The sequence below is a fragment of the Macaca fascicularis genome, chromosome 5, assembly GCF_037993035.2.
Source record: "Macaca fascicularis isolate 582-1 chromosome 5, T2T-MFA8v1.1".
In the NCBI taxonomy this organism is placed as follows: Eukaryota; Metazoa; Chordata; class Mammalia; order Primates; family Cercopithecidae; genus Macaca; species Macaca fascicularis.
This window is the reverse complement of record NC_088379.1, coordinates 44,686,897-44,831,075: the sequence shown is the minus strand read 5'-3', so window position 1 is coordinate 44,831,075 and position 144,179 is coordinate 44,686,897. Positions and strand designations below refer to the sequence as shown.

The window sequence follows — 144,179 nt, the reverse complement described above, 5'->3', positions numbered from 1 at the left end:
TGTTCTTTATTGTTTTGCATAGATTTTTAGGTGTATATTTTATACCTAAATCTCTAATTCATCTGAAATCTATCTTTGTAGGGGTCCAGTTTCTTTTTTTTTCATATATTGTGTACATTTTTAATACTGTCTGTTTATCATTTTACCATTGCATTGTGAAGACTCATTTATCAATATCTATTTCACCACATACACACATTTAAAAAATATATTACATTCCATTTGTCTATGATATGTTTTCAAAGCATACTGTAGAAAATGTTATTTAGAAAAAAAGTTGCTACTATCACACAGTATATATTTAGTAAGGAAATAAATTGATGCCCTTTTATATTGTATTCATCCTATAGCAGCACTGTCCAATAGAACTTTCTGCAACATCCATATGTTGTTAATAATATAATGGACAGCACAATTGAAGATTTGTACCAGTGAGAAGTAGAAACATTTTAAAGTTCTATATTTGACTGTATGATCATCATTTTGAACTAGTAAACTTATTTGGACTAGAAACTTTCCTGTTTTACTGCACTGTCCCATTTCCCACATCCTTCTTTCTGCTGGAAGACATATAAAATCTCATGTAGAAGAATGGAACCAAATACTAAGGAAAGTTGAGAAATTTGAGAGTGCTCTTGAATATGGATTTCAAGCATTCTGGTTTTACTATCTCTGGTATAATATCAGATCTGGATCTTTAATTTTCAAAATCAATATCTTTCAGATATGATACAACCTATGTTTTCCTTTCCATTAGATATGTGTAGGAATATTTATAAACTTATAGCACATTACAAAGCAAAAGGAAATGGGATATTATTTTAAATGTGTTCTAATACATTCTTTTAAATTTTAACCTGAATATTGTAAACGTATGTATCAGACCCTATTAAATTTTTAAATGAAAATCTTTTGTATCAGTGTTCTCTCCAACTCACACCCAATATTTAGTTTTATATGTATGATAATGAAGTACTTTGATTTTTAAAGTCACTGATAATTTATGTTTGAGCTCTTAAATAAGAGTTAATAAATTCTGTTATTAGTTTCAGTTGGTTTTATCTGCTGGGTTAACTACCATAACTTTCCTTATCCAGAGTTTTTTTTAGTAGATACTCAATGACATGGAAAGAGTAGAAATATTCGATCAGCTTTAGCTGTGTTTGAATCTTTTTACATCTAATGACTTTTATTTTTCAGCCCATGGCAAGGACTTAAAAGTGCTCATTCGGAGATGTTGGAAGGAGGAATACGCTTGCCATCCTTCTGATGCTTTATTCATCTCTACTTCTTCACCATGTTTGCAACATACAAAACTAAATGCCTTTTTCTTTTTCTGCATTTTCTCCTTTGGATGTGTGTGCTTGTTGGATATTGCACATCTTCTTAACTATTGGATTCAAATTGGACACTAACATTCTTATTTTCTGTTCCATATTGATTTTTACAAGCTAATTCCTTTTTATCACAGCAAGCACCCAAGAAGCAGCTTCACAAAAATATTGAGGTATCAGAAACATGCAATGTGCATGATCTGATGTCAAAACTGCCAATTGCTTCCAGCTTGTTAGTTCAAGCAATGTCTGACAGATGGAAGTCACTGTGTTTCCTTTCTAGTTTTCTTGAATGTTCCAAGGTCTTTCCTAATTCAGTACTTTCATGTGTTCTTCTTTCTGGATGGAAGTCTTCCCATCTTTCTTCACATGCTGGCTTGTTCTTTTTGTCCATGTGCTCAACCTACATTTATAATGCATTTAATATACTACGGGATTCAGTTAACCAAACATTTTTAAAGATATTTGGATATTTGTTCATAAGTGAAAAGAACCTATAAGTCTTAGAAAGAGATGATAAAGCCCTTAAGTATTAGGTGAAATTCACCAAGAAGAAAATTAGCACATAGGTCTAGGAATTTTAGAGTAATTAGATTATGAGGCTTTAATTAATTTCTACTTATTAAAAAGGAACTTATTCAAGACTTCTGTTGATTTTCCTGTCATTTTTTATATTTATAGTTTTACATAAATTTATTCTTTTCAAATACATTTGCAAATTTATAAATATACAATTTATTTTAATATTATTACATTGTATTTTATAAATCTTCAATGTGTTAGAAGCTATTTTACATTTTTATTCTGAATTTTAAAAATAGATTTAGGAGGTACGAGTGTAGTTTCATTACATTGATATATTGTATAGTGGTGAAATTTGAATTTTTAGTGTAACTAATGCCCATATAGTATACACTATACACATTGCATAATTTCTCATTCCTCACCCCCTGCCATTGCACATTCATATTTTCTTTCTTTTTCCTTTATTAATGTTTCCAAAGATGTATGAATCGTGTCAAGCATTTCAAAGAACCAGACTTAGCTTTTATATTTTGCTACCTTCTATTTTATTTTATAGTTCATTTATTTACTCATACAAGAATCCTCAAGAATTTTCTAAACTTGTTATCTCTCTTTCACGCTTACTATTTCAAAAGAATTAATGACATTTAGCCATTCATCACTAATATATAACTAAAAAAAATCTTCTCAAGTTAACAAATGCCCATTATCTATATTTTTGTCTCCATTGTGTCTTCCACTTTGTGTTGAACCCACTCCAGTAAGAAGTTGGCTCCACTTAGTTTAGTGAAATATAATTTGTCAATGTCAACAATGACATCCATATTACTGTATTCAAGATTAAGTTTCAGTCTTCATCTTATATATCTACATAGATAGATATATAAGTAGACAGATTGTGTGTGTGTGTGTGTATGTGTGTGTGCGTGTGTGTATGTGTGTGTAAATGATGCAGTTGCAGATTTTTGAAGCACATCTTTAACTTGGTTTCTTGAATGTCATTCTCAGTCTTCTGACAATACTGTCATTCTATCTTAGACAGTTTACTTGTTTCTTCCCATCTTCTCTACATATATTAATACTTGAATGAATGTTATCAGGTCTCATGCTAGCCATAGAATTTGTGTGGCAATAACTGCCAGTATCATTTGCTTTAAATTCAGAATCATACTCACTTGCCTATTAAATATCTCCACTTGATTAAGTAATAAACTTCTTATGTTCACCACTACCTAAGTCAAGCTCCTTTGCCAATCCTTCTGTGCAGCTTTTTCTACCTATAGACTTTATCGTCTCAAGAAATTTCTCCAGGCTTCATCCAGGTGCTAAGGACATGAAAAAAGAATATAATTTGGTCATCCAAACTGTTATAGATCTTTAATGACAAAATAATTATGACCTAAGGATTTGAATATATAAAAATATAGTTTAACAAGTTAGGTTTACTATATTTCAAAAAGCTTCACAAAAGTATTAATCTTTTAAAATGAAGATTTCTTGATTTTTTTTTTAAGCCACTCTTTTCTCTTTTACAATACGAAGCAGAAAATTTTACCTAAACAAAATCATATAATGGAAATATTCAGGTATTTATGCTTTTGAAAATTCTTGTGCCCACATATAGTCTTCTTTAAAGAATAATAATTTGGGCCAAGATGATACTAGGGGTTTTGCTTTTGGTAATGCCATGATAATTATATTTGCTCCAAATACGGCAATATTCAGCCTACTGTCAGATATCTATAAATGGAATTTTTGTCTTTCATGTGTAAATGAGATATTAGATATCCTAAAACCAAGAAAATCGATCTGAAAACTTTATACGATATGAACTCAGGAAAACCACTGTAACTTAACAAGTTAGTAGAATCTAATTATTATAGCATAATTTTTACTTTAAAGTCATAAGCACAGTCAATAAATTAACAATGTTGACAAGACCAAACAGACGGGAATCTATAAAGTAGCTATAAATGTAATTGCTGCAGTATTCACAACTTGTGTTTCTGCCTCTGTTTCTGTTAGGTAACAGGCAGTTATGGGAAATCATCAGAGCACAATGACTATGATTCTAACTGAGATGAAAAGCATTAAGATGACAACATTTCATATACTTGAATTTGTGTCAAAGTATAAAACTGGCTAGAGTCCTAACTCTAAAATCTTTAACGTCAATCAAATAATTTCATTAAAATTTTACCATATTTTAATATAAAAACGTTCATGAAGAAAACTAAATACCCAGTACCCAACATTTTTCTGCAATTCTGTGGCAGAAAAATTATAAATTTGTCCAGAATAATTTGTAACTTCTTGGTTTGCATGCTCTTGTATATTTCTGAGTGACTCTATTACAGGTTCATTTCATTCACTTCTAATGAATATAGAAAGCGATGGGATGTTACATCTGCGATTAGGTTACAAAGAACTCTGGTAGTCTTGCTCTTTTACTTTCACTTTCTCACTTGCATGGAAGCCAGTTGACTTGGGAACTTCTTTGTGGAGAGGCAAATGTGGCAAGGAATTGATATTCTCTGCTGGTACCCAGTGAAGACCTTAGTTCTGCTAACAATTCTGCTTGGAAGTGAAATTCAAGACAAAATCTCAGCCCCAGCCCCAATTTTTGAGAGACTTAGAGACAGAGCTAAGCTGTGCTCAGAGTCCTTCCCCCAGGAAAATTATAACAAATATTTGTTGTTTCAGGCCTGTACGTTTTTGTGTTGTTTGCTACACAGCAATAGATAACTAGTATAAACCCCAACAGAAATAGTATTTCCATATCTGCAGTTACTACATCAATTCAAGACAAATGACTGTGATGTTTCATAGCATTATCTTACCCTAATTCATTTGCATTCTTACTATGGCACATAGTTCATGATCAATAGCACTGATACTCACTAAAAATATTATTGTTACTAAAATAAGATTACTTAAACTTGAAATAAAGGAGGACAAAGTTGTTTCTTCTATTAGGTGGTGATTTTCTTCTGAAACATAATGTTTATGCATGACATTTAAAGGGCCAAGTCAGCACATTTAACAACTGATACTAAACTTAATTCGAGAGTTCAAATGGCTGTCATCTATGTTCAAATATTTAATGGTGGTCTTGTTCCCTAATTTGATGTGTTTAAATAATTAATTAAGATAGCATATATTATTATTTTTTTTTTTTTTTAATTTATTTATTATTATTATACTTTAAGTTGTAGGGTACATGTGCATAACGTGCAGGTTTGTTACATATGTATACTTGTGCCTTGTTGCTGTGCTGCACCCATCAACTCGTCATTTACATCAGGTATAACTCCCAATGTAATCTCTCCCCCCTCCCCCCTCCCCCTTCCCCCCTCCCACCTCCCCATGATAGGCCCCGGTGTGTGATGTTCCCTTTCCTGAGTCCGAGTGATCTCATTGTTCAGTTCCCACCTATGAGTGAGAACATGCGGTGTTTGGTTTTCTGTTCTTGTGATAGTTTGCTAAGAATGATGGTTTCCAGCTGCATCCATGTCCCTACAAAGGACGCAAACTCATCCTTTTTGATGGCTGCATAGTATTCCATGGTGTATATGTGCCACATTTTCTTAATCCAATCTGTCACTGATGGACATTTGGGTTGATTCCAAGTCTTTGCTATTGTGAATAGTGCCGCAATAAACATACGTGTGCATGTGTCTTTATAGCAGCATAATTTATAATCCTTTGGGTATATACCCAGTAATGGGATGGCTGGGTCATATGGTACATCTAGTTCTAGATCCTTGAGGAATCGCCATACTGTTTTCCATAATGGTTGAACTAGTTTACAATCCCACCAACAGTGTAAAAGTGTTCCTATTTCTCCACATCCTCTCCAGCACCTGTTGTTTCCTGACTTTTTAATGATCGCCATTCTAACTGGTGTGAGATGGTATCTCATTGTGGTTTTGATTTGCATTTCTCTGATGGCCAGTGATGATGAGCATTTTTTCATGTGTCTGTTGGCTGTATGAATGTCTTCTTTTGAGAAATGTCTGTTCATATCCTTTGCCCACTTTTTGATGGGGTTGTTTGTTTTTTTCTTGTAAATTTGTTTGAGTTCTTTGTAGGTTCTGGATATTAGCCCTTTGTCAGATGAGTAGATTGCAAAAATTTTCTCCCATTCTGTAGGTTGCCTGTTCACTCTGATGGTAGTTTCTTTTGCTGTGCAGAAGCTCTTTAGTTTAATGAGATCCCATTTGTCAATTTTGGCTTTTGCTGCCGTTGCTTTTGGTGTTTTAGACATGAAGTCTTTGCCCATGCCTATGTCCTGAATGGTACTACCTAGGTTTTCCTCTAGGATTTTTATGGTATTAGGTCTAACATTTAAGTCTCTAATCCATCTTGAATTAATTTTCGTATAAGGAGTAAGGAAAGGATCCAGTTTCAGCTTTCTACTTACGGCTAGCCAATTTTCCCAGCACCATTTATTAAATAGGGAATCCTTTCCCCATTTCTTGTTTCTCTCAGGTTTGTCAAAGATCAGATGGCTGTAGATGTGTGGTATTATTTCTGAGGACTCTGTTCTGTTCCATTGGTCTATATCTCTGTTTTGGTACCAGTACCATGCTGTTTTGGTTACTGTAGCTTTGTAGTATAGTTTGAAGTCAGGTAGCGTGATGCCTCCAGCTTTGTTCTTTTGACTTAGGATTGTCTTGGAGATGCGGGCTCTTTTTTGGTTCCATATGAACTTTAAAGAAGTTTTTTCCAATTCCGTGAAGAAACTCGTTGGTAGCTTGATGGGGATGGCATTGAATCTATAAATAACCTTGGGCAGTATGGCCATTTTCACGATATTGATTCTTCCTATCCATGAGCATGGTATGTTCTTCCATTTGTTTGTGTCCTCTTTGATTTCACTGAGCAGTGGTTTGTAGTTCTCCTTGAAGAGGTCCTTTACATCCCTTGTAAGTTGGATTCCTAGGTATTTGATTCTCTTTGAAGCAATTGTGAATGGAAGTTCATTCCTGATTTGGCTCTCTGTTTGTCTGTTACTGGTGTATAAGAATGCTTGTGATTTTTGCACATTAATTTTGTATCCTGAGACTTTGCTGAAATTGCTTATCAGCTTAAGGAGATTTTGGGCTGAGACAATGGGGTTTTCTAAATATACAATCATGTCATCTGCAAAGAGGGACAATTTGACTTCTTCTTTTCCTAACTGAATACCCTTGATTTCTTTCTCTTGCCTGATTGCCCTAGCCAGAACTTCCAACACTATGTTGAATAGGAGTGGTGAGAGAGGGCATCCCTGTCTTGTGCCAGTTTTCAAAGGGAATTTTTCCAGTTTTTGCCCATTCAGTATGATATTGGCTGTGGGTTTGTCATAGATAGCTGTTATTATTTTGAGGTACGTTCCATCAATACCGAATTTATTGAGCGTTTTTAGCATGAAGGGCTGTTGAATTTTGTCAAAAGCCTTTTCTGCATCTATTGAGATAATCATGTGGTTCTTGTCTTTGGTTCTGTTTATATGCTGGATTATGTTTATTGATTTGCGAATGTTGAACCAGCCTTGCATCCCAGGGATGAAGCCCACTTGATCATGGTGGATAAGCTTTTTGATGTGTTGCTGAACCCGGTTTGCCAGTATTTTATTGAGGATTTTTGCATCGATGTTCATCAGGGATATTGGTCTAAAATTCTCTTTTTTTGTTGGGTCTCTGCCAGGCTTTGGTATCAGAATGATGTTGGCCTCATAAAATGAGTTAGGGAGGATTCCCTCTTTTTCTATTGATTGGAATAGTTTCAGAAGGAATGGTACCAACTCCTCCTTGTACCTCTGGTAGAATTCAGCTGTGAATCCATCTGGTCCTGGACTTTTTTTGGTTGGTAGGCTATTAATTATTGCCTCAATTTCAGAGCCTACTATTGGTCTATTCAGGGATTCAACTTCTTCCTGGTTTAGTCTTGGAAGAGTGTAAGTGTCCAGGAAATTATCCATTTCTTCTAGATTTTCCAGTTTATTTGCGTAGAGGTGTTTATAGTATTCTCTGATGGTAGTTTGTATTTCTGTGGGGTCGGTGGTGATATCCCCTTTATCATTTTTAATTGCGTAGATTTGATTCTTCTCTCTTTTCTTCTTTATTAGTCTGGCTAGTGGTCTGTCAATTTTGTTGATCTTTTCAAAAAACCAACTCCTAGATTCATTGATTTTTTGGAGAGTTTTTTGTGTCTCTATCTCCTTCAGTTCTGCTCTGATCTTAGTTATTTCTTGCCTTCTGCTAGCTTTCGAATGTGTTTGCTCTTGCTTCTCTAGCTCTTTTAATTGTGATGTTAGAGTGTCAATTTTAGATCTTTCCTGCTTTCTCTTGTGGGCATTTAGTGCTATAAATTTCCCTCTACACACTGCTTTAAATGTGTCCCAGAGATTCTGGTATGTTGTATCTTTGTTCTCATTGGTTTCAAAGAACATCTTTATTTCTGCCTTCATTTCGTTATGTACCCAGTAGTCATTCAGGAGCAGGTTGTTCAGTTTCCATGTAGTTGAGCGGTTTTGATTGAGTTTCTTAGTCCTGAGTTCTAGTTTGATTGCACTGTGGTCTGAGAGACAGTTTGTTATAATTTCTGTTCTTGTACATTTGCTGAGGAGTGCTTTACTTCCAATTACGTGGTCAATTTTGGAGTAAGTACGATGTGGTGCTGAGAAGAATGTATATTCTGTTGATTTGGGGTGGAGAGTTCTGTAGATGTCTATTAGGTCTGCTTGCTGCAGAGATGAGTTCAATTCCTGGATATCCTTGTTAACTTTCTGTCTCATTGATCTGTCTAATGTTGACAGTGGAGTGTTGAAGTCTCCCATTATTATTGTATGGGAGTCTAAGTCTCTTTGTAAGTCTCTAAGGACTTGCTTTATGAATCTGGGTGCTCCTGTATTGGGTGCGTATATATTTAGGATAGTTAGCTCTTCCTGTTGAATTGATCCCTTTACCATTATGTAATGGCCTTCTTTGTCTCTTTTGATCTTTGATGGTTTAAAGTCTGTTTTATCAGAGACTAGTATAGCAACCCCCGCTTTTTTTTGTTCTCCATTTGCTTGGTAAATCTTCCTCCATCCCTTTATTTTGAGCCTATGTATGTCTCTGCGTGTGAGATGGGTCTCCTGAATACAGCAGACTGATGGGTCTTGACTCTTTATCCAGTTTGCCAGTCTGTGTCTTTTAATTGGAGCATTTAGTCCATTTACATTTAAGGTTAAGATTGTTATGTGTGAACTTGATCCTGCCATTATGATATTAACTGGTTATTTTGGTCGTTACTTGATGCAGTTTCTTCCTAGCCTCGATGGTCTTTACATTTTGGCATGTTTTTGCAATGGCTGGTACCGGTTGTTCCTTTCCATGTTGAGTGCTTCCTTCAGGATCTCTTGTAAGGCAGGCCTAGTGGTGACAAAATCTCTAAGCATTTGCTTATCTGTAAAGGATTTTATTTCTCCTTCACTTATGAAACTTAGTTTGGCTGGATATGAAATTCTGGGTTTAAAATTCTTTTCTTTAAGAATGTTGAATATTGGCCCCCACTCTCTTCTGGCTTGGAGAGTTTCTGCCGAGAGATCTGCTGTTAGTCTGATGGGCTTCCCTTTGTGGGTAACCCGACCTTTCTCTCTGGCTGCTCTTAAGATTTTTTCCTTCATTTCAACTTTGGTGAATCTGGCAATTATGTGTCTTGGAGTTGCTCTTCTCGAGGAGTATCTTTGTGGCGTTCTCTGTATTTCCTGGATTTGAATGTTGGCCTGCCCTACTAGGTTGGGGAAGTTCTCTTGGATGATATCCTGAAGAGTGTTTTCCAACTTGGTTCCATTTTCCCCCTCACTTTCAGGCACCCCAATCAGACGTAGATTTGGTCTTTTTACATAATCCCATACTTCTTGCAGGCTTTGTTCATTTCTTTTTCTTCTTTTTTCTTTTGGTTTCTCTTCTCGCTTCATTTCATTCATTTGATCCTCAATCGCTGATACTCTTTCTTCCAGTTGATCGAGTCGGTTACTGAAGCTTGTGCATTTGTCACGTATTTCTCGTGTCATGGTTTTCATCTCTTTCATTTCGTTTATGACCTTCTCTGCATTAATTACTCTAGCCATCAATTCTTCCACTTTTTTTTCAAGATTTTTAGTTTCTTTGCGCTGGGTACGTAATTCCTCCTTTAGCTCTGAGAAATTTGATGGACTGAAGCCTTCTTCTCTCATCTCGTCAAAGTCATTCTCCGTCCAGCTTTGATCCGTTGCTGGCGATGAGCTGCGCTCCTTTGCCGGGGGAGATGCGCTCTTATTTTTTGAATTTCCATCTTTTCTGCCCTGCTTTTTCCCCATCTTTGTGGTTTTATCTGCCTCTGGTCTTTGATGATGGTGATGTACTGATGGGGTTTTGGTGTAGGTGTCCTTCCTGTTTGATAGTTTTCCTTCTAACAGTCAGGACCCTCAGCTGTAGGTCTGTTGGAGATTGCTTGAGGTCCACTCCAGACCCTGTTTGCCTGGGTATCAGCAGCAGAGGCTGCAGAAGATAGAATATTTCTGAACAGCGAGTGTACCTGTCTGATTCTTGCTTTGGAAGCTTCCTCTCAGGGGTGTACTCCACCCTGTGAGGTGTGGGGTATCAGACTGCCCCTAGTGGGGGATGTCTCCCAGTTAGGCTGCTCAGGGGTCAGGGACCCACTTGAGCAGGGAGTCTGTCCCTTCTCAGATCTCAACCTCCGTGTTGGGAGATCCACTGCTCTCTTCAAAGCTGTCAGACAGAGTCGTTTGCGTCTGCAGAGTTTTCTGCTGCTTTTGTTGTTGTATAGTTGTGCCCTGTCCCCAGAGGTGGAGTCTACAGAGACAGGCAGGTTTCCTTGAGCTGCTGTGAGCTCCACCCAGTTCGAGCTTCCCAGCGGCTATGTTTACCTACTTAAGCCTCGGCAATGGCGGGCGCCCCTCCCCCAGCCTCGCTGCTGCCTTGCCGGTAGATCACAGACTGCTGTGCTAGCAATGAGGGAGGCTCCGTGGGTGTGGGACCCTCCCGGCCAGGCGTGGGATATGATCTCCTGGTGTGCCTGTTTGCTTAAAGCGCAGTATTGGGGTGGGAGTTACCCGATTTTCCAGGTGTTGTGTGTCTCAGTTCCCCTGGCTAGGAAAAGGGATTCCCTTCCCCCTTGCGCTTCCCAGGTGAGGCAATGCCTCGCCCTGCTTCAGCTCTCGCTGGTCGGGCTGCAGCAGCTGACCAGCACCGATCGTCCGGCACTCCCCAGTGAGATGAACCCAGTACCTCAGTTGAAAATGCAGAAATCACCGGTCTTCTGTGTCGCTCGCGCTGGGAGTTGGAGACTGGAGCTGTTCCTATTCGGCCATCTTGCTCCGCCCTGAAGATAGCATATATTATTATGTGAAAATAACAGTAGTAAATTGTAAAAATTTCAACGGAATACCAATATAAGATAATAATTATCATTTATACAGCTCTCTTACATTTGTAATGTCTTTATATTTTAGAAGAGACACTTTTTCTTATAATTTAACCAGTAATAGTAAAATTCACATTTTTAGATTTAGAAGGGATGTATCATCTACTTATTAGCACATCCCTCTTCAGTTTTACAAATAAGGATTTTAAGTCTAAAGGGTCATGGCTTATATGCTTCCAATTCTGTGCATGGCTTTTAACTAACCTTTTACTATCTGTCTCAGCAAGTCTCAGTCGTTGAGAACCCTATCATATTTTTGGTAGAAGAGCGAAAGGGACTGAGAAAACAATATTTGTCAAGCATTACTTAACATACATACATAAAAAGATATATACTCATGTAGCTTGGAATTAACTTTTAAAAAAGTATTCGACAAATATTTATTGGAAAACTTATTGGAAAAAAAAATGGCACACTTACTATATGCCAGACACTGTTGTAAGTACTTTACAAAATTAACTCATTTGCTTCTCGCAATATCCCTGTGACATATATACAAACATGATGCACAGTTGGTAGATGAAGACAGATACAGAGAATTTAAATAATTTGTGAAAGTTTGTCCAGACACAGACTTTGAGCCGGGCGGTCCGGCTCAATAATCATGACCTTGACGACTGTACTATATTCCTCATTCTTAAGGCTACTAATTTCAATGCAACTCATTTGATATTTTGAATAAACTTAAGGATCAAATACACTAAAGATTTCTTTATTATTATTCTTATTTTTAAATTTCACTTTAAGTTTCAGGATACATGTGCAGAACATGCAGGTTTGTTACACAGGCATAAGTGTGCCATGGTGATTTGCTGCACCTATTGACCCATCTTCTAAGTTCCTTCCCTTTGCCCTCAACCCTGCAACAGGCTCTGGTGTGTGTTGTTCCCCTCCCTGTGTTCACATGTCCTCATTGTTCAACTCCCACTTTTAAGTGAGAACATACCATGTTTGGTTTTCTGTTGTTGTGTTAGTTTGCTGAGAATCATGGCTTCCAGCTTCATTCATGTCCCTGCAAAGGACATGTTCTTATTCATTTTTATGGCTGCATATTATTCCATGTTACATATGTATCACATTTCATTTATCCATTCCATCATTGACGGGCATTTGGGTTGGTTCCATGACTTTGCTATTGTAAATAATGCTGCAATAAACATACATGTGCACGTATCTTTATAGTAGAATGATTTATACTCTTTTGGGTATATGTCCTGTAATGGGATTGCTGGATAAAATGGTATTTCTGATTCAAGATCCTTGAGGAATCTAGATCCTTGAGGAATCCTGTCTTCCACAATGGTCGAACTAATTTACATTTCCACCAAGAGTATAAATGTGTTTCTGTTTCTCCACAGCCTCACCAGCATCTATTATTTCTTGACTTTTTAATAATCACCGTTCCAACTGGCATGAGATGGTATCTCACTGTGGTTTTGATTTGCATTTCTCCAGTGATCAGTGATGTTGAACTTTTTCTCATGTTTGTTGGCAGCATAAATGTCTTCTTTTGAGAAGCAGTTTGTTCATATCCTTTGCCCACTTTTTGATAGGGTTGTTTAGTTTTGCTTGTAAATTTGTTTAAGTTCTTTGTAAATTTTGGATACTAGACCTTTGTTAAATGGGTAGATTGCAAAATTTTTCTCCCATTCTGTAAGTTGCCTCTTCACTCTGATGATAGTTTCTTTTGCTGTGCAGAAGCCCTTTAGTTTAATTAGATCCCATTTGTTAATTTTGGCCTTTTTTGCAATTGCAACTGCTTTTTGGCGTTTTCATGTGAAGTCTTTGTCCATGACTATGTCCTGAATGGTATTTTTATTTTTTTACTATATTTTATTATGTGCTCTGGTTATAATCTGGCAACTCAGAATTTCAATTTTCTGAATATAGGCTTAAAATACCTTACATTTTATGTTTATATGCCTTTTGTTAAAATTCATAAAACCTTAAAATATCAACAATAAAAAATAAAAATGCACTTTACAAACACAATTTAGAAAATTGAGATAAATTATCTTGTGTTTTAAACTTTATGGGCCTCTGATTAAACGATATGATTTGAGGTTTTTTTCCTCCAAGTATTAGGGAACAATTAACCCCAATGTAAAGCAGTCATTGTGAATGGTACTTGGGAAAAAATGATTCAATATTTATCCTAGATAAATACAATGCTCTACTTGGTATGTATAACATATTTTTAATGTTATTTGATGCTCACATTTGTTATGGTAGTGATCATAGATTTAAGTAATTTTCTTTTAACTGTGTAAAACTGAGACCTTTGTCCTTTAAGATGTTAGTGCTAAATTAAAATATATATATATATATATATATTTGAATGGCTAAGGAAAGAATGTTTTCAGTGAAATCTGGGTTCTTCTCAGACTGACATATTTCACAGAGAATAGAGCAGCTAGTGAAAGTCTAATGTGAACACATGGCATTTAATTTCTTTCAAAGTTTTAATAGTCTGAGTAAAATGTGGCTATCCGTAAAATAATAAAATACAAGTGGAATTGCATGACAATAGTGCCCTACTGGGACTCACACAGCAGCAGTGGAAGGGGATGTTCCAAGAGCATCTGTCTCTTTGGCAGAATTCAAAGGCAGCTGCTCTGGTTACTTTCGTAATGCTCATGAGATTTCCATTTGATTATAGAAGCAAAGCCTGCTCTCTGTTGCAGGTCTGGAGTCATCTGCATTTGCCTTACCTGTGATGCTGAGTTATTTGTTTAATTGCTTTTGATGAGAAAAAATAAATGCTTCTTGAGAAAAAGCTTTGAAAAGGTTTAGCAAGCTATTATAATTTAAATCCAGCTTTGCCTGCATATATCCTTTTTCAAATCTCATTCTTATTTGTATTCCCAGTGTGATGGATGACAATAGTTGTAAGCCTATAATATCACTGTTCTTATCATGCCATGGTCTCCTGTAAATGCTGTTCTGTTTTTTGCTGTTGTTGTTGTTGTTGTTATTGTTGTTGTTGTTGTTGTTTTGAGGTGACTTATTATCTCTCTCTTTGCTGCCCAATTATTTTCTTGTAAGGGACCGATAAGGTAAATATGTACCTGCTATTTTTCTTTCCATGATTATTTGTTCCTTTTTACAAATACTTAGAAACTTGGAACTTTCTTATCCTACCAATATGAAATAATTGCCATTATGCTTACCTCTAAATGTGAGATTGTAAGAATCTGTTTACATGCACCTTAAATATTTGTACAAGTCAACTGTACACAAATTATGGAGCCTGTAAATCTGTCTGGGATTGCTATTTTGTCATTTTTTAGCTGATGTGTTGGGCAATATACTTATCATTTCAAAGTCTCACTTTCTTCCTCTGTAAAATATTGAGATAAGATAACACATATTTTGAGAAGGTGTAATGCACAGATACACATTAAGTTTCTACAGAAAGAAAATATGTGTATCGATTGGCTGACATTAGCTATATCCTTGGGGACATTAAAGAAATACAACTAACTATGACGTGATGAAAGCCTCATTTAAATGGTTTATTTTTTAAAGCACATTTCCTATCAATATATCTCAATCCAGTTATCTAAAATAAGTGAATTTTGGAAATATAATCTCTTGAAATATGTATTTTGTCTTGGATTCACAGTTGTTATGTGACAAAAGGGAAAAATACAGGACAGAATATAATTTATAAATAAAAGTCAATACAACTAGTCAGGATTATAAACAGAACATTATTAAAGAGAGAGATCAGAAAGTTAGTTATGGAAATTGAAAGAGCAGGAAGACACATGGGTACAGAGGTTAAGTGGAAATTATGCAGCCAAAATTTAAAAGAAGCACACAAGAGATGTTTGAAAATGAAAGGTTGTTATGGCAATTCAAAGTGCCAAGAAGAGTACAATCAGTGAACTCATTATATTATGTAAATTAAAGCATAAAGCATTTAAAAAGCTTCTAAAACTAGTTTACTTTCAAAGAATGTAAGAGGTGGTTACTGGAGGATTATATGAAATGACATGATAAATGCATAAAATATTCAGAGTTATCACATTCTTGAAATTAGCAGCTGTGTTGAGTATTTTTTATTTGTTCTCCCAGATCCATTTCTTACCCTCGTTTTCCCTACTCTGTGTCCTAGGAAGGCAAACCTCCCTCGATTGAATAATTAAAGTTCCCTTGCCCACTTCCCATTGGGTCTAGAGTATATTAGATCATGGGGAGACAGTGAGGAGAGAACATGCTCTTTCTCCAGCTCCTCTCACGCCATGCTAGGAGTGGTAGGGGTTTTTTGTTTGTTTGTTTTTTGTTTTCCTTGACTTCACTCCTCATCTTCTGTGGAGCCACAATATTTTGAGCACTTACATACAAAATCAGAGAAAGTATTCATCCTCGACTTGTCTCTCCTCCTTAACTTTCTCAACACTAGTAAACTACTGCAATTTCCCAACCCTCTGAATCCTACCACCCACCCCTAAGCTGTCTATTCTCCTTTCTTTCTCCCGCTTCACCCAGGCTTGCTACAGTCATGATTTTTATCACATTCCTTTCTTCCCTAGATTAATAATTCAGACTTTTGATTCCTCTCCATACTCTAAGTTTGTGTCTGACCCACATGTTCTCCATATAGTGACCTGCTTTTGTTTTTTCTTTTGCATTTGTTTTGAAGGTAAAAGGAACTTTTATTGTATTTTAATATCTCCATTTTTAAAAAACAACTCTGACATTTGCAGAAAAATGGTCAAAACTTGTTCTTAAACTTGTTTCTGGTGATTTGATTCTCATCTCACGAGAAATACCGCAGAATACATTCAGAGGCTATTTCTAGTGGGATGGCGTGGTGGGAAAAGTATTTGAGCATTTGAGGCAGTCGGTCTTACATTTCTGATTCAACTAGGACAGTTTCATTTTTATCTTCTTTATACATGATTGGTATTGAAGAAAATATGTGAAAATGTTGGGAAACCATCATTGTGTTATTTTTCCTAACAAAGATTCTCTTTATTGCAAATTTAATATAATCATGCTTACTACATAATATCCCAATAGACAACTGCGTAAAACATGTGCCTTGCCACCACAATCTAACATTACTCTCGAAATTATTTTGGTTTACTCTTTTGCTAGTGCTAGGCTTGTTGTCTTTTCTCTCATGAGCAGGTTGAAAAGACCCAAATACTAGTCAACTTCTCCATCAAATTGCACAATTAAAAGTAATATAAGTGTTATTGATTTACTAAATGTATTCTTAATAGACGATATGAACATATAATTTTCAAATTACAGAAGGTAATTTGAAGCTACAGAAGGAATTGGTTTTGTGACTAAAACTCTACAGGTAGTCCAAGAGAGCTAACTTTTAATGCCTCCTTTTTGATTATAGAATCAGAAATGTATATGTTTGTTGGTTTGTATATTGAAATTTGGGGTAAGAAAAGCTCCAGGCTAGAAACGCTAGTTATAGATAATACTAATTGGTTGGAATTTTAGATTTTTGCATACTCTAGCCTTTTGATTCCTGTGTGCTCTCCCTGCTCATGTTAGAAAGCAGACAGCACTAATACTTGCAATTTTGTCCCCCAAACTAGTAGCTTTTTACTTTTTTAACTACTGTATTCCTTCATGTTGAGTCCAAGGAAGCCAGCTGCACTACCACTTCAGACAGTCACAATCAAATCAATTAAAGACAGCACTCAATTTGAAATCTGTTTGCCATCTTATTTCAACTTTAACATTTTTGAGTAAATATTTGTCCTGTCACTTGAACTACATATATTCTGAGTCACCTTCTGCTAATAATAGCTAAGGTCAAGAAGAATTTTCTCAGTTGTAATATCTGCATGCCCACCTGGCCTTCAATCTTGCCATCTTTTATGAGGACAGAAAAGCTAGAGAAAAAGAAACATTCCAAAAGATATCCATCCTCTGTGGCCTGTGTTATTTCCAAGATATGTGCCTCTCAATCAGCACCAGAGTGAATGTACCTTGTTTCTATGGCAACCAACTGCTTTTGGTTAAGTTATTTCTACTATTTCTAATTTACATTAGAAACTCCATGTTAGTAATTCCTAAATTAAACCTCTGTATTTAGTATCTTCCTAGTCTGAGTCCTCTTATTTCTAAGTTTTTGCTTTCTGCTTTTAAGCAATTTTAAATACAATTTTATTTAATAACTCGAGAAAATTTTAAACAAACAGAAAATTTTTCTGGATCTCTTTTTGTCTTCAGAAAAATAAAATAATTAAATAATTAAAAACAAAATTCTAGTAAAAGGCCAAATAAACTGTACAATAGTACAAATATAGTTGATAAATGGATTGAAAAATTAATATAAAGTCAACGTTTTACTGGAAATAAAGTTGTTCAAAATGTGCTTTTTATTTGCTTTCCTTAAGCAATTCCATTAGTTCCTACCCTATTTTAGTGTAAAATACCAACTGCCTATTAAGTGATGTAACTAGATTTCTTGGTTACTTACTTGTTGGTTAGTGACTGAAGTTTTCAGATATCAGTTTGAAAGTTTCTTATTCTTTTTGGGAAACACAAGTGTTAGCCCAGTAAAAATTTGTGGTGAATATTAAATTGTGTCTAATGTAAATATATAATAATAATAATAATCTATATATTTTAAAATATAGGCAAATCATGCATATGAACTGCTTTTTATTCAAATCAATGATGAAAAGAAAGGAAAATATAGCAATCAATGAGATTATTAAATTTAGTCATTACAGGTTCTTAATTTATCTTGGGTATATCCTCAGAAGAGGAATTGCTGGATCATATGGTAATTATATTTTAAATTTCTATAGGAACCTCCATACTGTTTTGAACAATGGCCTTGCCTACTTATAGTTCTTCCAAGAGTGTACAAAAGTTCCCTTTTCTGCACACCCTGCATAAATGAAATTACCTATGAAAGATATTTGAACGCTCATCCTCACTGAGACACTATTCACAATAGCCAAGATACGGAAACAACTGAAGTGTCCATTGACAAATAGATAAAGAAATTGTGATATATTATATATGTATATATGTAATCTAATATATAATGAAATATTATTCAGCCTTTAAAAAAGAGATCTTGCCATTTGCCACAACATGAATGAACCTAACATCATTATACCAAGTGAAATAACCAAAGAAATAAAAATACTGCATGATGTCATTATATTCATTATATATGGAATCTAAAAAAAAAAAAAAAAAAGAAAGAAAGAAAAGAGAAAATCAACAGCTCAAAAGAAAATTAAACAATGGTTACCAGGAGTGGAGGGTGAAAGGAGGAGAAAAACGGGAGGATGTCAGTCAAAAGATACAAAGTAGCAGATATATAGAATAAAAAAGTCTAGAGATTTAATCTGCAGTTAATAATATTGAATTGTATTCAAGATATTTGCTAAAAGGGTGTATTTCACATGCTTTGCCACACACACACACACACACACACACACACGCAAGTGTAACTGTATGAGATGATAGTATATTATTTTGCTTGACTATTGTAACCACTTTGCTACCTATATCAAAACAAGTTGCATTCCCTTAATATATGCAATAAAATGTAAAACATTAATTCCTTCCTGGAGTCTTTGTTTTACCAATCTCAGAAATAACAGATTTGAAATTATCAGCAATCTCCCTCTATCTCCATTTTATTTTTGTTACCATAAATAATCATGATTTTTAATATCATGACTTTTTAACTCAATGTTTAGGAATCAAAATGTCCAATTGCAGACCCGGCATCGTGGCTCACACTTGTAATAACAGTGCTTTGGGGGACCAAGGTGGGAGGAGGGCTGAGGCCAGCAGTGTTCCAGACCAGCCTGGACAATATAGCAAGACCCCATCTGTACTTTTTTTTTTTTTTTTTTTAACTTGCCAGGTATGGTGGCACAAACCTGTAGTTCTACTACTAGGTAGGCTGAAGCAGAATGATCCCTTGAGCCCCTTAGTTTGCAGCTGCAGTATCACACCACTGCACTCTGGTCTGTACAACAGTGCAAGACTCTGTTTTTAAAAATAATAAATAAAAACACAAATAAATAAAAATGCCCAATTTCATTTGAATGTTTACTTAAAAAATTCAGCAAATGTGTATTTTAACTAACAAGACAAGAGTTCGAGTGCAACTGATTTATGCAAGTGCAGGATCAGATCCTTCATTTAAAATTTGATATTTTTATCATCATGGAATTATTTTGCATTAAAATTGATTTTTAGTACTATTGAGTTAAAATAATTATCCTGAATATTGAGCTTTTATACACCCTGAATTCTTTCCCTCTTCAGTGCTAACTCATCTTACTCTATCACAGTGCTATTTATTAACAAGATTCCTTGACAAATTTGATGTAGTCACTTTATATTATTTTAGAGTTTGCAGCTAAAATTGAAGAGGATTTATGATTCCATGAAAATACATTTTAAAGACAATTTTTCATTCTGATCAGCATCAAATTTTTCATAACAACCTATTATGGCTTTTCTTCTGATGACCTCCAGAGTAAACAAATAAGAAAATAAATTGTTCTTCATGAGTATTCTAAATATGTAAATGGAAATTATTTCTATCTGATGCATTTTTCTTAAAGAGAAACCTCATTTAGTTGCATAAAAGTTGCATTTTGGTCTAGGATGTACTTTTCAAAATTAACAAAAATCTAAATATCAAGTCAATTTTATATTATAATGCCGCAGATGTTTATAAGAGAAATATTGCTTTAAAATTATTGCCTGTAATTAAACCTAATGTTTTCTAGTGTGTTCTTTGTTTTAAAAGGATACTTCCCTATTTTGCTGCATATTTGACCAGCCTTCCCATAAGTGAGGCAACAAAAATAAAGCAATGAGAGTTTAATACATAATAAATTATGTAATGGGTTGGTCTGTCCTGCTGGGGTGATGGCGAGAGAAAAGAAAAGCAAAAAAGTTTACTATAAATAAATATTTATCTCTTGGATTTGAAGGTTTATATTAGTGGTTAGAAATACATAATTACTAAAAGACCATGCAAAATATGCCTATTAGTTTTTACAAGTCTGAATATTAGGTGATTTAATTTTAATGTTATTTCATACCATATATTGCTCAGGTTTGCTGAGTAATTCCTATGTACATTGGTATATTTGTAGCATTTTAAATCCTTGAATATATGTATTCAAATATTTTACATTTATAGCTGGAAGGATTCCATGGGCAAAGCCAATGAGAGGAAAACAATTATATCAAATAAAGGATGATTGAATTATGTTTCTTTGAGGTAATGTTTGGTGTACTTGATTCAATCATAGGAAATCATTTAATACTTAAGTGAGCCATACTAGTGAAAGTATTTTTCTTTAGCATCTGGCATTAATAGCTCTTATACGAAATTATGTGTTCATGTGCTTTACTTCAACGTTAATATAAATGAAGGGAATTCACTTGGCGTGAATATTCTTCACAGCATGCTATGCTACAGGAAATAATGCCAAATACACAAGTAGAATTAGTAACTAAAATTAGGCATATAATAATTATCACAGCATGAATAAGTATCTCTACCTTCTTATTGACAACTATCATTGAAGATGGTACTGAGAATATGTAAGAAAAGGGTATTTTGTGATTCAAGACGAATGTAGTTTTGCTGAGAACCTCAATAACAAACTTTTGGTTTCTGTGTGTATGTGTCTGTATGTTTATGTTGGTTTTCACAGGAGACAGAAGTGAAAGCAGTGACCTGACTATACTAATATCTGATGCCACTAAGGACCAACCCCTTATGCACAATAAATATTGCATTTCAAAAATGTCGTTACTACATACTAACCTACTAAGTAGCAACTGCTACTCCAACTACTGGCATTTATAAGCCAAATTAATGCCTCAGCAGAACGATCAATTACTAAAGAATTAGAAATTTTGGTATTCCTAATAACAGTCAAATCCAGTATGTTTAATAGCCTGACTCCACAATTGTCTTCCATCATCATCTCTTTGACACTGCCTTGAAAAAAGCCACAGCAGATAGGTATCATGTGATATATGATTTTATATATATACACACAGACACACATATGTAATATAATATAAATATAAAATATAATATATAATGAACAAGTCTAGAGATACAATCTACAGTTAGTAATACTGTATTATATTCAAGACATATAAGTATATATAACATATATACATCCCACATATATTATATATTATATAAAATTCTATAGTTTAAAAAAAGAAGTCTAGAAGCAAGACTAAGTATTTGTAGAAATATGATAAGTTAGGCATTTTTATAATATATAACACTTACATTGTTAACAAGTATCAAAAGTATAGCCCTGCATCATTTTAGGTAGTACAAAACTATGCCTGATTGACTGAAAATATGGATTTAAAAAATAAACTACACAACTACTAATAGAATAAACATGTAGTTGAAATATATGCAGTCTTAGAGAAGAGAATTATTCAAGAAGTAGAAAACAAATAAGAAACTGATATATTTTAAAGAAAAAAATTTAAATACTACTACAAGTTAATAAATACATTTAAATAATTAAAATTTGAATGGCAATGATTTGAAAAATTCAAAATATAACCTAAATAATTAATACTTAGGATGCATAATTAGTTTAATACCAATATAAAAGCAAGAACTTCACAAAATGAAAAGCACAAAATGTTCAATAAAGATAAATCTCAATATGAATCAAATGTACAGTTGAAACAATAACAGAGCATTTACCTTATTAGCAAAGATTTAATGGGAACAAACGCAAGCAGGTAGGTAAAAATAGTGAAATTGAATTCCTTGCAATTATTGGTGAAAATTTAAATTCAGTAATAATTGTCAACAGATTTTACATATATACATATTCAATTTCATCTAAAGATTGCTGTTCTAGAAATGGATCTTGTTAGAAATACTGTTTAAATATATAGCTAAAATAAGCTTAACTAAATTTTATTTTACTATTAACAGGCCGGGCGCGGGGGCTCACGCCTGTAATCTCAGCAGTTTGGGAGGCCTAGGCGGGTGGATTACGAGGTCAGGAAATCGAGACGATCTTGGCCAACACGGTGAAACCCAGTCTCTACTAAAAATTACAAAAAATTAACCCAGAGCGGTGGCGGGCACCTGTAGTCCCAGCTACTCGGAAGGCTGAGACAGGAGAATGGCGCGAACCCGGGAGGCGGAGCTTGCAGTGAGCCGAGATCACGCCACTGCACTCCAGCCTGGGGGGCAGAGACTACTTATCAAAAAAAAAAAAAAAAAAAAATTAAGAGATGGACATACATGTAAAGGATTAATGGTTAAAGCATTTGGATGAATACCTAATAGTATGTAGTTCTTAAAAGGTGGACTGCTATTATAAGACATAGAAGGGTGTATAGTGAGCAGCCATGAATAATGAACATGTTTTCTATTATGAAGAGAATAGTAATGTAAATTAAAACTAGTATAGTGATTTTTACTTTGAAAAATAATGTCCACTTTCATCTACATCACATGTATTATGAATGGTCTTCATGACATGATGCCATAGCACACATACAATAGTGTCCATTTATATATCTACCATGAAAAAATCAGTTATCATGAACAATATTCATCTTTATGGTAACACAGAATAAAAATCAAATGAGGTAATCTATAAAGATTAAAACATGAATGGCTACATATTTCATAAAAAGCTAAATTGTACTTTGCTGAAAATGCCTCTTAGGTAATAATAGACTTCTGGTTGATGCATTTATTAGTATTTTTATGGTTTCATAATAAATCATGGTGCAAGAATTTCAAATTCTTACAAAGTAATGTGATGGAACAAATTACTGGAAAATAAAACTAATAGAAGCATGATAACAAAACAAAGAAATATCTTGCTTTTTTTGAATTTTGATGCAAAATATAGCTTGAGTTGCTTTCTGAACTCTTAACCCATAAGGTGTGTGATTACTATAATCAGTAGTGCTTACAGAGATTCATGAGCTCAGCAAGGAGAGAAATAGATTTTGAACAATGGGTGCACAAAATGAAAGCTTCACGAAGAATCCATGCCTTGTAAAACATTGGCTGCTTCCTGCCCTATCTCCAACCTTGAAAAAGTCAAAGCAGGTGCTGTTAATCTTCTGCCAAATCCTACTCTCCTTCCTCTGGCTCTTGCTGGTTGAAATGAGAGAACATGGAGGGTAGAGACAGTCTCCATGGATCAAGGGCTATGCGATGTTAAGAAATAGAATGAAAACAAAGGCATACCAGTGCCCAATACTCTGCTTTGCTAGTAACATGTAGTGAATGTAATGGTCCATTAGCTGCCACATAAAATTATTCCCAAATGGAGCTATGTGTCATTTATATGGGAAATTATGTAATAAAATAAGTACTCAAGCAATAAGAGTAATAAGTTGGAGAATTACACGTTCAAACCCTATCAAATGAGAGATAAAATAGGAACATAAAACAAGTGAGAAAAATTCAGTACAAAATATTTATTTGTTACTAATGGTTTAGGATATTCTGATCACTTTTAGCTACATATTATGCTTGTACCTTTACAGAGATAGAACTAATCATAACAAATATTATGACTTTTTTACATTGTGGATTTACTATACAATCATCTTTAGAATATTATGAACCATTACATTCAAATAAATGATTCATGAACATTCAAAGTAAATATCAGAATTAGCACTCTGAAGAGTGGCTATATTCCCAGATGTGACAATATATCTTCTGTGATGTAGTCAAATAAGGAGAAATAATTTTGCTCACATATCTCCATGCCTGATTTTCTGGCATGCAGAACCTTGAGAAATTCAAAATCTAAGTCATACAGACTTGACTGGATTCCTTGTTAAAACCTCTTGGAGTTTTCTTTTACTTAGAAATTATTAGCTTATGATCATTTCGGGTGCAGGACACGACTTCTCTTAACCATATTCTATTGGTCTACCATAAAAATATTATGACAAATATTTCAAGACAATTAGTGGAGAAAACTATGAAAGTGCAATCAGTCTCTGTATGCTTTTATTAATAAAGTGAAACCCAACTTTGGTAGAAAATCAAAATGTGCTTTGCTTCTTGGGATATTTTTACAGATTTAGTGAAAGTACATAGTAACATTTTGTTTTGTAAGTGAAAAGTTTTCATCTGGAATACATTAAAGAATAGTCCAGAAACTGAATCATTACCATTTACTTTTAGTAATTTACTTTGTAAATATAGAGATTCAAGGATTTCCACTAAAGAAAGAGAAAAAAAAAATAGTGGAAATAATACGATCAAATTTATTTAGAAAGTAAAAGAACAGATATATGGAAAAAAAGAACTGCTATATAAATGTGAGTGAGGATATTGAAACAATACTATTATACTAAATGTGTGGTGTACCAAACCCTCTTATAAACAATGCAAAACTCAAAGAGGAATAAAATCTGATTCATTTTGTCAAAGATCAAAACTAGAGTTAAATCCATATATTTTCCACAAAACTCTATCTAACTGGGAAATATGTACATACATATGTAAGTTCTAAGATGAAAACCATACCATCTCTATTTTTGAATAGAAGAACCTAGAAACATCACTTTTATGTCTATTTTCAAAGAAGCTCAATAATGTACAGAAGAAGTATCCTTCAGCATTGCCTTTCTTCTTTTTGCAGTCTTCTGGCATCTACTGAAATCAACAAAAGCTTCAATGGCAGAAGAACATCAGCAGATAAGCAGGTGACCTGAGAGGGACTGACATGAATAGAATAAATATTGCACAATGGGAATGGGAATTGCTGTCCTGGTGACAGGCTAGACAAATTGGAGGAGGTTTTGATGCATATTAGTACAAGATAGCTTTAAGTTGTATGTTGATTTTATGTTCTCAGTAAGAGAGTGAGGGGACTAGATAGACATGTAATAGATTTGATTTGGGTAGACCTTAGTTCTAAATGCAATGCCGCATCACTGTATATTTATTATCATTTTATTTCCATTCTGAATTTCTAAACATGTTGAATTTTTTATTTTCCAGAACAGTGAATGGTAGGATTCACATAGAAGCAGCAAATTGAAGAAATGCAAACTTTCTTATATTTAGCTTTAGTGTGTATGATTTTGTTTCAGCCCTAGCGAAACATTTCTTAATTGTATATAGTTCAGGAAACATTCAGATTATTTGATATTCACTGAAAATACATAAATCACCATTAGTAGACAAGAAGTCTCTTGAGAGGCCGGTGAAGTCAGTTGTTAATATGTTTATGGTATTTTCTATATTGATTTTTAGGGCAGAATACAGAGCATTCCCTTTTACCACTAATATCACCGCATACCCCGTTTGTATATCAGGTGCAAAAATATTAATCACATCAACAATATTTTTTAAATTATACATTTTAAAAAGTCAAATCCTATACTGGCTTCTGTACCTGTCCAACCTAAACTCCCAGCAGAAAGTACATTGAACATGCTTAATGTGAAAGTCCAGTCTGAATTGCTCTGAAATCTGACATTTTTTGAGCATAGGCATGATACCTCAGATGGAAAGTTTCACACTTGACCTCTTGTGATGGGCTGTAGTCAAAGTCCAGTCAAAACTTGGTTTCGTGCATAAAATTATTAAAAGATTGTATAAAATTTCCTTCAGATTGTATTTTTGCATTTAGACATATGTGGCATCCCCAAGAAATATAATTTTATATATATTAAAATATTCCAAAATATGAAAGCAATCCAAAATCCCAATCAATCTTGTACTAAACTTTTCAGATTATAGATATTCAACTTGTAACTTAATAAATTAAGTTACATCAATAACACAGGCTAGTATGAAGTTATCAAAAATTGTAAGTATGAGATAAATTATATGTGTGGAATAATGAGAAATACCTATTACCCTTAAGCATAAACTGAATAATAAAACGTTAATATTCAAATATAGCTGCAACTATATAAAGATCTCTGTGGTATATATGAACAGGAATGAAAAGGAACTTAATAAACAAAATAAAGCTAAACCAATTAGTCAGTGTAGTGACGGGAGCCTGTAATCCCAGCTACTCGGGATGCTGAGGCACGAGAAATGCTTGAACCCAGGAGGTGGAGGTTGCAGTGAGCAGAGATTGCACCATTGCACTCCATCCTGGGTGACAGAGTGAGACTCTGTCTCAAAATAATAATAATAATAATAAAAGCTAAACCCCAGAGTTATAGTTAACATATCAGCTTTTCATTAAATGTTTAACCCCCTTTGTGATTTTTTTAATATTCATAATAATGTCTTACACATTAAATTTCAACAATAGTAAACATTTACCCAGATATGAATGAACTAATATGTGTCTTTATATCCACAAACTTTTATGTTACATAACTTCAAAATATATTTAATTACACTTAAATTATATAAGTACAGAAAACAGTATAATTGAGTAAAATCATAATTCAATTTTGATCAAACGAAACATAAAGGTAATATGACTGATGCAAATCTTATTCATTGACTATTCCTGTGTTTGATACAATATTCTAAAAGGGAGCTTTGTTGGTGAAGTACAATCTCTTGGGTCTTTCTGAAATGAGTCAGAAGGTGGAGAGATATTTTTCTTTTGTGGCTATAATGCATAACTAAAGATTAATTTATTCATTCTTTCATTCCTTTTATTTCTCTGTCCATTAATCCATTTATTATTCAATCTTTCATTCAGTCAACAGATATGTGTGCATGAGAATTACATACAAGGGTAGGCAGATTATCATATAAACAAACATTACTGGCATTTATTTAATCTATAAAACCAGTGAGGTTCAAAAAAAAAAAAAAAAAAACCCCAAAAACTACCACATAACTACATTGCATTCTAAATAACATTATATTTGAAAATATCAGGGGAACTCTTTATTTAAATGTGTCCTGAGGAAAAGCATATTTAGAAATGTAAATAAAAATTTCTTAATTTATCAACATAACATTCATATGTCATTTTAAAAAAAAATAAAAGGCATACTTGTTTTTTATTGTAAAAAGTGCCAGGAAAGGGGACAACATACTGTAGAAATGTTTTTCCTGTAGGGGGTATATTATCACTAGCTTAGAGGTTTAATACCAACTTGCTTCTTACAGTTCTGTAGGTCAGAAGTCTCACAGGGTTCTCACTGGGCTAAAGTCAGAGTCAGAGGTTGGCATTCCTTTCTGAAGTTATCAAGTGAGACTCCATTTCCTTGATTTTTAGATTCTAGATGGGGCTACATTCACTGGCCAGTGTCCCTTTACTCTATCTTGAAAGCTAGCAATGTTGCCGCCCTCTGACCTTTTTCCCATCTCATACTTCCCTCTGACTACAGTTTGGAAAGGTTCTCTGCTTTTAATAATCCGTGTGATTAAAGGTGGCCCACATAGATAATCCAGGCTGTGATCCTTTTCTCAAGGTCAGTAAACTTAATCAGATCTTCAAGTCCTTTTTCCCACCTAAGGTAATATATTTACAGCTTCCAAGGATTAGGGTGTAGACCTCTTTGAGGGAAGGAATATTCTGCCTTCCACAGGAGACAATACTGAAGAATTGGAATGATGGCTCGTTGTTTGCAAAAATAGTAATGTTCATCTTGATTTGAAAATGTTCCTGACCACCAGAGAAGAGGCTCAAAGAGGAATAGAAGACTTCTTCTCACTCATGAAACTGGCTAATAGAGTCTACTGTATTTTAACAAACATCTGTTTTTCCATAAGCTCTCAGGTATAGTAGCCATCAATTCCTACTTGTTTATTTTCAAAATGATCCTCTATCTCATGAGTGTGGTTATGAATATAAATGAACTTTATCTGTAAAAGTTAACATTTTATTAAATTAATGTCTGTCTGAGGAAAAATCTTTCCTTCAAAATCTGGTAAAATAGAAGTTACTTCTTTATATTGAAAGATTTAATTTTAAAAAGTAATAAATATTCCTTAATTTTAAAAGGTACTGAATTCTCTGTAGGGATTGGAAAAGGCACTGACAATTATTACCCTCTACAGATCCTTTCAGAAGTGCTGTGTGTGATATATTCCCGCAGCCCCTCTTATCTGTTTCATAAGGAGTGTATGCCACAACTTTGGTCTGCCACGTTTGGATGTGCAAATTACATATTACCTCCCTTCCCAGGGATTCCATTTATACAGACTTTATAAATTCACTTATTTATTTGCCATAATATTGGACAAATTAGCAAAAAAGTATTTGGAGCGATAACACACTACAACATTTTTTTTTTTTTCCCAGAGAGAAAAGGAAGACTCTTCTAGATTTTGTCCAAATTCAAAAGTAGAAGACGATATGACTTCATGGTCTAGGATTGGTATCAGTAAACAAATATGCTGGTATCTAAAGAGGCACAGTAAAAATAAATGGTTTAGACAACTCTTCTGAAACCAATGATGTTTCAACTGATTGTTTACCATAGATCGGTTTGTTTTTCTTTCAGGCTTCTCTCTTTTCCATTTACGGAAATTGTCATCCCGGACTCTTTGGCACTTCTTCTTTCTCCACTCCACCAATGAGGAAAAAATACTGCTGTGTTTTTGGACGGGGTTAATCGATTAAAAATCCTGAATCCTCTTCACTGTGACTAGGAACACATGAGAAAGAAAGGAAAGCAGAGACAGAGGAAGGGAGAGAGGGAATACAACCTTTCTATTTGGTTGGATTTTACATTGTCTGATTTGAGGGTATTGGAAGGAATGAGGAGAGAGAAAGTAAGCCCATTTTAGTTCTTGGAGAACCTGTGACTTTCAACCTAGTATTATGGTTAATATTAAGCGTCAACTTGACTGGGTTGAAGGATGCAAAGTATTGTTTCTGGGTGTGTATGTGAGGGTGTTGCCAAAGGAGATTTACATTTTAGTCAGGGGACTGTGAGAGGCAAACACAGCCTTAATCTGGGTGGGCACCATCGCCTCAGCTGCAGCACGGCAAAAGCAGGCAGAAGAGGGTGGAATGAGATGACTCGCTGAGTCTTGCGGCCTCCATCTTTCTCTGTGCTGAATGCTTCCTGCCCTCCAACATCAGACCCCAGATCTTTGGCCTTTGGACTTGTGGACTTACACCAGTGGCTTGCCTAGGGCTATTGGTCCTTCAGCTACAGACTGAAGGCTGCACTGTCAATTTCTCTACTTTTGAGATTTTGGGGCAGGGACTGATCCTCTACTGGCTTCCTTGCTCCTCAACTTGAAGACGGCCTATTGTGGGACTTTACCTTGTGACCACGTGAGTCAGTTATTTTTAATAAACTCCCTTTCATATATACACATATCCTATGAGTTCTGTTCCGCTAGAGAACCCAGACTAAATCACCTAGCTTTTATATGTAATCACAGAATCACCGTAATTTCTCCTAATTTAGCTCTTGCTTTTGGCTACTGGCTGAGAATACCCTTAGATTTTCCATTAACTACTTCTCTCTCTAAATGTTCAACCAGGCTGGGCGCGGTGGCTCACGCCTGTAATTCCAGCACTTTGGGAGAGGGATGCGGGTGGATCACTTGAGGTCAGGAGGTCAAGACCAGCCTGGCCAACATGGCGAAACCCCGTCTCTAGTAAAAATGCAAAAGTTAGTTGGATGTGGTGGTGCATGCCTGTAATCCCAGCTACTCAGGAGGCTGAGGCAGAAGAATCAATTGAACCGCAGAGGTGGAGGCTGCAGTGAGCTGAGATCGCGCCACTGCATTCCAGCCTGGGCGAAAGAGCAAGCCTCCATCTCAAAATAAATAAATAAATAAATAAATAAATAAATAAATAAAAAAGTGTTCACCCAGTTTCTCTGCTCTTCCTCCACTTACTTTAGGTGACATATGCATGCTGTTATATATCCTTCCATTTATGCAGGAAATTCTATATTGTCTCGGTATCATTACTACAGCAACTCTCTGATTTATTCTATATGATAAGCTTTCATACTTGACTGTATCAGTTCCATCATTTGCTGGTATTTACACCCTCTTGAAATAAACATGCTCCTAATTAATAAACGTTCTTGTCACTCCATTCTTCACTTTTGCCAACCAACTACTCCTCCATTTCTGCATTCACCTCTGCAGCAAAATTCTTCAAATGAATAGTCTATATTCATATTTCCAATGCTTCTCTTTTGTTTCTCATGAGTGTACTCCAATTAGGCTTTCTACTAAAGCCTACTCTACTAAAATTGGTCTTATCAATGGCTCTGATGATCTCACATTGCAAAATCAAAAGGATAGCTCTTAGTCCTCATGCTAAGAAATCTACCAGCCATGTTTAAAACTATTGATCAATCTCTCCTCTTTTTTATATTTATGTTTCCTTGACAAAAATTACAATAAAAATTATATACATTTATGTTGTCAACATCATGTTTTGATATATGTATATGTTACAGGATGACTAAATCAGGCTAACACATTTATTAACTCACATACCATATCATTGGAAGCAGAGAGTAGAAAGGTGGTTACGAGGCGATAAGGAAGGTTGTGTTGATTGGGAAGATGTTGATTAAAGAATGCAAAGTTTCAGTTAGGCAGGACAAATTGGTCCAAGAGATCTATTGTACAAATACAATATGGTGACTATAATTAGTAAGGTGTTATATACTTGAAAATTGCTGAGAGAGTAGATTTTAAGTGTTCCCACCTCTCCCTTCTCTTTAATATACTTTCTTAACTTGGCTTTCAGAATACCATGGTTTTCTTCCTACACTATCCATGGGTCTTTCCTAGTCCCTTTGATTTTTATTCTTTCTTTTCAACCTTTTTATGTTGTATAACCTTGATCCTTTTGCTTTGAATATACTCTCTTGAAGATATCGTTCAGTTCTATGCTTTTAAATACAAATACCTGGTGATAATTCCAAATTTAATATCTTAGCTAGATATCTTTTCTGAATCTAGTCTCTTGCTTATCCGACTCAAATATGCCTCTTGATAGTTAATAAAAATTTGAAAGCCAACATGAATAAAGGGGAGTTCACGATGTCTTCTTAAAACTTGGAATCCCTATCCACTTTAACCATCTTAGAAATGCCACTCCAATCTTCTGGTTTCTCAGGAAAAAGAATCTAGGATTACCCTTCATTCTTCATTACCAAAACAAATAATAAACTGTGCTGGGTTTGTTAACAAACATGCATGTATCACAATTTTCTGTAAGCTGATGTTAGGTAGGTCAAATTCAAAAGCTTCTTTTAAATTGCTGCAAGAGGGCAGAAAACATGACTATTTGGTCCACCATTGTGCAAATAGTACCTGAAATGAATGCTGTGGATACAGAACCCAAAAGCAATGAAAAAAAATGGGAAATACTCTAGGGTGAGGGAGTAAAGAAAAAAAGATTAAAGTCAAACTTAAGACTTAATGATCAGTAACAGAGATCTTTTACCCAAATGTATCTGTCATATTCACAAATTATCATTAAATATTTTAAAACAATTTTTATGAGTAACCATAAGTTCCTAGATATTGTGCTTGTTTTTATTAAGTCAGATTTTAAAAATATGTAATTCAATCTAACCTGTAGTAGGCCTTAACCTAGCATCTTGCACAATGCTTAGGTAGCAGAGCATGAAGAGTTATATGCACTTTTTTCTTCTTTTAGGACATTTTTAGAGTACCCCTAATGCAGTGTTAAAACTTTTTCTTAAGCTTTTTATCATGTTATTGGAAGGAAACCACCCTGGGTATTACTTTGACCACTGTTGAAGAATAATTAATCTGACACATGTTACAATTATCAGGGAGACTTTATTCAGGATTACTGCAATAAGTGTCAAGACTGTTGAAATAGGGGAGAAAGGTCAGTTCAACATGAATAAATAAAGCAAAGATAGCTAAGGATTTATAGCAAATGAGCAGAAGTGGGGAGTCAGTGAATGGGAAATTACTAAGAGAAGATATCAAGGTAGGGGAATTCTTGCTAAACAGACTTAACAGGATGCTTGATATTAACAGCCTTCTTCAATGTTCCTACAGCAACTCATAGATTGAAAATCTGTGCCCAGTTCACATTTTCTCTCCCATCCCATGTTGATTCAATCTTTAAGTGTGGTTTCTCTATCAAACCCCTGACTGAATGCAGATCAAAGATGATCAAATACCAAGAGTGGGGGATGAGGAATTTAATGAGATATTGAGTATAATCAGATATAAAGGATGGGGAATTCTTTCCAAACTGGCTTACCAGAGATTCTTGCTAAAATTGGGCTAGTGGGCCCACAGACAATGTATAATGACAAAGCCTAGTTGAAAACAGGGATCAGACTAGCCTGTCTAAATTTGGTCAAGGAGAAAGTCTTTGTCAGCACCACCATTTATCAAAGATTTTAAGGCTCTTGATGTCCTACTGCTTTGATTGTTTCATAGCATTACAATTGACCAAACTTATCCAAAGAGTGTGGTGTCAATAAAAGTTCTATACCCAAACCACTATACGATGCACTACTTCTATCTCCCAACCTGAACAAATCTCTCCAGGTAAAACATCCATCAGAGTTTCCAAACTCATTCCTTCATCTATTTATTTTGCTATCTCTAGTTGTATCCCTGAAATTCACTTTGCAGTGTTTACTCTTCGTTATCTCTTTGATGACTCTATACTTTAGTTTCTACCTTGGACTTTTCTAAGGTGCTAGATTTTGTACCCAAATGTCATATGGAAATGTATTTATGTCATGTGTTCTCAGTAGGAAGATACCTCATAAAGTCTGCCTTATTTTAGTCCCAAGGCCTCTCATGTGTCTCAGAAGAGTATCTCGACCAAACTGTTAGAGTCATATGATATTTTATTTCACTTAAATTAAAAGTGTTATTAATTATGGTAATATTTTTAAATCTTTGAATATCAATTGATTATTTTTTGTTTTATTTACTTTGTATAAATCTTCTGTTTAATTGTTCAATATAATATGTTTATAAATTTTTTAAGTTAATTATAAAAATAGTGGGTTTTTTCGTCCCTGATAGTATGACATCATAAATTTCTCTCTTACCCTCCCAACTTATAATTCTGAAGTATTTTACCAGCAATCTCAATGCCACTCTGGTTTTTTAAAAAACTTTACTGGAAGAAGAAGCACATTTTGAATATAATAAGTCAAACCTCTTGGGCAATCTGGATTTTTTTTCTTTTTAATGGTTCATTCTTCAGTGTTCCTACAGCAACTTGTGGACAGAAAATCTGTGCCCAGCTCCCATTTTCTCTCCCCTCCCATGTTGATTCAATCTTTAAGTGTGCTTTCTCTATCAAACCCCTCATTGAATACTCAGTTCTTACAAAGTCCAAAAGTATTTTCTGAACCATAAATCATATGTTACTTCAGTTTCTTCTGGATTCTTCCTCCTACAGAATAAAATCTTCTTAATATTCTAAAATTAATTTTTTCTCGTTCTTGCAATATTATGGAATACATAATGGATCATAGTGTTACTGCTCACCAGGCTATGCCTCCCTTAGCCTATAACACACTGTTATGTAAGGACCTATATCATCTATTCCCCATAAAAAAATGTAATTTTCTTGAAGGCAGGGTACTCTTGTATAACAAAATTCAGCTGAGAAGAAATAGAAAACCTAAATATTCCCACAAATATTTTTTAAATGGAATCCATATTTGAAAACCTTCAAAAGAGAAAACTTAAGACCCAGATATTTTCACTGGCAAATTCTACTGAACATTAAAAGAAGAAATAACATCAATTATATACATCTCTTCCAGAAAATAGAAAAGGAGTGTCATGGTTAATTTTATGTGTCCACTTGACTGGGCTAAGGAATGCCCAAGATAGCAGCTAGAACATTATTTCTGGTGTGTCTGTGAGGGTACATCCAGCAGAGATTAGCATTTAAATCAGTAGCTCTGTAAAGAAAATCATTCTCACCAATGTGGGTGGACATTATCCAACCCATTGTGGGCCCAAGTAGAACCAAAAGGAAAAGAATGAGCAAATTTGCTCTCTCTTCTTAAGCTGAGACATCCATCTTCTTCTTCTGCCCTTAGACATCAATGCTCCTGGTTCTCTGGCCTTCAGACTCAGATAAGGAATTGCACCCTCACCTCCCAACACCCACCCCACAGGCTTTAGGACTTGGACTGAATTATGCCACCATCTTTCACAGTTCTCTGGCTTGCAGATGGCAGATCGTGGGACTTCTCAGTCTCCATCTCATGTGATCCAATTTCTATAAAATATACACACATACATGTATCACATATATCCTCTCAGTTCTGTTTCTTTAGAGAATCCAGACTAGAGAAAGAAGGGAATATTTACTTGATACTAAAATGTGAGACAACCAGTAAAAGAAAAGACCAATATTTATTTGAACATAGATGCAAAAATCTACAATGAATTATTTTCAAATTAAATATATCAACATATTAAAAGAATACTATGTCAAACATAAACTGGTGGTATTTACTCCAGAAATACAAAGTTGGGTCAACATTCAACATTCAACCTATAGCTCATCATATTAACAAAATAAAGAAGATATACAGCTGGGCGTGGTGGCTCATTCCCATAATCCCAGCACTTTGGGAGGCTGACACAGGAGGGTGACTTGAGGCCAGGAGTTAGAGACCAGCCTGCCCAGCGTGGTGAAACCTTGTCTACTAAAAATACAAAAATTATCCAGGGGTGGTGGACCCAGATATAGTCCTAGCTACTCGAGAGGCTGAGGTGGGAGAATCACTTGAACCCGGGATGTGGAGGCTGCAGTGAGCCAAGATTGTGGCACTACACAACAACCTGGGCAAGAGAGCAGGACTTCATCAAAAAAAAAAAAAATATATATATATATATATGTATGTATGTATCTGTAAAATACACACACACACACACACACACACACACACACATATATATATATGTTTAAAAATACAACAACACATTCTGCCTTCCTGGGCCCCTATGTCTAGCATGCCGCCCTGCGAAGGCAAGGAAGAGAAGGCTGAGCACAACAGAGGGTAAGTGAGGTCTGCACTGCCACCAATTGTACTGCAGAAGACCATATAGTCTGACCTGGCTTTTTTCAGTTTCCCACGAGATCCAGCCAGATGCCAGAAGCAGATGAACTATAAGAGAGTGGATAGAAGAGAAAATATCTGATCAACTGAAAAAACATTGTCAAGTATGTGCCAACTACTTGACTACAGATCTTATGATCTGTAGAACTAGTGCTTATAGGATAGTTATTTAAGATAATGTAATACCAATAATAGTTGATCTTAGCAGCCATTTAAACAATCTACATGATAGGGAAAATGAATAGAAGAATTGAGTGACGATGAAATCAGAACACACAAAGCAGAAAATATTTACAACACTGAAGAGGAAAATGCACACACACAAATACACACATACACACATGCACACACACATCCACACATCCACACATGCACACACACACACACAGAGAAACCAATAACAGCAATGCTCAGAACCCCAGTGCAGAGAAGGGGATGAAGAACAGGATTAGAACATTTTACTGCTAATCTTTGACAAGAAGGAAAACAAAAAAATACACAAAGTCTCTATTTGAAGTTTTGATTCTCATGAGAAAGCTAAACATAAAGTCTTTATTTGAAATTTTACTACTGATAACTGTCAAGCACTGCTGGAGTGCCGGATAAATTCTGGTGAAGAGGTCCTAAGAAAGCACTCTGAGACAACAGTGGCTAACACAACACACTGTTCTGTTTGGAAACACAGTAGAATCATATGCTAGATATCTGTGAGAGCTGTATTAGGGAAGAAACTCTAAGGGAAGTGAGAATCTCACACTTCCTTGTCATTATCACTCTTTGTCAGTTTGTGTTGCTATAAAGGAATACCTGAGGCTGGGTAACTTATAAAGAAAACAGGGTTATTTGGCCTATGGTTCTGCAGGCTGTACAAGAAGCATGGCATCACCATCTGCATCTGGTGAGGGATTCCGCCTGCTTCCACTCAGGGTGGTAGGTAAAGGGGAGCTGGTGCATGCATAGATAACATGACTGGAAAAAGAGAGGGGAGGGAGATGCCAGGTTCCTTTCAACAAGCAGCTGTTGTAGAAACTAAGACAGCAAGAACTCACACATTACTACAAGGATGGCACTACGTGCTTCATGAGGATTTACCCCATGACCCAAACATCCCCTGTTCATCCCCACCTTTAACATCAAATTTTAACATGACATTTGGAGGGTCAAATATCTAAACCACAGCCATCACTGACAATGTAGTGGACATATCAGGGGAAGAGCACCCACTTGTGTTGGTGAGGTTTGTTTACGAATCTCATAACCTGAGAGAGGAATCTGTGGGCTTCCTGCCTTATGAAGCTGAAGCAGAAATTTTGGCTGTGAAATTTCACACTACCATAACTGAGAAATGGGGACTAAATACGGAGTATTATTGTCGTGGCCAAGTTTACATTGTGTGCAATGGATTCTCTTCCAAAATGAAAGTTGTTTCTCCTAGACTTTTAAAAAAATATCCCCAAGGTATCTACCCACCCTGCCTTTCCTGTGCCTTAGTCTGTGATTGGCAAAATCAGTGCCTATTATGAGTGTATCTGTTGCATTAGGAACAACTGCAGAAGTTTCTTTATTTTTTCCATCAATCACAACTGCTTTTAGGAGTGACAGTGTCATTTCTGCTGTTTTTCAAAACAGTGGAGAAAAGAGTAAATGACTAAAGGATATTTGATTTTTTCATTGAACAGGCAGGCATGATTCTTTTGAAATTTTAGTGGACCTCATCCTAGCACTTCTTTGGGTTTAAATGATATAAAAGATGATGCAATATTAGATGGGACAACTGAGTACCCAGCCAAGAATTTGTCCTCTGTAGTGCAGCAACAGATTTTGATTTTGTTGTTACCATTGTTGTTATTAAAAATGTCCTTTAAAAGAACCCCTTGAAGAAATCTCCAGGGTCACACCTCTGATATTATCTTTGTAGGCAGTAGTTTGACTACAGTACTACATTCATTCAATGAAGTGATGGAAGATATTGAAGTCTATCATTATTTTTAGCTTGAGGAAGCCACAGATTTGGCAACCAAAATTGATAGTCAAATAAAACTCCCTGGGAAATTCCATAGAGCTTACCAAGGTAACATGACATCTCAACTGACCTCTGAGAGTTTTTGTAAAGAAACCCTAAGTGTTCCAACAGTGGAGCACATTTTTCAGAAACTGAAAGATATATTCTCAGAACAGTTCCTCAAAGATATGTTCTCAGAGAAGTATCTCAAATCTATGATATGCTTATTTCTGGTGCCTTCAGTCATAAGACAGCTTAAATTCAATACATCTGAGAAACACCATGCTGACAAGTACAGAAATCACTTACCCAGTACAGACATGCTCTCAGCTGAGCTTCCTTATTGAAGAGTCAAATGGAAACATAGAGTTAAAGATATAGGACTTCTGTCTCCCATGTATGAAGCATTCCACCTGCCTGACATCATTTTTTCCTAATGTGTATGCATTGTTAAAGAACTTGTGTATTCTTCCTGTGATGAAGATTGAGAATAAGTGCTATGAAAATCTATGAAAGTGTCTCAAAGCATACTTAAACACTTTGGTGGAAGAAAGGTTAAGTAACTCAACTTTTCTTAACAAAACTTTTGATGTAAAACAACAGATTTAATGGGGAGTACATATATCAAACTCTATACAACAAAGAGCTTCCTGTGAATAATTCCGAAACCAGTGAAATTGTCTAAAAGACTTTTAAAATATATCTTCTTTTATATTTGATATTTGGAAGAAAAGCTGTAAGGCATATCTTTGCCTATAGGCCTTCCATTAAATTCGTTACCCATTAATGATCTAAGTATTTAAAAGGCTCATATTTTAACTCTCATGTTTCAAGGCCCATTTGTTCTTCCGGAATATAGTATGGAAAGTGCTGCATTTCACTTCTGTGTGATGCCTGCTAGTGTCATTCTGGAATTGTTTAAGTTAATCCATTTTAGACAAAACATTTATTTCCACTATGGATCTAGTCAGTGAGTATTGAATTATCAATTCTTTGAAGAAACAAATTTTGAGGAGTTGTGGCAAGACAAAATACATCTCATAAAATATTATAGTGAAACCCACAATTGACTTTTGACTAGTAGAAGTTTTAAATATATTGTTCATAATCTATAATAAACAGTTAAAGAAATTACCAGAGAAAGACACTTACAAAGCTCACCAAACCAGGATTTCAGTGTGGTTTTTGTCTTTATCAAATGAACTTAAGGGAACAAGTTTACAATTAAGGTTTGAATGGAAGACTCCACCATTGCTAAATTTTCAACATGTACGGGCTAAAACAGCTTATGGAGATGCAGACTCAACAAGGAATGTAAACAGCAACAAGAAGATGTGGGACAACAATGGCAGGCGCTTCCATTCAAACTTCAGTTATAAACTTGTTGCTATTTACATCTTTTGTCAAGCCCATATCATAAACTTTTTAGTCAGTATATATTGAAAATATAGGTTTCAAGGTCAAGGCAAAATCAGAGGCGATGGATACAGACATCTGACATGTCCATTTTCTTTCATTTTTTTGTCATAACTATATCTACTGCCTCATCTTGATTTATAAGCCAAACCTGGAAAACCTACAAAACTAGGTGTTTTATGTTTTATCTGGAAATAAACACAGAAAACACTTTTTATTTTTGGTAAATAAATAAATAAATTTTGTACAATTTATTTTAATCTAAATAAAATGTAAATTTTGTCAAAAAATGTTTAACAAAACTGATAAAAGGTCTCTATAAAAATGAACAAACCCTAAAGCAAACATTGTATTTGATGGTGAAAGATTGAATGCTTTCTACCTAAGACTGGGAACAAGGCAAGGATGTCTACTGTCAGTGATCCCATTAACAAAAGTAAATAAAAGTATAGCCAACTGTAAAAGAAGGAATAAAATGTCCTTATTCACAATATCTTTAAAACCGTAAAATGTTAGGCCGGGCGCGGTGGCTCACGCCTGTAATCCCAGCACTTTGGGAGGCCGAGGCGGGCGGATCACAAGGTCAGGAGATCGAGACCACGGTGAAACCCCGTCTCTACTAAAAATACAAAAAATTAGCCGGGCGCGGTTGTGGGCGCCTGTAGTCCCAGCTACTCGGGAGGTTGAGGCAGGAGAATGGCGTGAACCCGGGAGGCGGAGCTTGCAGTGAGCCGAGATCTGGCCACTGCACTCCAGCCTGGGCGACAGAGCGAGACTCCGTCTCAAAAAAAAAAAAAAAAAAAAAAAAACCGTAAAATGTTAATGAAAAATACCAAGGAAAAACAAAATAAGTGGAGATATATCATGTTTGCATATTGCAAAAGCATAGCTACAATCAATTTTCCTAATTTATAAAACTTATATCTTCACTGCAATTCTAACCAAGTTTCAGAAAGCCTTATTGGAGGTATCAACAAGCTGATCCTAAAATTTATATTTAAAGTCAAATAAACTAGAGTAACAAAAACAATTCTGAAAAAAAAGACAAAAGTTGGAGGATATACATTAACCAACTTTAGGAATAACTATAAAGGTACAGTAATCAAAATAATTTTCTCCTAAAAAATCTCAAATACATAAATCTCTGACTTTATATTATAGACAGGGAGTCTTGGAATGTTTCCCAGACTAGCTTCAAACTCCTGGGCTCAACAAGTCTCCTGCCTCAGTCTCCTGAGGAGCTGGGACTATAGGCATGTATCATCGCACCTAGATTTAGTCAACTGAGGTTTGTAAGTGGTGCAAAGGCAATTCAATAGAGAATGCATTTTTTTTTTGTCAAATAGTATCAGAACAAATGTACATCCAAATTAAAAAAAAATCTAATTCCCTCAAAAAACCACCTAAATGAACCAAACTCATCAAGTTGCATACTTTAAATACATAGTTTTAATTATGTCAATCATTCCTCAATTACATAATTTAAAAAATCAAGACTAAGAAAAAATGAGAAATAAAATTTGCATAAATAAGTCACAGATATAAAAGTGAAGCTATAAAATTTTAGAAGAAAACCTAGGAGAAAATCTTTACAATCTTAGATTAGGCAAAAAAAAGTCTTAGATACGGCAACAAAAAATAAATATATAAAAGGAAAATATTGATAACTGGACTTTATCACAATTAAAATTTTTGCTCAGTGAAAGACACTAGCAAGAGAATAAATAGACAAGCTACAGACTGGGAGAAAATATTTGCAATTGCATATCTTATGTCCAGAATATACAAAACATTCCCGAAACTCAATATGAAGAACATAAACAATTCAGTTAAAAGAATGGACAAGATTTTAGCAGAGACTTGACCAAAAAGATGTAAATGATAAGCACAGGAAAGATGCAGATGGAAAATAAGTACATGAAAATATGTTTAACATCATCCATTTGAAAAATGCAAATTAACACTATAAGACAATCTTATTACACAATTGTTAAAATAAATTTATGAAAGCTTACAATATCAAGTGCTGTAGAGGATGCAGAGCAACCACAACTCTCATACATTGCTGATGGGATTGCAAAATTGCATAGCTGCGCTGGAAGTTTGAGGATTTCTTGCAAAATTACGCATACATTTACCATATGGCCTAGCAATTCTACTTCTAAATATAGAAGTTGTGTTGGTTAATATTAAGTGTCAACTTGATTGCATTGAAGGATGCAAAGTATTGTTCATGGGTGTGTCCGTGAGGGTGTTGTCAAAAGAGATTAACATTTGAGTCAGTGGACTGGGAGAGGCAGACCCACCCTCAGCGTGGGTGGGCACCATAAAATCAACTGCCAGCACCACTAGAATAAAGCAAGCAGAAGAAGAGGGGAGAAGCTGACTTGCTGAGTCTTCTGGCCTTTGTCTTTCTCCTGTGCTGGATGCTTTCTGCCCTCGAACATCTCACTCCAAGTTCTTTGGCTTTTGGACTCTTGGACTCACATCAGTGGCTCTTAGGCTTTCTGCCACAGACTGAAGGCTGTACTGTAGGCTTCCCTGCTTTTGAGGTTTTGGGACTCAGACTGAGTCACTACTTGCTTCCTTGCTCTTCAACTTGTAGATGGCCTATTGTGTGAATTTCCCTTGGATCCTATGGGTCAAATCTCCTTAATAAACTCCCTTTCATACATACATATATCCTATTAGTTCTGTTCCTCCAGAGAATCCGTATACATGTTCCAAAAACAGCCTGTAAACAAGGTTTCTACCACCTTTATTCGTACTCATTGTAAAACTGGAAACCATCAAAATGCCCTTTAAAGGTGAAAGGATACATAAACTGGTTCATTCATATACTGGAAGACTACTCAAAAATGAAAAGCAATGGATGCTCAAAAACGAAAAGTTTTGGATAACACATAACACATGAATGAATCTGAAAGGCATTATGCTGAGTGACTAAAGCCAATATTAAAATGTTATGTTCTGTGTAGTTCCATTTCAAATAACATTCTGAAGAAGATGAAACTAAATAAATAAAAAAAAGAAGGAAAGAAACTATAAGAACTGAGAAAATATTGATAGTTGCCAATGGGGAGGGGGGAGGGGGGAGGGATTGCATTGGGAGTTATACCTGATGTAAATGACGAGTTGATGGGTGCTGACGAGTTGATGGGTGCTGACGAGTTGATGGGTGCAGCACACCAACATGGCACAAGTATACATATATAACAAACCTGCACGTTATGCACATGTACCCTAGAACTTAAAGTATAATAATAATAATAAATAAATAAATAAATAAGAAACTATAAGAACAGAGAAAATATTGATAGTTGCCAAAGATTAACTCAGAAGAGAGTCATTGACTACAAAATTACAGCAAGAAAGAATTTTTGGAGATGAGGGAACTATTCCTTATACTGATCATGTTGGTATTATTAAACCCAATCAATAAATCTAAACAAATCCACAAAAACACACACTGAAAATCAGATAATTTTACTGTATGCTAATAAAAAATGTATGTTTCACATACATGAGGACATTAAGATGCTTTGCTTGTCATATTCCTCAGTCAGTACTTTTAGAAAGAGTAGTCACCATCTCTAAACATTTCCAGTTCCCATGTGAAGGAAGAGATTCAAAAAAACAGGCAGAAAAAAAAAAAATGAACCATTATTTAAATAGTTTATAAAATCCTTAGTGGAAGGACTAAAGGCAGATATTCTATTGCACTCGATTATTCCCCAAAATGTATTTCCTTTACTTTTACTCTATTTGGAAATGGTAATGCAGATATATCTGGCCATTTGCCAGAATGCAAATACACATTAATACTATTTGTAAGCAGAACTGGTACTTCAGGATGAAAAGGAAATGTTTGGTCATGGCCCACAATGACATTAAAATAATCATTGGTCTGGGATAGGAACAATCTCAACCCAGCCATAAAATCTCCTCTTTTATTAACTAAAAATGAGTATTCCTACACTATCAGCTATAACACAGAACTACTGATATAATAAAAGTGAAAATAATTAGAAAAAATTAAATATTCAGTTATGGAGGTTAATCTATATTTTATATTATCACATAATTATGATGATTAAATTGTAAAAGTTATAAGTAGTTTTATCTATATAAATTCATAATAATAAACATATTTTTCTTTATAGGTAGAAAACATTAGATTATTTAAAAGCAATATTTTTGAAGATTTCAACTCCTAAGCCTGTCTAAAGCTTCCATGATAGCCTTAAAGAAATATCTTTTCAATTGGACATAATAAAATTCTCTTTGTGATAATGCATATTCATTTTCCATTGATATTTACCAATTAGCTATCTTTGGCTTCAGAATAATAGTATTTAATATCTGTAATCTAAAAAAGGAGTCAACTCCCTTTCCTCTTTCCTATTCTAATGCCTTGTGGTTTTATAAATAATTTTGTAGTAAATGCAATTGAGAGATTACAAAGAAATGTGGGAGAAACACGCATATCATAGAATTTCTTGTCCTTTAGAAGTAACAATTGAAAAAGATCACAAAAATTTATAAAACCTTTTTTTACAGAATTTAATTTTCTTGTTAAATCTAACACACAAATAAAACATTTAAAAAGTGATTTCCCTGTAGGCTTTGAACAAACTAGCTTTACAGAAAATTTACAAAAGTCTTTCTTTGTACATACCAACACCATGTAATTGCACTGGACAACAAGGGATGATGAGTTTTTTCAAGTACTATATAAAACTACTGACCTGAAACACAATAGCAAAACATAGCTTTGCATCAAATGCTTCTTTTGTGTCTTTATTCTCTGCAAGATTTATTTCTCAGAGTATGGCAGTATTTGCTTTATAAAATGTTGCTCTCCTGTCCCCAAAATAAAACTTTAAATAAGATCTTATGGAAAATCAATTTCTTAAGAGTCCCAGACAATGTTTTGCTTTACTGTTGTTTATCTGCTGGCACCATGGCGTATTTCTACTAAAATAAGAATCATCCATCAACATGAAATAACCAACTAATATTTATAATACCTGTCATATTAGTCAATTATGCTTTCTTTATTAAAGATCAAAATCACCCAGTTTAGAGATTATAGAAAGCATACAATTCACAAGGAACAAATCCCAAACAAATCACTTAAAGTCATTTGTTCTGTAACGTCACTTGAAAATATTAGAAGCAAAACACTCCTAAGACCCTTAGGAAAAAGATCAGAAGAATGATTATGTGTGTTGGTTAATGAACAATTTTAATCCCTGTTCTTTGCTTTATGTTGAGCTACTTGGTTCTGCTAGTATCATCATGTTCCCCAGCAATAACACCAATTCTAGCAGCTGATTTCAAATCCCTACTCCTCTCTCACATTCTGACCCCTACCACCATTGGCAGAACTTTATAGCTTACTCAGGCTAAGCTTTATGGCTATCAGCTCACATGACTCATAAACACTACTGATGAAATTCCAACAGTGAGCCAAGCACAGCAGAGCTCAGAGCCTCAAAAGTCAAAAATAGTACCAGCCAAAACTTGCAGGAAATTGCTGCAATCAAGATTAGAAATAATACTCTTTACCTATGAACTAAACTGATTGCACAGCATGTGCTTCATCTTAAAAATACAGATGAATTTTAAACATATCTCATAAACAGACATTTTGGTATTTTCATTCAAAGTACTCCACCACTTTCTATGTAGGCCACCTCTATATTTTCCTATGAACTCTTGACAAAATATTTCATTAGATCTCAGTCTTTACATCTATGAAATGTGGACAAATGATAATCCGTTAAATTCCTTCTAGTATTAATATTCTTTAAGTCTATGGCTTTTTATTGCTAAAGTTGTGGAGTGAGAATTCAGTCCAACTTCCAGTTATTCAAAGTATAGTAAGATAAAAGTATAACTAGATGGTCCTTTATCATGAACCATGCATTATATAAAATTGTATAGAAATTAGAAAAAAGATAAAAACTATAGATATTATGTAGATGGTACAGTTTACTTACTTTTATTGCAATAAACTAAAGAAATTTTGATGAACAGCTGGCACAGATCTATAACCATGGCCAGACAGAATGGCTTAGACTAGTAATTCTTTCCACCAGTACCACCAAAAATATTATCATTTTGGGTAGATTTCATTCAGTTTTTACCTAATTTAACAACAAAACAAATCTACTAATTAATGAATCTAGGAATATATTTTATAACTGGAAGTTTTGACAAGATACCACGTAGTTCAAATTTTGTGGACATTCCCCCTTTACACTCTTACTCTCCAGCCCCATCACCCTTCCACCCTTCCACCCTCCCATCTTTCCTCTCTCTCTCCATCTCTCTTTATTTCTTTATTTCACTATTAGAGATTAGAAATGACCAAATTATCCATGAAGGTATTGAACATGTTTTACATAACAGTTTGCATTCAACTCTTGGCACACAAAGTAGGTAATGAACACATATTTGCTGAGTGAGTGAAGAACCTACCACCTACTTCTCTGTCGGTAGTTTTAAAAACAAACAAACAAAAGCTTTAGACTGCTTATCAATATGGTTTCAGCTCACTTTTATGTGGGAAAAATACATTTTTATTTAGGGGTATGTAATTATTGGATCTTTCAAATTTCAGAAGGTTTTATATATATATATATATATATATATAAAGCCTACGTCTAACTCAGCTTATTTTTAAAGAACATTTTTTTTTCATTTAAATAAAACATTGAACATTTGTACCCTACATCTTGCCAAAAGGTAGGATTTCACTAATGCCCAACAATTACAAAAATTCAGGTATAAACCTCAATGTTTCTAAAATGCCATCTAAATATAGGTTGTGATCTTGCCTTTTAACACAGGACAAAAGCTCAGAATGTGGGTTGAGTTTCACCAACACATATTTTGTTTGTTTTAAATTACACATTGTTTTGAATTTTTTAAGCTAACATTCAAAAATTGGGAAAGTTTACATAAATGCCTTTTTGTGTGTGTGTCATTTTTTAATTTGACATTGGACCCTCATGTTCATATTAGGAACTATTATCCAACTTAGGTGATTATAATTCCTTCCTTAGGTAGGTAAAAATAAGACAGGGAGAGAGAAAGAGAGAGGGATGGAAGGAGGAAGAAAAAACAAGAGTCCTTTCAATAAGCTATACTTTTCTAAACTGTGGATTTCTTCTATATTAATAGCTATATTAGCCTTATTTCTTAATTATCTGTATTTGTATTTTTTCCTTACAAATAAAGTCACCTAAAACAACTAGTGATTTGTAAATCTGTTTCATTTAAAAAATAAACCAAATCTTCAAAGTCAACTATTTCTGTTCTCTTTTATTAATGTTTCAAATTTTATCTCTATTTTATCTCTATTACAGCTAGAATGCCTGGATGTAAACCCCAGTTCCAACATACTAGATATTTTACTTTGTCAAGTTATTCTGTATGCCCTTTCTTCTAAATAAAAAGAGAATAATTATAATAGTGCTGACTTTAAAGGGCTACTAAGCATATTCAATCAGTGATACTGGTAAAGAACTTAGTTCAGTCATGGCATGAGTGCTTGTTATGGATTGAATGTTTGAGTTCTCCCAAATTTCAGATGTTAAAATTCTGACCTCCATTGTGGTGCTATTTGTAGGTAGAACTTTTGGAGGTCATTAGATTTAGATGAGGTCATGAGATTGGAGCCCCGATGATGAGACTCATTTCCTTGTAAGACAAAGAAGACACTCGACTTCTGTCTCCACCAGGTTAAAATACAGTAAGAACGTAGCCATCTGCAAACCAAGAAGAGGGCCTTCACCAGATACTGAATCTACAAATACCTTAATCTTGAACTCCCCGTCCTCCAGAAATACTAGAAGTAATTGTCATTTAAGCCACTTAGTCCACGGTGATTTGTATTATAGCTCGAGCTAAGACAGTGCTCAATAAATGTTAATGATTAATATTTTTGTCTTATATTCTACTTGAATGGCTCATTGCTTTCCAGTGTTATCGCGTATCATTTGAAACTGCAGAACCTGTTTTACTTTTTAAAATTCAGTACTTTTAAATATTATACCTTTAACTGATTTTTCCCTTCAGTATATCAATTAGCCATATTATATATATTTTCTCTTTAGCCTTTGTGTCTATTATCTCTCTTCTTAATGCTTTTAATAATTTCTTTTTTTCTCTTTGTTCAAAAGACACCCTTTCCAGCATATATTCTCTCATCTAATTTTTTTAATTTATTAAACAGAATTGTTGTGCTGTTTTCTTCTTCTGTTATTGTTTTAAAATGTGCCAGTGTATTTCCTTCTTACATTCAGATTCTCTCTTATCATATCATAGCTCATTTTTTATTTCACATAACTTATGTTTCTGTTAGTGTTCAACAGATGTTCTTTAAAACTTGCTTGTGTTGCCTGGGGTAGTTTTATTTCAAGAGCATGTTCAACCTCTGACAGCAGTTAATTCCCAGTGTCCAAAGAAGCTTCAAAGTGTTATTTCCATATATGCTCACTCTGTCCATCATACTTCCAGATAATGAATTCCTCTGTATTTCAGAAAAAAAAAATAACTTGCATCAGAATAATTCCCTTACAAAGCACATAGTCACAAATACTGGTTTTGATATTCTTATGTTTTTGTTTTCCACAATGACAAAAAGGTTTCAAAACAAGCTATTACCTGTGTTTTTCCCTTTGCTGGCCTCTGAGCAGTTGCTTTTCTGCTTAAATTAATGTTAGCAGGACGTCCCTATGCTTTTCTTCTTCCTGTACCACAGAGTTTATTCATTAGGATGGCAGCTCCAATTCCACTTAATGAAGTTCTATTTGCCCACCTTTGTAATGAATTTAGTAATATTTTTTTCAATCGTTTTAGCATACATTTTTCACTATTTCTAGGCTCAATGGTGATAACTTCATTTTCCTGTTTTAGTTTATTATCTTTGACAATTTATTCAGTTTTGGAAAGGCTAGATGAGAGAGCAGAGCAGTTTGCTTTTATGTCATTATCTTTTCCTAAAGACTCTTGATAATGGTCTCAAACTCAATAAGTCTCAAAATATATGATCAGAGTGTTACCAGAAATCTTTTTATAAATATATGTGTTTTGGCAGAGCCCACACTACAAATGAGAATCTTCATACTTGAGTTCAGAGGACATATAACTAGGTGTAGAAAAATGTCTTCACCAGAATTTCTGTCAGGGGCTACACTTTTTAATAAAGAAGAAACACTTTCATTAGCTACTAAAGCTACACTAACTACTAACGACGGTGGAAAAGACCTCAAGCGCATGCTCAGGCTTCAAAATGCAATGGCCATTCTACTATCCCACGCCCGACACAGGAAGAGAAATTTGTCTTAAGGAAAAGAAACATTTTAGTGAGTGGGTAGTAGGGTAGAGGATAAATAGAAGAGGGAACGTTATAAGACATGAAAGTTTCCCTTAATCTCATATCCAATAAACCGATCAGGTCATAAAACATTTAATGAGGCCGTGTGCAGTGGCTCACGCCTGTAATCCCAGCACTTTAGGAGGCTGAGGCGGGTGGATCACCTGAGGTCAGGAGTTCAAGATCAGCCTGACCAGCATGGAGAAACCCCATCTCTACTAAAAATACAAAATTAGCCAGGGTGGTGGCGCATGCCTGTAATACTCGGGACGCTGAGGCAGGAGAATCACTTGAACCCGGGAGACGGAGGTTGCGGTGAGCCGAGATCGGGCCATTGCACTCCAGCCTGGCCAAAAAGAGCGAAACTCCGTCTCAAAAACAAACAAACAAACAAACAACCACCACCAAAACATTTAAGAGAGAGAAGGTTAATATGTAATGGCTCAAGATGCAGAGAAAAGGGAAGAGTATAACATTGAAATCTTCAAATGTTTGAGGAAATTATGGGGAAGGTTTTGAACATTAGGACATCATGGAACTGGGAGATTTAATCAAATTTACACATAAAGGTCGTGTCCCCGTTTAAATGTCGATTCTGGAGCCAGATTACTTACGTCCAAATTTTGACTTTGTCATTTATTAGCTTTGTCAAATAACTTAAAATTAAAATTTAAATAAGGAAGTCACATACATATGTTGGGGGAAAGCATTCCAGGTAGAGAAAATAGTAAATGCAAAAGCCCCAAAATGGAAAAGTGATGCCACAGCAGAATGAATGAGTGCGATTAGTCGGAAAGAAGGACAGATAAGTAAAAGGAGTGTAGATGAATGAGGGCCTTGCAGAAAATTTTTTAAAGTTTGACTTTGACTGAGACGACGTTCACTCAAAATATCTTAAACAGAGGGATGTTGGGACCTGACTTAACATTTTTCAAAGATCACTCTGTCTACTTAGTTGATAATAGTCAGGAGACACAATCAGGAAAATAAGAGTACAGTTTAGAAGGCAATTAGAATACACAAAGAGAGAGAAAATGGCTGCCTGGTTAATGGTGCAGTGCTAGCATTGGATGTGTTGAAAGTATTTAGATGTCTAAATATTTTGAAATTAGGTCAACACTGTTGATGATGGATTAGATGTAGAAATGTTAGAAATGAGAAGAGTTGAAGATAAGTCCTTCAAATATTACCCATAAATATCAGGAGAAAAACCACCATTTTCCCAGAAATTTGTCTCACTTTAGCCAATATTGGCCATTGATGAATTTATTTTGGAAACTCAGAGTTAGGTAGCTGAAGTACATGTTTATTTCATGTAAAGTAACCCTTTGCCAAATGGGCATGTCAGATATAAGTGGAAGATAGGTCATTAGCTAGTAATATCCAAACTTGAATTTCAGAGGATATATTGGGGAGTAAAATAGTACCTCATTCAACTTACCAACATCATTGAAGTTCTAAGCTAACTCCTCACCAAAATTTTCTTTCTGTAGCTAAACCAAACTTACAAAGCTCTTTATTGAGGCATACATTCAGAAATACAATACCTTATGCTTAGAATACATCTTCTACCATTTCTACTTTGTTTCTATATTCACTTTTGGAATCTTGATATCTAGTCATGGCCTCTTTCTTACAACATTAACTGGACCCAATAACTCTCCAATGTGCTATGAAGTCATCTTGTATCTAAATCTTATTTAACATGCATATTGGATTCCAGAAATTGTTTTTGATTCTTACTAAGAGGAAATTTCACGATGAGTGAGATTAAGGCTTTACATTGTCTTAACCTAGCATAGTTCCTGTACAAAAAGAGCCAGTAATTAAATCTAAGTTATTATAATGAATATTCAGGAAATTCAGGAAAAAAGTGCATAGAAAGTGGTCAAGATAATTTTAGCAAATACTGTTGGTATTTTCTCTGCAGTAACCCTTGTGATGCATGTACTGTACCTACAACTGAGCTCAAGGCTTTCTCTGTTTCTTCTTTTCTGTGTGTGATAATTTTATGGGCATTTTTTGAATATTTTATTATGCATATTTAAGGTATAATACATATTATGTGTGTGTGTATATATATATATATATATATATATATAGTCACTATAATGGAACAAATAACAAGTTCATCATTTCTCATAGTTATCCATCTCCAACTGCCCCTTGGTAAGAACAACTATAAATTATTCATTTGACAAAAATCCTTAATACAATACACTACTATTAACCATGGTCTTAGTGTTGTACATTAGAGCTCTAGGCTTGTGCAGCCCTCATATCTGCTGCTTTTTATCCTTTGATCTATATTTTCTCATTTCCTTCCCCCAACCCAGACCTTGTTTTATTCTGTTTCCATATATTTGAGCCTCCCCCTAACCACTTACTTTATAAGTTCCACATAAAAGTGAGTCTATTCATTACTTTTTTCTTTCTGTGTCTGGCTTATTTCACTTAGTAAAATGTCCTCTCTCGGTCCATCTGTGGACATGGCAAATTTGCCTCCTTTTTAAGGCTAAATAGTAGTCCTACATATATAAAACCTTTTCTTTATCCATTCATTCATCAATGAACACGTAGGTTGTTTCTATGTATCGGCTATTGTGACTAATGCTGCAATGAACTTAAGAGTGCAGATATTTTTATGAGGTAGTGATTTCATTTCCTTTGGGTATATACCAAGAAGAGAGAATGCTGGGTCATATGGTAGTTCTACTTTTAATTTCTTTAGGAACCTCCATACTGTTATCCACAATGGTCGCATCAACCTACATTCCCACCAATGGCACACAAGGTTCTGTTTTCTCCATAGTCTTGTATAGAGAGTTATCATTAACATTAGTTGTCTCTTGTATTTTTAATATTAAGTACCTTGACAGGTGTGAGGTAGTATCTGATAGTAGTTTTGATTTGCATTTTTCTGACTATTAGTGATGTTGAACACATTTTCACATACCTGTTGCCCATTTTTATGTTATATTCAGAAATATGCCTATTTAAGTTCTTTGTCCATTTTTGTTTTGTTTTTGAGATGGGGTCTCACTCTTTGAAAGACTGGAGTACACTGGAATGATCACAGCTCACTGTAGCAATGAGCTCTTAAGCTCAAGCAATCCTCCCGCCTCAGCCTCCAGAGTATCTGGGAGTACAGACGCACATCGTCATACCTGGCTAACTTTTTTGAGTTTTTGTAGAGACAGGGTTTCACTGTGTTGCTCAAGCAGGTCTCAAACTTATGGCCTCTGGCAATTCTCCCACTTCAGCCCCGATGTTCTAGGGTTACAGGCATGAGCCACTGTGATACTGTGGCTGTGTAAGACTTTTCTTAGGTCTAGAAGTACTTGTTTTATTATTCTCAGTGCACCACAGTTGGGTGCATATATATTTAGGATAGTTAAGATATCTTGTTGAATTGTACCCTTTATTGTTATTTAATGCCATTTTTCATCCTCTTTTACTGTTATTGGCTTAAGATCTGTTCCTATGCTGAGGGATAAAAGAGTTTTTTCCAATATTATCTTCTAGAACTGTTATGGTATCAGGTCTTCAATTTTAGTATTTGACTCATCTTGGGTTAATTTTTTTTATAAGGTGAGAGATGAGGATCCAGTTTCATTCTTCTACATGTGACTGGCCAATTATCCCAGGACCATTGGTTGAATAGTGTGTCCTTTCCCCATTAAAATGTTTTTGTTTGCTTTGTCAAAGATCAGTTGGCTGTATCTGGCTTTATTTCTGGATTCTCTAATCTATTACATTGGTCTACATGCCTGTTTTTTTTTTTTTTTTTTTTAAACCAATACCATACTGTTCTGGTAATGATAGCCTTGTAGCATAGTTTGAAGTTAGGTAATAGGATGCCTCCAGAATTGTTCTTCTTGCTTAGTCTTGCTTTAACAATGCAGACTCCTTTTTGGTTCCATATTAATTTTAGGTTTTTTTTTCTTCTAGTTCTGTGAAGATTGATGATAGTATTTTGATGGGACTTGCATTGAATTTGTAGATTGCTTTTCTCAGTGTGGTCATTTTCTAACTATATTGGTTCCAACCTTCCATAAGCATGGGATGTGTTTCCATTTGTTTGTGTCAACTATAATTTCTTTAGGCAGTGTTTTGTAGTTTTCCTCGTAGAGATCTTTCACATCCTTGGTTAGGTGTATTCCCAGAATTATTTATTTATTTATTTATTTATTTATTTATTTATTTATTTGGACAGAGTCTTTCTCTGTTACGCAGGCTGGAGTGGAGTGGCATGATCTTGGCTCACAGAAACCTCTACCTCCCAGGTTCAAGCAATTCTCCTGCCTCAGACTCCCAAGTAACTGGGATTACAGGCACACACCATCATATTACTGGCTTGTTTTTGTATTTTTAGTAGAGACGGGGTTTTGTCATGTTGGCCAGGCTGGTCTTGAACTCCTGGCATCAAGTTATCTACCTGCCTCAGTCTCACAAAGTGATAAGATTACAGGCATGAGCCACTGTGCCTGGCCCAGATATTTTACTTTTTCTGCAACTATTTTAAAGAGATTGAATTCTTGATTTGATTCTCAGCTTCATCTGAGTTCCAATATTGGGTACATATATACTAATATTTGTTACGTCTTCTTGATAAATCAAGCTCTTTATCATTAAATAATTATCTATTTTGTCTCTTCTGACAGTTTTCTACTTGGGGCATATTTCCTCTGATATAAGTATAGCCATCTCTGCTTTCTTTGCCTTCTTTTGGTTAACATTTGCTTGAAATACCTTCTTCTATCCCTTCACTTTCAGTCTACATATTCTTAAGGCCAAAGTGTGTCTGTAGACAGAATATAGTTGGATCTTGTTTTATTAATTCATTTTGACACTTCATGCATTTTAACTAGAGAATGTTATCTGTTTAAATTGATCATAGGACACAGTTGCAACTAGGACCTTAGGAGATAAGGTACTGCACAGTGTTGACTCTGGACCCTTGGATAGTGGGATATGGCAGCATACCAGACTGTAAGGTTAGGTGCAGTAGCAGTAAGGAACTGAAAATGGCAGAGAACAGCTGTTGCTTAGGTTCTGACTTGCAAAGAGAAGCAGAAAAATAACTCTTTCCCTTGGGACAGGGAGTATCTCAGCAGCTCAGACTCTAGGGTGCTAGTCCAGTTTCAATGAAGGATGGTACCACAGTTATGCAGCCTATAGAAAGGAGCATTATTGTCTTAATTCAGCGAATGCTCTGTTTCCCTAGGACATGAGTTATCATGTCAGGTCAGCTCTGGGATGCACAACTGCTCAGCTAGGCCTAGTAGGTAATGCACTGCTTCAACTTAGGCCCTGGGGTTGTGGCTGCTCTGATGGCCATGGCAACATTTTCCTGGGAGGCGAAGCTCTGCTTCAACTCAGTCCCTGTGGTACAGAGTACAGCAGTGACTGGAAAGAGTAGATGGAACACCTCAACAACAGCTTGGCCTCACAGGGAGGGTGTAGTAACATCGTAGCTCCAGGGTGGCAGGCCACTGGGTAAGGGTGGTTCAGGTGCAACAAGGTCTCACAGATAGAAGGTTACCATGGCTACTCCAACAGTTGATCCCATTCCAAGATGGTGTCATGTAGCAGCCTTAGGGCTACAGAAGGAGGAGCACAGTGTTGTCTCCTTCTCCCAGGCGAGCAGCAGAGTGGAATTCAGGCAGCTCTCTCAGCTGAGCTTAGTGCCTGTGAGAATTGCAGGAGATACCAGTACTGAGAAAAAAACAGGTTGGTGGAAACTACTGAGGTCCTGTTGCTTACCTTATTTTATTTTATTTCATTTTTTGAGATGGGGTCTCGCTGTGTCGCCCAGGCTGGAGTGCAGTGGCACGATCTCGACTCACTGCAAGCTACGCCTACCAGGTTCATGCCATTCTCCTGTGTCAGACTCCTGAGTAGCAGAGATTACAGGCGCCCGCCACCATGCCCGGTTAATATTTTGTATTTTTAGAGACGGGGTTTCACCACGTTAGACAGGATGGTATCCATCTCCCGACCTCGTGATCCACCCGCCTCGGCCTCCCAAAGTGCCGGGCTTACAGGTGTGAGCCACCACCCCTAACCGCTTACCTTTTTCAGCAAGGAAAGGCCCATTTGGTTCCAAGCTGATCCTAACTAATGGGTGAATTGGCAGAGGCAAGGTATTTTCTTACATGCTCTATGCGGCCGTATTGAGTTTCTGCGCTCTATAGGGTTTCTGTTACTTCTATAACATACTTTAGCACTCTGCTGTAGTTATTTTTTAAAATCAAAATAGAGTAGTTTTTTCATTGTTCTGGCTGCCTTTGTTGGGGGGGATGAGTGCTGAGACTTCTAGTCAGCCACCTTGCTTACCTTTTTATTCTTGATAATATGTTCAGTCCATATGCAAGACAGGTAAGTGGGGCTTCAGACTGTCAATGCCAGGAGAACAACCAAAGACTAACTGGAGTTGGACAAATGCACTATTTTTCTCATCCCTCAAGTGGTATGATTCTGAAGCAAATTCTATACTATTTCCAGTCCTCTACATGATTCAGATTCATTAGCCAACAGGGATAATACGTTATTTAATGCATCTACTTTCATTTCCTATTGTTGCCGTGAGCAGTTACAAAACAACAGTGGCTTAAAACAATACACATTTACTATGCTCTTGTTGTGGAGGTTGGAAGCTCAAAATATTCCTCAATGGCCGAAAGTCAAGGTATCAGCAGAGGTGTGGGCTGCATTCCTTCTCAAGGCTCTAGGACAGAATCCATTTCCTTGCCGTTGCCTGCTTCTAGAGGCCACCTTTATTTCTTGACATGTGTTTTCTTCCTCAATCTTCAAAGCCAGCAGAATAGCATCCTCAAATATCTACCTTACTCTAATATTCCTGCCACTCTCTTATAAGAACTCTTTTGATACATCGAATCTGCTGAGATGGTCCAGGATCATTCCATTTCAATATCCGTAACTTAATCATGTCTGCAAATTCCCTCTTTACTTGTAAGGTAGCATATTCACAGGTTTCAGGGATTAGTGTATGGGCACTTTAGAGGATTATTATTTACCTAACCATGACCTATACTGTTATTTTCCTTTCCTTTTCTGAATCCCCCATTTCCTAAATGTGTTTTTTAGGATTTAACTTAAACTCTAGTCTGAGCATCTGCTTATGAGAGAAACTAACTTGAAACAAATATTATTGAATAATTAAGTTATTAATTATTCGGCCAACAAACATTTAATGAGGAATTGTTCAAACTGCTGGGGGTAGTAGAATGGAGAACAAAACTTAAAAAGTCCCTAAACTTTCAGGGTTTATATTCTCATGGAACCATAAGCAATAAACATATACATAACTTTAGCAAATAGACCAAAACAACAACAACAAAACCAATAGTGAAATGTGCCTTTTGGAGAATTACAATAAACAAATATGACTGCAATGCAAATAAAGAGGGGACAAGTGCTACTTTGGATCGGGTGATCAGAGAAGAACTCTCCGGGGAGATGACATTTAACCTGAGATTAAACTACTAGAGAGTTTTAGCATTGTGAGATTTAAGAGTTAACGAGAAGATTCTATCAGAGAATGAAAAGGCTACTTTAAAGTCTTTTAAGAAGAATCTATATTGTCCTCATCAAGGACAAAATTAGAATCTGAAATTTAAAAACAATATAATTTACTATACCACCAATAAGGGAAATTGTTAGGTAAAATTGTAAAAAATGTTTACACAATGTATATGTAGAAAAGAACAGATCTCTGATGAAGGAATTCAAAAAAGATATGTTCCATGTTTATGTATTGGAAAACTCTATATTGTTATGATGTTACTTCTTCCCAACTTGATTTATGTATTCAGTTTAATCCCAAACAATAACCCAGCAAGGTATTGAAATACTCATTCTAAAGTTTATGCAAAAAGTCAAGGACCTGGAATGGCCAACACAATACTTAAGAAGAAGAAAAAAAAAAGTTGAAGGACTCATATAACTTGATTTCAAAACTTTCTCTAAGGCTATAGTATACAAGTGTGGTATTGGGGAAAAATTAGACACTTAGATTGATGGAATAAAATAGAGAGGCCACTAATAGACCCACACGTACTCAAATGACCTTTAGCAAAGACACGAAAGGACTTATATGAAGAAATAATAGTCTTTTCAACAAATAGTGCTGAAAAGATAGGACATCCATGTGTAAAGAAAAAAAGAATGGGGGGAACCTGAGCACACGTCTTATATCCTTCATAAAATTTAACTTAAAATGAAACATAGATCTAAATATAAAATGTGAAACTGTAAAACTTCTAAAAGAAAACATAAAATACATAAAATTTATATGACCTTGGAATTGATGATGACCTTTTAGATATAACAGTAGCATAGTCTGTGAGACAAAAAAAATGAAGTTGAACTTCATTAGCATTAAAAACCTCACTCTGCAAGAGAAACCTTAAGAAAACAACAACAACAACAACAAAAATTGAATTACACACTGGAAAAATAATTGCAAAATATATATCCAATAATGACTTTTATTCAAAATATTTGAAGATCCGTTAAGATTCAACATTAAGAAAAGAAATAACCTAATTAGAAAACAGGCAAAGGATCTAAACAGACACTTCACCAAAGAAGAAATACAGATGGCACATAATGTATGTGAAAAGATGTTCAACATCATTTATCATTAGGGAATGAATTGCACATTAAAATAACAGCGAGTTACTACTACAAATGTTAGATATGCCAGTATGTATTACATTTTTTATTTGATGATCACTTTCAGAAAGTTTAAGAAAAGATGAAGAAAATTACATTTTTATATTTAAAACATTTTTCATATCTAGTGTTCTTTCCTTAGCTCCAAGTTAAATCTAGTATCATATCTCTTTAGGATTTTCTATGTTTTTGTCTATTGTGAACAAATGTTCTTCACATTTTTTGTTTGGTTTCTAATTCTAAAAGTGTCTTTGTTACAGCTGTATATTTAAAAAATATCTTTACTGGGTATACATTTCTAAGTTGAGAGAGTGGGTTTTTGTTTTTGTTTTTGTTGTTTTGTCTGGTTTTCCATTTGTTTTCTTGTTCCATGATTTCCTAGCCTCTATTTTTTTCTAATAACAAATTGGTAGTCAATATTATCATTGTTCCCCTGAATGCAGTATGTGTCTTTTTTTTTTTTTTTCTGTTTTGTTTCGTTTCATTTACCTTCAGCTTCTTTCAAGACTGCTTTTATTTTTGATGTTCAGTGGTTAGATTATGATGTTTCTGAACATGGTTTTCTGTAATTTCCCTGGTAGGCGTTTTCTGAGCTTCCATTGTCTTCTAGGTTTAGATGAATGTGAAATGCTTATGTGGCTTTTAAACGTCCTGTCATAGGCCATTGCTGCACTGTTCTATTTTTAAGTATTTTTCTCTTCTGCGTACCTTCGAGGAGGTATCTCTGTGTACTTCACAGAAGGGAAAAATACTTAAATAGATAGTGGATCTATCTTCAAGTTCATGGATGCTTTTCATTTTGCGGGGTTGTCAGGGGAACAGTGTGTAATCTGCTATTAATCCCATGCAATTAAAGTTTTATTACCAATATTGTAGTTTCCAAATCTAGCATTTCAGTTTGTTATAATTACTTTTGATAGTTCTGAAATTTTACTTGTTAAATGGTGGCCCCTAAAAGATGTGTTCACATTTTTCTTTTTTTCTTTTATTTCAAAGCCAAATGTGTGTGAGGTTACCATTTAATTTATGCCTGCTTTTGTTGTTCCACGCCTTCATATAGTTATTGTATTTTTATTTTTAGATTAAATGAACCCTAATATGATATTACAAAAAGCTTTGAAATTTTGATATTTGTTTCATCCTGGTGTCTGCTGCTTGGATACAATGAGTCTGACACTTGAAATCTGTAAATTTTATTATATCTATGTTACATTTCAAAAAAAACATTGTTGCAACAATCACTTGACAATTCTGGCATTCCTATTTTGAGCAGTGATTTCAAATATCTATATATCCATGAATACTACAGATGTTTCAAACATGACATATCCAAAAATGTGCTCCTAATGGTTAGTTTCTTTGAACCTGCTCATCTTCCAGTCTTACTCATATCAAAACATGCCAACTTCTATTTTTATTTTGAGCTCAAGACATTTTTGAGAAATTCTTAAATTTTCTCTTCTCCTTACAATATACATCAAACACAAAATTTTACTTTTGAAATTATCAATAACTACTTGTTAAATGTTGAATGTGACACTTATGAATCCAGACATAATACAATAAAGTTAGTTGTACATCTCTTTCCCTCATATATAGTCTCCAAATAAGGCAAATACCAAGATATGTCCTGCCATTTTTCTAAATTATTCTTTATTATCTAACAACTGACTTGATTAGCCTCTTAATTTCTTGCATCTTGATTTCATAATTTAATTGTTATATCAATTAAATAGGAAATTTAACTATTGCTATTGGTTAAGCTTCTTGCTCAAAAAATTATTCAAAGAGAATTGAGTAAAAACATGTATTTAGAGTGGGAGCTTAATTCTGGTATAATTGAATTATCATTTCAATCACCAGCGTTAATAAAATACTCTTACATTTAATTCAAAATGCTTCAAAGTTTAATTTTCACATTTAAATACTTACTTTTGGAATCAAATTTTGTAATTGATATACAGTGATTAATTTTTACTTTTTCCATGTGGGGTATACGTTTTTTTCACCTCTATCTTTTTTTTTTTTTTTTTTTTTTTGAGACGGAGTCTCGCTGTCTCCCAGGCTGGAGTGCAGGGGAGCGATCTCGGCTCACTGCAAGCTCCGCCTCCCAGGTTCACGCCATTCTCCTGCCTCAGCCTCCGGAGTTGCTGGGACTACAGGTGCCCACCACCACGCCCGGCTAATTTTTTTTTGTATTTTTAGTAGAGACGGGGTTTCAGTGTTAGCCAGGATGGTCTCCACTTCCTGACCTCGTGATCCGCCCGCCTCGGCCTCCCAAAGTGCTGGGATTACAGGCGTTAGCCACCGAGCCTGGCCTTCACCTCTATTTTATGGATTGTCCCGCCTTTCTGCATTGATTGACATGCTTCTGGACTAATGTTTTTCCTCCACTGGTCCATGTATTTTAAGTGTTTTTTAATGAGGATATATACTTTTTAGTAAAAATTCCTCTCCTGCCCATATAGGACACACCCCTTATTCTACATCTTCAGAAGTATGTTGACTATTTTTGGCCCTTTGTTCTTTCACATCTATTTTAGAAAAAGCTTGGTAAATTCTATTAAAAAGTTGTTTGGGGTTTTCATTTCATCCATACTAATCTTGAGAACTGTATCTTTGTGAAATTGAGCTTTCCTCCACTGAGGAATATTTTCTGCTTCTGCTGAAAGTCGGTGTTCATCATCCATCATCACTTTAGCTTTCTACGGAGAGTCCTGGGTCAGTGCATTTTTCTCTCTCAGCTATCTTAGCTATCGCGACAAGCCCCAGTATTGCTTTAGACATTCACCCAGAGAGTAAACTTAACCATCCTTCTTATATGCACTCCAGGTTGTCATTGAAAAAAAAAAAAATAGCAATGAATCAAAATATGTCTTTTGCAAAATAGCTCTGGAGCAAAAGGTTATGCAACTGCTCTGTACAATTACCCTATTCATTTTTTAACTCTTCAAAAAAGTGAGAACAACAATCACTTACGTTTCAGGAATTTAAAAAAGATAATTAAAAATTACCAAGAAACACTTAATCCAAATACACTTGATAATTAAAACAAAATTGATAAATTATTGAAACACATCTTGCCCAAACTGACACAAGAAGAAATAAACCTGGAAAAAAATTTTATCATCTTGCTTTTATAAATAAGAAGACATAATCACATACTTTATAAAACTTGCTTCAGGTCACAGAGCCAGTAAATGAAGGATATGCAATAAAATACAGTTTAAATGTGACACTTTATGAGCTCTTATCTAATTATATAGCCCAAAGTGAATGCTTTCTTCAGTATCCTATGTTATTTACTACTAATATTAAATGAAAAATGACTTTTAACTCATGGCCTTCTCTGTCAAATTGATAGTGGATATTTAGGGCATTGTGATGAGTCATAATCCATTTAGGGTAGGATAGAGTCATAAATGATTAATGATATGAGATGTAAAGTGAAGAGTAATACGGCATGCATATATTCTCCTTGGAATAAACTAGACCGTATTGTTATTTCAGTTTAATATGCACATATTTAATTTCTATGAACTTTATGTACTTAAAAGGCAAAGATCATGTTTTAATTTTCAGGTTCTTGTATGCCCAAGATGAATGTTCCTTATTAAATATGGGTGGAACAGATATAAAATATTAATTACTCTAAAATTGTACTAAAACTACAATTCAAATCCTGGATATTAAAAACAAGCATAAAAAATATTTGAAATATAAAGAACAGATATAGGGACCTCAGAAATTGAGGAATGAAAGGAATGTTAATTACCCTGGTATTATTTTTGTCTCATATAGCCAAGATTAGATACTGGAGAAGCTGGTGACAAAAATATAAAGCCAATTGGTGCAAACAGCAAAGGCTCCAAGGAAAACTTACTCTTTCTAACCAAAAGATCAGGGACAGGGCATGTAAACAAAGCAGAAAACACTTAGATAATAACTGCTTTGCTCCAGCCACAATTCACAGAATAAAACTCACCACACTCTATCTCTCCCAGAAAACACTAATTGGAGAGGCTAGACCTCTAGTTTTTCCAGACTATGATAAGGTACCCTCCCTGGGGTGGCATCAGAGAAGGCCCAATGGAGACCAAAGATTTATATACTCAATGGGCAATAAAAAGTTATTCTTCCTCATGGGAGACTGTGGAACCACATGGGAATTCTGGACTTTCACCCTTACCCACATGTAACAAGGCACCTTCCAATCTCCTGACTTGAGTAGTATTAGAAGAGGCTTACTAAAATACAAGTTCAAGGCGGCCCTATACTGTATTATCTAAAATCACCAGAATTGATAAATGGTAACTCATCATCATACAAACAAGAATAAACAACCTAAATTTACCGGTAAATGTAAATAGAGCAAATAATCCAATTTAAAGGATTTATATTCAGCATCAATATTTTTCATTGTGGTTATGATTTGCATTTCTCTGGTGATTAGTGATATTGAGCATTTTTCATATGTTTGTTGGTCACTTGGATGTTTTATTTTGAGAAGTATCTGTTCACATCCTTTGCCCACTTTTTAACAGGGTTATTTACTTTTTACTTGTTCAACTGTTTAAGTTCCTTATTGATTCCGTATATTAGACCTTTATCAGGTGGAGAATTTGTGAATATTTTCTTCCATTCTGTACGTTGTCTGTTTACTGTGTTGATAGTTTTGTTTGCCTGGCAAAAGCTCTTTAGTTTAATTAGGTTGCGCTTGTCAATTTTCATTTTTGCTGCAATTGGTTTTGAGGACTTTGTTATAAATTATTTGCCGATGCTGAGGTACAGAGGGAATTTCCTAGGTTTTCTTCTAAGATTTTTATAGTTTGAAGTCTTACATTTAAATCTGTAACTCATCTTCAGTTAGTGTTTTGCATGTGGCGCTAGGTAAGAGTCCAGTTTCAATCGTCCGTGTATGGTTTGGCAGTTTTCTCAGCACTACGTAATGAACGGGGAGTTCTTTCCCCATTGCTTATTTTTGTCAACTTTGTCAAAGATCTGTTGGCAATAGGTGTGAAGTTTTATTTCTGGGTTCTCTATCCTGTTCCATTGGTCTATGTTTCTATTTTATACCAGTACTCTACTGTTTTCATCACTGTAGCCATGTAGTATAGTCAAAGTCAGGTAATGTGATGCCTCTGGCTTGCTTCTTTTCAAAATGACTGTATGAGAAAATCACCATGATAATAAAGATATTAATAATTTAAAATTCTTAAAAAAGAATATATGTGTATATATTAGAAATACTAATAAGGACAAAGTTGATGAGGCTATATTAATATTAACAAAAATAAAATTTAAGTCATAAAATATTTTTTGAGCTAAAGAGAGATATTTTCTAATTATAATAGAATCCATTTAAAATGAAGTTGATATAGATAGATGATTGATAGATAGATAATTCTAAATTGGAATGTAACCAAGAGCATCAAAATGTACACAGTAAAAGATGACAGACTTTAATAAAATAGATATATCTATAATCAGTACACCGTTTTTAATATAATGTACATCTTCATGTAAAAGACCTCTGCAATAATTTGAGTCAATTTATATTCCACCTAGCCTTTGCTATATTGTTTTCACATATTTTAATTCTACTAATGTCATGCAACTCAGGATATATTATATTACTTTTTATTTGATGAACAACTAACTTTAAAATAATTTAAGAAAGTATAAATAATATGTTTATATTAAACACAAAATTTTCATATTTATTGTTTTTCATTTCTTTCCTTAGATACAAGTTTCAATCTGATGTTATTACACTTTAGTATTTCTTGATTTCATGTATTGTTCATTTGTTTGAACAAATCTCTCCCCATTTATTTCTTTCTCTCTTTTTAATCTGAAAATCTTATTATTATAGTTTCAAATAGAATATTTCTCACGGCAAGAACAAGAAAAATCTCAAAATCTCAGAGAAGAGACAATCAACAGATGCCAGCACTTAGATAATACAGATGACAGCATTACCTAACATTAATTTTAAAGTAGCCATCATAAAAATCCTTCAGTGAGCAATCATGAACACCTTTTAAGTAACATTTTTGAAAATTTAGCAAAGAAATACAAGATCCAAAGAAGAGCCACATAAAACTAAAAATACAACAAATAAAATACTGAATGGATGGCCTCAACAACAGAATTGAAAAGAAAGTGGAAAGTATCATTGAATTTTAAGATAAAACAGAAATTACCCAATATGAAAAATAAAGAAATTTTACACACACACACACGCGCGCGCACACACACACGCACACATTGTAGTAAGCCATTCTCAAATTACTATGAAAAAGATACCTGAGACTAGGTAATTTATAAAGTAAAGAGGTTTAATTGGCTCACAGTTCCACAGGATGTACAGGAAGCATGATGCTGGCATCTGCTTGGCCTCTGTGGAGGTCTCAGAAAGCTTCCGATTATAGTGGAAGATCAAGGGGAAGCACACACATCACATGGCTGGAGTAGGAGCAACAGGGAGGCAGGGGAGGTGCTACACACTTTTAATAATCAGGTATTACGAGAACTCTTTCACAAGAACAGCACCAAGAGGATGGTGCTAAACCAAGCTTGTCCAACCTGCAGCCCGTGGACTGTGTACAGCCCAGGACAGCTTTGAAAAGGGCTCCACACAATCTGTAAACTTTCTTAAAACATGAATTTTTTTTTTTTTTTTTTTTAGCTCATCAGCTATCATTAGTGTTAGTATATTTTATATATGGCCAAAGGCAATTTTTCTTCTTCCAATGTGGCCCAGGGAAACCACGAGGGTGGATCCTTTATGAATGGTTTAGCACAATCCTGTGCTAAATCACTCCTGAAGGATTCATCCCCATGATCCAATCACCTTCTACCAGGCCCCATTTCCAACACTGAAGACTACAATTAAACATAAGATTCAGGCAGGGACAGAGATCCATACCATATCACACACATAAGAATCAACAAGGCTTCATAGACATGTGGGTCTATACCCAATTATTTGGCACTAATGTCACTAAAGTCCTACAGGAATGAAGAAAGAGGGTGGGGCCGAAACATTAATGGAAGAAAATGCAATGGCGGAAACTTTCATGCATTAGGCAAAATACATAAAGCCCTAGCTTCAAGAAAGTGAACAAACCTTTTTGAAAGTCCAAATAAATACATGCAAAGACTCATCATAGTCAATCGTCTGAAAACTGAAAAAAAAAAAAAAAAAAAAAAAATCTTGAAAGTAGTCTTAGAGAAAGCAAACCTTATGTGTAGGTATTAAACAATTTGAACTACAGCATTTTCTCATTGGAAACTATGAAGGTTGAACAAAGTGACAAAACAATTTTCAACAATTCTTGAAAGAATTCAAGTAATTCTTTCAATTCAGATTTCTATATCCAGTGAAAATCACCTTCAGTTATAAAGGTAAAATAAAATTTTTCTCATATAAAGGAAAACCCAGATAATCTTTTTTTAGTAGATCTACCCTAAAACAATGTAAAAAATAAGTTTTCTAAACAGAAAACATTAAGGAAGGGAACTTGGAACATCAGGAAGTAAGAAAAGACAAAGTAAGCAAAACTTATGGGTAAATGTTACATACAGACTTTCCTTTTACTCTTAAGTTTTAAAAAATTGTTTGAATGTAGAAGTGATAATTATTACATTCTGTGATGTGGTTCTAAATGAATTTAAAGGAAATATATAAGGCAATTATATCATAAATAAAGGAGGCTAGAAGAGACGCAAGAGTAAGATTTTTACACCTTACTTGCATGGTTAAAATGACAATTTCAGTAGACTGTGATAAGGTGTATACATAATATAATATTTAGAAACCACGAAAAAAATCATAGAATTACATAAACTAAAAATAATGTTGATAAATCCATACTAATACTCACAAATATTCATGTAACCAAGAGGAAAGCAGTAAAAGAAAAAGAGAGAAATTAAAACAGAAAAATCAAACAGAAAACAAATACTCAAATGCCAGATTTAAACCCTGATATATCAACAATTACATTAAGTGTAAATGAACAAACTATACTAATTTTTAAAACCAGAGATGTGTAGAGTGAATTAAGAGACTAATTCAACTATCTGCTATCTACAAAAACTCATTTCGAATATAATGATATGGGCAGGTTGAAAATCAAAAGACATATTCTAAAATGTTAATCAAAATAAATCAAATTGCTATAGTAATGTCACATAAAATGAATTTCAGAACAAAGAGAATTATCATATGAAAATATATACTTTATATAATAAAGGGTGCAATCTACCCAGAAAACACAACAATCCTAAATATGCATGCACAATAGAACAGAGGTATAATATATGTGAAGTCAAAACTTAAAGAATTGAAATGATAAATAGACAAACCCACAATTATAATTGGGACATCAACATCCCTCATTTAATATTTGGTAGAAGAGCTAGAGAGAGAATTCACACTTATCTGAAAGAACTAAATAATACCATTAACCAACAGGATCTTATAGAACACTCAACAAAAGCAGAGTATACATTCAAGAGAAAACATTTCAAATATCAAAAGTATCACCTCAAGAATCTGGTAATATAAGAGAAAAATAAACACAAAACAAGCAGAAGGATGAGCAGAAAAAAACCTAATCCAGAAAAATAGTATAGGAAATGTATTAACTAACATCTGTAAAATTGACAGACCTCTAACCAGACTGATAAAGAAGGAAGAGAAAACACAAATTTCCTGTATCAGCAAAGAAGCATGGAATATTGCTAAAGATCATGCACACAGTAAAATAATAAAGGGATACTGTATATAAATCTATACAAATAAATTGGTCAACTTAGATGAAATGAACCAACTCTTTGAATAATATAAAATATCACAACTTATCCAATATAAAATAGGTCATTTAAATAAATGTATAATTACTAAACCCATTGAGTTTATAAATTAAAAATTCCTAAAGCAGAAATCTTTCATCCTAGATCATTCCACTGAATGAGCAAAATTTTAAGAAAGAATTATCACCAATTCTATACAATACTTTCCAGAAAACAGAAAAGCTGGTTATATACCATGACCAAGTAAAATTTGCAAAGTTAGTTTAATACAGTCACTCATCTCTTAACAATGGTTACATGTTCTGAGAAATGCATTGTTAGGCAGTTTCATCTTTGTGCAAACCTAGCTGGTACAGCCTCCTGCATACCTAGGCTAAGTGGTATAGCATATTGCTCTTAGACTACAAACCTGTACAGCGTGTTAGTTTATTGAATAGTATAAGGAAATATTAACACAGTGATAATTATGTATGGGATAGGAACTTTTTAGCTCCATTATAATCTTACAGAACCACCATCTTCTACATAGTTCATCCTTGATCAAAACACCATTATAGAGTGCATAACTGTATTTGAAAATCAGTCTGTGTAATATAACATATTAATAGGCAAAAGAAGAAAAACCACATTTGCCAATCAATTCTAGCATTGAAAAAGCATCTGATAAAATTCATCAAAAATTTGTGACAAAAAGTCCTAGAAAATAAGAATGAGAAAACTTCCTCAACTTTATGTTGCTGATTTTCATATAATTAAATTTAATTTATGTGAAGAAATTTGTTGAATATTTTTTTCCCTTTGTAATCGTTCCCATTTTCACATGATGATTGCTGAGAAGTCATAATAAATGGTAAATTAAATCACATCATTATAGTTGAATAATTTCAAAGGCAATATTATTAGAAAGTCTCTCAATACTTACATAAAAATAGTACTATAGTTGTTACAAAATGGAATAGAGACTGTAAGATAAATGATCTAGAGCAATGAATGTATTAATGAACTCTGAGAATTAAAATAGATTTTACTAAATTTGGCTTTGGTCTATTAAAAAACTATTAAAAGTATTACAATATTGCTACTTTTAATTAAACTGATTTTTCCATGAATAGTTGCATTTCTTGTAATTTGATTAAACTGTTAAGCTAGAATAAGAAAGAAATGAAAAAATAAAGTAATATTAAAATATTCAGTATATGTAAATCATTTTGCATTCTTTGTTAATAGTATTTTTCAGGGAAACAAGAAACAATTATAATAGAATGTGGTTTTCAAGCATTAAAATATAAGGCAAAAGGAGATAGTACTTTGTATATATTTTAGGGAGGTGACATGATAGCAAGTTAAGATTTGTGGAATAATATAGATCAGAATTAAGATGACATAAAATGCCAAATATAAAATTTTCAGTCTCATATTAGGATGTCAAATCATTAAAATAAGATGTAAAGCAGTGGTGTTCTAACTATGATGTAAAAGAAGACAAAATAATCATTAATTTCAGAAGATATTATATATCTCACAACCACATACATATAGAAATACCCAACTTATACAATAAAGAAAATCAACTAGAAATGTTGATTCAAATTTTTGTTGGTTTACTTAGGATATGTAAATGAAAAATAAGTATTTCAAAAATATTAAGAGATTTACTGCATGCCATTCATACAGTTTAAAATAAAATTAAAATTTAAGAATATTGGTTCACAGTAGAATAAATATATTATACACATACATTTTTAAAACACTATAAATTTTTACATAGACAAAAATATATGTGTTTACCAAGAAACAAACTAGATAAGAATGAATAGAAAACAACATGTTCTTGAAGAGAATACATTGAAGATAACAAGTACCTCTGAAAGTATGTTTAGATTTAATGAAAATTTAAATAATGTTATTATGTAACTTTTGAAATTTTAGAGTTATTTCATAGTTCATCTAGATTTACAACTGTTGAAAATATCTGAGAAATTGTGTGCAAAAATAATACTGGGCTGCTTTCAATACAAATATAAAAGCAACTTATATCAATTTAAATAATATAGTGCTAGCAAATGAATAGGCAGACAATTCAGAAGATTCAGTCAAGAACAGTAAGATTAGAATGCAGAACCCCCTACTCCCAATAGAGTGCCTTAAGTGAGGTCAGAGAGGTCAGGAGGCAGCCAATAGTGTTTTTTGAAACACTAAAGGCTTTTAGCAGAGAATGTCATGTTGAAACATTTGTTTCTCAAGACCACTTTGGCCCAGTTGACTTCTCTCTCTCTGTACTGAAAGCTTCTTTTCCCTGGTATCCATTAATACCTCATTCTTCTCATTTTCTTCTTACTTGTTTATTTGTATAATCTCTAGCTTGTTTGTCCTTTTCTAATCAATCTTTAAATATTAGTTATATGTACCCTTATATTTTTAACCCTTATATTTTTTTGCCCTTTCTGCTTTCTAGAGGCCACCCACTTTCCTTGGTTCATGCCCCTCTTTAATCTTGAAAGTCTGGGATGGCTAGTTGAGTCTTTCTCACATCCAATCACTCTGACACTGACTCCTCCTTGACCTCCCCAATTTACGTTTAAGGACCCTAGCTGGGTAGCATGCTCCTATAATCCCAGGAGTTCAAAGCTGCAGTGAGCTATGATTGCATTACTGTGCTCCAGCCTGTATGACACCGTGAAACTCTATCTAAAAAAAAAAACAAAAAAAACCAAAAAAGTATGTTTGTGATTTCATTGGGGCCACCCATATGGTACACAATAATTTTCCTATTTTAAGGTCAGCTGATTAGAAACTTTAATTGCATCTGCAATTTCAATTCCCATTTGTAATGTAATATAACATATTCACATATGAATTAGAACATTTTTGTGGTTATTCATAAAGCCTGAAGATACCCAGATTTTATATTAATATTTTTGACTCTAATTGCCTTGCTCTATTTATTTTTTATTTAAAAGCTGTGAAAATGTTTGTGTTGTTCTAAACAATTATCATTTGGATGTCTTGCACTTTGTGTCTTACAGCAACACCATAGTACAAAGTAATGTCTGTATAGCACAAGCAATGTAAGTCAAGATGGCATTATTTGCCTCTTTATTTTACAAAAGGAAAAACAATGAAGGCTTGAAAAAATATTTGATTATTCCACCAGGCATACCTAGGAGCACTGAAACTAAAAAACATAGTTTTCTGTTTTTGAAATCTTTGTATTCTAATCTATGTCCAGATGTTTTACTGTATATTTTTAAACATAAATTTCCATTAATCTGTATGAGGTTACTAAAAGATGGCTAATATATAGCTACTAGGAAAATCCATACATATTTTCACATTTTTGCTCAAAGGATGTCTCATTCAGGTAAACTTTCCAGACCTACCCATACAGAACTAGTCTTTCTCTAAAGCACCATGTTTTAACACATATGAGTATATCTGATTCATGTTGATTTTATTTCCAAGGTTTAACCTTTCTTATAACTTTATAAATCACGCATAGTTCTATATACCCACCATAACCAATTATTTGCAATAATAATAATATTAAAGAATTTGAGTATTTATGTTTTAGTAATAACTTCAAAATTCTTACTTTTCTTTAAGTGGCATAGCCTTGCTCAATTTGACAAATCAGTAGAGTTGAGAATTATTTTTTTTTAGCTTAACAATCAAAGTCAAGACAAACTTACTAATTTTTGTTATTCTCACCTACTTTTTTTCTGAATAAAGAGATTGCCATATTCTGTGCCTTTCACTTAAAAAGACCAGGAATACACACATTTAAAGCTAAAAAAAAAAAAAAAAAAAAAAAAAAAAGAATAATATAAGCAATTATGTTTCCTGTACCATGCTTGTGTCTTTTCTATAACTCATGTCTTTGGTGATTATTTGGACTAGTAATGAAATTTGGCTACTACAATTTAACTTAACATCATGTAAGGCATGGAGTAAAATATTGATAATGTAAAACCTAAATAATTTTCAACAAAACAATAAGAGTTTACTACCCAAAAGAGAATAATTTGTATTTTTGAGATTTTTTAAACTAAGCATATAAATTGTTTTTGAGATTTTTTAAACTAAGCATACTCTAAAGCTCATTTCTAATTGTCACTAATACTGATTTAATCAGAACTTTGCTTTCATACTAAATATTATTTCTTGAATGAAAGATTACACATAAAACTATTCAAGTGGATTATTCTTTAAAATCATGACCAGTAAGTATGATTACAATGTAGCTTCATATTGCTGGATAATTATGAAGCTGCCATCAGTGGATTTTGGTAACCATGGGGGTTCTGGAACAAATTCCCCATGAAAACCAAGGGACAACTGTATTTATACAAATATATGAACACCTCTTCATTGGCAAGCAGACCAAAACAGTCAGAAGGCATAATGATGAAGTGGTTCCTAGCTCAGCTGCAGAGGCAGATCCTCTTGGTTCAAATCCAGGGTAGATACCTTGCTAGCCCTCTAGGCCACATTTCTAAAACTCCATGTGCCTACATTTCCTTATTGGAAAACCTGAATAATGACAGTCTAAGGGAATAAAATAAGTTTTGACATATAATGTGCTTAACAAAATCTGACATAAGTGCTTAATTAAAGAAAGAAGTTCAAGATAAAGTCTTCTGAAATCTGGTATTTGTCATTTTGGTATATAAATTATCAATGAAACAAAAAATTTAATTAAATATCCACATTGATCTCAGTACTTTATTAGACAAAACTAGTCCTTAAGAAGCTCGTAAATTAGCACATGCCGTGCCTCAAGGTTGACAATATTAACTTGCCACTATCAGCTAGAATGGTTTCTTAGAATGAATTCAGTTCAACCATAAGGCAACTCTGCAGGCTATAGCACAAATAATCTAGGCAGGACATGTGTGCAGGTTCAGTGCCAGAAAGATACCCACTTACTTTCTGTGTGCTGAGCTCAAGTAGAATTACTGGAGGCAAGGAAGATTCCAAAGATTCACTGTGGAAGAATTTCAAGAAGGGCTGTATAGACATTGACTGCTGGGAAACTATATCTTCTGGAAGACCAGTGGAGCAAGCAATTATCATTTGGGGCCAAATGTCTAAAAGCTGATGAAAGAGAAAAACAGAGCTTACAACAATAATAGGCCATATCAGGTGTGACCTTTCAGAGGCCAGTGGAAGGATAAGCACGATTAGTATGGGGATCCCTGGAAGACATTGCAGGTACAAGATCACATGGACAAAACTCACTATTAAATATGATATTGTGACTTACTTGCAATTTTGTTACAATCAATCAATCAATTTCCTAATCATTATCCCATTAAACACTTTCAGTAATATTGTAAAGTGATTGGGTAGTATTATTTTCATTTTGTAATTTGGGAAACTGAGAGTCAGAGATTTCAAGTTAGGTGCCCAATCCTAGATACTAAGCAGTCAAACAATGTCTAAAAACCAGATTTTTGAAATTCATTTTAAGATTATTTTAATTATTTTTATTTCATGTAAGAAAAACAATGACGTATCTGTATATAAGAAATAATGCAGATAAATGAAGTAATAAAGATAAATATTAAATAGATTAAATCAAAAAAGTGAGATTATTGGAAGTCCTCTTAACTAAATCTTTAGATATATTTTTCTTAGCCATGGAAGTATTTTTATTCTAACAAATAAAGGAAATTGATCTGCAATAAAAAATTTCTCCCCAGCTATCACACACAGTATTGCTTATCTTTGACAAATTCAATTTTAAGAACAGTCATTAAATGGCAATTAGAATGGTTCAATACAATTTTCTGAATGGTTCAGTAGTGTTTACGTGTGTGATTTCTACATCTGTTGTTTAGCTTAGAAAGAACCCTTTATGTTTTCACATGTGGTATAAGAAATATTTCTTCTTTTGCCAGAGACATAGCTACTCTGTTTACAAAATCTTCAGATTTCATATGGGGCTATGTACATTGCCATAAACCTTCACCAAAATAAAGCAGCAATCCCAGAACTGTTCTGTATTGCCGTTTTGCATTGCTTTCAGAATCAAAGTCTTTATACTTTTCTGCATTTTACCATGTAATCACCACAAAGAAAAAAACAACACAATGTTGGTTTAGCTAAGACTATACTTAAAGAAATAAATTTAATTTGGTGATTAACATATCTTACCAGGAATCAAAGCAGTTTTCTTTGTATTTCTTCTCAGCATGAATAAAACTACAACTCATTTAGCAGATTTCATTTTTTCTTTTCTTCCCTTGTTTCACCTTGTAATAGGACTTTGACTTCTTGCTCTCTCACCTGCCAGAGCTATAGTTTGCCATCCTGGGATATGTGAACAAATCTTCTTTCAATGTACATTTTAGGTTTCTGAATACAGAATTAAAAGGTTTTGAAAAATAGTGTATACGTTAACACAAATACCAAAGTAAGACTTTAATATCAATTTAATTAAATAAATTGACACTGTAGTTCCTCCAGTTTTCATTATAATCTTAAAGTTACAACAGGCTGACAGATTTCTGAACATAATTAAAACGCTAAACTTTCAATGCTTTTGAGTATAAAATGGAGTGTTTCTAGTATCACTACAGAAAGTATAATAACAGCTTCATTTTCAGCAATAAGTCCGTACACACATCGTTCTTTCCATGTTCCTCTTCCTATCACATTCCAAACTTGTATACTTGTGTATGTCTGTATCTAATTGATGCTTCTTTGATTATAAATGGTTTTATTACAGCATTAAAAAACTAATTTTAAATACCTATATAAGAATTTCGAGGGGGGCGGAGCAAGATAGGCGAATAGGAACAGCTCCAGTGTCCAACTCCCAGTGCGAGTGACAAAGAAGACCGGTGATTTCTGCATTTTCAACTGAGGTACTGGGTTCATTTCACTAGGGAGTGCCCAACAATCAGTGCTGGTCAGCTGCTGCAGCCCAACCAGGGAGAGCTGAAGCAGGGCGAGGCATCGTCTCACCTGGGAAGTGCAAGGGGGAAGGGAATCCCTTTTCCTAGCCAGGGGAACTGAGACACACAACACCTGGAAAAACGGTTAACTCCCACCCCAATACTGCGCTTTAAGGAAACGGGCACACCAGGAGATTATATCCCACACCTGGCCGGGAGGGTCCCACGCCCACGGAGCCTCCCTCATTGCTAGCACAGCAGTCTGTGATCTACCGGCAAGGCAGCAGCGAGGCTGGGGGAGGGGCGCCCGCCATTGCTGAGGCTTAAGTAGGTAAACAAAGCCACTGGGAAGCTCGAACTGGGTGGAGCTCACGGCAGCTCAAGCAAACCTGCCTGTCTCTGTAGACTCCACCTCTGGGGACAGGGCACAGTAAACAATAACAAACACAGCAGAAACCTCTGCAGACGCAAATGACTCTGTCTGACAGCTTTGAAGAGAGCAGTGGATCTCCCAACACAGAGGTTGAGACCTGAGAAGGGACAGACTGCCAGCTCAAGTGGGTCCCTGACCCCTGAGTAGCCTAACTGGGAGACATCTCCCACTAGGGGCAGTCTGACACCCCACACCTCACAGGGTGGAGTACCCCCCTGAGAGGAAGTTTCCAAAGCAAGAATCAGACAGGTACACTCACTCTTCAGCAATATTCTATCTTCTGCAGCCTCTGCTGCTGATACCCAGGCAAACAGGGTCTGGAGTGGACCTCAAGCAATCTCCAACACACCTACAGCTGAGGGTCCTGACTGTTAGAAGGAAAACTATCAAACAGGAAGGACACCTACAGCAAAACCCCATCAGTACGTCACCATCATCAAAGACCAGAGGCAGATAAAACCACAAAGATGGGGAAAAAGCAGGGCAGAAAAGCTGGAAATTCCAAAAATAAGAGCACATCTCCCCCGGCAAAGGAGCGCAGCTCATCGCTAGCAACGGATCAAAGCTGGCTGGAGAATGACTTTGATGAGATGAGAGAAGAAGGCTTCAGTCCATCAAACTTCTCAGAGCTAAAGGAGGAATTACGTACCCAGTGCAAAGAAACTAAAAATCTTGAAAAAAAAGTGGAAGAATTGATGGCTAGAGTAATTAATGCAGAGAAGGTCATAAACGAAATGAAAGAGATGAAAACCATGACACGAGAAATACGTGACAAATGCACAAGCTTCAGTAACCGACTGGATCAACTGGAAGAAAGAGTATCAGCGATTGAGGATCAAATGAATGAAATGAAGCGAGAAGAGAAACCAAAAGAAAAAAGAAGAAAAAGAAATGAACAAAGCCTGCAAGAAGTATGGGATTATGTAAAAAGACCAAATCTACGTCTGATTGGGGTGCCTGAAAGTGAGGGGGAAAATGGAACCAAGTTGGAAAACACTCTTCAGGATATCATCCAGGAGAACTTCCCCAACCTAGTAGGGCAGGCCAACATTCAAATCCAGGAAATACTGAGAATGCCACAAAGATACTCCTCGAGAAGGGCAACTCCAAGACACATAATTGCCAGATTCACCAAAGTTGAAATGAAGGAAAAAATCTTAAGGGCAGCCAGAGAGTAATGTTGGGTTACCCACTAACAGCAGATCTCTCGGCAGAAACTCTCCAAGCCAGAAGAGAGTGGGGGCCAATATTCAACATTCTTAAAGAAAAGAATTTTAAACCCAGAATTTCATATCCAGCCAAACTAAGTTTCATAAGTGAAGGAGAAATAAAATCCTTTACAGATAAGCAAATGCTTAGAGATTTTGTCACCACTAGGCCTGCCTTACAAGAGACCCTGAAGGAAGCACTAAACATGGAAAGGAACAACCGGTACCAGCCATTGCAAAAACATGCCAAAATGTAAAGACCATCAAGGCTAGGAAGAAACTGCATCAACTAATGAGCAAAATAACCAGTTAATATCATAATGGCAGGATCAAGTTCACACATAACAATCTTAACCTTAAATGAAAATGGACTAAATGCTCCAGTTAAAAGACACAGACTGGCAAACTGGATAAAGAGTCAAGACCCATCAGTCTGCTGTATTCAGGAGACCCATGTCACATGCAGAGACATACATAGGTTCAAAATAAAGGGATGGAGGAAGTTTTACCAAGCAAATGGAGAACAAAAAAAAGCAGGGGTTGCAATACTAGTCTCTGATAAAACAGACTTTAAACCATCAAAGATCAAAAGAGACAAAGAAGGCCATTACATAATGGTAAAGGGATCAATTCAACAGGAAGAGCTAACTATCCTAAATATATATGCACCCAATACAGGAGCACCCAGATTCATAAAGCAAGTCCTTAGAGACTTACAAAGAGACTTAGACTCCCATACAATAATAATGGGAGACTTCAACACTCCATTGTCAACATTAGACAGATGAACGAGACAGAAAGTTAACAAGGATATCCAGTAATTGAACTCATCTCTGCAGCAAGCAGACCTGATAGACATCTATAGAACTCTCCACCCCAAATCAACAGAATATACAGTCTTCTCAGCACCACATTGCACTTACTCCAAAATTGACCACATAATTGGAAGTAAAGCACTCCTCAGCAAATGTACAAGAACAGAAATTATAACAAACTGTCTCTCAGACCACAGTGCAATCAAACTAGAACTCAGGACTAAGAAACTCAATCAAAACCACTCAACTACATGGAAACTCAACAACCTGCTCTTGAATGACTACGGGGTACATAAGGAAATGAAGGCAGAAATAAAGATGTTCTTTGAAACCAATGAGAACAAAGACACCACATACCGGAATCTCTGGGACACATTTAAAGCAGTGTGTAGAGGGAAATTTATAGCACTAAATGCACACAAGAGAAAGCAGGAAAGATCTAAAATTGACACTCTAACATTGCAATTAAAAGAACTAGAGAAGCAAGAGCAAACACATTCGAAAGCTAGCAGAAGGCAAGAAATAACTAAGATCAGAGCAGAACTGAAGGAGATAGAAACACAAAAAACCCTCCAAAAAATCAATGAATCCAGGAGTTGGTTTTTTGAAAAGATCAACAAAATTGACAGACTGTTAGCAAGACTAATAAAGAAGAAAAGAGAGAAAAATCAAATTGATGCAATAAAAAATGATAAAGGGGATATCACCACCGACCCCACAGAAATACAAACTACCATCAGAGAATACTATAAACACCTCTACGCAAATAAACTGGAAAATCTAGAAGAAATGGATAATTTCCTGGACATGTACACTCTTCCAAGACTAAACCAGGAAGAAGTTGAATCCCTGAATAGACCAATAGCAGGCTCTGAAATTGAGGCAATAATTAATAGCCTACCAACGAAAAAAAAGTCCAGGACCAGATGAATACACAGCTGAATTCTACAAGAGGGACAAGGAGGAGCTGATACCATTCCTTCTGAAACTATTCCAATCAATAGAAAAAGAGGGAATCTTCTCTAACTCATTTTATGAGGCCAACATCATCCTGATACCAAAGCCTGGCAGAGACACAACAAAAAAAGAGAATTTTAGACCAATATCCCTGATGAACATCGATGCAAAAATCCTCAATAAAATACTGGCAAACTGGATTCAGCAACACATCAAAAAGCTTATCCACCATGATCAAGTGGGCTTTATCCCTGGGATGCAAGGCTGGTTCAACATTCGCAAATCAATAAACATAATCCAACATATAAACAGAACCAAAGACAAGAACCACATGATTATCTCAATAGATGCAGAAAAGGCTTTTGACAAAATTCAACAGCCCTTCATGCTAAAAACTCTCAATAAATTCGGTATTAATGGAACATACTTCAAAATAATAAGAGCTATTTATGACAAACCCACAGCCAATATCATACTGAATGGGCAAAAGCTGGAAAAATTCCCTTTAAAAACTGGCACAAGACAGGGATGCCCTCTCTCACCACTCCTATTCAACATAGTGTTGGAAGTTCTGGTTAGGGCAATCAGGCAAGAGAAAGAAATCAAGGGTATTCAGTTAGGAAAGAAGAAGTCAAATTGTCCCTGTTTGCAGATGACATGATTGCATATTTAGAAAACCCCATTGTCTCAGCCCAAAATCTCCTTAAGCTGATAAGCAACTTCGGCAAAGTCTCAGGATACAAAATTAATGTGCAAAAATCACAAGCATTCTTATACACCAGTAACAGACAAACAGAGAGTCAAATCAGGAATGAACTTCCATTCACAATTGCTTCAAAGAGAATAAAATACCTAGGAATCCAACTTACAAGGGATATAAAGGACCTCTTCAAGGAGAACTACAAACCACTGCTCAGTGAAATCAAAGAGGACACAAACAAATGGAAGAACATACCATGCTCATGGATAGGAAGAATCAATATCGTGAAAATGGCCATACTGCCCAAGGTAATTTATAGATTCAATGCCATCCCCAACAAGCCACCAATGAGTTTCTTCACAGAATTGGAAAAAACTGCTTTAAAGTTCATATGGAACCAAAAAAGAGCCCGCATCTCCAAGACAATCCTAAGTCAAAAGAACAAAGCTGGAGGCATCACGCTACCTGACTTCAAACTATACTACAAGGCTACAGTAACCAAAACAGCATGGTACTGGTACCAAAAGAGACATATAGACTAATGGAACAGAACCGAGTCCTCAGAAATAATACCACACATCTACAGCCATCTGATCTTTGACAAACCTGAGAGAAACAAGAAATGGGGAAAGGATTCCCTATTTCATAAATGATGCTGGGAAAATTGGCTGGCCATAAGTAGAAAGCTGAAACTGGATCCTTTCCTTACTCCCTATATGAAAATTAATTCAAGATTGATTAGAGACTTAAATGTTAGACCAAATACCATAAAAATCCTAGAGGAAAACCTAGGTAGTACCATTCAGGACATAGGCATGGGCAAAGACTTCATGTCTAAAACACCAAAAGCAACGGAATAAAAGCCAAATTGACAAATGGGATCTCATTAAACTAAAGAGCTTCTGCACAGCAAAAGAAACTACCATCAGAGTGAACAGGCAACCTACAGAATGGGAGAAAATTTTTGCAATCTACTCATCTGACAAAGGGCTAATATCCAGAACCTACAAAGAACTCAAACAAATTTACAAGAAAAAAACAAACAACCCCATCCAAAAGTGGGCAAAGGATATGAACAGACATTTCTCAAAAGAAGACATTCATACAGCCAACAGACACATGAAAAAATGCTCATCATCACTGACCATCAGAGAAATGCAAATCAAAACCACAATGAGATACCATCTCACACCAGTTAGAATGGCGATCATTAAAAAATCAGGAAACAACAGGTGCTGGAGAGGATGTGGAGAAACAGGAACACTTTTACACTGTTGATGGGATTGTAAACTAGTTCAACAATTATGGAAAACAGTATGGCGATTCCTCAAGGATCTAGAAGTAGATGTACCATATGACCTAGCCATCCCATTACTGGATATATACCCAAAGGATTATAAATCATGCTGCTATAAAGACACATGCACACGTATGTTTATTGTGGCACTATTCACAATATCAAAGACTTGGAATCAACCCAAATGTCCATCAGTGACAGACTGGATTAAGAAAATGTGGCACATATACACCATGGAATACTATGCAGCCATCAAAAAGGATGAGTTTGTGTCCTTTGTAGGGACATGGATGTAGCTGGAAACCATCATTCTTAGCAAAGTATCACAAGAACAGAAAACCAAACACCGCATGTTCTCACTCATAGGTGGGAACTGAACAATGAGATCACTTGGACTCAGGAAGGGGAACATCACACACCGGGGCCTATCATGGGGAGTGGGAAGGGGGGAGGGATTGCATTGGGAGTTATACCTGATGTAAATGACGAGTTTATGGATGCTGACGAGTTGATGGCTGCAGCACACCAACATGTCACAAGTATACATATTTAACAAACCTGCACATTATGCACATGTACCCTAGAACTCAAGGTGTAATAATAAAAAATAATAATAATAAATAAAAAATAAATTAAAAAAATAAAAATAAAAATAAAAAAAAGAATTTCATCGATTTCTTTCAACAAATTATAAAAATAAATACTTTGCACTCTTATTTTCTTTTAGTAAACAAAAGCTTATAGTTGCTGCATAAATATATTTTCTTCTGTTTTAACTTTTAAATCTCTAATACTCCAGATTGCTCTATAGACTGATTTTTGACACCAACTGCGGTTACATTACAGATGAATTTAGAAAAAATAAGCGTTATACTTGTAACTTCTCACACACACAATGCATCACTGACTTTATTACAATCTCTTGTGTTTTCAAGTTTTTTAAAATTTTCAATTATCTTTAAAATATGTTCTCATCTATTCTTGCTGCAGCTTATTCTTAAATATTTAAAATTTTTATTTTTAACGTGAATGGAATATGTTTAACATATTTTCTCGCTAGGTTTTCAATATTTGTAGAATAGCTATCACTTTTTGTTATATTTATTTTTAAAAGCTCTCTCACTATACTTTTAGCTTTATTAATTTGTTTATTCCATTGAGTTTTCTAAGTAAGTTTATCATAATAAGTTTAACTTATGATGTTATTTTGGCTTTTATTCTTTCCAAAGGAAAGAAAAAGATGTAATATGTTAATATAAAAATATATCTTTATAATTTAATAACATTTCTTAGAACTTTCAGAAAAATTATAAGCATTACTGCCCAAAAATATCATTTTGCTCATCTTCTTAACTATAAAGAGAATGTCCATAGATTTTAACTGTTAGTTTTGACTGTTACTATAAAATAGATATTCACTGTAAAATATTTAGTTAGCACCAACTCTTTGCCAGTTACTGTGCCGAAAGTGTAGGGAAAAAATTAACTGTTATAATGAATAAATTCAAAAATGTACAGTAGATGTGGCAGAAGTTCCCTTCTTTTCATAACAATACTGGGTGGGGACATCCTCCTCCGTCAGTCACCGAGGGTTCAAGGCAGCTTTCATCCACATGTGACTTCAAAGTCACCCTGAAGATTTAATATATTCCAGGTAAGCTGGAAGGGGATCAGAGCAAAGAGTAGTGGTTTTACGTTTTAAGGATCTAGATGTTGAAATGTGACACATATATTTTTACATTCCACTAACTGTAATTCAGTCACAGTGTTCAAACCTTACTGCAAGGAGGGTGGGAGGGCCAGGAAAAAATAGGAGAACATGAACTTGGAGAGAAGCTACCAGGTTCTACCACAGAGGCCAATAAAGAAAAACTTGCAGAAGTCATGCTGTATGAATTAGAGGCTAATTCATAAAAGATACAGCTTAGCATCCCTTTCTCTCTCTCCCTCTCTCTTTCTCCCAGGCCAAATGTAGATGCTCAGGCTGATAGCTCCCCCGGAATTCTCAGTTGACAGCTATCAGCAACTGCCAGACATGTGGATAAATGAGCTTTCTTATTATTTCATTCCCTCAGTCTTTGTGCCTTCTAACCGAGGTTCCAGACGACAAGGAAAACCTGTCCCTGTTTTGCCCCATTTAAATTTCTTTCCTATTCACAGAATTCATGATCATACTCACTGTTTGTTTCGTGCCATGAAGTGGTAAGGTAATATGTTACATAGCTCACAAAACTGGAATATCAAAAAAAAAAAAAATTGCACAGCAATACCTAAAAATCTACACATATTTTCTTTGGAAATTGTATCAAAATTATTTACCTCACCCATAACATCTTAAAAATTAGTGTTGAAATGTTTTATGTGAATATTATTAATGCCACAATTACTTATGTATATAATTTATGAGCCTATAAAACAACTTGGGCAAGAGATTCTCATAGCTCCCACTCTATTCTTTTTATTTTTATTATTATACTTTAAGTTCTAGGGTACATGTGAACAACGTGCAGGTTTGTTACATATGTATACATGTGCCATGTTGGTGTGCTGCACCCATTAACTTGTCATTTACATTAGGTATATCTCCTAATGCTATCCCTCCCCCCTACCCCCTCCCCACAATAGGACCTGGTGTGTGATGCTCCCCTTCCAGTGTCCAAGTGATCTCATTGTTCAATTCCCATCTATGAGTGAGAACGTGCAGTATTTGGTTTTCTGTTCTTGCGATAGTTTGCTGAGAATGATGTTTTCCAGCTGTATCCATGTCACTACAAAGGACACGAACTCATCCTTTTTTATGACTGCATAGTATTTCATGGTGTGAATGAGCCACATTTTCTTAATCCAGTCTGCCACTGATGGACACTTGGGTTGACTCCAAGTCTTTGCTATTGTGAATAGTGCTGCAATAAACATTCGTGTGCATGTGTCTTTATAGCAGCATGACTTAGAATCCTTTGGGTATATCCCCAGTAATGGGATGGCTGGGTCAAATGGTATTTCTAGTTCTAGATCCTTGAGGAATCACCACACTGTTTTCCACGATGGTTGAATCAGTTTACAGTCCCACCAACAGTGTAAAAGTGTTCGTATTTCTCCATATCCTCTCCAGCACCTGTTGTTTCCTGATTTTTTAATGATTGCCATTCTAACTGGTGTGAGATGGTATCTCATTGTGGTTTTGATTTGCATTTCTCTGATGGCGAGTGCTGATGACCAGTTTTTCATGTGTCTGTTGGCTGTATGAATGTCTTCTTTTGAGAAATGTCTGTTCATATCCTTTGCCCACTTTTTGATGGGGTTGTTTGTTTTTTTCTTGTAAATTTGTTTGAGTTCTTTGTAGGTTCTGGATATTAGCCCTTTGTCAGATGAGTAGATTGCAAAATTTTTCTCCCATTCTGTAGGTTGCCTGTTCACTCTGATGGTAGTTTCTTTTGCTGTGCAGAAGCTCTTTAGTTTAATTAGATCCCATTTGTCTATTTTGGCTTTTGCTGCCGTTGCTTTTGGTGTTTTAGACATGAAGTCTTTGCCCATGCCTATGTCCTGAATGGTACTACCTAGGTTTTCCTCTAGGATTTTTATGGTATTAGGTCTAACATTTAAGTCTCTAATCCATCTTGAATTAATTTTCGTATAAGGAGTAAGGAAAGGATCCAGTTTCAGCTTTCTACTTATGGCTAACCAATTTTCCCAGCACCATTTATTAAATAGGGAATCCTTTCCCCATTTCTTATTTTTGACAGGTTTGTCAAAGATCAGATGGCCACTGCTCGGTGAAATAAAAGAGGGCACCAACCAATGGAAGAACATACCATGCTCATGGATAGGAAGAATCAATATTGTGAAAATGGCCATACTGCCCAAGGTAATTCATAGATTCAATGCCATCCCCATTAAGCTACCAATGAGTTCCTTCACAGAATTGGAAAAAACTGCTTTAAAATTCATATGGAACCAAAAAAGAGCCCGCATTGCCAAGACAATCCTAAGCCAAAAGAAAAAAGCTGGAGGCATCACGCTACCTGACTTCAAACTGTACTAAAAGGCTACAGTAACCAAAACAGCATGGTACTGGTACCAAAACAGAGATATAGATCAATGGAACAGAACAGAGACCTCAGAAATAATGCTCCCACTCTATTCTAAATTTAAAACAAGTTTCTAAGCAAGACTCTTGCAAAGATTAAATGAGACTAGATTTGGGCTTGTCGACTTGTACATAACAGGCATTGAATGGTTCCTAAAAATAACAAAATAAAAATGATGACTTTCAAAAGACATAGAAACCTAATTTTAGGATCTTTTTGTCTATTAAAGAACTGCATATTTAAGACATTATTCAAACTCCTCAAATATCCACCCCATTGATTTGGGGTGGAGAGTTCTATAGATGTCTATTAGGTCTGCTTGCTGCAGAGATGAGTTCAATTCCTGGATATCCTTGTTAACTTTCTGTCTCGTTGATCTGTCTAATATTGACAGAGGAGTGTTGAAGTCTCCCATTACTATTGTATGGGAGTCTAAGTCTCTTTGTAAGTCTCCAAGGACTTGCTTTATGAATCTGGGTGCTCCTGTATTGGGTACATATATATTTAGGATAGTTAGCTCTTCCTGTTGAATTGATCCCTATATCCACCCCATTGAGTGACAGTAAAAATTATTTGATATAATTGAAATAAAAGGATGTTGATTACAATATCCTTGTTTGTCTATACATTAACATTCTAGCTTTCTGAGTCAAATTCTTCATAAGAATTTTTAATGGAGTTTTCTTGCTCATATTAATAAATAAAATTATATTTACTTGGTACATACATAAGAAAAGAAATAGAAGAAATTCAAATGTTTCTCCAGGAGAGATAAAATGTGTTTGGACAGAAAGCAGCACAGTCTTATATAGTTGGGTCTCAAAGAGTCAGTAAAATGCTAAAACACAAACTTTCCAGCTGAAAATTTTCTTGACAATTAAATGGAGAAATCTCAAATGTCAGATAATTCCAATGTCAAGAAGCAAGCAGAGGAAAAAAAAAAAAGCTTTCTTCTAGTTTATGGCTAATTCCACATGGTGTAGGCTGAATAATCATTTAGAATGCTATCATTCTCTGGTCACAATGACCTCTCTTGAAAATATTTTCTTTTTAAATCACTTCTGCATGTATTGAAACCACTGGATAAGCATATTTTTGTACAGCTTTTTTTTTTTTTCTTTTTTCCTATTCCCAGCTCAATGCAGAAGAATTAAAATGCAACTAAACCTCCAGGATATAAACAATTGAGATGGAACACTCCCTATACAAGAGGTAAATATTTGGCTAATTAGAAACAATCAAAATGGAACAAACAGAACTAATCTCAAAAATGGAGGTAATACATATGTAATTAAAGAAAACAGCAGGTAAGGTTAACTTCATAAACTTTCATTTATTATAACAGGTACACTTTTTAAATTATTTTTTTATTTTTTTTGAGATGGAGTCTCCTGCTGCTGCCCAGGCTGGAGTGCAGTGGTGTTGTCTTGGCTCACTGCAACCTCCACCTCCCGGGTTCAAGTGCTTCTCCTGCCTCAGTGCCCCCATGAGTAGCTGAGATTACAGGTGCTCACCACCACGCCTGGCTAATTTTTTTTTTTTTTTTTTTTTTTTTTTGTAGTTTCAGAGACACAGGATTTCACCATGTTGGCCAGGCTGCTCTCGAACTCCTGACATCAAATGATCCATCTGCCTCAGCCTCCCAAAGTGCTGGGATTACAGGCGTGAGCCACCGTGTCTGGCCAACAGCTACACTTTTTAAAGACAGCACTAAAAGTATTTCCTAGGACTCAAGAACTACTTATCAATCTTTCTACTGTTCTTTTAATTTCTTCCTCCTCATCTTCTTCCTCTTTTTTCTTCTTCTTCTTTCTTTCTTATATATAATTGACATGTAATAAGCAGCTCATATTGAAAGTGTCTAATTTGAAAAATGTGTGCTATATAAATCGACATTCATGAAATCATAGCCACAAGCAAGATAGGAATTATGTCCATCACTCCAAATGGTTTCTTCATATGACATTATACTTATTTCCCCTTCTTTCTGTACATCTCACTGTCTGGTTCCAGGTTCCCTGACAACCAATATATACTTTCTGTCACTATAGATTAGTTTTCATGTTCTAATTTTTATATACATGCAATAATATTGTATATATTATTTTTAATCTATCTTCTTTTACTCAGCATAATTATTTTGAGTTTCATTCATGTTGTTGCATATATCAGAAACCCATTCTTTAATTGCTGAGTAGTATTTTATTCTATCAATATACCTAAACTAGTGAATTTATTCCTAGTTGGACATTTGAGTTGTTACCAGTTTCTAGCTGTTGCAAATAAAGTTGTCATGAGCACTCATGTACAAGTCTTGTGTGGTCAGACCCTTTCATTTATGTTAGGTAAATTTTTAGGAGTAAAATGGTGAGATCATAAAGTAGTTATATGTTTAACTTTTTAAGAAACAGCAAAGTGTTTCACAATTTGTTTGTACTATTTTACATTCTCAACCAGTGTATGACAGTTCCAGTTCCTTCATGTCTTCACTAGTTCTTGGTATAGATAGCCTTTCTAATAGATGTGCAGTGGTATTTCATTGTGGTTTTAATTTCATTTATCTAATTACTTTTAATATTGAGCATTTTTATGTGCTTATTTGTAAACTTTATATTTTTGGGGAGCTGGTGAGTTTACTTATTGAGTTATCAGAATTCATTATATTTTAGATATGAGTCGACAATTTTTCTTTTACAAAATGTTTAGTTTTTCTGCATCCCTTCCCATATGAATTTTAGAAACTGCATGTAAATTTCTACAAAACATATTCTGGGATTTAAATTGGAATTGTGTTGAATCTATAGATTAAATGTTGTAATTAACATTTTAGCAATTTGAGTTTTCCAAACAATAAATATATCATATGTCTCAATTTATGTAATGACTCCTTTACATTTTTCCTTCCATGAAATCTAATTTTCAGTGTGCATGCCTTGCACATCCTTTTTCAGATTTACTCTCAAATATTTCTTATTTAAGTACCATTGCAAGTGATATTTTTTCAGGTCTTCTATATCCTTAGTGATAGCCTGTCTATCATTCTGCCTAACTGAAAGAGGAATTAAAGGAATTGTAGGAGAAAGAGAATTGAAATCAGTGGTTATAATTGTGAATTAATGTATTTCTCTGTGTAGTTCCATCAGTTTTTGTTTCTTGTATCTTGAATCTGCCAATAGATTCATAAACATTTACGATTATTATGTTCTATCAAGGGACTGATTTTTTTAGCATTGTTAAATTACCTTATCCCTGGTAACACTTTTGCTTTGAATTCACTTTGTTCCATGCTAATATAGCCACTGTCATATTCTTTCAAATAGCATTACTATTATGTATAGTTGTCCACACTTTACTTTAAGCTAATGTTGTTTATATATTTAAAGAGCCTATTCCTTTCCCAATGCATGTTCTTGGCGATTTTGTCAAAAATCAGTTGGCTATATATATTTGGATATATTTCTAGGCTTCCCATTCCACTTCATTAGTCTATTTATTTATTTATTTATTTATTTATTTATTTATTTATTTTGAGACGGAGTCTCCCTCTGTCCTCCAGGCTGGACTGCAGTGGCGCGATCTCGGCTCACTGCAAACTCCACCTTCTGGGTTCACGCCATTCTCCTGCCTCAGCCTCCCGAGTAGCTGGGACTACAGGTGCCCACCACCACGCCAGGCTAATTTTTGTTTTTATTTTTAGGAGAGATGGGGTTTCACCGTGTTAGCTAGGAAGGTCTCGATCTCCTGATCTCGTGATCCACACGGCTCGGCCTCCCAAAGTGCTAGGATTACAGGTGTGAGTCACACCAGGACAATCCTGTTTTGGTAACTACTGCTTTTCAGTTATTTATATATTTAAAGTGTATTTCTTACAGAGAGATTATATTTGAGTCATGTTTTTTTTCACGCAATCTGAACATCTCTACCTTTTGTTTAGTACATTTAGACTATAATATTTAATATAATTGCTGGTGTACTGAGGTTTAACTCTATCATTTTTTTCTATTTGTTTTGTATTTTTCTCAACCATTCATTTTCTTTCTTCTTTTCCCATCATTTTTGTGCTTTTTATATCTTCACCATATTGCTTTTATTGGTTTATTATCTGTAATTCTTTTTTATTTTTAATTGACAAAATAATTGTACATATTTATGAAGTACTGTGTGATATTTGGATACATATATACAAAGTATAATGATTCAATCAGGGTAATTAACACATCCACCTCCTCAAATATTTATCATTTCTTTATTTTGGGAACCTTCAAAATCATCTGTTTGAAAATACACAATGAATTATTGGTTCCCTACAGAGCTGTAATATTGTATCCATTAAACAACCACCCTCTCGCCATTTCTGCTTTCTTCTACCCTTCCAGCCTCTTGTAATCACTTTTCTATCATCTACGTCCATGAAATCAATTTTTTTAGCTTTCATATCTGAAGGAGAACATTCAGTACTTATCTTTCTGTGCCTGACTTATTTCACTTAACCTAATTTTCTCCAGGCTCATCCAAGTCACAGTAAATGATAAGATTTCAACCTTTATTTATGGCTCAATAGTATTTCATTGTGTATATATATCACATCTTATTTATCCATTCATCTGTTGATGAACTCTTAGGTTGATTTCATATCTTGGCTATTGTGTATAGTGCTGTAAGAAACAAGGAAGTGCATATATTCCTTCAATATACTAATTTTTCTTCCTTGGACATATACCCAATAGTGGGATTGCTGGATCGTATGGTGGGTCTATTTTTAGTTTTTAGAAAAACATCCATACTGTTTTCCATAATGGCTGTACTAATTTATATTTCTACCAGTAAGGTATAAAAGTTTTCTTTCTCTTCCTCCCCATCCACACTTATCTTTTGTCTTTTGGATAGTGGCCATTCTAACTGCAGTGAGATGATATTTCACTGTGGTTGTGATTTTCATTTCTCTGTTCAATGATGGTGAGCATTTTTTCAAATAATTACTGGCCATTTACATGTCTTCTTTTGAAAAATACCTATTTTGATCAATTGCCCATTTTGAATTATTTGAGATTCTTTATTTTTTATTTTTGTTATTGAGTTCTTTGAGTTCTTGAATACTCAGGAAGTTAATTCCTTGTCAGATAAGTGGTTTGACATTTCTTTCATTCTTCAGGGTGTCTCTTTACTCTGTTCTTTGTTGTGCAGAAGCATTTTGGTTTGATTTGGTCCCATTGGTCCATTTTTGCTTTTATTGTCTATCCTTTTGAGGTCTTATCCCAAAAATATTTGCTCAGACCAATGCCCTGAAGCATTTACCCTATGCTTTCTTATAGTAGTTTCATAGTTTCAGATATTACATTTAAGTCTTTCATCCATTTTGAGTTGATTTTTGTATGTGGTGGCAGATTGGGATCTGGTTTCATTCTTCTGTTTATGGATATCTAGTTTCCCAGCAACATTCATTTAAAAGTCTATTCCTTTCCCAATACATGTTCTTGGCGATTTTGTCAAAAATCAGTTGACTATATATATGGATATATTTCTAGTTTTCCTATTGCACTTCATTAGTCTATGTATTTGTTTTTATACCAGCACAATCCTGTTTTGGTCACTACTGCTTTTCAGTATGTTTTTAAGTCAGGTAGTATGATACCTCCAAAATTGTTCTTCTTGCTCAAGATTGTTTTGCCTATTTGGAGTCTTTTGTTTTCATTCAAATTGTAGGATTGTTTTATTTTCTATTTATTGAAAATTGTCATTTGTATTTTGATGGGGATTGCATTGAATGTGTAGAATCCTTTGGCTAGTGTGGCCATTTTAACAATATTAATTTTTCTACTTTATGAACATGGGATGACTTTCCATTTTTGTGTGTCTTCAACATATTTCATCTGTGTTTTTTGGTGTCCTCATCTTGTTTTGGTGTGAGGGAAATGCTGCCTGTATACATTGAGTTTAGAAGAGAGAGAAATTCTCTCTTCAATTTTTTTAAATAGTTTGAGAAAAATAGATGCCAGTTCTTTAAATGTTTGATAAATCTCAGCAGTAACCCAATTCAGTCCTGAGCCCTTCTTCGTTGGGAGACTTATTACTGATGCAATCATGTTACCTGTTATTGATCTGCTCAGGTATTCTATTTCTTCCTGGTTCAATCTTGGTAGGTTGTATGTGTCGAGGAATTTATCCATTTCCTCTAGGCCTTTCAATTTATTGGCATATACCTGGTCATAACAGTCTGTAATGATTCTTTGGACTTCTGTGGTATCAGTTGTAAAGTCTGTTTTTGTTTGTGATTTTATTTATTTGTATCTGTATCTTCTCTCTGAGTTAGTCTAAGATGACTGTAGTTTTTTCTTAATATAATTAATGGTGTGTCAATTTTGTTTATCCTTTCAAAAACACAACTTTTTGTTTTGTTGATATTTTGTATTGCTTTTTCATTCTCAATTGTATTTATTTCTTCTCTGATCCTTATTGTTTCTTCTCTTTTACTAATTTGGGTTTTGGTTTGTTCTGGCTTTTTTAGGTCCTTGAGGTGCCTCAGTAGGCTAAACTCTACTTTTTTGATGTGTACATTTATTGCTATAAACTTTCCTCGTGGTCCTGTTTTTGCTGTGTCCAATAGGTTTTGTTATGTTGTATTTCTATTTTTATTTGTTTCAAGCAATTTTAATTTTTTAAAAAAATTTCTTCATTGATCCATTGGATGAAGCATGTTATTTAATTTCCATGTGCTTGTACATTTTCAAAATTTCTTCTTATTGATTTCTAGTTTTATTTAATTGTGGCCAGAAAATATACTTGATATGATTTCAGTATTTTTTAAACTTGAGATTTGTTTTATGGTATAACATATGGTCTCTCCCAGAGAATATTCCATGTGCTGATAAGAAGAATTTGTATTCTGCAGCTGTTGGATGAACTGTTCTGTAAATGTCTCTTGGGTCCATTTGGTCTATAGTATAGTTTCAACCTAATGTTTCTTTGTTAATTTTCTGTCTAGATGATAGGTCCAGTGCTGTGACAAAGATGTTGAAGTTCCCAACTATTATTGTATTGGAGTCCATCTTTCCCTTTATATCTGATATTTGTTTTATATATCTCAATGCTCTTGTGTTAGGTGCATATATATTTACAGGTCTTATATCATCTTGTTAATTGTTCCTTTTATGACTTTATAATGATCTTCTTTGTCACTTTTTACAATTTTTTTAAATCTAAGTATATTTTTGACTAGATGGACACATGATTTTTATTCTGTCCGAAAAGACTTTCTTTTATTTTTTCTTGTAATGCTCTTTGCTGGAGAAATATCATTCATCTTAAACATTTTTATTGGTTATAGAACTCTGAATTGTCAGTTATTTCTTTCACATTTTGTTCTACTGTCTACTGTCTTCTTGCTTTCATTGTTTCTTCTGAGAAATACACTATCAAATTTTATTTGTTACAGTTTTCCTATATTTGTTTTTAATATTTCCTCTTTGTTACTAGTTTTGAGTATTCAATTTTGATGTGCCTTGGTGTTTTCTTCAGTGTTCTTGTTGAAGTACTTTTTGGATATATAAGTATATTGTTTTCATCAAGTTTTTAAAAAATGGCAATTATTTTCTCAATATTTCTTCAAATAATTTTTGCCCCCTCCGTTTTATTATTATCAGAAAAGCTGTGGTCTTCATATGTCCTGATTTCAAATTTATTTCAAAGCTACAGTAATTAAAGTATTATGGTCCTGGCAGAAACATATAGACCAGGCCGGACATGGTGGCTCACACCTGTAATTCCAGCACTTTGAGAAGATGAGGTGGGCAGATCACTTGAGGTCAGGGGTTCGTAACCAGTCTGGCCAATATGGTGAAACCAAGTCTCTAATAAAAATAGAAAAATTAGCCAGGGTTGTTGATGTGCACCTGTATTGAGAGAGGCAGGAGAATTGCTTGAATGTGGGAGGTGGAGGTTGCAGTGAGCCAAGATTGTTCCACTGCAGCCTGGGTGACAGAGCAAGACTCCATCTCAAAAAGAAAAAAATATATATAATTAAATTTTAAAAATATATAAAATATATATTTCATATGTGTATGTGTGTATATATACATACACACACATGCACACACATATATATACACACACATACACACACACATATGAGAAAGGAATAAAATAGACTGCCCAGAAATAACCCTCATTTATCTCATTTATCTGGTCACCTGATTTGCAACAACAGTGTTAAGATTATTTAATGAGGAAAGGACAGTCTTCTTAACAAATTGTGTTGGGGAAATTGAGTATCCATGTGAAAAGAATGACACCAAACTTTCACTTTATATTTATATACAAAAAATTAACTCAAAATAGATTCAAGACCTATTATGTAAAAGCAAAAACAAAACAAAACAAAAAACTCTTAGAAAAAAAATCATAGAGGAAAACTTCATGACATTAGGTTTGGTAATGATTTATTGGACATAACACCAAAGCACAGGCAACAACAACAACAAAAAAGGTAGGTAAATTGACCCATCAAAAGTAAAACTTCTACAGAGAAAAAAGGGTGCAATCAACAGTATTAAAATGCAATACACAAAGTAGAATAAAATATTTGCAAATTATACGTCTGAAAAGAGGTTAATACATCAAATATGTAGAGAACTTTTACAACTCAGCAATAACAGCTACAACAAAATAAATAACTAAATTAAAAAATGGACATGGGGCTGAAATACACATTTCTCCAAGAAAGATATACAAGTGGACAATAAACATATGAAAAGCTGCTCAACATCACTAATCATTAAAGTGATGCAAATGAAAACAACAATGAAATTCTACCTCATCCACTAGTATGGCTGTTTTTATTATTTTTTTAATTCCAGAAAATCACAAATGCTTTTGAAGATGCTGAGAACATTGAACGCTTGTACATTGTTGGTAGAAATGTAAAATGGTGCAGCTATGATGTGAAATAGTATGGCATGTCCTCAAAAAAATTAAAAATGGGATACCATATGATCTAGTCATTTCATTTCTGGGTATATACCCTAAATAGTGTAAAGCAGGGACTCAGATAGATGTTTGTACATTCACATTCATAGCAGAATCATTTGTAATAATTCAAATGTGAAGGCAATCCAAGTGTCCATTGATAGATGAATGGATAATGTGGAACATACAAACAAGAGAATATTATCAAACCTTAAAAAGGGAAGGAATTCCGACACATGCTGCAACATAAATGAACCTTAAGTACACCAGGTTAAGTGAAACAAGCTACTCACAGAAGACACATATTGTATAATTCAACTTATCTAAAGTATCTAGGGTAGTCAAATTCAGAGAGACAAAAATTGAATGGTGATTGCTAAGGGCTGGTGGAGGGGAAAATGGGACATTTTTGTTTCATAGGCCAAACTTTCAATTTTGCAATGAAGAGTCCTGGAGACGGATTGTGATGATGATTATATAACAATGTGAACAACTTCATACTACTGCAATGGACAATTAGTAATGGTTAAGATAGTAAATTTTATATGTATTTTACCACAATAAAGAAGAAAAATAGGCTGTGGGATGGATTTGGTTGTAAGCTTTAGTTTTCCAGACTCCTGATCTAAAGTAGTAGTTTAACTAATACATGTTTATATGTCTATAGGGTAGTGGTGTGGTTTTTAATCTTCACTGCTCAAATGTGTTCCCAAAACATTCCCATAATAGATTAAGTGAAAAATGCTAAAGAAAGTTCTATTATAAAACGGGAACAAGTAGACTATACCAAAGACATAGAAATGAATTATTAATTGTACCTATTAAGACTGGCAAATGAATCCAGATTAACTCTTTCTGAATTTCTATCACTGACTCTCTTCTCATGCAAATCTTGATTCTCCTTTACTGTGGTACTTCTATTGGTTCTTATAATAACTTCACCACTTAGGATGCCATCACTTCATAACACCTCATATTTCTCCATTTGTTCAATGGCCTCTCTGTTCAGGCAGCCTCATCTTTATAGCAGGAACAGACAAATGTTTAGGTCCTTGTTAATTATCTAAAGAAGTTACGAATATTGGAAATGAAAAAGCAACAAAAGAAAACTGGAGAGAAGAAATATTTGTTTCAGAAAGTAAATAAAATCTGATTATCTTAGTGGGGGAAAATAAAGCAAAACAAATAAAAAACTCCTTCAAAGTAATCCATATATCCATTTCTTTTCCAGGGTTATTTCCTTTACCACGTCTTCAGAGTTCCCTTTCAGTGAGAACAAGTGCATTACATTGTCTTATTGGGCCTTTCCTTTTGCATTACATGTGCTTAAATTAGTTTTATAAACACATTTATACAAATTTGGGGAAAAATCAGCCATATTCAGATAAAGACTATAATATATATTGAATTGGCAGGAAGAAAAATCAAAATATTAACTTGATTCAAATGTGTATAAAATCAGAAAGTAGCATGATATACTGGAAAATAAAAAAGGCATTATTTATCCATGCCAAAGGTAGCACTACATCTTATTTTCTTTTTCATCCTCCAACACAGTTACTGAATATACCACTAGTAAATACATTGAAACTTCCTGTGACTATGGTGAAAAGATTTTATCTACATGTATTAAAATATAAAGGAACAGCTTTCCCATAATGAAAAATCTGATTGAGAAATCTTGCAAAACTGTCTGCTCTTGATTTTTTTCTCAATTGGAAATGTATAGTTCTTAACTGAATTTATGTTCCGAACTTTATTTTTATTATTGTTCTCTGTACATTTTGGAAATATGTGTGTGCTAAAATGAAGTTGCTCTGACATTTAGAATTTTTGTTTGCTTGTGTGTTTCTACTCTAAAAGCCATATGCTAGAATGATTTCATTTTACCAGTAACATGTGGCCCATAAAGCAAATTGCTGTGACCTTTTTACTGCTATATTTTCTTAGATAAGCCAAAAATCTCATTTGCCTACTAAGAAAGCAATTTATTTCTTAGTTGAACTGTAGAAAAGGTAAAACACTAGATATGGAGTAAAATAGTTATTATACCCAATTTCTAAATTAGCAGATTCATTCCATTACTGGTGCTAAAAGAAATAATTCAACCCCATGTTGCAGATTCTTGATATAATTTCAGGCATTACAACATGAAATATTTTATAATATATAATTTAATTCATAGGAAAAACCAAAACTTACAACACTGTTCAAGGTGTAAAAATCAGCAGGTATACAGAGTTACATTTATATTTTTAAAACCTGCTGACATTTGTTATTACATCCTACATTCAAGAGATCCAGAAATTAGTCTTCCCCTTAAGAATCAGTGTATGATGCTTATATTTAGTTTCCTGTGGCTGCTGTAACAAAGAGCCACAAACTAGGTGGGTTACAAAAGTAGAAATTTTTTCTCTCACAGTTTTGGAGGCCAAGCATATGAAACCAAAGTGTTATTGGCAGGGCTGCATGGTCTGTGAAGACTCTGATGAGAATCTTTTTTTTTTTAAATAGCTTCTGGTGCATCCAGATGTTCCTTGGCTTGTGGCTGCATAATTCCATTCTTTGCATCTGTCTTCACATGCTCTTCTCCTCTCCGTTGGTGACTTCTCCTTTTCTGTCTGTTGTAAAGATCATTATCATTAGATTTAGGGCCCACAAATAATCCAAAATCTCAAAATTTTTAACCTAACTGCGTCTACAGACAATGTAGTTATTCAAGTCCCTGCCCAAGCATCACAGAACCCGTAAGGTTAGGCTTGTGAAAGAGAAAATAGCTTAATAGCAACAGTAGCTCTCACAGCATCCTATGCTTTCCTTTCATTGCATTTGCAATAGTTTGAAATTATGTAGTTTGCAATAATATGTAGTTACATATGATTTTTTATAGAAATAAGTGGAGGTAAACACTTGTCATCCTTTCTAGATTGTGAACACCAACAGAGGAAAGAGTTTATGTACTTTGCTTAGCCATGTGTCCCCAGTATATAGCACAATACCTGTCTACAGTGAGTGCTATTTATTAGAGGAGTGTAAATATAAATAAACAAGATTTTTATCACAAATATCTTTGGAAATAATTTAATAATCTAGTACAATGATATTATTTGCACTGAATCTTAGAACATACATAAGCATTAAAAACAAAATTTATGGTATGGTTTAATCATATGCCAGAGGTAACAAATTTCCTATGTAAGTCTCAGGTTTATTAACATTAAACGTTGAGAATTGTAGGAAAACCAAAAACAAAAAAAATACTAAACCTCTTATTGAATGAAAATTTAAGAACAGTAACAAACTATGTCTTCAGATATGAATGAACATCTTTGAAACTCTTACATTAGAGAGCTTCTGTGTTGTGGGAAGTCAGGGACCCTGAACGGAGGGAGTGGCTGAAGCCACAGCAGAAGAACATAAATTGTGAAGATTTCATGGACATTTATTAGTTCCTCAAATTAATACTTTTATAATTTCTTATGCCTGTATTTACTGCAATCTCTAAACATAAATTTTGAAGATTTCATGGACACTTATCACTTCCCCAGTCAATACCCTTTTGTTTTCCTATACCTGTCTTTATTTTAATCTCTTAATCCCGTCATCTTCTTCATAAACTGAGAAGGATGAATGTCGCCTCAGGACCCTGTGATTGTATCAACTGCACAAATTGTTTGTAGAGCATGAAATCTGTACATCTTAAAAAAAAAAGAACAGGATAACAGCAATGTTCAGGGAACAAGAGAGGTAACTTTGAACTGACCGCCGGTGAGCCGGACGGAACAGAGCTATATTTCTCCTCTTTCATAAGCAAATAGGAGAAATATTGTTGAATTCTTTTTCTCAGCAAGGAACATCCCTGAGAAAGAGAATGTGCCCCTGAGAGTAGGCCTATGAACGGTCCCCTTGGAAACATGTGCAGTCTTTTATGGTCCAAGCAGAAGGGATGAAATAAGCCCTGGTCTCCTGTAGTGCTCCCAGGCTTATTAGCAGGAAAATTCCCACCTAATAAATTTTGGTCAGACAAGTTGTCTGCTCTCAAACCCTGTTTCCTGATAAGATGTTATCAATAACAATGCATAACAATGCATGCCTGAAACTGCATTAGCAATTTTAATTTTTCCCCATCAGGTGGTCCTGTGATCTCGGTCCTGTGATCTTGCCCTGACTCCATTTGCCTTGTGATATTTTACTACCTTGCGAAGTATGTGATCTCTGTGACCCACACCCTATTCGTGCACTCCCTCCCCTTTTGAAAATCGCTAATAAAAACTTGCTGGTTTTACAGCTCGGGGAACATCACGGATCCTGCCGACATGTGTGGACACCCAGCTTTAAATTTCTCTCTCTTGTTCTCTTTCCCTTTATTTCTCAACCCAGCCAAGACACTTAGGAAATAGAAAAGAACCCACGTTAAACATCAGGAGTGGGTTCTCCCGATACTTCTATATTAGTACCATAGCCAGAAATAAGGCTGGACAGAATAAGAACAATTCACACATTATAATAAAAGCCCACCTCTTGTTTATATTATTTCAATAGGAAGGTGAAAAGAGCAAATCAGAAGCAGCTGGCAAGCAACTGCCAAATAAAAAACCATAATCTAGTTTATTAATATCCTGCTGACCTTATTTTTGCATTACTGCGAATCTGTAGTGGGAAACCGGTGGTAGAATGCTTGCTTTTCTAGCATCATGGGATCCAGGAAAATAAGTATGTTGGCAATTATGGATATAAAGTCCTTATTTTAATTCTATTAAATTGAATTTCTACTTTGGATTTTAAAAATCTGTATTTCAGAAGTTGGTACACTGAACAAGCATTTAAAATTTTTAAGAATAAAGCAAAGCTAGTGCTAAAGACACATTTTCATGTTAATAGTTTCTGCCACTACCTTATCACTGAAAAATACATGACAAATATAAAATTATTTAAATTTAATTTACCTGAAACATTTTTTTTAATTATAGAATAAATAAGGCAATAAAGAATTTTGTTCATCTAACTCCCACTTCAACTCACCTCGTTATTTTCATGCCATCTTCACCAGTTTTAGGAGACAAGTGTTTGGTTAAATAGAAAACAGAAAAAGTGAAAAACTCTGTTGACACAAAAACATCAGGTTATGGTATAAAAAGAAGTTCTGACTCCATGCAGACAAATATAGACAATGGAAGTGGGAATGAAATGTTCTAGGATTAAGGGAAAGAAAGGAAAAATCAATGTTCAGAGCCTGATTAGAGATTCAGACAAAGTAAAGAACTTTTAAAAATTATACCGTATTCTCTGAATACTTATGATTATCCAATAATATTTTTATATTAATGAACCACTTCTTTTCCAGATACCGCAGGGCATAATTATGGGATCAAGCTAATTTCAATCTATTCTCCATTTAAATCACATTTTCTGTTCTTGTTACTACACAAATGTCTTGTTAATGATTCTGACTTTGTCTGAGCTTGGTTCTGGGTTGTTAGGTCAAGAATTATGAGCCCACATTTGGGTCTCAGAAAAACTGAGCCATGATTTTAATAACCTATATTTCAAATTAGGTATATATATAAAAATATAATGTTTTTAAAGAGAATCCTCCTCTTCTGATAACAAAGATTAAAATTTGTTTTAGAAAAACACTAAATGTTGGTATCCTAACAAAACTTTTTTCTGTATTGCATATAAGTATAATTATTTTAAAGTTAATTTTGTACCAGGTACTGTACAGACCTTAGAAATACCAAAATAGGCCAGTCATGGTAACTCATGCTTATAATCCCAGCACTTTGGGAAGCTGAGGCAGGAGGACCACTTGAGCCCAAGAATTGGAGACCAGTCTGAGCAACATGGCAAAAACAGATCTCTACAAAAAATTCAAAAATTGGCCAGGCATGGTGGCACACACCTGTTGTCCCACCTACTTGGGAGGCTGAGGTAGGAGGTTTGATTGAGTCCCGGAGGTCAAGGCTGCAGTTAGCCTTGACCATGCCACTGCACTCCAGCCTGGGTAAAAGGATGAGATCCTGTATCAAAAATCAAAACAACAACAATTATAAAAACAAAAAACAGAAATACAAAAATAAATAGACAATTGAATTCTTGCCCTCAGGAATTCTCAGTTCAGTGAGAAACATAGATATGTAAGATGTTAATAATTTCAAAACAATTCTACTTTAGATATGAGGTTTCAGAGAGAGAGTGATTGTTTCAGACAATCACCTAATTTCCAGAATGGTTTTATTCTGTCCTCATGACCCATCTGTCTACAAATCTGTCCAGCAAACAACAGAGATGGCTGATTTAGTCACTCATCCTAAGAGTGCATGCCAGCTCGACCAACACAATGCCTGGAATTTCCAGCCTCCCACCATTTCTAGATGGTGGATGGAACAACGGATTATGTGACATTGGATCTGGCACCAAGTAAGGTGTCAATTGTAAGACAGCAATGTAAGGTATCAAATGATGCAACCTGCAAGGGCAGAGATTTAGTTTCCCATGGGTGAACTTTGACCAATGGAAAACAGGAAATGTGGTGGAACATTTTATTTCCTTCCTTTCTCACTGCCATGCACTTCTCCAAAGAATGGCTATTCACGTAGTCTTTCCTAAGGATCCTGCACAATGAGCAAAGGCATCTGCTGGGTGACCTGCTGCACTTTTCCTTGACTCATAGTGAAGCAGTAGTCAGCAGAGTAACATAGAATTACTGATTGCTTCACATAAAGTATTAACTCCTTAACTCTTGCATTAGATTCTATTTCCTAGAGGACCTGAGTTAAGGTGATTAGCAATGGTGTGGTTTTACACAATATAGCCTCGAGATGGAATTTTATGTTTAGATTGCCTATTTATCTGAAAGAAATAGGGACTCCATTTCTTAATAAGAAGGATTCTAAAAATTCCTGTCACATAAAAATATTTCACTTTTTCTTTCACCTGTGGAAAGCTGAGATAAAGGGCAGGAAAAGGGTGTGGCATTGAGAGGTAAAATAGCAAGTAAGAGTGACATTTAAATAGCCATGAAAATTTAAGATTATGGACTAACCTGGCTGCTTCTGTGTTTAGAAGCAATTAGAGTTTTAGGTAAATAAAAATGATAGGCTCAGAAAAGTCAATTGCCAACTCAAAGCCTGTTTTGAAAGCCAGAGGGCTACAATGACACTTTTCAAACAAAATTATATTTATTGCAGCCTTAAGAGAGACTGTTTTACAATTTAGGCCCCCATGTGATTATAATGAGAGCAAACCTGCAGTAGTTGTGCAGCCTTTATAGATTTTCTATATCTAATTCAGGCAACTGAAAAGAAAAAGGTCAATCTAGGATGCATGGAATTGGAGGTATTTGGATGGACCTAATTATCCTGAGCACTCCTTGCTGGAAGAAGCAGTTTTGTATTTCTTGCCTGAAAAGCCCAGCCTCCCTTTATGTAAAGAAAGGTTAAGTATTTTACGAAATTGGTGCCTTGTAGATGCTTGTTCTCCCTGAGAACTACCACACTAGCCTTTATTGCATTTGGGTTCATCACCAACTATGTTCAACTGGAAAGGGCAAATACAAGACTGTTATAGAAAAAATTAATAAAACTATGCACAAAAAAATAATTCCCAGTGCTGGAAAAAGCCTGGTAAACACAGCCAGGAGCAGATATATATATATATATATTTATATATATATATATATTATATATATACACACACACACATAACTATATCCTGTCTATATAGTTATATATATATCCTCTATATTATATATATATATATATATATATATATATATATATATATATATATCCTGGCTATGATTTTTTATATATATATATATCCTTTGAGAAATGACTAAATGCTCCAGAGGGGCCCAGATGTTATCTCCTTCACCTAGCAGTTAAAAATGCACTGGTAAAGTGGGATTCAGCACTTCTGAAAACCAATGCTGGCAGCTAACTACTATAAGCTAGAGTTTTTGGAGAGGGATGCCACCATCAGCTTGAACTCCCTAATATCAGTGGAGAATCACATAATTCTGTAATGCAAAGCTAATGACCATCAGAAACAAAGGTAGACATAATTACCACAATGGACTATAAAGTCAAAGTGACAATCATAGAGCTTTGAACCACAGGAAACTATGGCAGTGGCTAATGGAAATTCTTAGGAAAGTTTTTAGATATCTGGGTGTCTGGGACATACTGAAATATCTGCTTTGATATAAATAAAATGCTGTTTTATTTGTATAACCAACCACTTAGAAAGAGGTAGAGTACCTTTGGAGCCTCTTTGGACTTTGAAGGCAGCATATATTTCAATTTGGAATATTGTTCCAAACATTTATTGGGCAACCAAGCAGCATGGGAAATTTGAATGAGTTACAGAGCAAGATAGAGCTTTGCAGTAGATTTAGGCTATCAGTGCAAAGTTCTTTGATTCACGTGTCATATGATTTAGCAGATCTATGGTGCCAATAATACTCTAAGTAATAATATCGACACATTCAAATCTAAAAGTCCTAGCATTCTGGATCAGGGGTATGTGGTCTGTGGCCAGAAAATAATCTATTTGTAGAAGTCCTTGTGTCCCATTGTCACTGGATTGAGTCTCAGCTTCTGACCATGGGACACACCAAGACTGTATGACCTGAAGTTTATATCATGAGCTGGGTCAAAAGACTGTGTGACTGGAAGTTTATGTCATCAGCTAGATGCTATTCTCTGGGTAAAAAGGTGTGGATTTACAACAACAAACTATTGTGTGCTGGAAATGGTATACTGAGGACTGAGTTTGTGCAGGTCCAGAATTCACAAACAAATCATCTCAAAAGGGTGGCGTAGACTGGTGGTCTACTGCTACATTACTAAATTTCCCTCACTCTTCACTGATGATCTGTTCCCTTTGAATAATGAACAGAAGAGGAACAGACTCTGCCAGATTCACAGATCAGCTGGCATAATATGTTGGTGCTGTCATAGATAGTTGTCATGGATAGCTGAACATGGATGACTGCCACATGACAATTCTATCCAACTGCCTGTAAAAGATGGTGTTGGAAGGGAAATCCGTAAGAGTAAAGAGCTGTGGGAAAACTTGGCCACCCACTTCATGTGGAGGGAGCACTTATCTAAGGTACATTGTAGAGTGACTCATGGGCAAATTTAAATGGTTTACTGATTGATCAGGATCCTAGGAGACATAAAGCGGGAAGAAGAAAGAGACAAGAGCATCTGAAGTAATATATGTAGATGAACTTGGGCTTAATGTGTGATGGAAATGGGCTTAAAGTGTGAAAATAATTTATTAGCTTATTGTAGCCACCCAAAGATCATATTCTTCCTAGTGGGCTCTGAAAAAAAACATATGGAAGACCTAAGTTCTGTGTACATATAATCAGGCATTTTCCTTTCCAACCACGCCAGTGCTTATGGCAAGGTCTCATGGAAAGAACGTAAATTGCATAGGCTCAGCAATGCCTTTTGCCCATTTTCCTTTACTATGACCTATTTGAGTTTTGCCATGCTGAGTATGTAACCTACCAGCAGCAGACACCAATACTGAACACTGAAAAATACACCATTCATTGGTTGAACACGTGACTACTGAATTGCAAGGTGATAATTTCTAAAGCTTGTTACCAGGGAGAAGGAAAATGGAAATTTACCCCTAGGGAACTTGATTTAAAAAACCCTACAGCTATAGGTGTTTTTTCCCTGTCTGTGGTACCTTTATCAGCACCGCCATCCCAGGGATTATCCATCCACATGATACCACACTTCTTACTTCAGTCTAAGGAACCTGTAGTGCAGAAAAGGATACATGGCAACATGCTTATTAAAATGACATTTTTGACCACATTTCCCAACACTCAGATACTGTTGACATGTTAAAAATATGGAATGATTAAAGACACAGTCAAGTTGTCAAAAGTGGGAAAAAATACTGTTCAGTTGGGATACTGTTCCTTATACCTGAAGTTGCTGTTTAAGCAGTGAATTGATAATAGGTAAATGCTACTTTGTCTCCTATTTCTAGAATACATTGACCCAGGAACCAAATATTGTGAAGATGAGTGGCCTCTCTTTCACTGTTATACCAGATCACGTACTACCACACTGTTCTCTCACTTGAGGAATTTGTTCTTTTTCTGTAACCCTGGGGTTTTCTAGGTAAGAATTTCTGGTTCCCACAAAGATAAAACTTCCCACTGAATGCAAGTTCTCCAGGACAAGGACACATATAAAATTTGTACTAAGCTGGAACTTGTGACTATTATCTGGTCACTTTGAGCTCCTCATGTGGTGGAACAATGCATAAAGAAACGAGTTACATCACTAGTCCAAGTCATAGATCGATAGTACTTAAGGATCCAGAGTTGCCCCTACACTATAAAGATGAAGATGTTTAGAACTCAGGAAATTCACTGATGCTTCTCTTTGTTGTTCCTTGTTCAGTAAAGAAAACCAACAAGTGATAACAATCACTACAACACAGTTAGGATAAGGATAGCAAGAATTCCAAAAAATAAGAATGAAAATATGGCAAATGTAAGCCAGACCATCTGACATACTAGCAAAATATGTGGTGAACTAAAATAGGTAGAGGCAAGGACAATGATGAATGTAAGTTATGATCACAAGACCATATAAAACAGCAGAGACTGTATCTTATTTTGTCATCTCCCTTGCTAAAGCCTTCTAGGATATTATAACTGGCCTCCAACTTGAAGAATGGTGTCCATCCCCTTTGAGAGAAGGAGTGAGAATATCTTTATTCTCATAAAAAAGTGTAAGCTTAATATTGTAAAATGGAATCTATATACCATGGGAAGACATAAGTGCATTGAGTGGCACAAGAAGTAGACTGTATCTGACAAATCTTATTTGCCTATTTTGTTTTCCTTTACTGATTCTTTCCATCTGAATATACCTTCTACCTCTTGGACCATGCTGCCACAACTACAGCATAATCACTTGTTCTGAGACACCAAAGCATAATCAACCTGTGTTTTTTGTTTTGTTTTGTCTTGTTTTGTTTCTGGATCTTCTCACCATTTTCAATTTTTAGTGAAATGCCATAACAGGGTTTGTGGCATTATAAAATAATGAATAATCACCTATGTGATTCTCCAATACAAATTGGATGTGAGGAGTGGTTACTATTGCATGAGGTAAACTTCAACCAATTGGTAATAGGAGATAAGAGGGAGTTTGGAAAAGAAATTACCCTTCCTTCTCTTTCATGGGATACTCCAAAAGGCAGTTGTTCATTGGTCTGCATGCCAAGCAAATGTGACTGTGACCTACCTTTGTCTTGCAAATTGATACTTTTATAATTTCTTACACCTGTCTTTACTGCAAACTCTGAACATAAATTGTGAAGATTTCATGGACATTTGTCAGTTCCCAAATTAATACTTTTATAATTTCTTATGCCTGTCTTTACTGCAATCTCTGAACATAAATTGTGAGGATTTCATGGACATTTATCAGTTCCCAAAATTAATATTTTTATAATTTCTTACTCCTGTCTTTACTGCAATCTCTGAATGTAAATTGTGAAGATTTCATGGACATTTATCACTTCCCTAATGATACCCATGTAATTTCTTATGCCTGTCTTTATTTTAATCTCTTAATGCCATTATCTTTGTAAGCTGAGAATGTATGTCACCTCAGTACCACTATTGTACAAATTGATTGTAAAACGTGTGTTTGAACAATACAAAATCAGTGCACCTTGAAAAAGGACAGAATAACAGTGATTTTCAGGGAACAAGGGAAGATAACCATAAGGTCTGACTGCCTGCACGGTCGGGCAGAATAGAGTCATATTTTTCCTCTTGCAGAGAGCCTATAAATGGACGTGCAAGTAAGAGAGGTATCACTGAATTCTTTTCCCAGCAAGGAATACCCTGGAGAAGGAATGCATTCCTGGTGGGGGGGTTTATAAACAGCCACTCTGGGAGTGTCTGTCTTATGCAGTTGAGATAAGGAATGAAATATGCCCTGGTCTCCTGAAGTGCCCTCAGGCTTACTAGGATTGGGAAATTCCAGCCTGGTAAATTTTCGTCAGACTGGTTCCCTGCTCTAGAACCCTGTTTTCTGTTAAGATGTTTATCAAGACAATACATGCACAAAGGGACATAGACCCTCATTAGTAATTCTAATTTTGCCTTTGCCTTGTGTTCTTTATTGCTCTTTGAAGCATGTGATCTTTGTGATCTACTCCCTGTTCATACACCCTTTCCCCTTTTAAAATCCCTACTAAAACTTGCTGGTTTTGTGTCTCAGGGGACATCACAGACCTACCAATATGTCATGTTACCCCCAGAGGCCCAGCTGTAAAATTCCTCTGTTTGTACTCTTTCTCTTTATTTCTCAGACCAGTCAACACCTAGGGAAAATAGAAAGGACCTATGTTGAAATATTGGGGACATGTTCCCCCAATATGCTTCCACACATGAATTTTGGAGAGGACATAAACATTCAAACTGTAGCAAATAATCTTCTGGATAGCTGTGTGTGACCTATCCCAAACTTTTCTGGTAATCAACTCCCTATTCTACATTAAAATTCATATGATTAAATAAAAATCTTTAATTTTGTAATACCTAACACAAACTCTACTCACACTGATTTGTCCTAACCTAAAGGTGGGCATCTGAGCCAGACTAAGCTAATCTGAGTTCCTTCTTGGGCATTTATGAGCTGAAATGAAGAAAGACCTCAGTCCTGTGAGCTGAAGGTATAAGTTATAAAACCCAGAAATTGCCATTAACTATGTTTTCTGTCATAAAAAATATTTTTAATTGTAGGGAGAGAAAATTTGATGAGTATAAAGGAGCAGAGGTGAGAAATTGAGACAGATACTTGATTTTTGCTAATGCAGTTTCTAGTCATTGACAAGGCTGACTTCTACCTTTTCCCTTAAGGCAGGCCTGATACAATATTTTCAGTCAATAAATTTCCAATTTTGCTTAAATTAATTTTAATTGTACTTTTATTAATCATATCTAGAAAAAAGGATTATATAAGCACTTAGCCCTGTCATTATCATATAGAATTTGCTTCATAAATGGCAATACACATATTTGTAAAATAGTTAATTCATTAAAAATAGTAAAAGGTAAAATTTTCAAAAATTTTCTGGGGCATACACGACAATTTTGTATAACTGCTCATTGTAGAAACACTTGTGTATTAACTACAACTCTAAAGGATTATTTGCGAGAATAATCTCCCTAAGGGATGAAACAGCTAACAATGGAGTCAAATAATGAGAAAGATGGATATTGACTTGGATGAGATCTCTTTCAACTCTTTCCCTGCTAGTGGGTATCCTAGCAGAAAGTGGCAAAGAAAATCCTAAGACATTTTCTAAAGAAATTATATATATATATGTAAATTAAAGATAATTTCCAGGCCTTTGGTCTATATTTCATCATTTCATATGTTGACTTTCAGTGTCAAAGAAATGTTCAGCTTGAGTATTGGAAATTAAATTTTGCAGAAAGAATGTTTTCAAAGTTAAATGGATATAGGAATGTGACCACATAAGATGAAGCAATCTACTATGTCTTCAGTGACATTAAGGATTATTATCTTCAATTTTTGCTGCTAAAATAGTATTTGGGCATAAAAAATATATTCAGAGAAATAAACAAGTGAATAGCTGAGAAATTGTCATATAACAGTGACAGTTACAACATCATTTTATTGAACTTTGTACATTTTACACTCTCCTAGAAAAAAAATTAGAGATTTATAAAAAGCCATTGTTAAAGTATAGTAAATGTTACAACACTTAATTTTATCGGGTAACTTAGTTATGTAACATAATATGATAGCAAATGCATAGTTAGCTCACAAAGCCATAATTATAAACTTGGAGGATGAAACATAAGTTTTCTTAATATATGAAAGACAATGTATTCTTCACTTGAGACAGAAGAACGTTATGCTCTCGTAATCTATGCTTTCAACACAACCACTCACAAAGAATGATTAAGAGACAGTTATTTGAAGATGATTACTGGAATCTAACTGATTATACAAGCTAAAGCACATACTAAAAAATATTGTTAATTTTGGCATTTTGAATTCAGTTAAAATCAGATTGAAGGATTTGCCCAAAAAGGAAATTAAAACTCCCAAATGCAAGAAAATAGTGCATTGTTGAAGGAGGTGTTCAAGGAAGGTACAGCAACAAGATATGGCAACATTAGAATCTGCCATATCTTCTCGTGTTTCTTATAAGAACACTCACTCTCTAAGACAATTTCCATCAGTTCTTAAGCATCTCATCCCTATTTACTAATTAATTTCTCCTTTCTCTACTAAGCCCTTTCACTTGTATCCTTGGAACACAAAGTTTATGTTCAGCCATAATCTCCCTGGGTACATTTCCTTCTCCTAGCCTCAGCTGGCTATGATGCTTGAAAACATATCCAAGTTCCCTCCCACCACACACAACACTGTGCTAGACCAGGGGATGGACCATACAACTTCCTTTATGGCCACCACCCAAACATTGCCATTTCTATCAATTTTCCGTCTTATAAAACATGAGTTCTGTTGAAAATTGTGTCATCCAAGTACATCACAATTACAACCGTTGCTGTGAGCTCTCATAGTCATTCTTTCTCTTCACTGAAGGCTTAAGCACTATGACTGTTTTATTTCTCCACAGCTGCATCTATCCTCACATTCAATACATATTGTCTATATTGTTGGAAATGACACATCTAATACTATGGCCTCTGTGGTCCTTTGACCTCTTCATAGCCAGATACCTTTTCTTCCATCTCACTCCCAGGGTACCACAGCCTCCATCTCTCTGCATGAACTTATCTGCTTATCTCTCCATTTTCTTTGCAGCTCTCTCTTGCTTCCTTTGATTACTCTCCTTTCTGTTTCTCAAACAGGAATATTTTTATACATTATAAAGACTGAATTGGGCTAAAGGACTATTGCCCAGTGAAAGATGTTAATAACATCATATTTTACAGGCTCCTTAAATTGCCCATTGTAAGAAAAGTTTATTATTTGACTTAAAATAATAAAAGGAAACAACACAATTTTAAGTAGTATACATAACCCTGGGCAACAATCCTGACCGAGATTTTGGCCTTGTCTTTTTAATCATTTTCATTAGTCCCAACACTAATGGGAACACTGCTCTCCTCCCAAGCCTACAGTTCATATTTGTTAGATTTTTTTTTATTTCTAACTTTCCCTCAGAGGTGAGGGTTCAAGTTAGGCATCTCTGCTGGTGCAGGTACTAGTCTAGCCTTCTAGAAACTATTATTAAGTTTCCACAGTTCTGGGCCTGTTGACATCTTATTTTTGGCTTTGAATCTGGACTCTTTCAACTGAACAATCCACCTGTGATCCAGTCCAAGTTAAGATCTGATGAGAGGATCTGGACCTCTCTCAACCCCTCTGTTTCTGAGGTTAAGCTTTTGTTTTTAATATGTGGAGATTCAAATTAGCTGCTTGTTGAAGTTCAGAAATAAAGTGGTGATACAGTTTGGCTGTTTCTGCACCCAAATCTCATCTTGAATTATAGCTCCCATAATTCCTACATGTTCTAGGAGAGACCCAGTGGGAGGTAATTGAATTATGGGGCAGGTCTTTCTCATGTTGTTCTCCTGACAGTGACTAAGTCTCATAAGATCTGATGGTTTTATAAGCTCTCTTGTCTGGTGCCATGTAGGATGTGTCTTTGCTTATCCTTTGCTTTCTGCCATGATTGTGAGGCCTCTCTAGCCACATGGAACTGTGAGCCCGTTAACCCTTTTTGCTTTTTAAATTATGCAGTCTCGGGTATGTCGTTATTGGCAGCATAAGAACAGACTAATACAAATGGAGATTTCCTGCTTTCTTTTAGAGTTTAAGATAACCTGTTGACTCTTTAGTCAGATGGAGATCTGCTGGTCTCTATGAGTTTTAGTAACTCATGTGTTTTACTATGTTATTATTGTTGTAGATATATCTGTATCTAATTTTTTATTGTTTTTAGAGACACAACTATTACAATAATTGTCCTAGATCTGAATGTGTAAATTCGTTATCTTAATTCTTATGTTATGCTTTATGACTAGTTTCTTCTCAGTGTAATTACAGTTTCCTTATAAAGATTTTTTTTTTTACGATACCAACAAACTGCCCAAATATAACTACGTATGTAAAATAATAGTTGCATCTTTTCCTTTGAATTTTAAGTTTATTGTGTGTATCCAGTATTTTATAGAATATAAGCATTATTAAAATATTCATTTTCATTTTTCATTACTTGGAAATTGTCATGTATTTCTTGCTATTTTATTTATTTTATTTTATTATAGCATTGTATGTTTTTATCATGTACAACATACTGTTTTGAAGTACACACACTCACACACACATACACACACACATTGTAGAATGGTTAAATATTATAGCAGTTTCTCAAGAAACTAAAAACAGAACTACTATATGATCCAGCAATCCCACTACTAGGTTTATATCCAAAATAATTAAAATGAGCATATTGAAGAAATATCTGCACTCTCATGTTTATTTCAAAACTATTCACAATAGCCAAGACATGGAATCTATCATTAGTTCTCCTTTAATTATTTGGTAGAAAACATCAGAGAAGCCATTTAGTCCTTGGCTTTTCTTTGTTGAGGGCTTTTTGATTATTGATCCAGTGTCCTTAGTTGTTATTGGTCCATTCAGGTTTTCTATTCATGATTCAGTCTTGGTAGGTTGTATGTTTATATGAATTTATCCATTTCTTCTAGGTTATCCAATTTATTGATATATTATTTTCCAAAGTAGTGTCTTATGAGTGATTCTTTGTTTCCTCCTGTGGCATCCATTGTTGTGTCTCTTCTTTCATTTCTAATTTTATTTGTTTGAATCATCTCTCATTTTTTCTTAGTAACTGTAGCAAAACGTTTGTCTATTTTGTTTATCTTTTTTAAAAAATGACAGTTTTCTTGATGCTTTATCTTCTCCATTTTATTCATTTCTGACCTAATCTTTATTATTTCCATTCTTCTTCTGACTTTGAACTTAGTTCATTCTTTTTCTAGTTCCTTAAGATCTATAGTTTAGTTGTTTATTTGAGCTTTTTCTTCTTTTTTAATGTAGGCACTTATCACTATACAATTTCCTCTTAGAGAAGTGTACTGAGAGTATTTCCCTCTTAGAAAAATACTGCTTTTTCTGTATCTCATAAGTTTTGATATGTTTTCTTTTTATTGTAATTTGTCTCAAGATGTTTTCTATTTTTTTCTTTTGATTTCTTCATGTTCCATTGGTTTTCAGGAATGTTGTTTAATTTTCATGTATTTGCGAATTTTCTAACTTTCTTGCATTATTGATTTCTAGTTTCATTCAGTTGTGATGGAAAAGGTAATTAATATGACCTTAATCTTCTTGAATTTGTTAAAACTTGTTTGTGACCTAAAATATGATCTATCCTGCAGAATGTTCCATGTAGTCTTCAAGAAATTATGTATTATGCTGCTGTCTGGGGGAATATTCTCAATATGTCTGTTAGGTCCATTTAGTCTGTTGCTTTGTTGAAGTCCCATATTTCCTTTTTTATTATCTCTCTGGCTATTTTATCTATTGTTGAATGTGTGGTAACAAAGTCTGTTTGTACTGCTATTGTATTGTGGTCTATTTTTCCTTTAAGTTCTTTCAATGTTTGATTTATTAATATATATTAAGTGCCACTAATAGGTTCCAAAATCCCAACAAGAATTCTTTATATATCTGAATCCAAATACTTTTTCTGATATAATTATTATGAATTTTTTCCCTAGTCCATGGCATATATTATTCATTTCTTAATAATTTAGTTTGATGAGCAGAAATGTTAAGTATTCATTGGAATCAAATATGAATGTTTTTAGGCTTAGAGTTTGTGCATATGTGTGTGTACTATCTATAAAACCTTTGCCTACCCTGAGTTGTAAGATTTTTCTAGAACTCATATGGCTCCAGTTTTTACATTTATATTTATGCTCAAGCACAAATGGCTTTTTTGATGGTATGAAATGAAGTCTAAGTGCATTTATTTTTAATATGTGCATTCAGTTTTTCAAGTACCGTTTGATGAAAATAGTATGTTTACCCTACTGATTTATATTGGTGTCTTTGTTGACAACTAATTCATGATATATGGTTCGACTTCTACAATGTTGATTCAATTTAAATGATAGTTGCCTGTTATTATGCAAATATGTCATTTTCTTTATTAATGTAGTTTTGTAGTTAATATTGAAATCAGGTAGATTTGAGAAAAAGTTAGATTTTTTTTTTCCTGTATGTTTTTTCTTCCTACTTTTTACATTGTTTTCTTATCTATTGTTTTCAGCAACTCGATTTTCTTTGAGGTTGCATTCTTTGGAATTTACAAAGCTTCTTGAAACTTTTAATTTAGAATTTGTAGTAAATATAAGACATTTTTTGGTAATTTTTTTTTCAGGTATTATATCTCCTACATATTTAAATTTTGTTTCAATAACTAAATATATTTTATTAAACCACTTGATATTGTGAATGTGATTCTATTCATCTTTTACAAAATTTGTTCTATTTTGTAGATTATATACTCTATTAGTCAGTGTTCTCTACAGGGACAGTACTATATATTTGTCATGTAATATTAGCAAGGACAAAGTTCATAGCAGTAGAGAGAAAGAAATGGAATGGTTTGGTAAAATGGACTAAAAATATAGCATACAAGTGTAGGAGAAAAATTAAATTGAAGCAATAATAGAAAAAGATATTTAGGATACAAATGTTTTTGAAGCCACCTAAGATTATGACTTCAAAAACTTTGTGAATTATAATGCCATTTACTGAAATGAGGACCCATGATTAGAAATCAAGGCACAATTGGAGATAATATGTACCTAATACCTGATATGGTGCAACTGAATCTGGAATTGTGTGGAAAGATGAGGGACGGAGATAGGAGAATAGCAAACATATAGATAGTACTTAAAACCATGAATCTGGATGAGGTGACTTATTAAATGAACACGGTGAAAATAATATCACCTATTTGTAGGTTTTTTCTGAGAATTGACAAAATTAATATAAAGTTACTTGAACAGTGTCTGATTCAATTAATGTTAGTATTTTTATTTTTTATATTTTAATAACTGATTATATGTGAGTAGTAAGAAATAGTAAGTTTTTTTTTGTTTGTTTGTTTGTTTTTTTGAGATGGAGTCTGGCTCTGTCACCCAGGCTGGAGTGCGGTGGCGCAATCTCGGCTCACTGCAAGCTCCGCTTCCCGGGTTCACGCCATTCTCCGGCCTCAGCCTCCCGAGTAGCTGGGACTACAGGTGCCCGCCACTGCGCTCGGCTAATTTTTTTCTATTTTTAGTAGAGACGGGGTTTCACCATGGTCTCGATCTCCTGACCTTGTGATCCGCCCGCCTCGGCCTTCCAAAGTGCTGGGATTACAGGCGTGAGCCACCGCGCCCGGCCAGAAATAGTAACTTAAAATATGTCAGTCTCCTGCTGCATAACCTATCACATTTGCATTATATAAGACTCTGAATTAGCTGAGTAAACTTCAATGTCTTTGCTAACATTATATCATTATGATTCTTACAGAGTTTCTATAAGGGTTAAACAAATTAATGCACATAAACATCTTGCAAAGTGTCGAGTACATAGTAAAATCCCCCTGTCTATCTCCCTTTCTATATCTAGAATATACATATATATACACACACATACACATTAGGCTGCATTAGAAATATTTTAGACTGTACTCTATATTAGAATGTATACATATTTTACATTCTTTATATTAGTAGACATTAGAATGTATACATATTAGAATGTATACATATTTTACATTCTTTATATTAGTACTGCCACTACTACTAACTATATGTTAGAACTGTTCTAAGAACTGAGGATTCTGCCAAAGAGAGCACTAGTTTTTCATATTATTTGTAATGTATCGTTAAATATGTACAATTTAATAATTGTACATATTTTGTGAGCTACACTGTGATGTTTCAATACATGTACACATAGTATGATAATCAAATGGGAGTAATAATCATATTCATTATTCTAAACATTTATTATTTCTTTGTAATAACAACACTCAAAATCTTTTCTTCTAGTTATCATGAAATACATTGTTATTTATATTAATACATAAAATACATTGTTATTTGCTACAGTCACCCTTTGACTAGAATAAATTCTAGCCTTCTATTAATATAAGGCTAGAATGTATTCTTTCTGTCTCAGTGTAATTTTGTACCCATTGATCAACCTCTCCCTATATTCCATTCCCTTCTACCCTCCTCAGCCTCTGGCAACCACTATTCTACTCTCTACTTCTTTGAAATCATTGTCTTTTAGATTCCATAATGAGTAATATCATGCATGTTCGTGTTTCTGTATCTGGGTTATTTCACTTAACACAAGGAGAGCAACAGTTTTAAGAAAAGATCATATGTCCATAAAAAAGACTAAATAGAGAGGTCAAATAAGAGTTATTTAAAATTTAAAGAAATTGTGTTTAATATTCACCAATGAAGCTGAAAAGATGTCTAAAAAGATACAGAAAATAAATATTACCAATTAATTTGTTAATATGGAAGCCTTATATGTGGTCATAAAAATGAGTTTCTTGAAAAGATAGAAGCAGAACCCACATACCTAGACTCTTAGCAACTATTTATTATAAATCATTGACTAAAGTTATTTCAATTAAAAAAAACATGGATTTTGAAGACACTTTCTTCTAATAAATGATGTTATTTTCAATAAGAATTAGGAGGTAATTGCACTTAACATTTTTGTTAACAATTTTCTTCTTGACTTACTTAGGGACTCAGTCTGGAATGATGTTATATAATTCAGCTTTACATGAGTAACAGGTCAATGATAAATGGTGAACACTCAACAAGCACTGTCATCAATAGCTTTATGTACAATTTATCATTAAAAAGCTTCTTAACTAACTGAGACACATTTTCTCTGTCTTCTTAAAGGAGGGCATATTAAATTAAACCCCTTTTATAACTTTTAAACTTTCTTTAAGAAGTAAATTTTATGGTTTATATTTCAGGTTTCACATACTATGGTGAATATCCATAACATTAACATTATTTTTACAATGATAAAACTAAGCCTATAGAGAGTAATTTAATATTTGTTTACTAATAAAATTACTGAGCAAAAGTGAGTACTTGAAAATATCAACTATAAGGTTGTAATAGGATATATATAGATGGTAAGAAAGTCAGTATAGTGAAGCAAATTAATATATCTAGACATCTCATGTACAACATGAGATCTCTAGGTATATTAAGAAATGTACTGTGTTGGGGATTCTTTCTAGATGCATAAATTTTAGCTACCCTTACAAAAAAAAAAAAAAAAAAAAAAACAATAATGTGAGGGATAAATAAATTAAGCCTTTGAACAACTTTTATATTTGACTTCAAAAAAGAAATAAGGTATCAAATGTATATCAGTTCAAATTAATTTCTTTACATTTTTGGAGAATTAGAATGGATCTAGTTTAGTTTTAGTCATAACTTGGACATGGATAATCTTGAAATTATTAAATTTAAATACTCTATGTTTAATATTCTATGTTAAATAGTATATCATCAAAATCATTCAACTATTAGCTAAATATTTTTCAGTAGTTACTCTTTGCCAGAGTCTGCACTAATAGCTTTATATGTACCTGTAAATATCTCCTTTCAAAACCTTATAAGGTATATGCCTATGGCGAATACCCAAAAAGTTAGCATTATGTTAATTTTACAAATGAAGAAAGTAAGCTTACAGAGGGTAATTCACCAGTTATTGACTAATAAAATTACTGAGCAAAACTGAGTACCTGAAAATATCAACCTAAATATCTAATATGCTTTACTGATTTTATCTGAATTTTAAGAAAGTGTGTGTCTGTGTGAACATCTAAGTGTGTATATAACATATTTCGTGTTGTGCAGATACAGCTTGATGACTGCCTTTTAATTTTGTCTAGTGTATGTTGTCGTCTATAGTTGGGATGCCTTAATTCACACGAACTATTTATTTTAATATTGCATTTTCATATAAAAACAATTATTATTGAATCCGCCTCTGCCACATTTTTTTAATGAAGATAAAATCTCCAAGTGTTTGGGATATCATTCTCTGAAGTAACATTGCAGCCTTGAACTATTAAAATGTGCTGTGGCAAATTTCTGGTTGAGATAATGAAGCTTAAGTTTCGAGCCTCTTACTTGCATATATCTCTTCCAATGACGTAGGACGGTCCTAGTAATGTGTTCATGTGGTCAATTTGTCCTCCCAGTTTTGGGACACTAAAATTGTATAATCGTGTGGTCTCACAAGTACTAGTATTCAGTGCTAACTAATAACATTGACACCTTTGTTGGATCCACACAGTTCAGATACTTCTGACAAATCTCACAGAGTTTTGTTTTAGTTTTGCTTTTTGTGTCTCCTAAGACTTTCCTGTATTTCCAGACTTCCATATTTCTTACATAATTGAAAGAACAACGTATTTTAAAACCATTATTGAATTGATGTAAAACTGAAGATACAAATACTCTAGTCCTGACTCTGTCACCAACTCTGTGTGATTTAAAATAAATTACTTCTCTGAGGCTTTGTTTTTCCAGCTGTAGTTACTGGTATTCTCTTCTGTTCTGAGAGGTTATGTCTTCTCTCAGGGTGCAATTAATGTTAACATTAGGGTGGTCTGGCTACAGATAATTTTGCTTTTTAATTTTTTTCTTATTTCCCATACTTCTTTTTGTAGTGATTTGTCAATAGTTTGTCTTTTTAAAAAATACTTAAGTAGTGTTAATTATATTACCATAGTTGTGCAACAGAGCTCTAGAACTTTTTCATCTTGAAAAACTGAAACTCTATCAATTGAAATATAGTTCTCCATTTCCCTCTCCTCCAAGCCCCTGGCAACCACCAACTTTCTATTTCTATTAGTATACTTTATATACATGGAATCACACAGAATATGTCTTTTCTTTTTTTTTCATTATTATGCTTTAAGATCTAGGGTACATGTGCATAACGTGCAGGTTTGTTACATATGTATACTTCTGCCATGTTGGTGTGCTGCACCCATCACCTCGTCAGCACCCATCAACTCGTCATTTACATCAGGTATAACTCTCAATGCAATCCCTCCTGCCTCCCCGCTCCCCGTGATAGGCCCGGCTGTGTGATGTTCCCCTTCCCGAGTCCAAGTGATCTCATTGTTCAGTTCCCACCTATGAGTGAGAACATGCAGTGTTTGATTTTCTGTTCTTGCGATAGTTTGCTGAGAATGATGGTTTCCAGCTGCATCCATGTCCCTACAAAGGACACGGACTCATCCTTTTTTAATAGCTGCATAGTATTCCATAGTGTATATGTGCCACATTTTCTTAATCCAGTCTGTCACTGATGGATATTTGGGTTGATTCCAAGTCTTTGCTATTGTGAATAGTGCCACAATAAACATACGTATGCATGTGTCTTTATAGCAGCATGATTTATAATCCTTTGGGTATATATCCAGTAATGAGATGGCTGGGTCATATGGTACTTCTAGTTCTAGATCCTTGAGGAATCGCCATACTGTTTTCCATAATGGTTGAACTAGTTTACAGTCCCACCAACAGTGTAAAAGTGTTCCTATTTCTCCACATCCTCTACAGCACCTGTTGTTTCCTGACTTTTTAATGATTGCCATTCTAACTGGTGTGAGATGGTATCTCATTGTGGTTTTGATTTGCATTTCTCTGATGGCCAGTGATGATGAGCATTTTTTCATGTATCTGTTGGCTGTATGAATGTCCTCTTTTGAGAAATGTCTGTTCATATCCTTTGCCCACTTTTTGATGGGGTTGTTTGTTTTTTTCTCGTAAATTTGTTTGAGTTCTTTGTAGGTTCTGGATATTAGCCCTTTGTCAGATGAGTAGATTGCAAAAATTTTCTCCCATTCTGTAGGTTGCCTGTTCACTCTGATGGTAGTTTCTTTTGCTGTGCAGAAACTCTTTAGTTTAATTAGATCCCATTTGTCAATTTTTGCTTTTGTTGCCATTGCTTTTGGTGTTTTAGACATGAAGTCCTTGCCCATGTTTATGACGTGAATGGTATTACCTAGGTTTTCTTCTAGGGTTTTTATGGTATTAGGTCTAACATTTAAGTCTCTAATCCATCTTGAATTAATTTTCGTATAAGGAGTAAGGAAAGGATCCAGTTTCAGCTTTCTACTTATGGCCAGCCAATTTTCCCAGCACCATTTATTAAATAGGGAATCCTTTCCCCATTTCTCATTTCTCTCAGGTTTGTCAAAGATCAGATGGTTGTAGATGTGTGGTATTATTTCTGAGGACTCTGTTCTGTTCCATTGGTCTATATCTCTGTTTTGGTACCAGTACTATGCTGTTTTGGTTACTGTAGCCTTGTAGTATAGTTTGAAGTCAGGTAGCATGATGCCTCCAGCTTTGTTCTTTTGACGTAGGATTGTCTTGCCAATGTGGGCTCTTTTTTGGTTCCATATGAACTTTAAAGCAGTTTTTTCCAATTCTGTGAAGAAACTCATTGGTAGCTTTTTGGGGATGGCATTGAATCTATAAATTACCTTGGGCAGTATGGCCATTTTCATGATATTGATTCTTCCTCTCCATGAGCATGGTATGTTCTTCCATTTGTTTATGTCCTCTTTTATTTCACTGAGAAGTTGTTTGTAGTTCTCCTTGAAGAGGTCCTTTATATCCCTTGTAAGTTGGATTCCTAGGTATTTTATTCTCTTTGAAGCAATTGTGAATGGAAGTTCATTCCTGATTTGGCTCTCTGTTTGTCTGTTACTGGTGTATAAGAATGCTTGTGATTTTTGCACATTAATTTTGTATCCTGAGACTTTGCTGAAGTTTCTTATCAGCTTAAGGAGATTTTGGGCTAAGACAATGGGGTTTTCTAAATATACAATCATGTCATCTGCAAACAGGGACAATTTGACTTCTTTTCCTAACTGAATGCCCTTGATTTCTTTCTCTTGCCTGATTGCCCTAACCAGAACTTCCAACACTATGTTGAATAGGAGTGGTGAGAGAGGTCATCCCTGTCTTGTGCCAGTTTTCAAAGGGAATTTTTCCAGTTTTTGCCCATTCAGTATGATATTGGCTGTGGGTCTGTCATAAATAGCTCTTATTGTTTTGAGATATGTTCCATTAATACCAAACTTATTGAGAGTTTTTAGTATGAAGGGCTGTTGAATTTTGTCAAAGGCCTTTTCTGCATCTATTGAGATAATCATGTGGTTCTTGTCTTTGGTTCTGTTTATATGCTGGATTACGTTTATTGATTTGCGTATGTTGAACCAGCCTTGCATCCCAGGGATAAAGCCCACTTGATCATGGTGGATAAGCTTTTTAATGTGCTGCTGGATCAGGTTTGCCAGTATTTTATTGAGGATTTTTGCATCGACGTTCATCAGGGATATTGGTCTAAAATTCCCTTTTTTTGTTGTGTCTCTGCCAGGCTTTGGTATCAGGATGATGTTGGCCTCATAAAATGAGTTAGGGAGGATTCCCTCTTTTTCTATTGATTGGAATAGTTTCAGAAGGAATGGTACCAGCTCCTCCTTGTACCTCTGGTAGAATTCAGCTGTGAATTCATCTGGTCCTGGACTTTTTTTCGTTGGTGGGCTATTAATTATTGCCTCAATTTCAGAGGCTGCTGTTGGTCTATTCAGGAATTCCGCTTCTCCCTGGTTTAGTCTCGGGAGTGTGTAAGTGTCCAGGAAATTATCCATTTCTTCTAGATTTTCTAGTTTATGTGCATAGAGGTGTTTATAGTATTCTCTGATGGTAGTTTGTATTTCTGTCGGGTCGGTGGTGATATCCCCTTTATCATTTTTTATTGCGTCTATTTGATTCTTCTCTCTTTTCTTCTTTATTAGTCTTGCTAGTGGTCTATCAATTTTGTTGATCTTTTCACAAACCAACTCCTGGATTCATTGATTATTTTGGAGGGTTTTTTGTGTCTCTATCTCCTTCAGTTCTGCTCTGATCTTAGTTATTTCTTGCCTTCTGCCAGCTTTTGAATGTGTTTGCTCTTGCTTCTCTAGTTCTTTTAATTGTGATGTTAGAGTGTCAATTTTAGATCTTTCCAGCTTTCTTTTGTGGGCATTTAGTGCTATAAATTTCTCTCTACGCACTGCCTTACAAGAGACCCTGAAGGAAGCACTAAACATGGAAAGGAACAACCGGTACCAGCCATTGTGAAAACATGCCAAAATGTAAAGACCATCCAGGCTAGGAAGAAACTGCATCAACTAATGAGCAAAATAACCAGTTAATATCATAATGACAGGATCAAGTTCACACATAACAATATTAATCTTAAATGTAAGTGGTCCAATTAAAAGACACAGACTGGCAAACTGGATAAAGAGTCAAGACCCATCAGTCTGCTGTATTCAGGAGACCCATCTCACATGCAGAGACATACATAGGCTCAAAATAAATGGATGGAGGAAGATCTACCAAGCAAATGGAGAACAGAAAAAAGCAGGGGTTGCAATACTAGTCTCTGATAAAACAGACTAAACCATCAAAGATCAAAAGAGACAACGAAGGCCATTACATAATGGTAAAGGGATCAATTCAACAGGAAGAGCTAACTATCCTAAATATATATGCACCCAATACAGGAGCACGCAGATTCATAAAGCAAGTCCTTAGAGACTTACAAAGAGACTTAGACTCCCATACAATAATAATGGGAGACTTCAACACCCCACTGTCAACATTAGACAGATCAACGAGACAGAAAGTTAAAAGGATATCCAGGAATTGAACTCATCTCTGCAGCAAGCAGACCTAATAGATATCTACAGAATTCTCCACCCCAAATCAACAGAATATACATTCTTCTCAGCACCACATCACACTTATTCCAAAATTGACCACATAATTGGAAGTAAAACACTCCTCAGCAAATGTACAAGAACAGAAATTATAACAAACTGTCTCTCACACCACAGTGCAATCAAACTAGAACTCAGGACTAAGAAACTCAATCAAAACCGCTCAACTACGTAGAAACTGAATAACCTGTTCCTGAATGACTACTGGGTACATAACGAAATGAAGGCAGAAATAAAGATGTTCTTTGAAACCAATGAGAGCAAAGATACAACATACCAGAATCTCTGGGACACATTTAAAGCAGAATTTGTCATTTCATGACCAGCTTATTTCACTTAGGAATTATGTCTTCGAGTTTCATTCATGTTGTATCATGTGACAGAGCTTACTTCATTTTAAGGCTAAATAATATTTCATTATATATATTTATATGTCACATATATTTATATATTTTTTATATTTATATGATATATAAATATAAACATATATATTTATATTTATTATAATTTGATTTATAATTTTATATAAATTTATTTATAATTTTATTTTAATATATTTATATATTATATAAATATATTAAAAATGAATATATTTATTTTATATTTATATATGTTTTATATATATTTATATGTGACATATAAATATATAATGAAATATATGTGCATTCATATATATATACACCATATTTTCTTTATACAATAATCCATTGATAGATATTTACACTGTTTTCAAATTATGTCTATTGTGAATAATGTTACAAATATCTCTTTGAGAGCCTGTTTTCAATTCTTTTGGATATATGCCCAGAAGTGGTATTGATGGATCATATTGTAATTATATTTTTAATTTTTTGAGCAATCTTCATACTGTGTTCCATAATAGCTGCACCATTTTACATTCTGCCAACAATGCACAAGCATTCCAATGTCTCCACATCCTCCAAAAGAAAAAAAAAAAAAAAAAAAAACAGACATGATGCATGCACCTGTAGTCGCGGCCTCTCAGGACACTGAGGCAGAAGGATCACTTGAGCTCAAAAGAGTGAGACTGCAGTAAACCATGATCATGCTGCTGCACACCAGCCTGGGTGAAAGAGCAAGACTCTCTCAAATACATACATACATACATACCTACATACATACATAGTCATTCCATTGGATGGGTGTGAAGTGTTACCTCGTTGTCCTTTTGATTTTTATTTCTGTTTCATCACTAATAAATACCAACGCTTATTGGCTATTTGCATAGCTTCTTTGGAGGAATGCCTATTCAAGTCTCGCCCATTTTTAATTTCTGCAATTGAGTTGTAGGTGTTCTTTAAATAATCTAGATGTTAACTCCTTATCATATGTGTAATTTAAAAGATTTTCTTCCATTTGGTAGGTTGGATTTTCACTCTGTTGATTGTGTCCTTTGATGCACAGAAGTAATTTTTTTGTTTTCTTTTGTTTTTATATTTTAAGTACTAGGGTGTATGTGCACAACGTGCAGATTTGTTACATATGTATACATGTATCATGTTGGTGTGCTGCACCCATTAACTCATTTACATTAGGTGTATCTCCTAATGCTATCCTTCTCCCACCCCCCACTCACGACAGGCCCCGATGTGTGATGTTCCCCTTTCTGTGTCCAAGTGTTCTCATTGTTCAATTCCCACCTAGGAGTGAGAACATGTGGTGTTTGGTTTTTTGTCCTTGTGATAGTTTGCTGAGAATGATGGTTTCCAGCCTCATCCATGTCCCTACAAAGGACATGAACTCATCTTTTTTTTATGGCTTCATAGTGTTCCATGGTGCATATGTGCCACATTTTCTTAATCCAGTCTATCATTGATGGACATTTGGGTTGGTTCCGAGTCTTTGCTATTGTGAATAGTGCCACAGTAAACATACGTGGATGCACAGTTTTTTGTTTTTTTTTTAATTTTGATGTAATTCAATTTATCTATTTCTCTTTTTGTCTGTGCTTTTAGTATCATATGCAAGAAATCCTTGCCAACCCCATGTTATGAAACATTTCCTCTTGTGTTTCTTCAGGAATTTTGTAGTTTTCGCTATTACATTTAAGCCTTTAATCTATTTAATTTTATAAATGGTGTAAAGTAAGGGTCCAACTTTATTCTATTGTATGTGGATATATAGTTTTCTCAGTACCATTTGTTAAAGAGAATATTTCTCATTGTGTGTCTTGGCATCTTTGTCAAAGATAATTTGATCTTATATTTGAGGATTTATTTTGGGCTCTCTATTCTGTTCCATCAGGCTCTATATATATCTTTATGTCAATACCACCCTGTTTTGATTACTATAGTTTTGCAATATATTTTGAAATTAGACATTTCCATACTTCCTATAATGCTTATATTACTTTTTATTTTACTAATATTTATACTAAGATATAATTCACATAACATGAAATTTAAAATGTGCGATTCAGTGGTTTTTTAGTATATTCACAGAATTGTGCAAACATTATCACTATCTAACTTCAGGACATTTTAGTTTCCTCAGAAAGTTTCAAATAGATGAGACATTTCAATATGTGATTTTTTTATGACTCACTTCCTTCACTTAGCATGCTTTCAAGACACACCCATGTTGTAGCATTTATCAGTACTTGACTGCTTTTATTGCTAACTACTATTCAATTGTATGGATAAAGCACGATTTGTTTATCGACTTATCTGTTGATGGACATTTAAATTATTTCTACTTTTTGGCTATTATTAATAAGAATAATGCCATGGCTGGGCACAGTGGCTGACACCTGTAATCCCAGCATTTTGAGAGACTGAAGTGGATCACTTGAGATTGGGAATTTGAGACCAACCTGGGCAACACAGAAAAACTTTGTTTTACAAAACAAACAAACAAACAAAAATTTTTAGTTAGCCACGTGAGGTGGCATGTGCCTGTAGTCCTAGCTACTAGGGAAGCTGAGGCAGGAGAATTGCTTGAGCCCAGAGGGTTGAAACTGCAGCGAGCCATGATTATACCACTTTCTCCCAGCCAGGCTGACGGGGAGATCTCATCTAAAACAAAAAACAAAAATCAGAATAATTCAATGGAGTTACTTTAATGCAAGAAATAAAAGGGACCTGCTAAACCATTTCCTGCCAAAAAACTACATCCAAATTTATAACTTTTAAATTAAGCATAACACATTAGTCATCATTTCAAAATATGTAAATATTTAACTGCAATTTAATTCTAATATTAACTCTCAATTTCGGTTCTAACAGTGAACTTCGGATAGAATTAAATAGCTCAGTGTTTCGTAAACACTAGCCCACCAATGTGGGGCTTACTGGCTCAGAATCAGCTAAAAAATATGTTAGAAAACACGACTCATAGGCCTTATCCCACAAAGTTCCAATTCTCTGTGTTGGTAGGATTAGTATATCACTCAGTGTTCTCTGAAGAAAAAGAGCAATAAAGAACAGAGAGAAAGAGAGAGGGACAAATTTTATTTTAAGTAATTGGCTCACACAATTATGAGAGTTGGCAAGTTTTAAAAATGTAGGGTAGGTCAGTAGGCTGGAAACTCAGGCAGGAATTATCATTTAGACTTAAACATCATTCCTTCTTTTCTAAGAAAGTCAGTTTTTGCCCTTTTAAGGCCTTTAATTGATTGAATGAGGTTTATCCTTTACTTGTAATTTCCTTTACTTAAAGTCAACTAATTGCTGTCTACACACCTTGTTTTCTCTTAATATGTCTACACGTATAACTATTTTCCATGAAAAAGTACTTGGGAGATGTATATGAGACAAAAATTTGAAAAGGTGCTTGCAAGGAGGAAAGAGATTCAAAATTTTTCACATTAGAGGAGAAAGATAACCATTTGTTTCCCACCCCACCCATCTCCCGCTGGTGCACACTTCCTCTTAACTGCTACAGGTGGATGTCAACAGTACTACTAGTGAGAGGAAATGAATGGAAATATTCTCCAGGTAGAAATTATTCCCCTAAGTCCAAGTGGCAATTTCAGTCTGAATTATGGCTAAGGTTCTAGAGGAAAATTTCCCCTTACCTTCTGCATATACGGAAGCTGAAATAACTATGAAATTATATCAGTAAGTACAATAGTTCAATCCTGAAGACCTTCTCTCCTGTAGATATGGTGAATGTCATGCAACTTTTGTATCTGTAAACACATTTATCTAATTAATGTGCTACTAAGCAGATGAAAAATCAGCATGATATAACACAGCTAGAATAAGATTTTTGAGAACAAGTGAAAATAGAACCCTGTTCATCTTATCAGTATTTTAAAAATAGATTTTTTGGAATATGTTTTAAAAACCTCAACACAATTGCAGAAATAATTCATAAGGTCCTAGAACAAATATCACTCATTGAAAACTCCAATATTATTAAATTCTTTTGAAAAAGCACTTTTTCTCAAAACCATTGCTGATCTTAAGAAACAAAATTTATTTCTATCCCAACGAGAACTTGCAGGCATTTAATTCAAGGCATGTGAGTAAAAAATACGTTTATGACTGACAAAAAAAAAATGAAAATGCCATTAACATCCATTCTAAACTTGTTATTCAAAATCTGGTATTGATGAGGGAATAAAGAAAATATGTAACTGAAATTTGCTTGGCATAGGTTTGCCAATAAATCTTTAGTGGGACAACCAAAGTTATAAGATCTGAAGACTTCATTTTTAGGAGTATAGCAATATCATATGGAAGCTTTAAGAATAGGTAAAATGTAAAGATTTGCATATTCTGTTTATGGTTTATTTAAAATCTTGGAGTCACTGCTGATAAAATAATCATCAATATAAATACTTAGTTTCTGTTAAATAGCTTAAAATATTGATGCAAAGTCACACTACAGAATTTAGGTTTCATGCCAAAAAAGGTAACATTGTAACACAAGTTTGAGAATTTGTTAGAATTTTGATCCTGATGTCAGACAACAAAATACATGTAACATTCTTACTCTAGTTGGTTTGAAAATGACACTAATATATTTCTGTCATTTGTTTAATAAAACTATATAAGTGGTGTAACATGAAACATCAAAAACGAGCTCATAATCTTTGACCAAACAATGTCACCTTTCTCATTTTGGTCTTTACAGTCTTCTTTTTGAATATGATGAACATCAGTCATCTCTGTTATTCATCACAATGACCAGAGCAGCTTAAGAAACAAAATGAGCAAGCAATCAATTAAAAAACAAACAAAAACTAAAAAGCAACAACGTAACAGCTGCCTGAGACCCCACTTCCAAATTTTATTTCATTTAGGCTGATATGAAATTCAGGAGGCATTATTTTTTAAAACTCCAAAATGATTCTATCGTGCATTTGCTTCCAGGTTTTCATTTATATGTCTATGTTTACAATTATATTAGCTACAACCTAAGATAATATTAGCTCCTTCCTTGAAATTTTTTTGCATCTCATCACTTACTCTTCTCCAATTATTAATACTATGTCTAATACATCCAGAATTAAATTAGCATGGTATTTGGCAACTTTTTTACTAATTATAGTGAAGATGTTTCTACTGTTTTGCCATGAAGCATTATGATATATTGAGATTGGATTTTATTATATTAATACCAAGTTTTTTTTCCTTTTAAAATGTTCTTTAATGCATTTTAAATGGAGAGAATAATAGTAGAACTGACCACTTATTATTGTTTAGATGAGAGGGTACACAGCAACCATTTGACAAAGTACTTTAGAGACAGCACTTAGCAACATATGTAAGAAAATAACATAATCTATTAAGTACCATTATTTGAAATTTAAGTAATTCATTGTCTTAGAAAAAATATGAGTATGTCAATCCTCACATTAATTCTACTTTACGCTCGTTGTGACTTAATAATACTTTATTTATTTCTCCTCACCAGTATTTGAGCAATGAATATTTTCTTTCCATGAAAATGTGATTAGATATGCTAAATCAATGGTTTTTATGGTGACCTATTCCAGATTGTTTCATTATATACATACACAACATACAGTATTAAAAATTTCAGAGATGCTCATAACACTGTAATTAATAAGTAATCCACAAATAAATGTATACATTCAAAATAGTTTAAATTTAAAATACAATTTAAAATAATAAAAATAACTCAAGATCGCATGCCAAATCATTATATTTTATCAAAATTTAGTATATATTTATTATATGCTAAATGCATTCATATGAACAAGTAAACTAGTAGCTCATACAGGGATTGAAGGAACCTAAACTCTTACTAATAGTATAGACATTTTAGTCATTAAAATTTACCAACCAACTTTTTATTTCAGCTTCAACATGTAAATAATTCAGAAGTCATAATTCTCATCTTTACAACAAGAAAACAGCTGAGCAAACTGAAAATCAATGTCTTGTCTGTCCTTAACCTATCAGAAAACAGGTTGCAGAACATATCACTAAATCTGGAGATTTGGTTAAATCCAGGGTTGCACTCGGGTCTGCTTACCTAGAGCAGAAGCTACTGGAGTGCTATACTGGTAAGAAAGCAAAAGATAATTTTGACAAATTGCTTGAAGCTGAGTGTGCACTAGCTTTAGAGAAACAAAAAATAATAATCCCTGGTATCCACAGTCTTTTATGAGCACCCAAATGCATGAGTGTTATCTCCAGGAATGCCACTAGGCTTTTACAGCAAAGAGTCAATTAATGTCCCCTCATGGCTATGGAGAGAGAGGACAAAAGCAGTTACTGTGAAATATATCCAGAACCTACAAAAATAGCTATTCTTTAGGGAAAGAGACTAGCAGAGCCTTATCCCAGCTGGGGGAAAGACATTTGTTCTCTAGACTCAGTAAGCCTTCCTATCTCACCTAAGAGATAGAGGTGGGGACGCTAAGAATCAACTGTAAAGATTCTAACCCAAGGATGTAGGACCATTAAAAGACTGAGATTTAGTAATAAAATTATATATCACACTAACCCTTCCTCAAACCTTACCAGCATACACGAACAAGGCTGCAGTAGAAAAGCAGTGGATTACAAAAAAGACCTGCAGGATATAGACTTTGTTTAAGGAGAGATTTTTAGGGAAGCTCAAAGACAACAGGGGAGGCAAAATCAAAAACAGTAGTGGAATTTATAGTGTCTGACAACTACAGTTACAGAAAACATTAAGCAAGGCCAGCTTCAGGACAGACTAACATACAACCATATATTAAAAACCTATTTAACCCAGTTTCTATTATCCCAATACATTATGGCCAGCTTTCAACAACAACAACAACAAAATTACAAATCGTGCCGAAAGACAGGACAAACGTAATCTGAAGACACAAAGCAGAAAACAGAACCAGACTCAGATATGACATAGATTTCAGAATTAAAAATAACTACTTAGGGAATTTAAAAGACCTGTGATTAATATTTTGAAGGCTCGCATGAAACAAGTAGAAACTGTGAAGGAACAAATGGGTAATATAGGCAGAGAGATAGAAACTCTAAGAAATAATTTAAAGAAAATGCTAGAGATTGTAAACACTGTAATGGAAATGAAGAATGCCTTTGATGGGTTTATCATGGATAGGACACAGCTGAGAAAAGAATCAGTGCACTTGAAGATATGTAAATAGGATCTATCCAAACTAAAATGAGAAGAAAAGAAGAGCAAAAAATCAGAAAACACCATCCAAGGACTTTGAGACAATTTAAAATGTGTAGCATACGTTTAATTGAAATACCATAAGTAAAAGAGTGAACAGAGCAAAAAATATTTTTGAAATCTCCAATGTAATAGTGGATTAGTCTGTTTCTCTTTGATAATGACTGAGAACTTTCAAAAATTAATGGCAGAAGCCAAAGGGAAGGTCTAGGAGGTTCAAAGAACACTAAGCAGCACACATATAAAAACAAATTATACCTAGGTTTATTATATTTAAACTGAGGAAAACCAAAGATAAAGGGAAGATCTTGAAAGAAGCTGAGGTAGAGAGAAAGTTTTACCCATAGAGTACCAAGGGTAAGTAAATGTTGTGAACATATCACCAGAAGCTACACAAGCAAGAAGAGAGTTAAGTGAAATATTTAATGTGTTAAAATCAAAGCAAAACCAAACACCAACCCATAATTTTATAACCAATGAAATTTTCCTTCAAAAGCACAGTCATATTTCCAAAAGCAATACAAAGGAAGGCCAGGGTCATTACCTATGTAGACAAACTAAAACCTAAATTTCATACCACTGTAGACCCTTCAAAGTGACTAAAACTGAAAACACTGATAATACCAGCTCGTGGTATTATATAGTAACCTGAAACCTCATAAATTTCTCATAGGTGGACAAATAACTGGAATCACTTTGGAAAATTGTTTAATACTAAATATTGAATCTGACCATCTATCTATCTATCTATCTATCTATCTATCTATCTATCTATCTATGAGCAAGAAATTCCCCTCTCCAGAGATTGACTACACAAGTGCATTAAATATGCATAAGAATGTTTATAACATCCATATTTACCTATATGGGTCCAAAGTGAGAACAATTGAAATGTCTGTTGATATTACAGCAACTAAAAGGAAAACTATTTTGCTACCTTGGTAACTTACATGAATCTCACAACATAATGTTAGGTAAAGAAATCAAACGAAAATATAAGTACTATATTACTCTAAATAAGTTCCAAAATGGATAAATTTTTTAATCTACTCTTAGATGTTTTTAAATTCACTCATTTTTACCCTATCTTGTATTAAATTATTCTATAATAACTTTTCTGTCAAAAACTTGTTTTAAAATTTGGTTGACTTTTATACTTAAAATATCATTGCCATTTACCAAATATCAACTTTTCTCTCCATTTTAGAAGACAATGTACATACATACTGTTTCATTTTAACACATCAAAATAAACACTTAAATATTATAACAATTTAATAATAAAATTAAAGCAACGGCAGCAAAAGCCAAAATTGACAAATGGGATCTCATTAAACTAAAGAGCTTCTGCACAGCAAAAGAAACTACCATCAGAGTGAACAGGCAACCTACAGAATGGGAAAAATTTTTGCAATCTACTCATCTGACAAAGGGCTAATATCCAGAACCTACAAAGAACTCAAACAAATTTACAAGAAAAAAACAAACAACCCCATCAAAAAGTGGGCAAAGGATATGAACAGACATTTCTCAAAAGAAGACATTCATACAGCCAACAGACACATGAAAAAATGCTCATCATCACTGGCCATCAGAGAAATGCAAATCAAAACCACAATGAGATACCACCTCACACCAGTTAGAATGGCGATCATTCAAAAATCAGGAAACAACAGGTGCTGGAGTGGATGTGGAGAAATAGGAACACTTTTACATTATTGGTGGGATTGTAAACTAGTTCAACCATTATGGAAAACAGTATGGCGATTCCTCAAGGATCTAGAAGTAGATGTACCATATGACCCAGCCATCCCATTACTGGGGATATACCCAAAGGATTCTAAGTCATGCTGCTAAAAAGACACATGCACACGTATGTTTATTGCGGCACTATTCACAATAGCAAAGACTTGGAATCAACCCAAATGTCCATCAGTGACAGACTGGATTAAGAAAATGTGGCACATATACACCATGGAATACTATGCAGCCATCAAAAAGGATGAGTTTGTGTCCTTTGTAGGGACACGGATGCAGCTGGAAACCATCATTCTTAGCAAACTATCACAAGAACAGAAAACCAAACACTGCATGTTCTCACTCATAGGTGGGAACTGAACAATGAGATCACTTGGACTCGGGAAGGGGAACATCACACACCGGGGCCTATCATGGGGAAGGGGGAGGTATTGCATTGGGAGTTATACCTGATATAAATGACGTGTTGATGGGTGCTGACGAGTTGATGGGTGCAGCACAGCAACATGGCACAAGTATACATATGTAACAAACCTGCACGTTATGCACACGTACCCTAGAACTTAAAGTATAATAATAATAAAAAAATAAAAAATAAAAATAAAAAAACAAAAAAATAAATAAAAAATAAAAAAATAAACAAATAGTAATAGTTTATTAAATATATAAATGCTAACACATTTATCATAATCATTTAAAATAATTTTAAATGATTTTTAATCCATTGCTAAAATTACTTATTATAAAATGATTGTTTTATCATTTAATATTAATGTATTACTTAGCTAAGAAATACACAAACAGGCAGGGTGTGGTGTCTCACACCTGTAATCCTAGCAATTTGGGAGGCAGAGGCAGATGGATCACCTGAGATCAGGAGTTCGACACCAGCCTGACAAACATGGCGAAACCCTATCTCTACTAAAAAAAAGAAAATTAGCTGGGCTTGGTGACACATGACTACAATCCCAGCTACTCGGGGAGCTGAAGTAGGAGAATCCCTTGAACCCAGGAGTCGGAGGTTGCAGTGAGCCTAGACTGAGCCATTGCAGTCCGGCCGGGGCAAAAAGAGTAAAACTCCATCTCAAAAAGAAAAAAAGAAAAAGGAAATACACAAGCAAACACATACACACAACACAAACATATCACATCAAAAAAATCATACTTTAAATCTCTCGTGATATTATGGAAGTGTGAAAATTTTTTGAGGAAGTCTGAAATATCACTTGGAATTAGCTTTTATCTTTTTAATGTATTATTTGGTAATATCCAAACAATTAAGGGGAAACCACTTATTACTGGATTTAGTTTGGAAAAACACATATGAAAAACTTCTATTAAGATAATTTGGTTTATAATATTAGAAATCCTTTTAATTAATACTTTAGATTATGTTACATTATGGATATTCAGGCAATGAAAACACCGTATTTGTTGCTTAGTTTAATAGAGTGAGGAAAGATAATTTTTCACCTAGAGACCTAGGGTCATTGTGTTTGAAGTGCATTATCAATAGTTGACATTTATCAATCCATTATGGCAGATACTATGGTAGGTGCTTAGCTAGTAACATTTTAATTATCATTGCAACCTTACAAAGTAGGCATTTTTATTATTTGTCTTTTTGAGTGGAAGGAAAGAAACAACATCAAAAAAGTGGTGATAATATCACACAGCTCTCTAGTAGCAGATCCAAGATACCAGTCTGAGCCAGGCCCACTCAAGACTTGAAATTTCAACTCCGCATTTCTCTGCCCTGATGAGTTGATTTAAAGCAGTGGCTAAAAATTGACCTTGGTTTCTTTAGTGCACGAGCAAGAGAGAATTTTAGAAAAATGTAAGTCTAACTTTTGAGGAAAACCAGTATTTAGGAGAGATATTAACATTTACATGTGTACATGTAATATTTACATATGTCAGGCACTATTTCCAAGTTTACATATTTATTTAGCCCTTATAAAAATCCTGGAAGATAGGAACTATTATCCCCATTTTATCTATGAGGAATCTAAGTAGCAGTCATTAAGTAACTTGCCCCAGATTCAAATTGCACAGCTGAGAATCAAGTCCAGAGTCTATTATCTTAATTACCAGGCTGTATTACCCAAGAGCAGAAGAGGAGAATATAAAGATGGAACAGTAGTAGTAGGTAAAGTATAATAGAATAAAAAATAAAGTAATTCTTAATATGAAAGTCTTGGAAAATGTAAAAGACTTAAGAAATAAGCTATCCCTTTAAGGAAATGTAGGGCATCGGGGCATCTACAGACAGGAAAACAGGCAGGGAAGACAAGACACAGCAGGAACCTAAGTAGACTAGAAGAGCCCAAGAGCACAGCGACAGGTCATTTGTACTCGGTGGAAGGATGGAGTGGGAGGTTAGGAGAAAAGGTCAGGCGGGTTCGGACAACAAAAGACACAGACATTAGAGAAAGAAATTGTACTTCATGCTGTTGAAGATAAAAAGAATTATTCATGATAATTGAAATAAGATTTGGGTTTTAGAATTTTTTAAACTGTGTTGATAATATAATTTGATTCTAACCATCTTTGTTTATGTCTCTTTTCCCAGTAAAAGTATAAATAGAAACTCCTTTTCCTCTAAAAGATTCTGAGTTAGGATGATATATTTTATGATCACTCTAACTTGGATCAATGGTTATACTTCAGATTCACAAAATTCAAAATATTGACATTATCAAGTGTCAGTGAGTTTCAAAGGTTTTAAATTGGAACAGTCAATTTGAAGAACAACCTCACAGTACCATTTAAAAAAAAAAAAAAAGGGAAAAAAAGAAGTACCAGTCTTCAATACCGGCCCCAGGGAAATGTGATAATGTGCATAAGGAGGCACACAAAATGATGGTAAGTGTCTCATTCCATTATTGAACAATTCAAAAAAACAAATCACTTCCAATATATAAATTGCCACATAGACTATATTACATGTTATATATATTTGCTATACATTGTTATGCAGCTGTTAAAAAGACAAAAGACATTCCTATGAGGACTGACATAAAAAACAAACTAAAATAAATAATAGTATTATTTTATTTCCTCTATTGATGTAACTGAGTAATAAAAGACTAAAACGAAATATGCAACTCATTAAAGAAGGGCCTGGAATAAAGTTTGTGAGCTAATTAACGAAGTGTTTACTCAAACAAATAAACGTTCAAGAGAACATGAACTATAGTTGTGGCTGTACACATAAAATGTAGTAGACTGATTCAAGCAATTACATGAATAACAGGATTATGAATGTAAAAATTATGTCAATAAGATTTGGACCTTCATTTATATGGATAGTGAAGGAGTGGGCTGATTCAAATTAGGAAGGTTCCAAGTTTTGAACTTGCGTTCCTGAGAAGATGATGATCTCATTTCTGAAATATCAATGGCAGGAAATACATGAAACTGAATACAATGCACTTTATTTTTTTTTTACACTCTTTATTTCAAGCCTTGACAGACCTGCCATATATAGGTAACTAGCAATGAGTTACAGTTATTCATTTAGACCTGTGTCTACTTGCATGACATTGGATATAGCATTGCCACATTATGTAATGGTTGTTCTGTTTTCCTCATGAGTCTGTGAGCTTGAAAATTTTGTTCAACTTCACAGAATCCGAACTAAATGTCTCTGATTATTACATTCTATACTGCCCATGAAAGTACATACAATGTCAGCTTTCCTTACAACTTTTTAACTAATATTTAATCACTTCTAAATATTGTTTATTTTTATTTCCATTTAACACTGTGATATTACATTAATATGATCAAATTTTGACCCTGCATTATGATATATGATTTCATTTTTTTGCTCAACTAATCATTAAGCTGGGGAGAACAGGTCTTACTTATTGTGAATCACACAGTACCTGGTATATAGCAAATATTAAAAAAAAGTTTGCTGAATTAAAATGTAGAGCCATATATAAAGAATACTGAAATGTTTGATTAAAAAAACTAATAGAAATAAAGTATCTTACTTTACTATTCACATTTTCTGCTCTTCCTAGGTTCATTTAACATTTCCACATTAGGACATTATGCAATGTAAGTTAGATATTTGTCATTTGCATCTTCTCCAAAGCATTTTAAGAAGTAAATTTCAGAGCTGTAGTGCTTGTTATTACAGCTGCTTATCAGGCGAAAAGCTAAACCAGTAAGCCAAGCAGAATGAAACTGTACAGAAAATCTAAAATATTTCTTCATGTTGTTCCATTTAAAAAAAAGTTATGGATATACTGTAACTAAGTTTACAGCAAATTGGATTATTTAGCTGCATCAGTTCCTTCATTTTATGGATTTTAACACCTTTTAGACCCACAGTGTTATTTTCATTCTAGCCATTCCTAGCTCTGTTCTGAGCAATCATTTTATTCCTCATTATGTAACTTAGCCTTTGGTTATGTGAATTGAAAGCCAGCCCCAGGTAACACCATATATTCCTGTGCTTAAGTTTGTTTGAGAAACACAGAGATCGCACTTTCTCATTTTTTCCCTATACTTTACATTTTAGTGTTTCAGTTTGTAGGTAAATCAAGTTATTTTAATTATCTTACAATGAACATTACCACAATTTCTAAATGCATATATTATAGAAATGATTAACATACTATAGTTCTTGTGATTGATACATTGTATATTTTTAATTTCACTGATATGTCTTACATGGAGTTTGCAGCCCATTGGCTTAAAATAAAACTTTCTTATAGGAAAAAATAAATTAATATTAGTGTCCATTTTAATAAAGCAGGAATAATAAAATTCAGTATCAATTTCCCATTATGGTTTGGAAGAACTAATGACCTAGACTGCATCTTTTTAATGTCACTGCATTAAAATTTTAAACTTAAATTAAGCATTTTATTTGAAAAGAGAAATTATGCTGTCCACCTCTTGAAAAATTCTACAGTGCTAATCAATTCTTTAATTGCACAAGACACTCCATGCTAAATGTCTGGAAAATGCTCATGGGAATTGAAGAAGGAATACTACATATTAACTCAATTGAAATTAAAAAAAAGAAAGCACTTTAAATACAATAAAAATATTTAAATGTTGAATCCAAATTATCGGCAGCAAGATGTTACTTTATGAAATGTATTATTAGTGTCAAAGATCTGAATTTCTTCTGCAAGAGAAAATTAAAAGCCTACAACATTCTTATGGACTTTAATATAAATAATAAAAGTCAATGTATGCTAAGGCTGGCCTCTTCAGTGTATTAGACATACTGCTAGTGTTCTAGCTCTATATTTTAATGTAATAAGAGAGGCTGCTCTTTTAGCTGTTTGTCAGCCAACAGAGACAGATGGATTCACAAATTAAACAGTGCGTGTATTGCACCAGCGTGAGGATGCTTGCACATCTTACACATGATAATATGGAGAGACTGGCTTGCTGAGAAACTGGCATAAGAATGCAGAACTATCAATCAGGGACACCTTGAATACTTCATCATCTGACATTCTCTGAATAAAATTGTATCTTAGCTGATGCTGGGAATATATAAGAATCAGCACAGACTACTTTTCATTAAAATTTTCAAATGGAAACTTGTAGTGTTAGTTGTTGCTGAATGTACTGTAAACCTAATTATCATATAACTGTTGCATAGGAAAAAATTTGATCTTATATGAATAGAATTCACCTTCAGTGATTTTGTCCTACAGGAAACTAACATCAAGTAAAAGTCTACAACTACTTTTGCTCCGTTAAGTTCTATATTATTGACTAAATAAATCAGAAATATATAGTAAATGTCTGTTTGCACATGTGTGTATGGTATTTATCCTTGGTAACCTGCAAACTGCCCTGTAAAAAGGCAAATGAAAATTAGTCTACTCATTCAAAGATGTATAACAAACAAAATGAAATTGCAATGCTAATTTTGCAAGTATAACAAAAGAAAAATTTATTCAGTTATACTCATTAGTTTGAACTGAGTAAAATAAGTTTATAGGACAAAAATCCTATCAAGAGAAAACATACATCAAGTTGTATTTTCATAAGTAATTCAACTTACTCTGATAGCATTTTAAAAGACTTTCAGGTTATTAACTTTGACATTTCTATTCTAGGGATTTACAGACTATCACCAAAATGTGACTATATGAAGTCTTCAAAATCTGGAAGCCAAGAAAGACATGTTAAAAAAAAAAAAGCTGTATTAAAAATTTTTCTAACCACGAGTACCATCAATCTAGAATATTATGACTATTTAAATAGCCAACAGTCAGCTCCTATGAAATTGAAAAAAAGTAAATAAGTTAACAAGCACAGAGAACCATATTTAACTCTTGACCTAATTTGTATCTCAAGAGAAATCAGAGGGAAAAATAACTGCTTAGTTTAACATAATCTATATGTGTTAGGGCAGTAGTCTTATTTATATTGGCAAAAATGTAAATGTTATTATGGTTAATCTCTTTGAGTAAATTCTAATAATTATATGGATTCTCTGTTCTGCATAAGAGGTGGCCTACAGGATTAGAATTTTAGAAATACGGAACTAAAAGAAGCATAAAAGATCATTTTGTACAATCCTCTTGTTTTACAGATAAAGTGAAGAGGAAAGCTCAATGACAAGGTCATTTCAATTTAATATATGACATAATTTTCTGATTTAGAAAATGTAGTCAAGATTCTAATTAATATGTCAAAAACAGCATCATGCTCAAGTCTTGTTAATACTGAAAAGAGACTTATCTTATTCTTACACATCCTTCTAGTTAAACCTTATCTGTGCACCTCTCTTTACAGCTCCAGGTTTTTAAAAATGGTCTATGCTTACCGTTCAACATCCTCATGCACCATTTAAAATTGTCACAAGTGGCAGCCCTTACGCTAGGTGGAGACACCTAAAGCTCTTAAAGCTTCTAAATCTGACTGCAAACTCAACATTTCTGTATGCATTAAAATATACAGAGTCCCTGGTGAGTCCTTCTCATGTCTGAAGGTACCAAACAGTAATTAGTCACACACTGCAGGAGATTTCAAAGAGTATATGAAATACAGGTTGGTTATTATGGGTTGAGAGATAAAAATTTCTGGTGTCATGTCTGTGTTCCAACAGGGAACGTCAATTGTAGAATCAATAAAATGAGTTAAGTTATTAACTCTAGTTACTAGCCTACTGTGGAATCTATCAAAAATTCTAAGGGTGCACTTAGGCAGTAGGCAGCTGTCACAAATGTTGTGGGTTGGCAGCAATAGTAATGATTCCAATAACAACAGTGAAACACGGTCACATTTTAGGTCGTAACCTGTACCTCAATTAACTGTTTCTGGCTTCTGCTCCCATTCCTCCCCCATAGCAACACTTCTTGTTATAGTCACTAATAATCTCATTGTTAATTGCAGTGGATAATATTCCATATTGATTGTTGTATAAATCCTCTAAAGCTGCTCACAATGTTTACATTTTTCATCTCTAAGATGTCCCCCACCTTGGTTTTATTAATTTATCGATTCAATATATTTTAACACATACATCCTTGTTATTATCTTTAACATACACTTTAGGAAAAGACTTTTACTCATCATCTTATCATTATCACCATCATAATAGATATTAATATATGTTACTGGTTTTAATGTTATTTCTAGACATTCTGAGAACGTCCTCTATCCTGGGATTTCCTCATCAAACTCAGGTGGCCCCGCTATTCTCTTTAGCATATTAATAAATAATGGGGATTAAGTGTAGGATGTAGGATTAGTATCATCCATAATGACAAAGTTGATACTATCAAGTAAACACTGTGAAAAGATGGATGAAAATGAGTATTTGTTCCTCATGAGACTAGACTGTTGTAAATTTATTTCACCTGACTGAGTTATCTAAATTCTTTCTGAATTTGGCTTTTCAAAATCTACATTCTTAATTGAGTGCCATTACCTCGTATTTCAAACCTGATAAGAAAGTGCACATACTTCAAATAAACCACTGGGTATCACTAATTCCCTTACATTTATTTATGCACTGAATTTCTGCACCTGCGACTCATGTGCACAGCAGGACAGCTTTTCGCTTAATTTAACATGGAGACTGGCAGTCAGAATCACAAAAAAAAATGATTCTTATACACACATATTTATAAATTATGAAGAAAACAGGAAACTAAAAGATGAGAAGAGGTTTTATTTTTTTCGTTTTAATTAAATATGGGAAAGAGTACAAAAATGAGGTGAGATTTAAAGAATATTAGTAAATGCTCTTTACTAACTACCATTTATTTTATTTGTTTGTTTATTTATTTATTTAGAGTCAGAGTCTTTGCTGACCAGATTGGTGCCCAAGTCTGATCACAGCTAGCTGAAGACTTAATCTCCCAGTTTCAAGCAAATCTCTTACCTCAAACTCTTTAGTAGCTGGAACAGGACCACAGGTGCAAGAAACCACGCCTGGCCCATTCAATTTAATAAATAATTTTGATCTATTATGTTCAGTATACTTTGCTTGGAAAACCACATTTTTCAAAAGTTTACATTTATACTCCAATCCCTCAAAGAGTAGAATGTCTATAATCAGGATTTAAAAGGCAAAGGTACAAAGGATGAACACTGAAGACAGAATGCAAGGTCATGCACATGCCAACAAGGTAGCACTTACATCTGATTTAGGAAATACGAGGTTACATTCATTTTTACTTCCAACTTTTATTCTGGTTTTAATGTTTCCCCAGATAGCAGCTTCTTTTCCTTCTTAAGGTTACCTTCCCAAATACAAAGTTTCATTGTTGGTTAGGTTTGACATCTTGGTGTTGCAATATTTAGGACATCCAATAAGCATACATGATGGTTCTTTCCTTAGAAAGGTGTAGAGGTGCAGTGGTTTGTCACTATGTAAAGATAATCAGTGTTACTGACTTTGTATAGTAGAAAGCCAATCCTGAGCAGCAACATGGTCTGGTTGGAAATAATTCTGGTCTAGTATTGGAGACTTGATTTCCAAAACTCTTTCTCCTTTGAGGTTAATAAATTCCAGCTCTACCAATCCTTAGTATTGAATCTTCTCTCGGGTTTCTGTCCCTATATGAAATGAAAACATTGGCGCCTAGTGAAAAAGTCTTCTTTCCACAGAATATTTTATTGTCAATATAGAAAAACTACCCATTATATTTTAAATTTATTTGTTTACTCTTTGTCTTCTACACTAGAACATAAGCACCATAAAGGCAGAGGCATTGCCAGACATATTATTATACTCAGCATTTATCACATATTAGTTTGGTGCTTAATAAACCACTTTTCATAAATAAATATATAATGACTCTCCTTGTTGGAATATTTTCCTTTTTAGTAAGTGCAAAGCCCTGAAATAGAAACAAATCTGAGACAATTAAGTTATGTACAAAAGGAAAACCAGATGGAGTGAACAGTTGATGAGATGAGGCAGAGATATCAGTAGGGGAGCCATGAAGTGGGGTCCTGTGAGTGTTAAGCTAACGCTAGCAGATTTCATAGGTAAAATGAAAATATCCATAACTTAACACAATGAAAGCCCAACACTAATTTTTCTGATAGGCCAATTTTTTGGAGAAGGTTGTCACTGCTCCATAACATCTTTGAGGTATCAAGAAATAGTGTCCTCTTTAACACATGGTCTCCAAGATTATTTTCTGCTGAAACTTTATCATCTAAGGTCATAGGCCCTGAAAGGAAATCTGGAATATGCCCTCTAGTTGCATATCCATGGAGAAGTGGATTTAGTGAGCAGTCAGGCACTCTCTGCCAAAGTCATGAAGGCCATGATAAGGAGTAGTGCTTTTATTACAAGTATAGTGGAAACCCATTGGAAATTTTTAAACAAGAAAATGACATAACTTATATTTTTAAGAGTAGTATGCCTGTTGTGGTGATAAAATAATACATATCAACAAATTAGAGCAAAGGGAATATGTCCTTTCTTCAAAGGAGAGGTGATGATGACTTAGACTACGCTAGAGTGCTAGTATATGGAGGTAGCAAGAAATGTTTTCATTTGGGCTATATACTGTTGATGATTTCATATAGGATGTAATTTCAACCAAGAGGTTCCCAAGGCTGAGTAATATTCTCCTCTTTTGACCTTTTAAAATCCTCTGTTAAATAACTACTATTGAATTTAAAATCTTTCTTTTTTTAGTAACTATTTATCTGCCTGTTTGCCTGATTACATATTGAACTTTCTGAGGATAAAGACTACATCTTCATAAACCTGGGTTATGTGATACTATATGATAAATTGGAGCACACAATCAATTGTTTTTTATTGAATCAAATGAGGAAACTTGCCTGTGGACACAACACAATTACAAAGACTGAGACAGTATTGGATTCCTGATAATGGCTTATTACAAAATCCATCCTCTTTCCACTATTTTACATTCCAACAATTTATGTATATCAAAGGAAGAGGGCAAACTTCTATTCAATCCTAGCTAGTTGATATTCCTGGGCATCTAATTTGGAAATTAAAATATGACAAAAGGATTTGCAAACACATAACAATTTATATTAGATGGATATTTCTATGTAGTGTCTTTTATCTGGATCAAAACTTCCAATAGAATTAATTCAGAGGAGAGAAAAATGAAGTCTAGTTCCTTAAAAGACAGGATTAATCTGTGTTCATAAACAGAATATCAGATCTCTTCTCAAAGGACTAATACATATTGATTGATTGATTGATTGTTTGATTCATTGATTCATTCATTCATTCATTTGGCAAATATTGCCATTCATTTTACTATGAAGGAAGAATTGCTATACCTCCTGGAGGTACAGTAGTTAAATAAGGGTGAAAACATCCTGCTCTCGGAAGACATGCTTTTTCTTTTTTTGAGGCAGTTGGGAGAGGTTATTCTTTTTTTAACTTTTATTTTATGTTCAGAAGTACATGTGCAGGTTTGTCATACAGGTAAATTGAGTGCCATGGGGGGTTGGTGCACAGATTCTTTCATCACCCAAGTAATAAGCATAGTACCTGATAGATAGTTTTTCAATCCTCACTTTCCCAACCTCCACCCTTAAGTAGGTCTCGGTGTCTGGCATTCCCTTTATTGGGTCCATATGTACTCAATATTTAGCTCCCACTTATAAGTGAGAACACATGGTATTTGATTTTCTGTTCCTGTGTTAGCTTGCTTAGGATAATGACCTCCAACTACAGCCATGTAGCTGCAAAGGACATGATCTCACTCTTTTTACGGCTGCATAGTATTCCGTGGTATATACATATCACATTTTCTTTTTGTTTTTCACCTTTTTTGTTACAAATTTAAATATCTAGTATTAAAAGTTATTTTCATCCAAATTCACTCCCCACTACCCACCCACACACATACAATTGTCATCATTTTCCTCCTTCTCCTGTGTTCATGAAAACAGTATTTTCACGTTGGATTCTAAACAATTGAACTGAAAACTTCAGGAAAAATCAATTTTCTCCACAAACTAAATTAATTTGTTAGGCTCCTCTCCCAGAATAAGAGAAATCTTGAAATTAGAAGAAAAAAAAACCAAAACTCCAGTTTAGAATAAAATCTAAAACAGATTTAGTGGCAAGGGGCAAATGTATATTAAATTTAGAAAAGGGAAGACAAATCATACACTTTTATACCAGGATTTTGGAGTGTTGTTTCTACACCTAAGTTAAAATTGTTGCCTGGTCAACATGCTGTATCTCTCAGGAGCCCAGATATTCCTTTTTTTTTTTCTTTTATACTTTAAGTTCTAGGGTACATGTGCACAACGTGCAGGTTTGTTGCATACGTATACTTGTGCCATGTTGGTGTGCTGCACCCATCAACTCGTCAGCACCCACCAACTCATTATTTACATCAGGTATAACTCCCAGTGCAATCTCTCCCCCCTACCTCCTCCCCATAACACGCCCTGGTGTGTGAAGTTCCCCTTCCCAAGTCCAAGAGATCTCATTGTTCGGTTCCCACCTATGAGTGAGAACATGCGGTATTTGGTTTTCTGTTCTTGCCATAGTTTGCTGAGAATCATGGTTTCCCTGCATCCATGTCCCTACAAAGGACACAAACTCATCCTTTTTTATGGCTGCATAGTACTCCATGGTGTATATGTGCCACATTTTGTTAATCAAGTCTGTCACTGATGGACATTTGGGTTGATTCCAAGTTTTTGCTATTGTGAATAGTGCCGCAATGAACATATGTATGCATGTGTCTTTATAGCAGCATGACTTATAACCCTTTGGGTATATCCCCAGTAATGGGATGGCTGGGTCATATGGTACTTCTAGATCTAGATCCTTGAGGAATCGCCATGCTGTTTTCCATAATGGTTGAACTAGTTTACAATCCCACCAACAGTGTAAAAGTATTCCTATTTCTCCACATCCTCTCCAGCCCCTGTTGTTTCCTGACATTTTAAGGATTGCCATTCTAACTTATGTGAGATGGTATCTCATTGTGGTTTTGATTTGCATTTCTCTGATGGCCAGTTTTCACGAGGATTTTTCATGCTATTTGTCTGTTGGCTGTATGCATGTCTTCTTTTGAGAAATGTCTGTTCATATCCTTTGCCCACTTTTTGATGGGGTTGTTTGTTTTTTTCTTGTAAATTTGTTTGAGTTCTTTGTAGGTTCTAGATATTAGCCCTTTGTCAGATGAGTAGATTGCAAAAATTTTCTCCCATTCTGTAGGTTGCCTGTTCACTCTGATGGTAGTTTCTTTTGCTGTGCAGAAGCTCCTTAGTTTAATTAGATCCCTTTGTCAATTTTGGTTTTTGTTGCCATTGCTTTTGGTGTTTTAGACATGAAGTCCTTGCCCATGCCTATGACCTGAATGGTATTACCTAGGTTTTCTTCTAGGGTTTTTATGGTGTTAAGTCTAACATTTAAGCCTCCAATCCATCTTGAAATAATTTTCGTATAAGGAGTAAGGAAAGGATCCAGTTTCAGCTTTCTACTTATGGCTAGCCAATTTTCCCAGCACTGTTTATTAAATAGGGAATCCTTTCCCCATTTCTTGTTTTTCTCAGGTTTGTCAAAGATCAGATGGCTGTAGATGTGTGGTATTATTTTTGAGGACTCTGTTCTGTTCCATTGGTCTATATCTCTGTTTTGGTACCAGTACTATGCTGTTTTGGTTACTGTAGCCTTGTAGTATAGTTTGAAGTCAGGTAGCCTGATGCCTCCAGCTTTCTTTTTTTGACTTAAGATTGTCTTGCCAATGCGGGCTCTTTTTTGGTTCCATATGAACTTTAAAACAGTCTTTTCCAATTCTGGGAAGAAACGCATTGGTAGCTTGATGAGGATGGCATTGAATCTGTAAATTACTTTGGGCAATATGGACATTTTCATGATATTAATTCTTCCTATCCATGAGCATGGTATGTTCTTCCATTTGTTTGTGTCCTCTTTTATTTTATTGAGCAGTGGTTTGTAGTTCTCCTTGAAGAGGTCCTTTACATCCCTTTTAAGTTGAATTTCTAGGTATTTTATTCTCTTTGAAGCAATTGTGAATGGAAGTTCATTCATGATTTGGCTCTCTGTTTGTCTGTTACTTGTGTATTAGAATGCATGTGATTTTTGTGCATTAATTTTGTGTCCTGAGACTTTGCTGAAGTTGCTTATCAGCTTAAGATTTTGGGCTGAGACAATGGGGTTTTCTAAATATACAATCATGTCATCTGCAAACAGGGACAATTTGACTTCTTCTTTTTCTAACCGGATACCCTTGATTTTTTATCTTGCCTGATTGCCCTAACCAGAACTTCCAACACTATGTTGAATAGGAGTGGTGAGAGAGGGCATCCCTGTCTTGTGCCAGTTTTCAAAGGGAATTTTTCCAATTTTTGCCCATTCAGTATGATATTGGCTGTGGGTTTGTCATAAGTAGCTCTTATGATTTTGAGGTACGTTCCATCAATACCGAATTTATTGAGAGTTTTTAGCATGAAGGGCTGTTGAATTTTGTCAATGGCCTTTTCTGCATCTATTGAGATAATCATGTGGTTTTTGTCTTTGGTTCTGTTTATGTGCTGGATTACATTTATTGATTTGCATATGTTGAACCAGCCTTGCATCCCAGGGATGAAGCCCACTTGATCATGGTGGATAAGCTTTTTGATGTGCTGCTGGATCCAGTTTACCAGTATTTTATTAAGGATTTTTGCATCAATGTTCATCAGGGATATTGGTCTAAAATTGTCTTTTATTGTTGTGTCTCTGCCAGGCTTTGGTATCAGGATGATGTTGGCCTCATAAAATGAGTTAGGGAGGATTCCCTCTTTTTCTATTGATTGGAGTAGTTTCAGAAGGAATGGTACCAGCTCCTCCTTGTACCTCTGGTAGAATTCAGCTGCGAATCCATCTGGTCCTGGACTTTTCTTGGTTGGTAGGCTATTAATTATTGCCTCAATTTCAGAGGCTGCTATTGGTGTATTCAGGTATTCAACTACTTCCTGGTTTAGTCTTGAGAGAGTGTAAGTGTCCAGGAGATTATCCATTTCTTCTAGATTTTCTAGTTTATTTGCGTAGAGGTGTTTATAGTATTCTCTGATGGTAGTTTGTATTTCTGTGGGGTCCGTGGTGATATCCCCTTTATCATTTTTTATTGCGTCTATTTGATTCTTCTCTCTTTTCTTCTTTATTAGTCTTGCTAGCGGTCTATCAATTTTGTTGATCTTTTCAAAAAACCAACTTCTGGATTCATTGATTTTTTTGAAGGGTTTTTTGTGTCTCTATCTCCTTCAGTTCTGCTCTGATCTTAGTTATTTCTTGCCTTCTGCCAGCTTTTGAATGTGTTTGCTCTTGCTTCTCTAGTTCTTTTAATTGTGATGTTAGAGTGTCAATTTTAGATCTTTCCAGCTTTCTCTTGTGGGCATTTAGTGCTATAAATTTCCCTCTACACACTGCTTTAAATGTGTCCCAGAGATTCTGGTATGTTGTATCTTTGTTCTCATTGGTTTCAAATAACATTTTTATTTCTGCCTTCATTTCATTATGTACCCAGGAGCAAGTTGTTCAGTTTCCATGTAGTTGAGCGGTTTCGGTTGAGTTTCTTAGTCCTGAGTTCTAGTTTGATTGCACTGTGGTCTGAGAGACAGTTTTTTATAATTTCTGTTCTTATACATTTGCTGAGGAGTGCTTTACTTCCAATTATGAGATCAATTTTGGAATAAGTGCGATGTGGTGCTTAGAAGAATGTATGTTCTGTTGATTTGGGGTGGAGAGTTCTGTAGATGTCTATTAGGTCTGCTTGCTGCAGAGATGAGTTCAATTCCTGGATATCCTTGTTAACTTTCTGTCTCATTGATCTGTCTAATGTTGACAGTGGAGTGTTGAAGTCTCCCATTATTATTGTATGGGAGTCTATGTCTCTTTGTAAGTCTCTAAGGACTTGCTTTATGAATCTGGGTGCTCCTGTATTGGGTGCATATATATTTAGGATAGTTAGCTCTTCCTGTAGAATTGATCCCTTTACCATTATGTAATGGCCTTCTTTGTCTCTTTTGATTTTGATGGTTTAAAATCTGTTTTATCAGAGACTAGTATTGCAACCCCTGCTCTTTTTTGTTCTCCATTTGCTTTGTAGATCTTCCTCCATCCCTTTATTTTGAGCCTATGTGTGTCTCTGCATGTGAGATGGGTCTCCTGAATACAGCAAACTGATGGGTCTTGACTCCTTATCAAATTTGCAGTCTGTGTCTTTTAATTGGACCATTTAGTGCATTTACATTTAAGGTTAAGATTTTTATGTGTGAACTTGATCCTGTCATTATATTAGCTGGTTATTTTCTCCATTAGTTGATGCAGTTTCTTCCTAGCATCGATGGTCTTTACATTTTGACATGTTTTTGCAATGGCTGGTACCAGTTGTTCCTTTCCATATTTAGTGCTTCCTTCAGGGTCTCTTGTAAGGCAGGCCTGGTGGTGACAAAATCTCTAAGCATTTGCTTATCGGTAAAATATTTTATTTCTCCTTCACTTATGAAACTTAGTTTGGCTGGGTATGAAATTCTGGGTTGAAAATTCTTTTCTTTAAGAATGTTGAATATTGGCCCCCACTCTCTTCTGTCTTGCAGAGTTTCTGCCAAGAGATCTGCTATTAGTCTGATGGGCTTTCCTTTGTGGGTAACCCGACCTTTCTCTCTGGCTGCCCTTAACATTTTTTCCTTCATTTCAACTTTGGTGAATCTGATAATTATGTGTCTTGGAGTTGCTCTTCTCGAGGAGTATCTTTGTGGCATCCTCTTTATTCCTGAATTTGAATGTTGGCCTGCCTTACTAGGTTGGGGAAGTTCTCCTGGATGATATCCTGAAGAGTGTTTTCCAACTTGGTTCCATTTTCCCCCTCACTTTCAGGCACCCCAATCAGACGTAGATTTGGTCTTTTCACATAATCCCATACTTCTTGAAGGCTTTGTTCATTTCTTTTTCCACTTTTCTCTTTAGACTTCTCTTCTCTTTTTATTTCATTAATTCGATCGTCAATCGCTGATACTCTTTCTTCCAGTTGATCGAGTCGGTTACTGAAGCTTGTGCATTTGTCACATATTTCTCGTGTCATGGTTTTTATCACTGTCAGTTCATTTATGGCCTTCTCTGCATTGATTATTCTAGTTATCCATTCTTCCATTCTTTTTTCAAGATTTTTAGTTTCTTTGCGCTGGGTACATAATTCCTCCTTTAGATCTCAGAAGTTTGATGGACTGAAGTCTTCTTCTCTCAAGTCGTCAAAGTCATTCTCCGTCCAGCTTTGATCCGTTGCTGGCGATGAGCTGCGTTCCTTTGGAGGGGGAGATGCGCTTTTACGTTTTGAATTTCCAGCTTTTCTGCCCTGCTTTTTCCCCATCTTTGTGGTTTTATCTGCCTTTGGTCTTGA

At 34.5% G+C, this 144,179-nt stretch overlaps 1 long non-coding RNA gene and 1 pseudogene across 3 annotated transcripts; both read left to right on the top strand.

The window, feature by feature from the left end:
* Positions 1-27,796: 27,796 nt before the first annotated feature.
* LOC102120514 (uncharacterized) lies at positions 27,797-135,752 on the top strand. Of its 3 annotated transcripts, XR_010586807.1 has the most exons (5): positions 27,797-28,027; positions 28,553-29,536; positions 81,706-81,827; positions 83,186-83,262; positions 135,603-135,752. It is a non-coding gene; the product is annotated as an uncharacterized lncRNA (long non-coding RNA). The 3 variants fall into 3 exon arrangements; XR_012435314.1 differs by lacking the exons at positions 81,706-81,827; positions 83,186-83,262; positions 135,603-135,752 and having other exon boundaries at positions 28,755-30,297; XR_010586806.1 differs by lacking the exons at positions 81,706-81,827; positions 83,186-83,262; positions 135,603-135,752 and having other exon boundaries at positions 28,553-30,297.
* LOC102138765 (52 kDa repressor of the inhibitor of the protein kinase-like) lies at positions 35,218-37,982 on the top strand (annotated as a pseudogene).
* Positions 135,753-144,179: the final 8,427 nt, after the last annotated feature.